The sequence below is a fragment of the Budorcas taxicolor genome, chromosome 4 (genome assembly GCF_023091745.1).
Source record: "Budorcas taxicolor isolate Tak-1 chromosome 4, Takin1.1, whole genome shotgun sequence".
NCBI lineage: Eukaryota > Metazoa > Chordata > Mammalia > Artiodactyla > Bovidae > Budorcas > Budorcas taxicolor.
In genome coordinates this window covers 68277562-68421740 of record NC_068913.1, presented here as the reverse complement: position 1 = coordinate 68421740, position 144179 = coordinate 68277562, and the positions used below count along the sequence as shown (strand labels likewise).

At 43.8% G+C, this 144179-nt stretch overlaps 1 protein-coding gene across 2 annotated transcripts; it reads left to right on the top strand.

Annotated features, from left to right (window-relative positions):
- The first annotated feature begins 58469 nt into the window (after nucleotides 1-58469).
- Nucleotides 58470-140578, top strand: WIPF3 (WAS/WASL interacting protein family member 3). 2 transcript variants are annotated; one of them, XM_052638528.1, is made up of 9 exons: nucleotides 58470-58629; nucleotides 83342-83491; nucleotides 114091-114223; nucleotides 118175-118306; nucleotides 121112-121870; nucleotides 126048-126197; nucleotides 127144-127245; nucleotides 136319-136395; nucleotides 138415-140578. In XM_052638528.1, exons 2-9 carry the CDS (start codon nucleotides 83399-83401, stop codon nucleotides 138436-138438), a joined length of 1470 nt encoding a protein of 489 aa, XP_052494488.1. In that variant the 5' UTR covers nucleotides 58470-58629; nucleotides 83342-83398; the 3' UTR covers nucleotides 138439-140578. The 2 variants fall into 2 exon arrangements, with proteins under 2 accessions (XP_052494488.1, XP_052494489.1); XM_052638529.1 differs by lacking the exon at nucleotides 58470-58629 and adding an exon at nucleotides 72038-72169.
- The last annotated feature ends 3601 nt before the right edge of the window (nucleotides 140579-144179 follow it).

Sequence of the window (144179 nt, the reverse complement as noted above, 5' to 3'; positions counted from 1 at the left end):
AAGACAGATGTTTAGAATTATGGAACTGGGAGCAAACTCACAGTGTCTCAGAGCCATTTCTTTTTATAGATGAGAATACTCAGGGACAGAAATATTAAGGAGCTTGTTCAAGGCCACAAGACAGTTAGCCAAAGAGCTAACACAAGAAGCCAGGCCTCCTGACCCTCATCAGGGCTTATCCCACAGCATGACGTTCACAGTTTTAAAAAGGAAACTTGCTTTGTTCTACCTTTGACATTTTCATAAAATCTTTGTGTCAAAATAACAACTAATAACTTACTTCCTCTTTGCTTTAGTGAGACAGATTCTGCTAGGACTGCCTTCCAACCTCTGGAAAAGTCTGTGGAAAGCAATATAAGTTGCAGGCACTATTTAAAGTGAGATATGGGTGGAAGAAAAATTTGGTACAAAGCTCTGAAAAGGAACCCTGAACAGCACTCAGGGTGAGTCAGAGGGAGTGGCACGAAAGCAGAAACAGAAAACTGATAATCACCCAGCCAGCCAGCCAAAATGAACTCCATAGAATCTCCATTCTTCTTGCTCAGGGACAAAGGCTAATAGGCATGTGGTGCTTGGAGGCTGGTATTTCATCCTATGTAAGGAAGAGGTCAGGAACAGAAGGGCTCAGAGCCCAGTGCCGAGAGCGGCTGCCCTTCCTCCCCTTTGTCACTGCAGCAGCCTCAGAAATGGCTGCCTCACCACATTATGAACCGCAGGCAGGGATTTGTCGGGTCAAGCCAGGTGGTCAGTATCTCTCTACATCTTACAAGACAGAGCCCAAGCTCTTTAGCTAGCACCTAAGCCCTGCAGTCATCCAGACCTCAGCCTGGCTGGCTGATCTGTTTTCCTCTCCACGAATCCTCATTCGTTTGTTCGGCTATCTCAGTGGGCCCCTACATAAGCATTATCCATTCCTACTTTCACTCCATTTGCCTAAAATCCTCATCTCTTCCCCTCCTGGTTTCCCTGCCCTTCCTAAATCTTTATGAGGAGGGGCTTTCCTTGAGCATCCTAGCACACCATGTTAGTAACTCCTGCGGCTGCAGTGGCTGGTGAAGATGGATGATTTGCATTGAGCTCCCCTATGCCAGGCACTGTGCTGAGTGCTTCCTCCTGGATTATCTCATTGATCTACACAACCATCCTGTGTGATAAGCATTGATTTCTTGGTGGCAAGTGAGAGAAACTTCAACTCAAGCTGGATTCATACATGGAAAGTTACTGTCTCACTTAAACGGTCCAGGGAAAGAGATGGCTCCAACTGACTCCAACGTGGTATCCACGTGCCAGCTAAACGTGTATTTTTCATGGGAAGCATGGCTACTTAGCACACAGCGGTTGTGAAGCAAATCTGCTTCTGTCTGGGGCTTTGCTGGGTACTCTTGCCACGAGGCAGCAGTTCTTCCTGCTCTTCTGGTGTGTGTGCCAGCTTCCACTAACTCAGTATTTTTGTAGTTCTTGAGTCAGTTTTTATCACAGTGTATAATTTCTTGTGTCTGCTTTGCAAATTGCCTTTCAAAATCAATGGTAAATTGAACTCTACAAGAAAGCAGGCAAATGAATTCACATGTTCATGGGCTGGTATATTCATCAAGGCTCCTTTTGTAATATTACAGAAATGCAAAGTAGTTGTCTATGTTATAATCACTGTAACACTCATAGGTCTGTGTCAGGCACTGGAGTGGCTGTCTTTTACATTATCTCATCTCCTCTACACCTGCTTTATGAGGCATGAAGATAACTTGGCTACACTTAGATGAAGTCTGTAGAGATCAAGTCAATTATCCAAGGCCACTGGACCAAATTCAACCCAAACTGCCTTCCAGTTCCTTAACAAACATTTTAGAAAATGCTTTATTGACAACTAAGCAGGTTTTAGCAACAATACACATGCGCTAAAACAACAGCATTGAAGGGAAGATAAAGGCGAAGGAACGAAGCACGTTGATTAATCACTGGCATGGGGGGCGTGTTTCCCCCAGTCTCAGGAGAATATGTGTTTCATGCTCTTAGACAGGGTCAGTTGTATTAATGAGACGGCTGCAATGGCATCACACTCTCAAGGTGGCAAGTTCACAGCTTGGCTCCTGCTTTGTTTTTCTATCTTGGGGACCACACAGCACATGCTCAACCCCTCTCCCCTCACTCCCTCCTCCAGCACGGAGGAGGCGAAATCGGCAAAAGTGGTCTCAAAGGCTTATATCTTGGCTTGAATGCTTGCTGTCTCTTTCTTCCACACCCAGCTGCAGCCCCCGATCGAGACTCGATGGATGGGATACGGGCAAAGAAGACCAGGCGGTGTCCCACCACCGTAGTCCTGTCTATCATGTCGTTGATAAACAGGACTCTAAGAGTCATCTGAGAGGCCCTCTTGCTCAGTGCACTATCGCCCACCCCCAGCATCCTAAAAGGGGTCATTTAACCCCAGCCTACCTCCTCCCGGTGACAGACAGCTCATTGTCTTGAAGAATTAACCTTAAGCCCAAAACATCTCTTGCCCAATGAACAGCTTTTCCTTCAGAATTAGCAGAGTAAAAACAACAATGGATGGTTATCTGCCCTCACACTCCAGACCTCCTAGTAACCCTAATCTGTGTTCTCACTTATCTCACCTCTGCAACTCAAGGAGGAGAAGATATCTCTGAGTTGAAAAGTGACTGGGCTGAACAAGTACTTTAGCCTACTCCCTGGACACAGCCTTCAAAGCCTCTTGGTTTTCAAAGGAAAGGAGGCACCTCTTTTGGCTACACAGCATGAGAAATTAAAATAAGCCCTCCCTTTTTTAGTCAAATGTGAACTCACTTCCCCTTTCCTTCTCCCAGGCTCTTGTTCTGTCCTTTGACTCTCTCTCCCCATGTCTTTCTCAACCTTTCCTTTTATGCTTTTCCTTCACTTTCCTTTCTCTTTCCTGTTCTTTCTACCTCTCTCTTTCTATGGACTAGATTCCATACTACAGGTCTAGGTTTAGTTTGTGCCTGGTTAATAGAGTAACATCAGTCCAAATAATTTAATCCCTCAATGACTGGGTTTAGATGAGGAAGAGCAGAACCTGGTGAGGGGATCACCAACAATTAAGTAAACACTGGGGAGATGTAAAGAAGTGTTAGTTGCTCAGTCGTGTCTGACTCCTTGTGACCCCCCTGGACTGTAGCCCACCAGGCTCCTCTGTCCATGGAATTCTCCAGGCAAGAATACTGGAGTGGGTTGCCTTTCCCTTCTCCAGGGGATATTCCCAATCCAAGAACTGAACCCAAGTCTCCTGCACTGCAGGCCGATTCTTTACCATCTGAGCCACTGGGGAAGCCCAATACTGGAGTGGGTAACCAGTCCCTTCTCCAGGGGATCTTCCCGACCCAGGAACTGAACCCATGTCTCCTGCACTGCAGAAGGAAGCCCAGGAGAGGAGATGGGATGGTGGTCAGTTCTGATGCTTTTATTACTAGGTGGTGGATGAAGACGTCTCCAAATAGTGCCATCTAGTGGTCGATTGGAGTAAGATCTGCAACCCAGAGCTCTTGCCTGGGTCAAACGCCAACCCGGGAAGGGAAAGTAAAAGTCTTCTTCCCTCACTGTGCAGCAGGTACTCTGCCAAGCAAGATGCTACTTGTCATTCTTTTGTTTAATCCTCACAACCACCTTGTGCCGTAGGTGTTACAGTCTCTCTGAGTGAGGCACCAAGCGATCAAGTACCACGTGGGGCTGGGATCCAGACACCAAAGCCAACACCTTTTCTGTAACACACCAAAGCAATTATAAGATTTGCACACCAGAATTTAGTAGGAGCAATATGGCTGTTTCATGATTTTAAGTAGCCTTTTTAGCTTAAAGATTTTTTTTCCATTTAGATTTTAGATTTTCAGATTTAGTAGATTTTTAATTTGGAAGAGGAAGATTTCATAAATCTAAGGATGAACAGTAGGCACATTTTAGATATGTGGCTTTCCATTTCCATAGAACTTCAAGAATTCATAAGATCCACTTCTGTTTATGATAAAGACATACCTCACCTAATTCTTTAGTTTTCAAGACAGAGGAGTGTTTACACTTCTGTTCTCAGAATTCTGTAAAGCTCTTTTTTTTTTCATCAACAGTGAAAAGAGTGTACCATCTCCACCATCATATTCAAGTAAATGTCAACTTTTACCACAATATAACCAATTTCCTCTGCTACAGAAAAAAAGATTGGAGGTTTTTGAAGAAATCTCATTAAACTTCTCATATTGAAACAGCAAAAAGTCTCTCTGATGTAAATCCACAGAAATAAAACTAGAGGCCACCCCAGAAGACCACTCACCCCGTGAGCCAGTGGAGTCCAGGATCACAGTGGTCACTAAACTGAACTGCGATACACTGCTCCTGGGGACCAGTCGGACCAGAAGACACTTTCTAGTTGCTGTCACGGTCTCTCCATGGCCTTTGCCTCCCAGGGTCTGTCTCTCCACAGCTGCCTGGAGAAGCTGAGTTCCGTGCAGCTCCCAAAAAGAGTGATGCTTACAGGCCTAGCCCTGGGGAGACAGCAGAAATTGTTGTTTCTTCCCCCCACCACTGAGGCAAGCCCTGCTGGGCCCCAAGACATACTCACCACTATACCTTCTCCCACCAAGAGGGAAGAGGAGTCTTCCTCATTGTACTTGCATCCAGAAAGTGCAGCATTAGAGCTCACTGCTTTACTTGGAAGACAGATTTGCTGTTATTTATGTGAAAAAATCCTTGTAGAGGAACTTCTTTGGGGCTCTAAGTTTTTGGAGACTCCCTACCTGAGTGAGGAAAAGGGTCTTGGAGAGAACTTTGGCATATCATTCAATGGAGGTTATTGAGTAGTTTAGTTTTTTTTTTCCCTAAATCTGTTTGAAATTTAGCCCTGATTTAGTAATAAGCCCACAATGCCTCACTTCAGACTAAGTATGAGATTTGAAACAAAGCCCTGCAATACCTCAGTAGGGTATCAGACAGAAAGCAAGAGAGAGAAAGCAAACACAATAATGCAATTGACTCGTGAAGCGCACAAAGAAGTCTTTGCGGGAATGAGAATAAAGAAAATGTCTCGCACCTGCTCCAATCCCCTAGGCAGTGTGCGCTGAGTGTTTGTCTTGAGGCGTCGTTGAGACAGGTGTGTCTACCTGCATACCTGGTGCAGCAGCAGTCGGAGGGGAGCCCTTGTGCCACTCTGGGTAAACCCTCCACATTCAGAAATGGCAGGAAGAGAGGAAGAGGAGGAGCAAGGGGAGAACACAAGCCCACAGCATGCATCTTTCCAGCGCCACTTGGGGAAGAGACAGCTCCCGTGAGCAAGCACGTTTGCAGCAGCCCCCAGAAGGGCCCCCGCACCCTAGTTACACAGTAAAGAGTCGGGCTGGCCAAGAATCTCTATGGGGACTAGGCTGTCTCTGGTTTCACAGGCTGACTGGCCAAGCCTGGCCGCTGGGGACCATGGGGAGCAGGCATGTAATCCGGTCCCTGCAGTCCTCTGTGTGCGCTGACACTCCTCCCAGGCTGCGGGATGGACAGCCCGTGGGAAGGCCGCGAGAAATTCTCCCAGGAGCAGGACTTGGGTTTCCAGCTAAACTGTCAGGGCCCTGAGAACCTTGGTGGGAGTGTGCAGTATAGCCCTTGAAGGACAGTGAAGAGGGGAGAACATAATCCTGAAGCTGGCCGAAGAGAAGCTTCCGTGCTTTGCCATCTGTTTTCTTCCCATCAATAAGAATTCCTTTCCCCTTTCATTCGCTTTGTCCAAATCGAGGACAGATGCTGCCCCGAAGTGGTGCACCTGGAAATGAGAACTTTTCTTTTCTCTTCTTTTCTTCCCACGCCCCCAATTGACGAGAAAGGGTGGCTTCAAGCCTTGTAAAGGGTCATAGAAACCCAAAGTTGACTGTGAGTCAGAGAAAACAAAAGACAAGAGAAGAAGTTAAATAGAGAGAGAGAGTTTTTTCAAGGGTCAGAAGACATGGATCATTTACATTTCAGTACTGGCTTTAGCCACATAGGAAAAAAAGAAGAAGAAGGGGGCACATTTCATTCCACCTGTGTCTCCTTCGTGCACTAAATCCCAAGCAGCTCTTCCATCAGAATCTTAATATTTCCAAACTAGAAGAGATCTCAGAGATCATCTCTTTGAATCTTTCAGTTTCAGGATATAAAAGAAAATGAAGCCAGTGAATTGAATCCCTTGTCCCAGGCTGGGCAGCTTTTCCATGATGCCCACAGTTCAATGGGACACTCCTTGAGTTGCACCAATCCACAGCTGAAGGGCTCAGTGTGGCGGTGACAATGGGCCTGAACTCCTAAAGAGACCACTTTCCGCATTTTGATACAGGCAAAGGGAAGAAGGGAGGGGGTGGGCCTTTCACCACCAGCTCTTTTACTGAACAGCAGAACATCATGGGAATCTGCCGGCGCTTTTTAAATAGAATCATATTGTTTTACACAGCACTGTCTCCAGTGCCAACAGAGGTACAAAATGGAAAGAGGCAGCATCCTGTGGTTTGCAGAGCCCTCTGTGGAAAAGAAGAGACTAGCACCACTTTCTCCATCATCTGACCTTGGGGCCTCAGTTTCCTTATCTGTAAAATGAGGCCATTGGAATTCCTACTTGGGCATTAACTTCTTTAAATTGACATTTATCCAGGACAGGGCATTTTATTTGTTACATAAGTACTAAACACTTTCTCTTGATGTCATCACTTTTATTAGTGTTGTAATCCCTGTTTTTAATTCCTGTGATCAATATAGGCTTGTTGAATGAAAGAATGAATTCTTTTTTTTTTTTGCCACTCCCTAACCAGGGATCGAACCTGCACTCCCTACACTAGAACCACAGAGTTTTAACCACTGGACCACCAGAGAACTCCTCAGAATTTATAAACCAACTCATTACAAATTGCATTCGATTGTTTGCTTTTAGGGAATTTGAATATAACTAGTATTCTGTTTTTAGTGTTTCCTCACAGGAATATTTGGCTTACAACAAAAAATAAAATGGGAAATGTGCTCAGTTGTGTTTGACTCTTTGTGACCCCATGGTCTATAGCCTGCCAGGCTCCTCTGTCCATGGGATTCTCCAGGCACGAATACTGGAGTGGGTTGCCATTTCCTCCTCTAGGGGATCTTCCCTACCCAAGGATCGAACCCAAGTCTCCTGCACTGCAGGGGGATCCTTTACCACTGAGTCATTTATTCTGTGTCTTGAGAGTGGCAATAGGTTTACAAGTATATGTGGTTTAAAAAAAAAAAAAAATCATGAACAGAAACCTAAATTAAGTAGAATCAAGAGACCAGAAGGGGGAGTTCTCATGCCCTACAAAGAAAGCCGAACCAAGGGGAAAGAGAAAGACTTCCTCTTCTTGCCTGGAAAGAGCTCAACCAATGAGGGACTGCATAGCTCAGTCAAAAAAAAGGCATGGGCTTTGATTACTCTACCCTCTCCCAACCTCCTTTCCCCCTCTTTAATAGAGTTCTCATCTCCATTTTTTGCCGTGAACTTCCTCATGGCTAGTCAGGGTGGCAGACCCCAAACTGCAATTCTTTGTTTAATTTGAGTTCCAAATTAAATTTAATTCTTTGTTTTATTTGAATTCCAAATAAACCCATTTTTGCTGCAGAAATAACTGGCAGTCTATCTGTTTTATGTCAACAATTTATTTGTCAAAACTCATAAAGCTGAAGAATAAAAAGAGTGAGTTTTACTGTATGTAAAGTAGATCTCAATAAGCTTGAATTTTAAAATGGGTCATTTGGGAGAATTCCCTGGTGGTCTAGGGGTTTGGTCTCTGCACTTTCACTGCTGAGAGCCCAGGTTCAATTCCTAGTTGGGGAACTAAAAATCCCACAAGCTGCTTAGGAAAAAAAGAAGAAAGAAAGAAAAAGATTTTTAAAAGGGGGCACTTGAGGGAGGGGAGAAACTATGGTTGAAAGGAGTTATTTTTAAAAACTGGCTCCTGTCTAACACTGATGGTGGTGTCCGTTGTCCTGGAGAGGGATACACCAGTCTGTTTCCTTACTTATGTGGTAAGTGAAGTGAAGTTGCTCAGTAGTGTCTGATTCTTTGCGACCCCGTGGACTGTAGCCCACCAGGCTCCTCTGTCCATGGGATTCTCCAGGCAAGTATACTGGAGTGGGTTGCCATTTCCTTCTCAGGGGATCTTCCCGACCCAGGGATTGAACCCAGGTCTCCTGCATTGCAGGCAGACGCTTTAACCTCTGGGAAGTAGATATAGGAGGGCGTCCCAGGTGAACCTAGTGGTTAAAAAAAAAAAAACCTGTCTGCCAATGCAGGCAGATATAAGAGATGCTGGTTCGATCCCTGGGTCAGGAAGATCCCCTGGAGAAGGAAATGGCAACCCACTCTAGTATTCGTGTCTGGAGAATCTCATGGACAGAGGAGCCTGGTGGGCTACAGTCCATAGCATTGCCCAGAGTTGGACACAACTGAAGTGACTTAGCACACAGCACAGGAGGTAGCTGGGCTCATGGCAGCATTAAAATTTTGTGAGCCCCTTTCTCCATTTAAAAACAACCTTGAAGATAATATTTGATGACTGTGTTGACATAACCTTTTAAAAAGTTTCTTGTGGGGCTTAAAGTGTCACAACACCTCGGCACTATGACTAATGGAAAAGTCAGTCCTGGACATGACCCGAGCCTGCCGGAAAGGCAAATCAGGTTAATCATTTCCTAAGGGAACAACTAGGAGTAGGAAGGTGTGCATCCCGTCCCCAGTGCTAGCACTGATTCTCCAACAAGTTTCAAACAAGCCAGTCAACCTCTCTGGGCTGCAGTCCTCCAGTGTGATCCCTTTTGCGGTAGTAACTTTAATATACCAACCACTCACTTAAAAATTAGTCTTTTTTCTCTCTCTTGGACTCCTGGAGGTGAAATAAAATGTGTTGATCCCACTTCTGGAGGTTTTATTACATATTCATCACCTTGGGAGGAGAGGTCGAAACTTACCAACAAATAGAAAAAGAATATTTCTCATCAAAAGAGTTATATAACCTCAACAACTGTAAGAGTTGAAAAAATATCTGGCTTTCTCCTTTATATAACAACCCTATGCTTCTCTATGGTCTTTCTGATCCTGAGTTTCGTACTAGATTTTACTTCTGTAACCTGAGTGTCCCAGGGCACACAGGTCCAGGCAGACAATTGACAGGGTGTGACCTACTCTTACAATAGCAACAACCATATCTCTGATTTGAGATTCTCTCCTCCCTGTCCCCAGCAGAATCACTAGTACTCCAGCTCTTCTCCCTGAATCCATCTTTTCTCTGAGAAGGGTCCAGAGGGAGGTGACCCTGTCCACGGGTGTCTCACTAGTGAAGATTTCCTTTCTAGGGCTGGTGGCACCCATATTTGTTCTGTTCTGATAACTATAAGGGGGAGCAGATAGTGGTACAATCAGCTGTCCTCAGAAGGCTCATTGTCTGTTGATTGAGACTAACATCTAAAGAGATAAGTGCAGTCCACGTGCTAAGGGCTATACCACATCTGGAACAAAGCAACAATGGGAGTTTAAGGCAGAAGGAGATAATGGTTTGGGGGCCTCTGGAAGACTGACTAGGGTGGTCAGGTCATTGAATGGCCCTCACTCAAAATGATAAATGGAAAAAGTCACCCCAGACTGTAGGTCTCAATCCTGGTTAAACCATTAAAACCTTTTGGGGAGTTTGGGAAAAAAAAAAAACACAATAGAAGCTAGATGTCCCAAGTTTCTGATTTAATTAGCCTGAATTGCGTCTCAGAAAAGGACATTTAAAAAATGTTCCCCAGGAAAGTCTAAAATGTGGTGCTGGATTAGTGCTGAAGATATTTTATGAATTTATGTTTACTTTAATATATATACAGATAAACAAATAAATAATTGAATATAAATATGTATGTATTCTTCGGTTGGTATGAAAATATTTCCTAGTTCTGTCCACTGAGAGGACTTAGAGACAAAGATACCCTCGTATAATGAACACACTTAACTCCGGATCTTGGCTTTTAGACGCCAGTCTCCAATGAAAAGAAACAGGGCTCCCTGCTGAAAGGACATTTTCTCAAGCCTGAAGCAGGGAAAATATAAGACGACCTTGGAACATCTTTGTAGTGTCAGAAAATAAGGAAAAGTTGTTTAAAAGAAAGATGGGTGTGGGGCTTAGGGGAACTCGTCACAAGGACATAGGGGTTAGCCTGAAACAACTACCAGCGGCTAAAACTGGGAAAATCTGAGCAACAAAATAAACAAGGGCAGTTACTGGACTATAAAGCAAAGCATAACATAATCATCCATGAGTTCACACTGATAAATAGCAGTTAAACAACTAAATAATTAAATAAATGAGGCATGGGGTAGAACCTTCCTTACAAAAAAATTTCCAAGTAAAAGATGTAGAAGAAATGCAAGAAATAGAAAAGCACCTGTAGAACACCACCAGTAATAACTGCCGTAAGCAACATCCACAGATAAATGCAAAATCAGCAGGCAAAAATTTAAGGAAAAATAAGATACTTGCATAACTCCAAAGTATATCCTTCAAAATGTTTATTTCATGTATGTCCACATTTTTAAAAAACATGCTTCTCCCTCTAAAAGGTGAAGTTAATGCTCTTCCTTTTGAGTGTGGACTGAACTTAGTGACTTACTAATGCCTTGGACGGCAAGGAGATTCAACCAGTCCATCCTAAAGGAAATCAGTCCTGAATATTCATTGGAAGGACTGATGGTGAAGCTGAAACTCCAGTCCTTTGGCCACCTGATGTGAAGAACTGACTCATTTGAAAAGACCCTGATGCTAGGGAAGATTGAAGGCGGGAGGAGAAGGGGGTGACAGAGGATGAGATGGCTGGATGGCATCACCGACTCGATGGACATGAGTTTGGGTAAACTCGGGGAGTTGGTGATGGACAGAGAGGCCTGGTGTGCTGCGATTCATGTGATCGCAAAGAGTCAGACATGACTGAGCAACTGAACTGAACTGAACTGTAAAAGAAAAAGAGCAGACACTCAGTCAAATAGAACAGGGAGACCAGCTGGGGGAGCTCTCACACCCTGCAAGGATTGCAGAGCCCAACAGGAAGAAGAAACACTCTTTCCTGGCACGGCCTGGGCCAGGGAAAAGCCAGGGACTCTGTTCTACTGTCCCAATATTCTCTTGCTCCCTATAAAAGCATTCTTCTTCCCTTGCCAGGCAGGAACTTTCACATGGTGCAGATCCAAAATTGTGATGCTCAGCTGATTCTGAATAATCCCATGTTTGCTGGAGAAATATCTGGCAGGCTGTTTCAGTTCAACACTGTGAATCAAGATAAAAGTAGCTTTCCAGTAGAGAAAACTAGCAGACACCCTCTGACCAACAGATCAAGGTTAACATCACTGGACATAAGTCCTGTGATTCTCACATGTCCCTAGATATAAAGCAACAGAAGGGCACTCAGCCTCCATGGCTTTCTACCCTCCGCCTCCCCACCCCGGGAAAACCCAAAACACCAGTGGAATCATGAGAAAACATCAGACAACCAGCCAGACCTTGTACCAAATACCTGCGCAGTGTGAAGATCCTGGAAAACAAAGACAGAGGTTTTCACGGATTGGAGGGAACTAAGGAGACATGTCAAGTAAACACGATACAATAGAAGTTTTGAGATCTTAGGGGATTTCTCTGGTGGGCCACTGGTTAAGAATCTTTCTTGCAGTGCAAGGGACACTGATCGAACCCCTGGTCTGGAAAGATCCCACATGCCGAGGGGCAACTCAGGCCCTGTGCCACAACTACTGAGCCCACGTACCTAGAGTCTGTGCTCTGCAGTAAGGGACGCCGCGGCAACGAAAACCCCACGCACCGCAACTAGAGAGAGTAGCCAACACACAGCAAAGGAATAAATACATAATTTTTTTTTAAGTATTGTTATGTTGAGGACAGGGTTAATCTTGCTGCCCAGCAGCCTTCTTAACTCAAAACTCAGTATTTATTTTCATACTTATCATTTATCTCATTTGAATCAACCCTTTAGAGAGGGACTTCATACTTGCTGACCCATTGATTATGCTAATGAATTTGTAATGTATGTAATATATGTGAATCATCTTACAGTGTTTTGCTTCACAATTCATAAGCTTGAGTTTGCTTTTTTTTTTTAACCGTGGTATTTTTGCTGAAAAGGTAACTACATTTTAATTCTTCCAACCATGGTAACTTGAGGCTAACTATAGCAAAGGGAAAAAAAGAGAAGGTTTTCAAATCAAAATAATATGCTTTATTTCCCACGGCCCTCTCTTATCATCCCCCTAAAACTCTTCACCATAAACTTTCCTAACACTTTACTTTCTGTGGAAAAAAATGCGAGCTCTGTTTTAATGCAGATCTAATTTGTTGTATGTCTTCAATAACTGTACATTCTAGAATATGTACCCAAAAATAACCCACTGGCAGCAGGGGTTAGCATCCTCTCCCCAGGATCTCCTCTACATTGTGGCTATTTGGATTCCTTAGTGAATTAATCTTTTAACAGAATTTCCTCTGCACTACTTAGCAAACTAGTCCCACCCTTTACCCCAGGGTAGTCCCACTCTACCCCACCCTCTATAAGTAGAGAAAAATATCTTTTAAGGCATTTCTGGAAAGTCTACTCTAACATGCTCTTTAGTCGCAAACAAGCCTCTGAAGCGACATGCCCTTTGCACTGTTGAGTCTGGGTTTGCACACATAATAGTGGAGCCCTTGATTTACCTGACTGTGAAAGTGTTAGTCGCTCAGTCATCTCTGACTCTTTGTGACCCCATGGATTGTAGCCTGCCAGGTTCCTCTGTCCATAGGATTCTCCAGGCAAGAATACTGGAATGGGGAGCCATTCCCTTCTCCAGGGGATCTTCCTGACCCAGAGGTCAAACCCAGGTCTCCCACATTGCAGGTGGATTCTTTACTGTCTGAGCCACCAGGGAAGTCTGCACCTGACTGTGCTGTGACTCAACTCTGCCTTAGCAAGGGGCAGAAAATAAAACAGCTAACAGGCTATCCTGACATCTCAGATCAATGCTGTATTCCCTTCTTCCTTCCACCAAACGCTAAGAAACTTAGCTAAGTCAGGAAAATCACTTCCTCTGCTCCCTCGGGCAGTATGTTCTATCCTCCTAATTAGGGTTCAATTGTTTTTTTCCCTACTCTGGCTTGAAGTACATCGCTGTGGCTCCAACCACCCCACCTGCATAAGTATCACTTCTGTTTCTGAGTCTGGTTGTTCATCCACACATTATTGCTTAGTTCAACCAAGGTCAATCCAAGCACTGCTTGAGAGGCCAGAGATGAAGCTAACAGACATATGTGATTTCGAGATCACTGGGCACACTGGAGCCCAATTAGGAGTTCTCTTTTAAAAGTAAATACTATGTTTATTTTCCATTATTTAGGAAAGAAAGGAAATCCAAAGAGCTTCTGAAACAAAGCAGACGCCAACGTTGGCATTAGAAGAAAAATCCACAAAGTGCTGTAGAGGTAGACTTGCATCACTTTCATTTTTTTGATCCAAGGGGAGTTTTGCATTAAATCCTGTTTTTCTGGTAGGTGACAATTTTTCAGATTCTATTTGAAATTATGGACATTTTCCTATGAAAGGCTTGGAGCAGTCCTGCTCAAAGGATGGTCCACAAATTGAGGCTTCTCCATGACAAGACATGTGCAGAAACTGTGGGCGATGTCCACTGCTGGCAAGGCTGTGAGACTCTCAGACGTTGCTGCTCAGAGTGCAAAATGGTCTGGACACATTAGAAATAGTTCAAGGTTTTCTTATAAAGTTGAGACACTTTGTACCCTTGCCATAACACCCAGCAGTCTTACTCTGAGGTAGTTGCTCAAGAGAAATACCATCTATGTCCACACAAAGACTATATAGCAGCATTATTCACAACAGCCAGAAATTGGAGACAACCCAGCTTTCAGCCAGTAAGTGAATAAACAAGTTGTGATATATTCATATTACAGACTATTATACAGCAAGAAAAAATGAATGAAGTAAGATACACAACCACATGGATGAGTTTCAAAACCATTATTTTAGATGAAAGAAGTCAGACGCAAAAGGACACATACTTCATGATTCCATTTATGCGAAGTTCTACTAAAGATAAAACTATACTGACGGAAAGAAGATTCACGGTTGTCTGGGGGTCAGAGTGAAGGGAATCTACTGAAAATAGACAAGAGGGAACACTTTAGAACGATGGAATTGTTCTATCTGATTTCAGTGGCAATTACATGACTATAAACAGTCATACAGAGTAGTCACCGAATACACACTTAAAGTGAGTGAATTGTATTGTAGTGGTTTAAAAGGGAAGAAAGATTTCATTGGATCCCAAGAGGGGAACACTTTCAGCTACAACTAATAAACCTAAGGTGGATATTTCTTATTTTATGTTAATCTCAGTGAGTTCTGAGGGTCCTCTGTTACCCAGGACAGGCAGACAGGACTAACACTCACCTTTCGGTCACCTTGTATCATGTCAGCTGCTGAGTCAGAAGCATCACTAGACCTAGGGTCAAATCTCTGCAATAATATGTTGCGTTATCTTCAGATCCAGCCTTGAGAGTGTGGGCCACTTCCCCTGAACACAAAATGTCATTCTTACTTTAACATTTACTTTGTGTTTTCCTTTTTCCTAGCACCTCAAAGAATAGCATCAACAGCTTAATGTTTACATCAATGAATCAAGGCTGTTTCCATAGCAACACCTCTAATTCTCTGGAACTGCAATTTTATGTCAATTTACTATTAACGGAAGACAAAGCAAAAGAAACCAGACAGAACAGAGAAACCTCAACACCCAAGACTGACAAGCAGAACAAGGAGGATGGGAAGTAAACATGTCATTTGCAAGGTTTTTAATGCTTAGTGAGCTATGATGTTATTTAGCAGTTAACCATTTAATGCTTAGCTTCAGGTAATGATTTCACAGGACTATAAACTCTTTGAGTTAAAATGGCCTTGAAAGCCATCTGGCACCTTTTATTTTAAAGTCTAAGAAACGTGATTCCAGAAAAGGTAAGGGATTTAATTAAAGTCACTGAGCTGACAAGGTGCAGAGCCAAGACCAGGGCGCAGGTTAGACTTGAAGCTTGGGGGCTCTTTTTACACACCGCATGGTACTGTCTCTGTTATGATGTGATTTCTTTTTGTGTTATGATTTTTACTCATTTTGTGTGAAAATTATAGGATAGAACATGGAACACTGACTGCTTCAAAATTGGGAAAGTAGTACGACAAAGCTATATCTGCTTATTTAACTTATATGCACAGTGCGGGCATGCTCAGTCACTCAGTCGTGTGCGACTCTTTGTGATCCCATGGACTGTAGCCCACCATGCGCCTCTGTCCATGGGACTCTCCAGGCAAGACTACTGGAGCTGGTTAACATTTCCTCCTCCAGGGAATACTCCTGACACAGGGATCAAACCCGAGTCTCCTATGTCTCCTGCACTGCAGGCAGATTCTTTACCACTGAGCCATCTGGAAAGCCCTGTACGCAGAGTACATCATGAGAAAGGCTGAGCTGGATGAATCACAGCTGAATCAAGACTGCCAGGGGAAATATCAACAACCTCAGATATGCAGATGACACCACTCTAACGGAAGAAAGTGAAGAGGAACTAAAGAGCCTCTCGATGAGGGTGAAAGAGGAGAGTGAAAAAACTGGCTTAAAACTCAACATTCAAAAACCTAAGATCATGACATCTAGTCTCATCACTTCACGGCAAATAAATGAGGAAAAAGTGGAAGCAGTGACAGATTTTATTTTCTTAGGCTCCAAAATCACTGCGGACAGTAACTGCAGCCATAAACTTAAAAGACGCTTGCTCCTTGGAAAGAAAGCTATGACAAACCTAGACATCATATTAAAAAGCAGAGACATCACTTTGCCCACAAAGGTCCATATAGTCAAAGCGATGGTGTTTCCAGTAGTCATGTACGAATATGGCAGTTGGACCATAAAGAAGGCTGAATGTCAAAGAACTGATGCTCTTGAAGTGTGGAACTGGAGAGACTCTTGAGAGTCCCTTGGACAGCAAGGAAATCAAACCTAAAGGAAATCAACCCTGAATATTCACTGGAATGACTGATGCTGAAGCTGAAGCTCCAATACTTTGGCCACCTGATGTGAAGAGCTGACTCACTGGAAAAGACTGATGCTGGGAAAGATTAAAGGCAAAAGGAGAAGGGGGAGGCAGAGGATGAGATGATTAGATAGCATCACCAATTCAATGGCAGTTACAGAAGTACAAGATAAATCGGTATGCCCTGTTGTTTAAGGATCTCCAGGACACACTGTAGGGTTAAAAATATATATATTAGTTTTAGTATATGTGGTATGATGCTATTTACACACAGAAAGGAGAGCAACCATAAAACAATTAACAAAATTGTATGGGTAGATAAGTCAGCAGCTAGAGTGATTGTGAAAAAACCTCATATGTACAAAGGAAATGGTCAGTACAAATTCCTAGGCTTTTGATCCCCTCAGGCAGGTGAAGGATATAAAAAGAGGTCAGAGTGATGAGAAGATAATTCATAAGATTTCTTTGGGTGAGATTTCCATGGGAGGGGAGAATCCTTGTTACTTTCTACTCTGGTCCAAAGAAAGGGGTTCCAGTGGAAAGCCTGGTGCGTGGTTTCTGATGTTGAGGATGGGGGACTGAATGGGTAGGGTTTGAGTTCCACTAAGGAGATCTAATGGGTGGACTATGGCTGATTAAGTGCTGTCTGTGGGAGTTAAAGAGTGCTAAGGCCTTGGGGAAACTCCCCTCTGTCAACAGGAGGGAATAAAGGATGGGTTGAGGGCATCTTGGTGCCAGGACAGCAATGTAGGACAGAGACTCTTTGAGTCCTGTCCGAGTATCCCATCCCCTGGGGTGAGGATCCCAGCGGCAGGAGTCTATGTTAGTTGGACTGTTGAGAACCCCGGTTGGAGCAGGCAGCTCAGGAGAGCAAACACATCGCATGCCACAGAAAGGGAGTACTTCCAAAGCTGGGAATGTCTGAGCCAAGGTGTACTCCTTTCTCAGGGCTGCTGTAACAAACTGCCACAAACCTACAAAGTCCTGAGTTCTACAGTGAGCTAACAGTGACAGAGAATGGTGAGAACTCAAAGGTAAGTCTAGAAGCCATAACATAGAGCCAGGGAACCTGCAGGCTATGGAAATGAAAGCAAGAATGAATTGATGGAAAAGATGGACGTTTCTAGGCTAACATCTGGGACAGTGGTACCACCCATGTCTTTATTTAGTTTGCCCAGATGGGGCAAGTATGGTTGGGCAGTCAGGATCTGAGACCAGTCCATTTCAGTACATGGTTTAGTACAGAATGCCAAACAAACGCACTCTGTATTTCCTTGGGTCACTGCTACCATGGAATTGTTAAAGAGCATTCACTGGTCTGCCCTCCCCCACCCCTTACTACCATCTCTAGGAATAAGCAGAGCTGGGGGTAAGAGCCAGAGCCTTTCCCTTTCCTACAAGCTCGGGAATGAATAGAGCCATCTCCTCCTACCCACACGATGAGCTGTTCCTGATGCGGACACTGTGACCTCTCCCCTACGGATTTGTGCACCAGGAGAAGGATTTACTTTATTTCGGTAAGAGTTTGGAAGAAATGCTCCTAATTATATACCGTGTGGTTATACAACGTTCCTGTTTCCTCAGTTTCATTTTGCATCACAGTTACCGCTGAAAGAATAAAATCAGATTGAAAGATGTAGCAACATGGCTTTCTACAAGACAGAAAAAAAAAAACCTTAAGCGTATTTGAAGAGGCAGAGGTGTTACTTATTTAAACGTAAAGCAATTTTTAATATAATTTTATTATTTTTTATAGATGACAGCCAGATAAGCCTAAGAGAGCCTTTTAACGTGTGGGTTTTTTTTTTTTCCCCATAAAAGAAAGTGGGTTTTTCCCATGAAAGAAAGTGAAAGTGAAAGTCACTCAGTCATGCCTGACTCTTTGCGACCCCATGGAGTCCATGGAATGGAATTCTCCAGGCCAGAATACTGGAGTCGGTAGTCTTTCTCTTCTCCAGGGGATCTTCCCAACCAGGGATCGAACCCAGGTCTTAAGCATTGCAAGCGGATTCTTTACCAGCTCAGCCACAAGGCTATTAATAAACAGAAAATGTATTTTGCGCAAATGACAGCAGAGGGCGCTCTTCTCACAGATTCGTTTCTAGCAGAACTTTTCTTCTCAAAGGAAAACAGTTGTTAAAATACTTTTGGGTGTGTTAACAAGCTTATGACTTCTCCTAAATACATACATCTATTTTTTATATTTATTTATCCTAGTGTGTATAAACAAATATAGTAGTATATTTATTTATATTATATAAATAGTATGCATAAATATATTTTATATATTTAAATTTATATACAGCCATGTTATATATTTAATTTATATAAATATATATATTTTATATACATATGTCAATTTACATGTTCAAATTATATACATTTATGTAAACTTGTAAATATACACAAATATACATGCATTTATTACTTTTATGATTTCTCTCCTATCCATTAACACTGAAACCTGAAACCTCAAGTGATCACGTTGCTGTGAATAATCACCACTTTTTTCTCCTTAAGCATGTCAACTTCCTGTGTCGTCACAGAAACTTTCAGTCGTGAGCTCAAAGAGCTGGGGCTCTGGGTACTGCCTTCTATTCTCCAGTTTATGCGTTTTCTCCTGTCCTCCAGACAGGCCCCAGGCCATTTTTGGAGAATGTCCAGAAGAGCAGGCAGGTTTGCCTCTGCTTGTACAGGCTTTGGTCACACTCTCTGCTGTGGTCAGGCTGCAGCCTCCTCCAACACTCCTTCCCCTTCTCTTTTCTTTGCCTCTCCTCCTCTCCTGTGTCTTTACTTCTCCAAGCCTTTCCATCATTCTCCTCCCCCTCCCAAAGTCATCACTAACTAAGCTTCCCACTATAGTAGCCAACAGTGATCCCCGCCTACTTGTATATATACCCTTGCATCTGGCAGGGCTGGTCTGTGTTAACAATTAGAATACTGTGGGAATGGCATCGTGTGACTTGCCAAGTTAAGGTCACAAAAGACACGTGGCTTCTAACCGTAATCCGTCTTGGATCACTGAGCCAGCTGCCACGTTGTGAGAAGGCTCAAGCAGTCCTAGGGAGGGTCCATGTTTCAAAGAACAGAGCTGGCCTGCCAACAGCCAGCAGTGCTTTCTCAGTCATGAGAGGGAGCCACTTGGAAAGCAAGTCCTCCAGCTCCAATACAGCCTTCAGATGACTGCGACCTTATCCCTTCTCGGCCTTTTGGCTAAGATCAATGTAGATGACTGCAACCCTGGTGATCATCTTGACTATTTTGAAACCCTGAGCCAGAACCACCCAACTAAGTCACTTCTGAATTCCTGAACCACAGGAGCTGTGAGATATTACAGTTTATTGTTTTAAGACATGAGGTTTGGGGTAATTTGTTATGCAGAAACTAATACTCCCCTCATTATGCCTGATGACATATTTAACCAGGCTGTGTGTGGTTCCACATCCTTGTGGTTAAAGTTCTCCAGTGGCTTGACATTAATTTCAGGATATAATCGGATGCCGTGACCTGGCAGGAGGTCTTTCACGATCTGGCTCCTGCATGCCTCCTGGCTTCACTCAGCTCACCCTCTCTTTCCTTCCCCATATCTCCAGTGACACTGAGAAACCTTTCATTTCCCTAAATGTGGATAGATAAAATTGACAGATAAAATATGAGATGCCCAGTTAAATACGAAATTTATATAAACAATGAATGATTGTTACTGTTGCACAATATTTGGGACCTACTAATAGCAAGGAGATCCAACCAGTCCATTCTGAAGGAGATCAGCCCTGGGATTTCTTTGGAAGGAATGATGCTAAAGCTGAAACTCCAGTACTTTGGCCACCTCATGTGAAGAGTTGACTCACTGGAAAAGACTCTGATGCTGGGAAGGATTGAGGGCAGGAGGAAAAGGGGACGACAGAGGATGAGATGGCTGGATGGCATCACCGACTCGATGGACGTGAGTTTGAGTGAACTCCGGGAGTTGGTGATGGACAGGGAGGCCTGGCGTTCTGTGATTCATGGGGTCGCAAAGTGTCGGACATGACCGAGCGACTGAACTGAACTGAACTAAATACTAAAAATACTACATGGTATATACCTATTCCAAAAAGTTCTTTTTTGTTTATCTGAAATTCAAATTAAATGGGGCATTCTATATTCTTGGTTGCTGAATCACTCTACAGATGTGAAATGACCTCTCTCAGTTCCTGTTCCTAGCCCCTTCCTGCCTGGATCACTGTAGATTCCCTTGCTGACTTACTCTCCTGTAAGGCTTAGCTGACACCACCTTAAGAGCAGAAAGTGAAGAGGAACTAAAGAACCTCTTGATGAAGGTGAAAAAGGAAAGTGAAAAAACTGTCTTAAAACTCAACATTCAAAAAACTAAGATCATGGCATCCAGTCCCATCACTTCATGGTATCGAGATAGGGAAACGATGGAAACTGACAGACTTTATTTTCATGGGCTCCAAAATCACTGCAGACAGCGACTGCAGCCATGAAATCAAAAGACATTTGCTCCTTGGAAGAGAAGTTATGACAAACCTAGACAGCATATTAAAAAAGCAGAGACATCACTTTCCCAACAACGATCCACATAGCCAAAGCTATAGTTTTTCCAGTAGTCATGTGAGAGTTGGACCATAAAGAAAGGCTAGGCACCTAGGAACTGATGCTTTCAAATTGTGGTGTTGGAGAAGACTCTTGAGAGTCCCTTGAACATCAAGGAGATCAAACCAGTCAACCTTAAAAGAAATCAACACTGAATATTCATCGGAAGCATTGATGCTGAAGCTGAAGCTCCAATACTTTGGCCACCTGATGCAAAGAGCTGACTCACTGTAAAAGACCCTGATTCTGGGAAAGATTGAGGGCAGGAGGAGAAGGGGGCAACAGAGGACTGAATCATCGACTCAATGGACATGAGTATGAGCAAACTCCAGGAGACAGTGAAGGACAGGGAGGCCTGGCGTGCTTCAGTCCACGGGATTGCAGAGTCAGACATGACTGAGTGATTGAACAACAAAGATTTAGCCCAGACAGAAATGTCTCTAGGAAACCTCTGCTGATTGGGGCCACCCCACGCACCCCTAGGATGGGTCAGATGCACCTGTGGCAGGCTTCCATTCCACCCTGTCATACTCTTGCCCACTACACACATTAGTTCAGTCGCTCAGTCGTGTCCAATTCTTTGCGACCCCATGAATCGCAGCATGCCAGGCCTCTCTGTCCATCACCAACTCTTGGAGTCCACCCAAACCCATGTCCATTGAGTCGGTGATGCCAGCCAACCATCTCATCCTCTGTCGTCCCCTTCTCCTCCTGCCCCCAATCTTTCCCAGAATCAGGGTTTTTTCAAATGAGTCAGCTCTCTGCATGAGGTGGCCAAAGTATTGAAGTTTCAGCTTCAACATCAGTTCTTCCAAGGAACACCCAGGACTGATCTCCTTTAGAATGGACTGGTTGGATCTCCTTCCAGTCCAAGGGACTCTCAAGAGTCTTCTCCAACACCACAGTTCAAAAGCATAAATTCTTTGGTGCTCAGCTTTCTTTATAGTCCAACTCTTACATCCATACATGACCACTGGAAAAACCATAGCCTTGACTAGACGGACCTTTGTTGGCAAAATAATGTCTCTGCTTTTGAATATGCTGTCTAGGTTGGTCATAACTTTCCTTCCAAGGAGCAAGAGTCTTTTAATTTCATGGCTACAATCACCATCTGCAGTGATTTTGGAGCCCAAAAAGATAAAGTCTGACACTGTTTCCCCATCTATTTCCCATGAAGTGATGGGACCGGATGCCATGATCTTCGTTTTCTGAATGTTGAGCTTTAAGCCAACTTTTTCACTCTCCACTTTCACTTTCATCAAGAGGCTCTTTAGTTCTTCTTCACTTTCTGCCATAAGAGTGGTGTCATCTGCATATCTGAGGTTATTGATATTTCTCCCGGCAATCTTGATTCCAGTTTGTGCTTCCTCCAGCCCAGCATTTCTCATGATATACTCTGCATATAAGTTAAATAAGCAGGGTGACAATATACAGCCTTGACGAACTCCTTTTCCTATTTGGAACCAGTCTATTGTTCCATGTCCAGTTAATTAATGATTAATTTGTCCATCTCCATACTAGACTATGAACTTCTGGGAGTTTCAGGTATTGTATTCATCACTGTAGCCTTAGAGCCAAAAACATGGTATGATCATAGCTTAAAAAACTACTGAATACTAATTGTAAGCTAATCATTGTTCTAGGATATTTACATATATGACCTCACTGAATCTTCACATCAACCTGAAAGAAGTACTATTAATATCCATTTTGCTTTTACTGAAGAAACTGAGGCATGACATTATACAACGTCACTCAAAAATGGCAGTTGTTTTGAATTTTAAGTTTTAAACTTGTGTTCAAAGGCTTGAGTGGAAAATGAGTTCCTCCAGAAAGGATTTTGATTTCTTGTTCCCGGCACATCAGAGCATCATAATCTGAGACTACAGTAAGTTAACTTCTTACTTGGTGGTTTCTCAGATGATGAAGGTAGCGTGCTATCATGAAATACAACGTGACAATAAATAACTCAATAAATGACTCAATAAATGACTCAAGACAGAAATACTCCTAGTCATCTCCCTTTTCTTTATGGATTTTTTTCTAGTTCCCCCGTTTATCTAGAAGTGTAGACATTTGAGAATCCAAGCTCGCTGCAGGTGTCTCAGTTCCCACTCGTGAAACTATTAAGCCTCCCATTGTTGGATTCCAGTGTTGGACAATGTTCCCAGTTCAGATGTGGCTTCAGCACGTGCTTACTGGTCTGGTTTCCTCCTTTTTCTTTTTGCCCATAGGGATTTCCCTAATAATGCCTAGCTGTGCATTTTAAATTACACATTTTATCTGGAACTTCTATGTGTTTTATGAAGAAAAGATTCTTTAGGGTGTCTGGCTCACCATGTTACTGGAAAAATGTATTCCCAAACTTCATTCTCTATTCACTCTCAATCCACACTGCGTATCAATCAGCACATTCTGAGGTCATGAAATAAATATACCCATGAAGAATCAGGGTTTGATCAGTGTTTCTTGATGATGAAACCCTTATTTCAAATAATACCTATCTGGGACTTCTCTGGTGGTCCAATGGTTAACACTTCGAGCTCCCAATGCAGGAAGCTGGGGTTCGATCCCTGATGTGGGAGCTCGATCTTGCATGCCACAGCTAATGATCTCACATGCGGCAACAAAGATCGAAGAGCCCACATGCCTCCACTAAGACCCAGGCCAGCCAAATAAATAAGTAAGTAAATGTTCAATAATAATAATAATAACACTTACCCTTTACAACAAGAAAGTCCTGGGACACTCTTCAAGAAAAAGTGGTCTAAGACGTCTCTGGTGGTCCAATGGTTGAGTCCACCTGCCAATGCAGGGGACACAGGCTCAGTCCCTGGTCTGGGAAGACCCCACATGTCATGGTGCAGCTAAGCCCAGGTGCCACAACAACTGCAGCCCAGTGCCCTAGAGCCTGTGTTCCACAACAAGAGAAGCCCCCCAACGAGAAGCGCTGCCACCGGAGCGTAGGCCCTGCTCTCCACAACAGCAGAAAGTCTACACACAGCAACAGCAACTCAGCACCACCAAAAATAAAAGTGATAAATAAACATTTAAAAAAGAAAGAGTGCTCGAATGATCTGAATAGTGATGGTAACTGAGAGAGTCTGCCTGCTTAGTAGACACAACCCTTCTTAGTAAACTTAGAGAATGGCCAGAAAAACTTGGTAACTAATTGTTTTCGTGTTCTTAAGGAATTTTGTTTGTTTGTTTGGGGTCCTCTGTGGAATCCAGAAACTGTACGTTTGCATGCCTCTTTGCCAACACACGGAGCTAATGTTACCTCTCTTCACACAGGGAAGGAAAGGAAGTACTTTCCATTCCAGCTCTTGTTTTCAAGCCCAAAAGTTTCCATGATATTATTCTGGATATTGAAACTTTCCAAACCCAGTGTCATGCAGTAAATTTGGTGGAACAGTTGTATAAAATCTGTTCTGCCATTTTAAAATAAGGGAACTTATTATATTTATTTTTAGACCACAAAATGTCTATTTTTCTGACAGCTCAAGAACAACCAACATTGAAAAGAGCTTCATATAGAGCTAGCTACTCCTGATTAAGGGACAGAAGTTAAGCTAGTTCTCAAAAAAGTTTTTAAAAAGTTTAAATGAGCTGCCTAAACAGAACATAATCCTACATGATGTTCAATTGAGTCACAGTGAAATAAATGGACATGCCATAAAATTCTTTCACCCCAGAATGGTTGGTCCATGGAAGTTTTTAGAACAAGAATCTTTCAAATTGTAGAGTTGCATAGTTACGGAAATCAATGATGTGAATATTTTCAGGGTCTTGGGGAGCAGGACATCCATATGCAAATTATAATAATGCTATGTTAAAATTAAAATTTATATAGAAAAAATGGGAAAAAATCAGATTCCTCTAGGGGTTTTATAAGAAATGTATCAGTTTAAAAAATTGTACTGGAGTATAGTTTATTTACAATGTTGTGTTAATTTCAGGTGTACAACGAATGATTCAGTTATACATATACATACATTCATTCTTTCTCAAATTCTTTTCTCATATAGCTTATCACAGAATATTGAATATAGGTCCTTGTGATATTCAGTAGGTTCTTGTTCATTATCTGTCTTACATATAGTAATGTGTATAATCTAGGGAATGTTTTTATTGTTTGGCTGGTTACTGTAAAAATTTATCAGAAGACTGGGGTAAAGAATTGAATCTCTTCTAGCTCTAAGATTTGCTATAAATTTTCTTCCCTGAATTTAGGACTATATATTTACCTGACAGGCTTCTAAAACAGATAATCCAGAACAAAGAATGGCTGTCTCATTGGCAGTATCTCCCTATGGTTACTATAAGATGTTTTCTCATGCACTTGGGAAGAAAATCTGAGTAAAATGGTTAACACTTTGTCCATGTTCTTCCCAGGGAATTATTGATATTGGAGCCAGAGGCTGAGGATGTGGCTGCTGCCCTCAAGGCTTGGGTCATTGTGAAGGGTCATATGTAACTCCCAAGGGCCTGTCCACCTCAGAGAGAAAGTGAAACCAGTCTTGGGGTCACACAGTGCTAACCTGAGTCTGGTTCAAGGTGACCCTCTTGATCAGTTTAGCACTGACATCATCTGCCCAGGGGGCAAGAGCACAGTTGCGTAGGGCCAAGATAAGCAGTTGTATTACTGCTGCATGGAATCTGCTCCTATGCCAACATTTGAGACAGTAGAATATTGATAAAATCTCTTGTGTCCAGTTCAAGCCAAGAATGGCATACACAAAAGGCCATTGCCCATGACACCCACAGAAGGCTTTTCTCCATTCTTTACCTACGGGACGGGAGTAAAACAATTCACACCTCTGGTTCCACCATCTTCCTGCTCAGACATGTTCATTTGTAACCCTATTCTGGGTTAATCCAGACCATCTAAACTTTCCCCCTAATAAGAATTGCATGGAAAGGTCATTCTGCAACCAGGCTACCTTCATGGATCAAGGAGGGTCACCACAGAGAAGAAGGCACTTGCTACACAGGCTTTATGTCAGAGGTATGTCCACATCACAGAGGAAGAAAGTGGTAGAAGCACAACAAACTCAACCCCCACCCCCCCAAAAAAGTGTCAGACTGGCCTGCCTTGTGGCAATAGTATGGAGATGATCTCACAGGCGCATAAAAGTTACATCCATGAAGCTCTTTCCAAACTATATAGTCCCCTACAGGGGTCCAGGCAGGCATGAAGAGGGAGGAAAGTGACTAGGTATAGAGATTCTGGGCTTCCCTGGTGGCTCAGACAGTAAAGAATCTGCCTGAAATGCAGGAGACCTGGGTTCAATCTCTGGGTTGGGAATATCCCTTGGAGAAGGGAATGGCTACCCACTCCAATATTCTTGCTTGGAGAACTCCATGGACAGAGGAGCCTGGCAGGCTACAGTCCATAGAGACTCCAGGGTTTGGACATGTCCAGTAGCTTCTTCACCCCTGCATGGTTCCCTATACCCAGGTCCTATGAAGTTTATCCACTGCTAATGGGCTGATCCAGATGTGTAATCTATTATGCCACATTCATCTCAATCTCCCAGGTAGGAGTTTATATTGGATCCTGACCACCAGGGACATATTCTCATAATAGGAGCTTCCTGGTCTCCTCTCCCAGATTCACAGCATATTGACCATTAAGGCCTTAACCACTACCTGCATCACATACTAGACAATGTCACTCATATATCTGGATTTGAGGCCCTGGGAACATCATGGTTTTTCCATGTGTCAAATAAATTTTTCAGCAGATACCAAGCTCAGATGGTAAAGTATCGCCCTGCAATGCAGGAGACCTGGCTTTGATCCCTGGGTCAGGAAGATCCCCTGGAGAAGAGGATGGCAACCCACTCCAGCATTCTTGCCTGGAGAATTCCAAGGACAGAGGAGCCTGACGGGCTACAGTCCATGGGGTCACAAAGAGTCAGACACGACTGAGCGACTAACAACGTGACCGCATAACCTACTCCATGGAATTCGTCCACCTTGGAGGCAAGTTGTACTATTGGTGAAAAAGACTTGTCAGGAGATGAATCTTGTGTTTGAGACTTACTAAACCAGGAAGTCAAGCCACAGGTGGGACTTTCAAAATACCTATTGGATGAAAAACCACTTGCTTATAAATTTGGATGAGAACTTGAGAACCAGATTTGACCTTCAATTGGATAGACGATATCTATATCATAGGGGCTTCCCTGTAGCTCAGATGGTAAAGAATCTGCCTACAACATAGGAGACCTGAGTTTGACCCCTGGGTTGGGAAGATTCACTGGAGAAGGAAGTGGCTACCCACTCCAGTATTCTCACCTGGAGAATTCCATGGACAAAAGAGTCTGGCAGGCTACAGTCCACGGGGTCACAAACAGTCGGATACAACTGAGTGACTAACACTCTCACTATCTATATCATGATAGAATTTTCTTGGCATTTTACCGCCTCATGGGTGTTTGGCTTGGAGAGAATGAGGTGGGATGTCAGGTCAGAAAATTGTATATTTTTCTTTAGTGAGACCCTTTGTCCCTACCAAAGCTCAGAAACAGGGGTGAAGCTTTTAGCAGTGGGAAGTCTCAATGTACAAATGTTTAAAGACCATAACATGCTCCCAGAGTCCTATTGCCAAACATTCCTATTATCTGTGAGATCCGTCACAGACACATGAACTTCTTCTCGGGTTCGAAGGGGATCAAGGGCTTAAGTGCAGAGACTGCTTCACTGCCACCTGTATAGCTTCCAGGGCTTCATGAGGCAGAGAGCACACTTCCATCTGCCTCCCTGTCTGTGTGATGTGCTGTGTCCGAAAAGGCAAGCCAGGTGTTAAGTCTCTATTTCTGCATCTTACAGCTGTCAGGTTAGCAATGCATCCTTGACAGTTGTGGAATCTCTCTTCCGGCTGCTGCCCAAGTATCCCTCAAGAGAGGCACCCGGGAGGGGGAGTCTTGGATTCTCTTCCAATTCAGAGCCCAGCAGTCCGTGGGCACCTTTGTCTGGTCAGCATGCAGTACAGTGAAAGCAACTTTCTTGGTGGAACTATGACCATGATATAAATTTAACAGACCACTTGAATCCCAGTGAGCTATTCATATCGTGCCAGGAATCTAGATCCTATTTCTAGGGAGCTCAGATAGCCTTACAACAGAGTGATAAAGATATACTATGTGCCCTGTTCAGCAAAAGAAACTGTGCTTCGTCTGCTTCCTAGAGAAACTTGAAGAGGTAATAGCATTTTCTAGAGCCACACACCAAGCAAGAGAAGACAGCAGCTCCCATCAGTTCAACAACTGTTGTGACCACATCTTTATTTAGTCTTTGTGATCCACTGTCAAGAATCAAATCCAATCCCACCACCAACCCACCCCCCCGGCCCCAGACTTTTTGACCATCCAGACTGGACTATTGAGCTGGTAGGTTGTGGACATTTAATCTTTGTCTGCATTTGCACTTAGATGAGGAGAATGATTCCTTTATACCTTCCTGGTAATTAATTCTACTTCAATAGCACCATTCAGGAAGTGCAGGGAGCTCCCAGGAATAAAAAGAATTGCAGGGGTTCCAGCAAAGCTTAAAATGTGGATGCTCATCTAGAGTCAGGGCCCCTTCATGGGCCTGATTTTTAAGAATGTACATTCCAATTAAGGAGTTTGACAAAGAAATCTCAAGTGTAGTCAGATCCAATAGGTCACACACACATAAAGGGCGATGTAGGGTATTCAACTAAAAGTCATATTTGCCCCGAATCCTGATAGAGGGGTTCATTTACTTAAGCCTTGAGATCTTTCTAAAGCTATTGAGAGATGGGGTTTAGACCTATTCTTCCTTCAGTCTGAACAGGACTATATCTGTATACAGGGACTCTCTGGAGGTTGAACTCAACCTCAGAAGACGGTAACAAAGGCAGAAGCAGGGTATCTCTGTCTCTGTATTCACTGTCATAGTGTAAAAAAAAAAATACTGCTGCCTTTTGAGGCCTCTTATTTCTATATTCCATTTTAAAATGGGACATACATTTCTGAAAAATATTGCTGTAACCTTTGTTGAAAGCGTTAGTGTCAGTCGTGTCTGACTCTTTGCAACCCCCATGGACTGTAGCCTGCCAGGCTCCTCTGTCCATGAGATTCTCCAGGCAAGGATACTGGAGTGGGTAGCCATTCCCTTCTCCAGGGGATCTTCCCAACCCAGGGATCAAACCTGGGTCTTCCACATGGCAGGCAGATTCTTTACCATCTGAGCCACCAGGGAAGCCCATAACTTTTAAGTACCTCTATGTCAAAGGAGTAAAGATAAGGTCATCTTGACATTGGCAGAGTCTCCTCATCTTCATCCAGAGCCAGGACTTGCTTTGAGCCGTGGAGTTGGGTCATGGACTTTCCTGTTTATCCTACAGGCCACCCGTTCAGGGTGCATTCCACCTGAGCCTATGCCCACGGCCAGGAAGGAGGAGGAAGAAGGGAAACTGTGCCTGGGACAGTGAGCTGGAGAGGGGAGGTGGGGTGATGTGTAGAACAGATGCAAGGGTTGGTTATTATTAGTGTCCATGGTAAACAGCAGAGCTGCTTACACAGGGATGAAACCAGCTGCTTCTGTACTGGGGCAAGCTCCAAAGACACCTCTGCTCTCTTCCCCACCTGGCCTGACTCTCTGAAACTGGGAAACCATGTCCCCTGCTTCCCCCGCTTCTCGTTTCTGTGCCCTCTGTGAACCTGCTGAAGCCAGATACATCATCATAACAACAATAACAGCAAATGGGACTTCGCTAGCTGTCCAGGGGTTGAGCCTTTGCCTTCCAATGCAGGAGCTGCAGGTTTAATCCCTGATCAGGGAGCTATGATCCCGCATGCCTCAGGGCCAAAACACCAAAACACAAAAAATCAGAAGCAATATTGTAACAAATTCTTAAAAAACTATCCTCACCAACTTCTCAGAAACAGTTCTCAGACTTAACATATGTAAACCCAGTTTTCCTTACAAGCCCTCTCTGATGGAGGTGCTGTGGTTGGCACTGTTTTACAGATGGTGATCTTGAAGCTTGAAAAGTTTGTCATTGCCCCAAGTTCCCCAGCTGGTGAGTGGCAGGATGGGATTTGAACCATCCCTAACCATTCTGCTGTACTGCTTCGTCTGTCAGCAGAATCTCCCGAGTCATTTTGGTTTCTGGCTTCTTCCAGGAACGCTTCTTGCTGTCTCACTGTGGCCCACATTACCAGCCCCCCTGCCACCTGCCTGAGGGTTCCCTTGGTCAGAGTTTCTCAACAATAAATGTTGAGATATGGATCCCTGGGGGATCTTGTTGACACAAAGATTCTGAGTCAGTAAGTCAGGGGTCTACGATCCTGCCTTTCTAACAAGCTTCTGGGTGATATCAATGCTCTCAGTCCACGGGCCAAGTTTTGATGTGCAAACTCAAGGTGACACCTGATTCTGTAGAACAGATAGCAGCTCTGTTTCTCCCTCTGACAGTGGTGAACACTGCAGGGCTGCCTCCAAGACAGGATCCCTCCTGGATCTCCCCAACGTGCCTATGGAAATGTTCTCATTTGCAAAACCCCACAGTCTCAGCTGCTGTCCCATGCTGCCTTCTTCCACTGCTTATTCCCCGTTTCTCTGCCTCTCCCCAACCTCTCTCCCTTCCCCTTTCTGTGTCTCTTTTCACTGACTTTTAACAGCTTTGTTGAATAACCTTCACTACCGTTTTTGTTATTGGTCTTCTCACGAAAGAAATGCAGCTTCTGTTTCTTGCTACCCAGAGGTTCTGTAATTATAATAATAAAGTCCACACACAATTTTGAACCAGTCTGAAGGCTGCTCATTACTGTGGGATGTGTGTACAACACAAAAGAGGAGAAACGTGGGAAGAGAATTAGGGGAAAAGCTTGGAAGGACATTCTGTACTCTATATTTTATTTACAAGGGGGCTTGATTATTTATAATGAGAATTATTATTCTTCCTGTAATCACAAGAGAAAAGAAAGCATATTGCTGAAGTTGAGGGATATTAAGAGAATGCTGGGAGGCCTCCAGGGCTTCACAAACAGCACAAACAGGACAACCAGGAGTTTAGAATCGCACCAAATGCTGCCACAGCCTCCAAGGGGACTGCTGGTGCCCAACAGACAATAAGCCACCTCAGGAGTGTTTCCTTCATCACCATCCAGCACTGTGACTCCTCTTTATGGTTTTTTTTTAATTCCATGGAACCTTTTGATAAATGGAATCTGATGAGTGGGAGGCCTCTGTGTGCATAATCACACAAGAAAATACTATCTTCTTAAAATTTCAGGCGTTCACAGTTTTTCCATAGACATGAGAAGGGGACACTAGATTAAAATTTACCCATGTGTTATCGACTACATGCTGGGGTCACCCCTCAATTCATATGCTGAGGCCTTAAACCCCAGTGCAATGGTATTTGGAAGTGGGGCCTTTGTGTACTTAGGTTCAGATGAGGTCATGGGGGTGGAGCCCCCATGATGGGACTGGTGACCTTATAAGGGGATAAAGGGACCAATGCTTCCTCCCTTTCCCCCACGTAAGGATACAACAGGCAGTCAGCTGTCTGCAGCAACAGAACCCAACCATACCAGCACCCTGATCATGGGATTTCAGCCTCCAGACTGGGGGAAGTAAATTGTTCTTTACTCATTCGATGGTATTCTGTCATAGCAGTGTGAGATGACTAAGACACCATCTAAAAGCAGGATGTTAAAAAAGATTAGGGATCATGAAATTATATAGAAATGAGAGACTTGTTTAGTGCCAGGGACATTTAATATCGAGTTAGCTATGGATTCACATGCCACCTCTGCCATCACTAGGACCTTACTTAACCTCTCTGAAAGATGTATCACTCTGCCTTGGAATGCAGCAAGGGTTTCTAGAAGGAATGATTATTTCTCAGAACAAGAGAGATTTATGTGTCTGGGTCCCAGTAAGAGAGTTGTTGCCCTTGCTTGCTCCCATGGCCTCTGGCCAGTTGATGGGAGGTGCTGTCTGCCTTACTGAACAGGGACTGGGGTATTTCACGACACCCCAGATAAACACACTCGTCATAAGATTGTCCCCTGGAGCATCAAGAAGCTGAAGAAAACCAAGCATCCAGAGTGGTTTGCTTATAAGCTCTATTTGAAAGTCTTTGCAAAAGTGCAATCTAAGGGCAATTGCATTTCTGCATTAAGGGTTTGGTTTTTTTTTTAATTAAATTTGAAGGCCAGGGCTTTAAAGAGCACAGTGATTGGTTGTTTACCTCCATTCCCCTCTGCTTCTGGTACTTTTGGGAACATGTTCTGACCTCAAACTGTGGGTGGGAATGCAGGAAGGATGCTGTCTGTGCATTAGTGTGAGCCGTGAATGTTGCCCAGAGTGCTTCTGAAACTTTGCCAAGATGAAATAAATAGCACATAGCCTCCTTTCACATCTCAACTTGAAAATGACACTGTCAGTTTTTAATTTAAAAATTTCAGGATGTTTTAAATTATTTGACAGGTATTACTAGAAAAAGAGGTTGTGACAACTAAATGAGAAAAGTTTATTTAGGCAAATCATAGCTTTAAATATGAAAGCAAAATTAAGCTTCTAGAAGAAACTCTTCATGACCTTGGGATAAGCAAAGATTTCTTCAGCAGAACACAAAGAGGACTACTCACAAAAGAAAAAAAAAACATTTCTCTTTGATATTACAACATTTCTGTCTATCAAAAGATATCACGAAGAGAGTTACAAGACAAGCTATGAAGTGAGACAAGATATTTGCAATACTTATATCTAAGGATCCCACGGTGATAAAAGACTTTTACAGATCAAGTTTTAAAAGACAAAACCAAAATTTTAAGTGATCAAAAGACTTGAGCAGGCGCTTCACACAGAAAGAAACCCAAATGGCCCATGTGTGCATAAATAGGTATTGGACTTCATTATTCATCACACCAGAGCAGGCAATGGCACCCCACTCCAGTACTCTTGCCTGGAAAATCCCATGGACAGAGGAGCCTGGGAGGCTGCAGTCCATGGGGTTGCTGAGAGTTGGACACGACTGAGCGACTTCACTTTCACTTTTCACTTTCATGCACTGGAGAAGGAAATAGCAACCCACTCCAGTGTTCTTGCCTGGAGAATCCTGGGGACGGCGAAGCCTGGTGGGCTGATGTCTATGGGGTCGCATAGGTCGGACACGACTGAAGCGACTTGGCAGCAGCAGCAGCAGTCATCACACAAACAGAAGTTAAAAATCGCAGTGGCAGGGACTGCCTTGGTGGCTCAGTGGTAAAGAATCTACCTGCCAATGCAAGGGACAAGGATTCCATCCCTGAGTCCAGGAAGATCCCACATGCCGAGGGGCAACTAAGCTCAAACGCCACAACTACTGGAGCTCGCTTGCTCTAGGGCCTGTGCTCCAAAACAAGAGAAGCCACCGCAGTGAGAAGCCCACACACCACAAGAAAGAGTAGCCCCTGCTCCTTGCAACTAGAGAAAAAACCACACACAGCAAGACCTAGCACAGCCAATCAATAAATAAACATCTTTTTCAAAAAACCACAGTGCCAGACACCAGCTCTTCCATCAGAACAGTTAAAATAAAAGACTGTACCAAGGGTGGGAGAGGATATGGAACATCTGAACCCCTGTATTCTCCTGGTGGGAATGTACATTGGTTCAAACATCTTCATGGGTGACCCTTATGAAGATGCTGAGTCCTGAGACAGAAGGAGACACCTAGTGGTAGAAATAAAAATAAAGTGAACTCCCACTGGGAGGTATTGAGTCTTTCCATACTTGATCCATATGAGGAAACCCTTTGCTACTGGTTGGTGCCCTGCAGGAATCCAGTTGGCCTTTACACAGTTCTCTCCTTGTTCACATTTCTTTCTTTCTTTGGGGTTTAGATCTCTAGGTCTGGGACCATTTATCTCATTCCACCATCACCACCACCACCTCACCCAGTTCCAACAATTTTCTTTTTATTATTACTTTCAGGGGATAAATGAAGAAATAGCAAGCTAAGAGATTTACTCCCTATCACTGCAAAATGTGTGCCTAAGCAGCCCTTTCTCATGTTGCTAACACTTTTATTTGTCATAAGATTCTCAGGCTTAGTATTAATATAGATTGAAATACTGTCCTTCACTGCAATTATTCTTTATCGAGCATGAATGCATGTGATTATCATCTTATTTAGTAAATTATCCTTGATATTTCTTCACACCCACTTCTCGGTTATTCTGTGTGCTTCTGGTGCCTGATTCCTCCTACCCCTCCTGACACCCAGCCCTCCTGCTATGGCCTTTACAATTGAACAATGCTCACAGTTCTGTGAATTTCTCATCCAGCCAGTGCTATCATTTGCCAAGAACAATTTGGGAATATTGGAACACAGCCTCCTTTCACAGTCTGTGCACATTTCTATGCTTGAAGTTAGAGATATAGTTTTATAAAGTGAATGTTTAACTCCAGCCTAATCTCAATTTTCCTTAGACATACTGCACAATGCACTAAAGTTCATGCAAGTTATTTTCCTGGGTGGAACCTGATATTTGGGCCACTAAGTGCTTCCATGTGTTTAATCCAAGTGGCCAAAGGGAGGACAGATTTGCATGCAAGATCATTACTAGGAAATTTATGCCTGAGGCACTCACTAATTTTTTTCAGTGTCATAAACCCTGCTGATCTCCAACAACAGTTGGAACTTGCAGTGCAAAATGGAAGTTTCTTTTGTCTTGTTTCTACCTAGAATTACATGAGTGGGCTTTCCCTCTGTGGCAGACACAACTTACTCTCTACTCAATATTCCTTTCCCTCTTCCACACTCCACTCCTTTCCTGAATGCAGAACCCTGATTTTGCTCCAGGAAATACTGAGCAGTGGGTCTATTCCAGGGAGGGCAACCTCATCCCCTCCAGCTCCGGCCTATGATTGGTCTAGAGGTGGCCGTGTGACCCAATTCTGCCAATGAGATGTAAGGAAACACCTGGTAGGTGGAGCTTCTACAGAAGTGGCTGCCTTCCTGACAAAACGGTTATAGGCTTGTTTCTCCTAGCTCTTTGCCCCTTTGCTTTTACTGTCTTCATCCCTCCTTTCTCCTGCCTATAACACAAAATGACAGAATGGCAGTAGCCACCTGTGGTCAAAAGGAAATGGCCAAGAGACATGTAGACATCGGCCTTAATATTGTTGAACTGTGGAATCAGCGTCAGGCAACAGCCCACCTCCAGCTTCTCTTTATGTGAGAAAAATAAACCTCTAAGCCTCTCTAGTTTGTTTCTGTTACCTACAGCCAAAGGCACTCCTAGCCCAGACACACTTTTTTTTTATCTTAGTGAGGTCAAGCAGAAGTAATATGTATTGAGTAGTTTCTACACACCAGGAGTTGGGTTGTTTTAAGTGTGCTAGCTCATTAGCCCCTGGTTATAACCTCATGGAGTAACTCTTGGCATCTCTGTCTATAGAAGAGGACACTGAGTTCAAAGAGATTGAGGAAAAGGCAGATCTAAGATGAAGCCCAGGCCTAACTCCAGTGTCCAAGCACTTGTCATCCCAACACTGCCAACTGTTGGAAAGAGCAGATGGAAGCCTGCCTGTTTTAGCTAAAATATGTGCCTTTTGGTAGTTTGAAGTAGGGGCAACTGTTTGTTTATATCTTTTTAGTTAATACTCTTATGACAGTAATCAACAAACTAAGTGCTAGTCTAAAAGGATTTTTGCTGCCTCTCTCTTGGTTTTATGTTCAAAAGTCAAATAAAGGAATGTATGCTATAAAAATAGGCAAAGCCATAGACTTTCCACTAAAGAAAAATAACACAATTTAGTATCACTTTCAATTATCTCAAAGAACTGATGGAAGAAAGGAAGAGTCCAGTTTATTAAACGGATTAGAGATAGCCCTCCTTTCCAACCCACTCCATGTGGTAGAAGGCGGGATTTAGGAAGGCATAGCCCAGAGACCTTCCCTAAGCCTGACATAGTCTCAAATGTTCACCATTAAAGCTAAAAACTGGCGAGACCAAAAAAACCTCCAACTAGAAGAAGCATATCTTATTATAGGAATTCCCCCACTACCTTAACCATTTGCCAATAACTATTCAGTTTATAGTCAGGAGCCCTAAAAGAACAAGAGAGTGGGTAGGAAATAAGAACGTGTCACAGTGAGCCAAGGCACATACACCCAGAGCTGTGGAAGAAAGACAAGAAATGAAATTAAAATATGGCACCATTAACAATGCTTCCATTCATTCATTCAACAAGTATTTTCAGGCCCTATTCTAAGTGCTGAGTATAGAGCTGTGACTATGACAGAGAGGATCTAAGTCCCCTCATAGCTTGCTGCTAGAACAGAGGGAAACATGAAGAAAACATAGATAATTTACTTTATCAATATGGTTTTTATTATCTCAGAGGGTAATAAACACTGAAAAATATTCAAGGTTTACAGACAGAGAGTAACTGGAGAATGACTCTAGTGACTTCAGATGGGGGACTCAGAAAGGCTTCTTTGAGGGGGTAATATTTGAGCAGAATCCTCAATAATAAAAATGAGTCCTCCATGCAAAGATGGGAAGTGGGTGACAATGTTCCAAAGAGCCTGTGCAAACAGCACGTGCAAAGGCCCTGAGATGCAAATAAACCTGATGTGGGATGATGACTGGGCATAACGAGCCAGGAGGTAGGAGATGAAATTGGAGAGGCAGAGAGGCCAGGTTGTGTAGGGTTCTGTGGGTCATGGGAAAGTTGGGAAGGCACTGAAGGGTTTTACATAGGAGAGTGAACTGATCTGGTTTACCTTTTAAAAAGGCCACTTTGCAGCTCTGTGAAGGACGGACTTTAGGGCGGCCAAGAGTGGAGGCAGGGAGACCAGTTGGAAGGTTGCTGCACTAACACAGCTGAGAGATGACGGTGGGTCAGATTGGGATGGGAGTCGTGGAGGCAGAAAAAGCAGTGAGATTTGTGGTACATTTCAAAGGCAGAACAAGGCTTGATTTGAGTTTGTTGTGGGAATTAAAAGAAAGAGGAGTCAAAGATAATTTCTAAGCCTCTTATGGGATGGTGGTACCTTTTGCTGAGATAGAGAAGGCTGTGGTGGGTCATTTTGGGGCGGACACTCCCAAAATAGGAAGGGGCTAGTAGAGGGACCCAAGAGTTTCATTTTGGACATGTTACATTTGAAATGCTTATCAAACACACAAATCAAGTTGCTGAGTGGGGAGGTAAATAATACAGTAACAAGTATAATAATAACTATGGCCATTTATTAGGTATCTGCTATCCACAAGAATCTCCATAAATGTCAGCACACTTCACACCCAGTCTTATGAAACAGCCATTGACCCTAGAAATCCAGAGAGGGAAAAAGAGACTCTCCCAAAGGCCAGGCAACTTGCCCAAAATTCCACAAGAGAATATGGCAGCCAAAGCATAAACTCAGGGCTTGTGAGTCCAAAGCCCAGTTTCTGTCCCCTGAGCCCACCCAGTGAGGGGATCCCTGAGGAGGGCTTTTGAAACCCTTTGTGAAGCTACTGTTGCATCCTGGGAAGTGGGACCTGCTTTGCCCCAGGGAAGGTGTGGGGCTTCCTCGGGCTGGGCTGCTAAGCTTCTTTAGGGCTCTTTCCCTGGGCAACCTCACCCCCACCCCTCGCCTCCTAAGGAGACAGGGAAGAGATTTTTCATGGACCAATGAGATTTTCCACCCTCTGTCTAGGTTTATTAAATCTAAAAAGCTCTCAGTTTTAGTCAAAAGATTGATGCCTTCCCATCACCCCTCTCAGGACTTTTAAAAAATTTGACATTACTTGACCACATAGAAAATATTCTCAGATGCACTTGTTGAGAAGGGGAGAGAGAACTGTTCAATTTCTGGGCTGGAGAAAGAGAAGCTGTCAATGAGCATGCATTAAAGTTCCTGTCTCTGGTTACTTAACCTTAACGATTTCTTTAAAAGCTCCTGGAAACCTGTGTGGTTGAAAACGGCAAATCCTGTTATTACTTGAACTGAAAATCAACCATGATGCCATCTTCTGGGGGAAGCCAAACAATAATATCAGCAAAATAAAGATGGATGTCAGAGCAGGGAGCCTCTGCCAGCGTCCTGAGAGAGAGAAATAAGATGACATCCAAGAAGAAAGAGGAAGGACAGACTGTCTTGTTTCCTCCCACAAGATGGTGTGAGTGAGTCCACGTGACCTTGCAGGCCCACAAAAGGACACCAGGACACACTTTATAGTGTCCAGTGCATATTCCAATATGAAGGATGGCAGACACCAAATTGGGTAACGCTCGAAGCTCATCCCTAAGGGACATTTTCTTTCCCAAATCCATTCGGGGACACAGTTGTGATTTTCATCCTCTTGGTGTGGAGAAAAAGGAACACTCCTACACTGTTGGTGGGAATGTAAGTTGATGCATCCACTGTGAAAAACAGTACAGAGATACCTCAGAAAGCTAAAAATATAATTACTATATGATCCAGTAATCCCACTTCTGGGCATATATACAGAGAAAACCATATTTGAAAAGATACACGCACCCCAGGGATCACTGCCCAGCACTATGTACAACAGCCCAAACATGGAAGCAGCCTACGTGTTCACTGACAAATGAATGGATAAAGAAGATGTACATACATACAATAGAATACTACTCAGCCATAAAAAAGAATGAAGTTATGTCATTTGCAGCAACATGAACACAACCAGAGATTATTGGATTAAATGAAATAAGTCAGAAAGAGAGAGACAAATACCATATGATACCACTTATATGTGGGATCTAAACTATAATACAGATGATTCTATTTATGAAACAGAAACAGAATCATAGATATAGAGAACAGATTGGTGGTTGCCAAGAAAGAGGGAGTTGAGAGAAGGATGGGGTGGGAAGCTGGGGTTGGCAGATGTAAGCTTTTATAAATAGAATGAATAAACAACAAGGTCCTACTGTATAGGACCTTGTTCAACTATATGTAATATCCTGTGATAAAGCATGGGACTTCCCAGGTGCTCAGTGGTAAAGAATTCACCTGCGAATGTAGGAGACCCAGGACATGCAGATTCAATCCCTGGGTCAGGAAGATCCCCTGGAGGAGAAAATGGCAACCTGCTCTGGTATTCTTGCCAGGAAAATCCCATGGACAGAGGAGTCTGGCAGTCTGTAGTCCATGGGACTGCAAAGAGCTGGACACTGAGCATGCATGCACACGTGCATGATAGAACATAATGGAAAAAGTGCATACTTGTGTGTGTGTGTGTGTGTGTGTGTGTGTGTGTGTGTGTGCATGAAAGTGAAAGTGAAGTCATTCAGTCGTGTCCAACTCTTTGCGACCCCATGGACTATAGCCTACCAGCCTTCTCCATCCATGGGATTTTCTAGGCAAATGTACTGGAGTGGGTTGCCATTTCCTTCTCCAGGGGATCTTCCTGACCCAGGAATCAAACCCAGGTCTTCCACATTGCAAGCAGACGCTTTACCCTTTGAGCCACCAGGGAAGCGGAGACCCGGGTTCGTTTCCTGGGTCAGGAAGATCCCCTGGAGAAGGAAATGGCAATCCACTCCAGCACTCTTGCCTGGAAAATCCGATGGACGGAGGAGACTGATAGGCTATAGTCCATGGGGTCGCAAAGAGTCGGACACGACTGAGCAACTTCACTCACTCATATACATATATACATACATATATATATATATATATATGAATTACTTTGCTTTACAGCAGTAATTAACACAACACTGTAAATCAACTATACGTCAATTAAAAAAAAACCACACAAAAATAAACAGATTTTCATCTTCTTTCTCCATTTTTCTCCCAGATAATTTGAGTGAGAAAAATCTGGCCCCTCCAACAGAATGCAATGAGTGGATGTTCTGAGCTTGAATAATTTGCTTTTTTCTCCCTCCTCTATCTTGTCTTTTGAGTTATATCAAACCTGACATTATCCAAGAGCTTTCGCATTGACTGAGTTTTAAGTTTGGTGCAATTTGTGGACAATTTCAATAATGGGTCTGATTCTTTTGTGCTGCAGTCATCAGAATCTGGCCCACTGGACAACCCTGAAGACATTGCTCTGTCAATCTTTTCTCTCCTCCGCCCTATTTACTTAAGAAGAGAGATAAAGCATATCCTGACTGTTCACTGGGTTGCATGCTATATTTCACCCCCAGCAAATTCAAAATCCAGGAAGTCAAGCAGATTTACAAATATTCACTTGCCACTCAACCACATAAAACTTCCTACTGGAGGGAAAGTGAGTGAGAAATAGAGATTTCAAGACTAGTTGATTTTAACTTTCTAAAGCTGCTAAGCATATATGGGGTTTGAACTATTATTTGCAAATCTACCCCTCCCCCAAAAAACTAATCATAATGTATAATTAAGATTGAAGCCTAGCAGTATCAATCCTAAATGAGCACTTGTGCTTCAGAAAGGGAAAGCAGGATCCTTGGTTTGACCACTTAATTAGCTGTTGCTTGCTAACCTGCTTAGAATTCTCTCATTCCACTAATTCAGTCACCTCATCAACACAAAGACCGGATTGTTTTGATTTTCACATATATTCTCTCATTTCTTCATCGTAATTGTACGTGAGCTAGCGGTATGATTACCCTTCTTTCCTAGATGGAGAAGACAGGGTTCAAGGAGGTACTGCAAATTAAGACACAGACCAGATACTTGGCTTTGGTATTAAATTCCCCATGTGCTTATCCATTACATGAAATCAGCCAGATATGGTCTTAAAGTTGTCTTAGAATTCCTTAATGACAGATGTTTTTAAGCCTCTTTTTAAAAGTTCACACTAATAGCATGATGGTTAGTTTTATCCTTTAATAGGTAGAGTCCTCTGATTGTATATCTATAAACCATTAAATACTTAAAGACTAAGAGGAAGTCCTGTGGAATCTGGCCTACCCAGAGACAGAACAGTTCCCTGAAGAGAGAAGGTGATCTACCAAGAATTAATCAATGCATGAATTTCTGGACAGTTACTACAGAATACAGTTAATTTATTTTAAAACATAGTTGGGATAAGATTATATACCAATTTCAAAAATGTCAGTATTAGCATATGCATAAGGAAAATAATCCAGAAAAAACATATACCAAATGTTTAATGTCTGACACAACATGACTTAAAAAGAAAATTAATGAAAAATTATACATACATAGCATACTTGTGCTACACTCAGCAGTGGAATCAAACAGACCTATTTATAAACTCCAGACCCTTCACTGCCCATGGTAGTATTTTGAGCAGGTTGCTTAACCCCACTGTATCTTCTTTTTCTCATTTGACAATGAGGTTAATAACATGTGCACATCATTGTATTGCTGTAATGATTAAATCTTCTGCTTCTGTTAGGTCCAGACCATTTCTGTTCTTTATCGAGCCCATCTTTGCATGAAATGTTCCCTTGGTATCTCTAATTTTTTGAAGAGATCTCTAGTCTTTCCCATTCTGTTGTTTTCCTCTATTTCTTTGCATTGATCGCTGAGGAAGGATTTCTTATCTCTTCTTGCTATTCTTTGGAACTCTGCATTCAGATGCTTATATCTTTCCTTTTCTCCTTTGCTTTTCACTTCTCTTCTTTTCACAGCTACTTGTAAGGCCTTCCCAGAAAGCCATTTTGCTTTTTTGCATTTCTTTTCCATGGGGATGGTCTTGATCCCTGTCTCCTGTACAATGTCAAGAACCTCTGTCCATAGTTCATCAGGCACTCTATCAGATCTAGGCCCTTAAATCTATTTCTCACTTCCACTGTATAATCATAAGGGATTTGATTTAGGTCATACCTGAATGGTTTAGCGGTTTTCCTTACTTTCTTCAATTTAAGTCTGAATTTGGCAATAAGGAGCTCATGATCTGAACAACAGTCAGCTCCCAGTCTTGTTTTTGCTGACAGTATAGAGCTTCTACATCTTTGGCTGCAAAGAATGTAATCAATCTGATTTCGGTGTTGACCATCTGGTGATGTCCACATGTAGAGTCTTCTCTTCTGTTGTTGGAAGAGGGTGTTTGCTATGACCAGTGCATTCTCCTGGCAACATTCTATTAGCCTTTGCCCTGCTTCATTCCATATTCCAAGGCCAAATTTGGCTGTTACCCCAGGTGTTTCTTGACATCCTACTTTTGCATTCCAGTCCCCTATAATGAAAAGGACATCTTTTTTTGGTGTTAGTTCTAAAAGGTCTTGTAGGTCTTCATAAAACCGTTCAACTTCAGCTTCTTCAGCATTACTGGTTGGGGCATAGACTTGGATTACTGTGATATTGAATGGTTTGCCTTAGAAATGAACAGAGATCATGCAAAGATGGCTCGATAAAGGACAGAAATGGTATAGACCTAACAGAAGCAGAAGATATTAAGAAGAGATGGCAAGAATACACAGCACTATACAAAAAAAAGCTTCACGACCAAGATCATCACGATGGTGTGATCACTCATCTAGAGCCAGACATCTTGGAAAGTGAAGTCAAGTGGGCCTTAGAAAGCATCACTACGAACAAAGCTAGTGGAGGTAATGGAATTCCAGTAGAGCTATTTCAAATCCTGAAAGATGATGCTGTCAAAGTGCTGCACTCAATATGCCAGCAAATTTGGAAAACTCAGCAGTGGCCACAGGACTGGAAAAGGGCAGTTTTCATTCCAATCCCAAAGAAAGGCAATGCCAAAGAAGGCTCAAACTACTGCACAATTGCACTCATCTCACACGCTAGTAAAGTAATGCTCAAAATTCTCCAAGCCAGGCTTCAGCAATACGTGAACCGTGAACTCCCTGATGTTCAAGCTGGTTTTAGAAAAGGCAGAGGAAGCAGAGATCAAATTGCCAACATCCGCTGGATCATGGAAAAAGCAAGAGAGTTCCAGAAAAACATCTATTTCTGCTTTACTGACTATTCCAAAGCCTTTGACTGTGTGGATCACAATAAACTGTGGAAAATTCTGAAAGAGATGGGAATACCAGACCACCTGACCTGCCTCTTGATAAACCTGTATGCAGGTCAGGAAGCAACAGTTAGAACTGGAACAACAGACTGGTTCCAAATAGGAAAAGGAGTACGTCAAGGCTGTATACTGTCACCCTGCTTATTTAACTTCTATGCAGAGTACATCATGAGAAACACTGGGCTGGAAGAAGCACAAGCTGGAATCAAGATTGCCAGGAGAAATATCAATAACCTCAGATATGCAGATGACACCATCCTTATGGCAGAAAGTGAAGAGGAACTAAAAAGCCTCTTGATGAAAGTGAAAGAGGAGAGTGAAAAGGTTGGCTTTAAGCTCAACATTCAGAAAACGAAGATCATGGCATCTGGTCCCATCACTTCATGGGAAATAGATGGGGAAACAGTGGAAACAGTGTCAGGCTTTATTTTGGGGGGCTCCAAAATCACTGCAGATGGTGATTGCAGCCATGAAATTAAAAGATGCTTACTCCTTGGAAGGAAAGTTATGACCAACCTGCTGCTGCTGCTAATTCGCTTCAGTTGTGTCCGACTCTGTGCGACCCCACAGATGGAAGCCCACCAGGCTCCCCCATCCCTGGGATTCTCCAGGCAAGAACACTGGAGTGGGTTGCCATTTCCTTTTCCAATGCATGAAAGTGAAAAGTAAAAGTGAAGTCGCTCAGTCGTGTCCTACTCTAGCATATTAAAAAGCAGAGACATTACTTTGCCAACCAAGGTCCATCTAGTCAAGGCTATGGTTTTTCCAGTAGTCATGTATGGATGTGAGAGTTGGACTGTGAAGAAGGCTGAGCACCGAAGAATTGATGCTTTTGAACTGTGGCGTTGGAGAAGACTCTTGAGAGTCCCTTGGATTGCAAGGAGATGCAACCATTCTAAAGGAGATCAACCCTGGGTGTTCTTTGGAAGGAATGATGCTAAAGCTGAAACTCCAGTACTTTGGCCACCTCATGCAAAGAGTTGACTCATTGGAAAAGACTCTGATGCTGGGAGGGATTGAGGGCAGGAGGAGAAGGGGACGACAGAGGATGAGATGGCTGGATGGCATCACCAACTCAATGGACATGAGTCTGAGTGAACTCCGGGAGCTGGTGATGGACAGAGAGGCCTGGCGTGCTGCAATTCATGGGGTCACAAAGAGTCGGACACGACTGAGCGACTGAACTGAACTGAACTGAACTGGACGGTTAAATCAGACAATGTGCGTATATGTGTATATATATAGTATATATATTACCTAGGAAGTTGAAGACAAGAGAAACAGTGTCGGACACAGAAGAAAACTTCCCCCTCAAAGGTATAGAGGTGATATCATATCCATGAAATAAGAATAACCACAGAATAAGAAAGAACTCTTGGAAATTATAAATATGAATGTCAAAACTAAAATTAAAATTTCAAGAAAGACTCCAAGAAATTTTAACTAAAACAAATAAGAGAAAACAATATGAAAATTAAAGTATCAATTTAGAAGGTCTATATCAGATTAGGTTTGACTCCATATAACAGAAAATCTAAAATAATAGTGGCCTAAATATGTAAGGTTTTATTCCCTGATAGCTCAGTTGGTAAAAAATCTGCCCACATTGCAGGAAACTTGGGTTCAATCCCTGGGTTGGAAAGATTCCCTGGAGAAGGGAAAGGCTACCCACTCCAGTATTCTGGCCTGGAGAATTCCATGGACTGTATAGTCCATAGGGTCGCAAAGAGTCAGACACGACTGGGCAACATTCACTTTCACTCTCAAATGGATGTAGGCATGGTGAGGTTGGTATGGCAGCTCCAGAGAGACAACTGTCTTTTTACTCTGTGTTTTAGATCATGTGGCTTCTTATCCTTAAATTCATATCACAGTCCAAGCTAACTACTAAAGCTCTGGCCATCATATCTGCATTCCAGTATCAGGAAAGAGGAATCTAGGAAGGACAGAGAGCACTTTTTCCAGCTAAGTCAGCTCCAAGAGCCATTTTCCAAGAAATCCTATACCAATTTCCACTTATATCTCATTGGCTAGACCTTAGTAATGTGGTACCATCCAGCTACAAATGAGTTTGGAAAATGTGTTCTTTCCTCTAGGAAATTTATCACGAGCAACAAATAAGTATTTTCCTACTAAGGAAAAAGGGGAGGATGTAAATATTTAGGTAGGAACTAGCAGTCTTTATCGGAGAAGGCAATGGCACCCCACTCCAGTACTCTTGCCTGGCAAATCCCATGGACGGAGGAGCCTGGTAGGCTGCAGTCCATGGGGCCGCTACAAGTTGGACACGACTGAGCGACTTCACTTTTACTTTTCACTTTCATGCACTGGAGAAGGAAATGGCAACCCACTCCAGTGTTCTTGCCTGGAGAATCCCAGGGACAGGGGAGCCTGGTGGGCTGCCATCTATAGGGTCACACAGAGTCAGACACGACTGAAGCGAATTAGCAGCAGCAGCAGTCTTTATTGCAGGGTCCTACTTCTGACTAATAGGAAGTCTATGAAGGGTGAACAGAGAAAAAAGATAGGAAGAAATTACCGAATCAGTACGAATCGTATCTATCCACTGATGAGCTGTCAATTATCAATCATGACAATTGACGCATTGGAAAAGACTCTGATGCTGGGAAACATTGAAGGCAAAAGGAGAAAGGGCCACAGCAGAGGATGTGATGGTTGGATGGCATTACTGACACAATGGACAGAATTTGAACAAACTCTAGGAGAGAATGGAGGACAGGAAGCCTGGTGTGCTGCTGCAAAGAGTCAGACAATGATTCAGTAACTGAACAACAAATGAAGGATGAATCGAGAAAAAGGATAGGAAGAACTTTCAGAATCGGTACAAAGAAATCATATGGATCCACTGATGAACGGTCAATTATCAATCATAATGATTGAGAAAGGATCCCTCCAAAGCCCACCTTAAAAGGTTTCAGATTACCCAATATAAAGAGAAGATCTGAAGGAATTCCATAGCTGTCTGGTTGCTAGGACTCTGGGCTTCTACTGCAGGGGACCCAGGTTAGATTGCTGGTCAGGGAACTAAGATCCCCAAAGGGCAGCATGGCCAAAAAAAAGAAGAAGACTTGAGGCAAGTTCCCAAAGAAGAGCCAGGGCTACGAACAGCAATGAATTCGCCTATGGCACCGTTGTTAGCTGGAAGACAGTGACTCGGTACCATCAACATTTAAAGAACACATCCTAGAGATCCATACCTGGGAAAACTAACAACTTAGTATGTAAAGTCTCAACTACTGAAGAATGCGCTAGGAAGAAAGAAGAAAGAAAATGTGGATCCCAGGAAACAGGAGATCCAGTATGGGAGGAAGGGTGAGAGATTTCCCAAGACGGCAGTTGCTTAGCAGGCCCAGGAAGCAACCAGCCCAGTTTGGAGTAGGAGGATGGAATGCATAGATTATCTGAAATTTGTACCGAGAAACTACAGAAGGGAATATGATTAACAATAAATTAATAAATGAATTAAAATATAAGCAATGCAAATGTTAAATCCTCATCTACCTTGACAGAAGTTAGAAGAAAATGTCTAAAACAATAAATCAAGCAATGGTATTTTATGTATATTATTTAAAATATGGAAGTAGATAGTAAAAGAAAAAGCTAAAATATTTGAGAGTGGTTGCTTCTGCAGAAGAGGAAAGTGGCAGTTGGAGTAAGGGAATTCCATTTTTTCATATAAGCTTTTTAGCACTATTTCTAAACTTATCCACATCATCACTTTGATTTAAAAAATTGATTTTTAAAATATGAAAACAAATAACATGTTGTTCTCCTTTCACCGAATTATCCAAACTACTTTAGTAATGTCCCACATTGAAATTATTGAGAGATAAATGAATAAATGAAATAAACTAACAGATTAATCTGGATTAATTTTATCCATATTAGGAACTCAATACTGCTATCAACTGATTCTGTGGCTTCCAGAAATCAAAGTTTCTATTTTCAAAGACTATCTCAATCTCAGCACCAACAAGAAATGTCATTTTAACTCTGGAAGGTGGACACCAGAGAGAACACACACACACACAGACACACACACACAGGACATTGCTGTCCCTGTTTTACTGATTCAGTTTGAAGGTTTTAGAACAAAAGTTTCACTGGAATGGTTTATGAAGTACTGAACTATTAAATTCCTGGGTCCTTAGAAACCCAGCTTAACTGTTCATGAAAAAAAAGAAAAGCATCCAAAAGCCATTAATGAGATAAATTATGAAGGGAAAGAATCTGTCAAACTGAATCAGAGAAGGAGACAATTAACAGAACATCTCTCCAAAGATAAGCAGTATTTGAAAAGTCACTGTGCAGGTTTGTCACGGAGAAATCCAACTACAGATGCGTTTTCCTGGGCTGATAAAGACAGTGGAGTGTTGTATGTACTGTGTTATTTCACGTGTGCCAAAGTACCCAGACTTCCCTTTACGTTCTTTCTCTCTGAAAGAGTTGATTGAGGAACCCCAGAAAGTTTTTCCTCTCTTTGTGGATAACAACCGGACAACAGCTAAAGGGTGTTTCAAGTATGTGTGTGACATGCCTGCTTGCTTAGTCGCTTCAGTCATGGCTGACTCTCTGTGATCCCATGGACGGTAGCCCGCCAGCCTCCTCTGTCCATGGGATTCTCCAGGCAAGAATACTGGAGTGGGTTTCCATTTCCTTCTCTGGGGGATCTTCCCCACCCAGGGATCGAACCCGCAATTTTTACGTCTCCTGCATTGGCAGGCAGGTTCTTTACCACTAGCACCACCTGGGAAGCCCCCTGTGTGTGACAGAGGTGAGCAAAGTAAGAGCCACATCAACTCTTTCTCCTTCATTTCACTGGCTAAGCCAGAGTTCTGCGATGACTCCCAAGAAGGAGAAAGAATGAGTGGGCTTACATTCTGCCGGACCTGAGCCCCATCTTTCTCTTCTCTGCTCAGCTGTGATTTGACATCTAGTGAAATGGCTCTTCACTGCACAGATGCATACTCTCCACACACGAGCGGCTGCTAATTCTCAGTCTTCTTCCAAACAAAACCTAGACTTTGAGACTCAGTTGCCCTTAAGAGTAATGTCACTCACAGGCTGACTTTTAAAATAAGGAGTGAATCATAGCCAAGTTTCAGTTGCCTGGGTCCCTCCATTTTACTACTGGAGTATGTAATGACAAGGAAATTTGCCCATGACATAGTGTTAAGTGAAAAAAGCAGAACATGGTTGTACACATATGTTATTTATATGGACGGGTGTGTGTGTGTTTCAGGAAAGTGCATTAAAACATCATCTGTGCTTATTTGTGTTGTAGAATAATTATAGGTTATTTGCAAATTTTCTTCTTTGTAATATATCTCCTGCCTGCCTGGGAGAGAGGGAGGAAGGGGAGGACACTAATGGTCTTTGCCCACATGTGTGACATCCCAGTGAGCTCTGATCTCAGAGCCTATGTAGGGCGGTGGCTAGAGCAGAGGTCACAGGGTGGAACCCATCTTTCTCGTGAGGATGAGTGAACTGACACTTAGACACAGTAAAGCTCTTAGAATGGTGCTTGTTTAACCAATGTCAGCTATTTTTTTCCCTCAGAGAATTTGGCTTCCCTGTCACCCTTCCAGTTCCTCTTCTCAAGACGATGAACAATTATTTATTACCCTGAAGGAATTTCCAGCCTGTCTTCCACCTGTTCACATCTTCTGTGTTATAATGTGAATTTTGGGTACATGAAGTTATACCCTGAAACTCCTATTCCTATGCACTTTTTTTTCCTGAGCTGTATCACATGGCTTTTGGTATCATAATTGGGCTTCCCTGCTGGGGTTTTATTCCTCAGCAGACTTTTCCAGCGGCATTCCTCCCCCATCTTCACTAAGTGCTTTCTTATTATTCGCTTGAATAGCCAAGAAGGATAAACTCTTTCAGCTGATTAAGACATACTTTGATTCATGATCACCTCTTTCCAAGTGATTCCAGGACTCAGTCTTATTCTTATTAAGCTATGGCGACTTGGTAGGCAATGCTATTAGACAAGTATGCGATTATTTTTTTCTACACGAGTCAGTATCTTCCTTCAACCTTATGTTGTCTCTGATTAAGAAATACCAGCATTGGAGGAAAAAAGAGAAATACCAGTCTTTTCAATGACAGGGAAACAGAGCTAATCTTATATTTGAGCTTGTTATCCTAAGATGTGAAAAGAGGAAGACTAAGGTTTCTCTTTCTAAGAATTAACTAAGGAAGGCTGGGTTGTGTCACCTGCTTGACTGACCTTTCAAACAAAGAAGCTGTCACTCTCCTATGTTGCCATTAAGTAGCAATTTAACACCATGTCACATACCAGCCCTTGCTATCATCTTAACATGCAGAACCCCAGGGCTTTCAAGAACAAAGGACTCTTGCTCACCGTTGTCTGTTTTGGCAGTACAAACACAGCCTACCCAAAATGGCAGAAATTGTTAAAGTGCATTTATTTAACCTTGGGCTACCTTTTTTTTTTTTAACACTTGAAATGTATGTGGCTCTTGTTGAAAAGTTTGCACCATTTGAAACAGAATAACAAAGCCATAAAGTTGAGGTCTGACCCAAGAATTGTTCAGAACTGCCTTTCTTATTCTATCATTTTGTTCCAAACTGCCTCACAGTTTCACACCATGGCAGGTTTAGCCAGAGTTCTTTATCACCAAAAAAAAGAAAGAAAACATCGACTTTAGCAGACTTGTCACTTCTAAGTTGTTGTCCTTTGGTTACAGAATTTTTCCTGGACAGATAAAAAAAGAGGGCTAGATTTTTCTGTTAATTAATTACTCAGTTAAACATTTACTGAGTACTGACTTGTTATATGACACCTAATGTGCTAGGTGTTGGTGGTCTTGGGACAATGACACCACTTCTGCCCTTGAAGGTATTGGCAAATAAATCAATAGCTACGACAACATTCTCTAAGTGCTACTGTTCAAGTAGAGGAAGAGAGCGTTAAATATTCAGAAGAGGAGCCCCTGGTTTACCCAGAGGATTCAGAAAGCTTCCCTAGAGTAAGGGAGCACTGACGTGAAGGATAGGAGGAGTTCTCCAGGTAACAAGGAGGAAAAACATATTCCAAGACAAGAAAATGGCTTGGGGGAGGGCAGAGTCAGGAAAGCAAAGGGTGAATCCGAGGGTTTCCAAGTCCTTTGGGACAGCTGGCACACTGTGTAATATGGAGAGGGAAGCTGAGAAATGGGAGATGATGGGGGAGGGGTAAATTTTGCAGCATTTCATATGTAATACTAAGTTATTTAGGCTCTACCTCCAAAGCAAACAAGAACAATTGAAGAATTTTAGGCAGGCAAATTAGATAATTAAATTTTCACTTTCTGAAGATCTCTGGATACAGAGGAGAAACAGTTGGGAGGAACTGGGAGAACACTGGAGCCAGAGACAGCAGTTTGGAGATGATGGCAGTGGGCCAGCTCTGAACTCGAGCGGCGATAGAAGGGAATGACCAGGTAAAGAAGGTGTCGGGAAAGCAGAATGGGCATGGTTTTGTGATGGATCAGGTGGTGGTGGTGGTGGTGGTTAGGGAGAAAGGAAGAATGACCCAGGTTTCTGGCCTCAAAGAATCGGTGAGTGTTACTGCCATTAACAGAAGTAAGTAATTCCGTGGACTTCCCTGGTGGTCTAGTGGTTAAGACTCTGCTTCCCCTGCAGGGGACATGAGTTCAGTCCCTGGTCAGGGAAGTTCTGCATGCTGTGCAATGCAGACAGAAGTAGAAGAAGTAATTCCAGAAGAGGATAAAATCTAGTTTAAAAGGCTTCCAGTATGGCATGATGGCTTTTACCATGAATCAGGTAGTGGCATAAGGCACAATTAAGCTGGAATAGGAATGAGCCATTCCTCTAGTCATGCATTCGGGGAATGTGTTCCACACCAGGCACTGTGTGGGGCAGTGACCTGAGAATCCGGTGGCCTAGGATTGGTTTCCATTCACAACTATACTCCTTACCAGCCCTGAGACTTTCATAAGCCCATTAACTTCTGAGCTTCCATTTGTCATCTAAAATATGGTGACCAAACTCTCAGCTTATTAGGCTGATCATTATAATAACACTGAGGAAAGTCCTTGGTAAATTGTAATTGCTATAACCCAGATGCTAATTTCAACAACGAAACTGAAAACAGAGTTTTCCTTTAGGGTAATGGACCATATTGGCTACGAAAGAGCGAAGAAAAGCCTGATGAAGGAAACTCATCTTCACAGAAGCGTGACACACCTGGACAGGAGTGAGGAGCGGATGCACAAGGTCTCCGAGCCCTCTCTTCCTTTACCACACTGTCTGTCCTTCTTACCCAAAGTGGAAAAGAAGGTGACTGTTTTGTGGATAAAGAGAAATTATTTGAAATAGCATAAGGAAGTTTTAAAGATGAGAACGGTTATCAGTAACATTTCTCATTTTAAATAATTATCTTTTAGTTGGTATTTCCAGTGACTGCAGATTAATTTAAAATACAGTACAGAAAAACAGGTAAAGTCCTTCAGCTTTCTGTGGTCCTAGGAGTACAACAAAATGCTTTTATGAATTTCATGGGATTCACCACTTGGTATTAGATAACAACTCTGAGACATGGCAGAAACTACTGGCCGCTTTCGTAGATGAAAGAATTAAGATTTTGAAGATCTAATAAGCTATTGAACTAGTGAACACCACACAGCTAGTTGATAATAGCTTGAATCCACATCTTTTGTCTCCAAGATCAAAGTTTTTTAATACTGCTTTATATTATTTACTTAGAAGAATGAAAGGTTTTGAAAACTTTGTGAAATTATTGTACAGCAAATCCTTTCTCAGTTTCTTAAAGAATGGATCTACAAAGGTATTTCAGAAAAATCCGTCTTCCATTTTCAACTCCCACGCTTTCCTAAATCTTGAAACCCTTTTCTCTGTTGAGTCTTTTCTCTTAACCTACAATATGATAGAGTCTCTACTCTCCCTGAATTCTTTCTTCTCTTCAGTATTTAATTATTTCTCTCTCTCCTCTTCTTGGTCAAAGTTTTTGAAAAAACAGTGTACACTCAAGAGAGTGTATGGTCCACACTCCCTCAGCCACTTCTTATCCTTCCACCCACTAACTCAGGCTCTGCTTGTCCTGCTGCGCCGAAATTGTAATTGCTAGGGTAACTGAGGCTCTCCCATCGTCACACTTCTTGGCCCTTGTGTGGGACCTCTGTGCAGCACGGCACTCTCAGCCATGTCTTGGCTCTCCTTGATTTCGGCACCCCCTTCTCTCCAGGCTCTTTCCTCTCTCTTGCCCTTCTCTCCCTCCACCTCCTCTTTCTCTGCCTATTTAGTAAAACCCTGTGTTCACCATGGGTCTCTACCTTCCTCTCTTTTTACTCCAGAAGCAAAGAAGGTAGACTTCAACCTTTTGGTGTTTGCAGCACATTCTGGAAGAACAGTGGAATCTGGGGAGGCAGCATGAAGGGATTCAACTGCAGCCACAGGTAGTGAACTGTTTTCCCTTGGTCACTCTTTGGAACAGTGTTGCTGTTTAAATAGAACTGCCTGCTCTTTTTCATGCGCTGTGCTCATGAAGCCCTTTCTCAGCCATCTAGGCACCTGCAGGAGTCAGCCCCAGCCTGATGTTAAGCAATGGAATGTGATGCCTTTCAACTCTTACTCTCACCAAGGTGGAGCCTCCTCCCTGTGCAGAAACTTGCACGGAAGACTCTTGGCTGAATTCTACCCGACAGGTAGCCCCTCTCTCAGCCAAACAGGGCTTGTGATGCATGGGGTGGTGAAGCAGGGGCTTTACAGAGATGGGAACCACTGCCCAAGACCTTCACACTCTCTAAAGTTGTATCTTATCATTATCATCATTATTATTGTGGTGAAATATACATAGCATAAAATTTACTCTTTTAATCATGTTAAAGTATAGCATTCAGTGGCATTAAGGGCATTAAGTACATTAAGTACATTCATAATTGCACAATCATTACAACTATTTGGTTCCAGAACATATTTATCCCCTAGATGGAAACCCTGGTCACACTAAGCAGTTATACCCTGTTCACCCCTCTCATCAAACTCTGGAAACCACTAACCTGCTTTCTGTTTCCATGGATTTGCCTATTCTGGATCTTTCACATAAATGGAATTAAACAGTATGTGGTCTTTCGTATCTGCTTTTTTCACTTAGCCTAATATTTTCAAGGCTCGTTTATATTGTAGTATCTATCAGTATTTCATTTCTTTTCACTGTCAAATAATATTCCATTATATGGATATATGGCCTTTTGTTTACCTGTTCATCTGTTGATGGACATTTGGGTTGTTTACACCCTTTGGCTATTGTGGATCATGCTGCTATGAACATTCAGGTACAAGTTTTATTTGAACTCCTGTGTTCCACTCTTTTCAGTATATGCCTAGAACTGGAATTTCTTGATCCTATGGTAATTCCATGTTGCACTTTTTGAGGAAACATCAAACTGTTTTCCACAGGACCTGCACCATTTTACATTCCTACCACCAATGTATGAGGGTTCCAATTTCTCCATATCTTGCTGTTTTACTTTTTTACAAATTATGGTATCGGGTGTGAAGTAGTTTTTCATTGTGGTTCAAAGGTTTTATCTTTAAATGTTTATGATTCTTAAAACTATACTCTTCATTATTTACCCAAAAGAAGTAAAAACATTTATCTACAAAAGACTTATAAACATTCAAAGCCAACTTATTTGTAACATTCTAAAACTGAAATTGACCCAAATGTCCACCAACAGGTGAATGGATAAACAAATACTGGCATATCCACAGTACAGTGAAATACTAACCAGCAATAAATAGGAACAAATCACACACAGATGAAGGTCAAATATATTATGCTGAGCAAAGAAAAAAGTCAGACACAAAAGAATATATCATGTATGTTCAATATACAAAGCTCTAGAAAAGAAAGACAAAACTAATCAATATTAGTAGTTCTGTGGTTTCCTGGGACTGGGGGTAGGGACTGGCTGCAAAGGGGGCCTAAGGGAACTTTTTTGGGTATTTGAAATAGTCTATATGTTGATAAGGGTAGTGGTTACATCAGGGTACATATTTGTTGGCTTTTAAAATGAGTGTATTTTAGCATATATAAATTACTTCTTAGTAAAGTTGATATTAAAAGTTTTAAAATATATATAGACTCTCAAATACACAGTTCAAGACTCCAACCCTCATTGGTTTATTTCTTTCATAACTCAACAAATACATGCTTACTATGTTCTAGTCTCGGTGCTGTGAAATAAGGATACGGTGGGAACTGAGATAGTTTCTGAGGTCACAGATACCATGGTCTGGTCTGGGAGACTGATGTTAATCATTGAATCAATAATGGCATCATTACATCTGCATAAATGATGCAACAGAGAGTTACATGGGATTATGAGTTCTTACAGTGGTAGGTGATGGCTGAGTTTAGATGAGATCTGAAAAATGAAGAGAAGTTCATTTGGGGAATGTTTTCTTCAAAGATGGAAAAGCATGTGCAAAGGGCTTGTGACAATAAAGAACTTTACCGGTTCAAGGATCTGAAAGCAGGCTAACATGACTGGAGTAAAAAGACTGAGGGAGAGGGCTGAGCAAATTGTGTTGGAGAGTGTGAGTGCCTTCAGATAAAGCTCAGGATCTCTGTTATCATCAGTGCTGTGCTTACATGCTCAGTTATCATCAGAGCAAAGCAAAATCACTAAATTACAGATAGCAGGAAGATCAGCTTCGAGTTTCAAGACCATCTCTGGCCACTATGAAGACTGGTTTGGCAGAGAGAAGCAAGATGTTGAAGAACGACCAGCTACTGTGGAGGTCCTGGAGAGAGGCAGTAGGCTCTGATATCAGGTGGTATTGGTGCAGAAGGGCAGAACCAGATGGGGCCAAGAGCTGAGATTCAGCAAGGAGATGTACTACAAAAGAAAGCAAGCTAAGGAGTTGCCAGGTGGTTGGGCTGGATGGATGGGGAGATGGGCAAAACCAAGAATGGGTCAGGTTTAAAATGCATTCAATTTCAGACATGGGGTATTTGAGGCTCCTGGTCCACCAAGCTCTTTCAGACTTTCTCTTTCCTGAAATGGTTTCCTTTCCCTGGTTTCTGATGGGACACTCCAGTTCATTCATGGAAGCCCAGCTCAGCTATTACTATCTCCCTTTCCCTCCCATCAGGCAGTATTCATCATTTCTTCTGTATTACCTCTATCCAAGGAACTATTAAAGTCAATTTACGAGCTTATATCCTCCACTAAGCCGTTAGCTTATTTAACTTATATGCAGAGTACATCATGAGAAATGCTGGGCTGGAAGAAGCACAAGCTGGAATCAAGATTGCCAGGAGAAGTATCAAGAACCTCAGATATGCAGATGACACCACCCTTATGGCAGAAAGTGAAGAGGAACTAAAAAGCCTCTTGATGAAAGTGAAAGAGGAGAGTGAAAGGTTGGCTTAAAGCTCAACATTCAGAAAACAAAGATCATGGCATCCGGTCCCATCACTTCATGGGAAATAGATGGGGAAACAGTGGAAACAGTGTCAGACTTTATTTTTTTTGAGCTCCAAAATCACTGCTGATGGTCACTGCAGCCACGAAATTAAAAGACGCTTACTCTTTGGAAGGAAAGTTATGACCAACCTAGAGAGCATATTCAAAAGCAGAGACATGACTGTGCCAACCAAGGTCCGTCTAGTCAAGGCTATGGTTTTTCCTGTGGTCATGTATGAATGTGAGAGTTGGACTGTGAAGAAGGCTGAGCGCCGAAGAATTGATGCTTTTGAACTGTGGTGTTGGAGAAGACTCTTGAGAGTCTCTTGGACTGCAAGGAGATCCAACCAGTCCATTCTGAAGGAGATCAACCCTGGGTGTTCTTTGGAAGGAATGATGCTAAAGCTGAAGCTCCAGTACTTTGGATACCTTATGAGAAGAGTTGACTCATTGGAAAAGACTCTGATGCTGGGAGGTATTGGGGGCAGGAGGCAAAGGGGACGACCGAGGATGAGATGGCTGGATGGCATCACCGACTCGATGGACATGAGTCTGAGTGAACTCCGGGAGTTGGTGGTGGACAGGGAGGCCTGGCGTGCTGCGATTCACGGGGTCGCAAAGAGTCGGACAGGACTGAGCGACTGAACTGACTGACTGACTGAACTGAAGCTGTTAGCTCCCTGGAGGAAGAGCTGTGAATCCATTTTAGCATTTCCAGAAACAGTACATTATCACCATCTAATAGCTGCTGTATAAATACTTGACGAAATGATGTGGATATAGGTACAAAACGTTTATGATTTCTATAATGCTGTTCTCCTAAAGAGCTCAGTAAGTCATGGCAGATATAAATATAAGTTTACAAGTAGAAGGTGTGAAAGGTGAGTTATTGCAGGCATTCGGTGAGCCGGAAAAGAGATGTCTGTCCTTTTCCAGGCCATAGTATCAGTCAGAAATACATTTGGCCACAAGGAAAAGAAAACTTAGTCTCAGGGACTATTTTTCTCACATAATAAAATGCTCAGAGAAGGGCTGTTGCTGGATTTCATTTGAATGCCCAGCAGTATCATACACACTGACCCTATTTTTCACTCTGTCATCCTGGGACATCCTGATTATATTGGCTTTTTTGGCCTCATGTTCATTCTCTTGATTACAACATGCCCATGTTGTATTCTAGTTGCAGCATTACTAGCCATCTCATTTTGGCATCAGGAACATGGGGGACAGAAGGCCAGAGTCAGCAAAAGATTTCTCAACGACCCCCACTCAACACCTTCTTTCATTTGCCAGAACTCGGTCAATGACTTCCTTAGCTGCAAGAAAGACTGGAAAATCAGGAATGGGACTGTCCCAGTAGTCTTAGACCACAATCATAATCCTCAGTAATGTTAATTTCTGGAAGGGGAGAGTGGTTTGGCTACTGGGCAGGTGACTCACTGCAAAGACATTGCATTTTTTACAGATTTATGGTTTGGCATCCTTGCATTATCAGATGATGTTTAGCAATTCTTTTGCAATAACGTTATTTTAAAGTAAGCTGTGTGCTTTTTCAGATATAATGCTATTGCATACTTAATAAAGTATAGTATAGTATAAACATAATTTTTATATGTTGGAAACCAAAAGTTCACGTGATTCATTTTATTGCAATACTGGCTTTACTGCAGTGTTCATGAACTGAACTTGCAATATCTCTGAGGTATGCCTGTTTCATCCACCTGGCATAGCTAGTGCTCTCCTGTAGTTATGTACTGTAGTTATGACTGTAGTTATGGTGGAACCAGGGGGGAATGAATCTTTCCCTAATGTCCATTAAAACAAGACACCAATGGCACAGTCACTTTACATGGATGGGAAACATTGGGTACCTGAAGCTTTCAGCCCAAATGTTCCCACTTTCCAAATATTTTCCTCACTCACAATTTCCCCACCCTTTCCAATAATTTTCCGATAATTATTTAATCCAAGCCATACCTACCCTTTAAGATAACAGCCTTTGAATTTGACTAGCTACCACTTGGACCACTCAGCAGAAGACCTAGTAGGAATTCTGGGCTCATGGACATGTCTTCTTGCCCATTTATTATGGTTCTAAAGCAGGAAAGATAGGAATCACACAAGACAAACAGGTGGGAAGCAAGTACCTATTGGCTTCCACTTCCTACATCTTCTTCACCTAAATCAAACACAGGGAAGTTGTTCTTGACAACACAGGGAAGGCATGAGAAGTGAATTATTTATCCTTGCTCTAAATATAAGCCTACACATTTGTCAGCCTGTAAACACTAGTAATTAAGAAACTAGTTAGCGACTGCTTGGGGAACATACTTTGACAGCAGCTGCTACAGAATCTGAACCTGTAGACAAGCTGTCATCCCTGTGAGATCCTCCTCCCTCCCAGCATTAACTGCTGTCTCACCTTTGTTCCCATGCACCTGATCCAAGCGTTGACACAGCGCTGAGTACAGGTCTCGCCTCCACTCCAGACTAGTAGCTCCTTTCTGTCTCCTTCAGCAGCACATTCAAGGACCCGGCAGAGTGCCTGGTTCATAGATGTTCAGAGGCAGCGCAGTGAATGGTCCCTGAGTCTCTTAGTTCCTCCACTAGCAGAAAAGCACAGGACGTGGGAGACTTTAAGTGCCCACCAACCAATCAAGCACCCCGCCTCAGACACAAACTTTCTGTGTCTTCCCAGGGGCCTGAAGTCAAGTGTGACAAGGGTTTTACTTGTCATCCCAAGTTCTTTCGGCTCCTCAAACATTTCAGTTTGCAAACACAGTCGGCTCCACCTGGGTCAATCCACCTCCCCAGGTCACTCCAGCCGGCCACTTCATGCTCATCCTTCAACTCTCTTAGCCATCGGCATCTCGAGGAGACGTCCCCTAAGCCCCCAAGTCTGGATCAGGGACCCCTCTGAGACCACTTCCTCTCGGTTCTGCAGTATATCTCTGTCCATTAGTTGTTTCCCTTTCTAGACCGTGAACTCCGGGAACAAGATGATCTTGTTCTCTCTTTTGTCCCCACTGCTTATGACGCCGCCTGGACCACAGGAGAGGTTCAAAATATTTTGGAATAAACTGATAAAGGAGTGGAATGTCCGCAGTCTGGCGGTACTGGGCCGGGTGTCGCTCGTATCTGGGGAACTCCAGCCTTGGGGCCCACTCTCTCCCCAGCTTAGACTTGGAACTCCTACAGGGAGAGGCGCGCCGGGTGGCTGGGACCCGCCTCCCGGGTTCCAGAGCGACCCCGCCTGCCCGGGCCGCGTCCCTGCGCGCTGGGCGGCGGCGACTTCAGGGCAGGAGCCAGCGGAGCAGGTGGGGGCGGCGGCCCCGCCTCCGCGTCCCGGCAGCCCCAGAGCTGGCGGCCGGGAGGGAGCGACGCGCACCGAGCTCAACACCCGGTGCAGCGCGGCCGCAGCGACGCCGCCTGCAGCACGGGTGCTGCGGGGCCGAGCCCGGATCCTAGAGGCGGCGGCGGCGGCGGGAAGCCGGCCAGAGACGAGTCCTGTCCTGTCCTCCGCACGGCTGGCTGCAGGTAGCGGCTCCGCGCGCGTGCCCGGGGCGGCGCCGGAGGGAGAGGAGATAAGCTGTCGCGGCGGGCGCTCGGGCCGGTCCCGGCGCGGAGTGAACCCCCGGCGGGGCCGGGGGTGCTGCGCGCATGCTCGTGTCCGGGGCTCCCCGCCCGCGGCGCGGCGCTGCCCTGGAGCCCCTCGCTCGCTGCCCGCCGCCCGGTGACTCCCGGGCCGGGCTGTAACGGGACCGCGGAGGGAAGGAAGTCACCCCGGGGTTGCCTGGTTGTCTTCCCCCGACCCGACTCTCCAGGGAGCGGCCCCAGGCGCCAAGGCCGCCCCGGCCTGGTCGCCAAGCTCTCCTTCCTCGCTTCCCCGCTTCACCCCCGGAACAAAAGGCTGGGGTCTCGCTGGGGAAGGGGCTATGGCGGGATGAGCCGGGATGAGTAAAGAGTAACTAGGAAATTGCCGAACTGAAGGTGGCTTGGGGATATATTGATAGAAGCCCCGGATGAGGAAGCCAATCTCGGAGATGGGAAGTGACTCGCGCAAGGTCACTCAGCTCGTGGTGACTCCTTTAGTCTCCAGACTCCCTTCCCAGTGCTCATCTCCAAGCCCCTGAAGTCAGTAGTGTGTGCTGCAGCGATTTAGGTTTGTCCACACATGGGTTTTAAACTCTCCTTTGGAGGAACCAGGGAGAAGGTGGCAGAGTCTATTGCACCCTCCCTCAATACACACCGGAGGCGAGAAGGAGCGGGGATGGGGGAGCAGGGCAGGAGAAGAGGCTACTCCGGATCTCCGGGTGGGGGGTGGCGCACGGGGAGCCCAGCCCTGTCCCCGTGGGCAGCGGGCACAGGCTCTCAGGAACAGAGCCTTCTGAGCATGGCTTGCCAGCCGCGTGGGTGTGCCTGAGACGGGAGCGGGGGCCGCGTGGGGCCCCAGTGGGCTCTGCTCCCTGGAAAGAAGTTCTGTAGGGAGAGGCTGGGGGAGCCGTCCTGATGCTTTGGGATTCGCGGATAGCATCCGTATCCCCGAAGCTCGAAGCTCGGAGTGCTTTGTGATGGGCTCCATTTGGAAAGAAAGTTACTCTGTAGCGGGACGATGGGCTATCACTTGCCTCTTCGAGCTCGGGGGTCACTGGCTGCAAAATGAGGGCTTTGTTGACTGTATGACTGTATGACTTAGAAAGTTTGTGCCTCTCTCCTCCTTTCCAGAATCTTTTATCTCGTTAGAGGGAAGATTGGTCGTACATTTGATGTAGTCAGCAATAGTCATTATCGCAGGGACTCCAGCCTTCCCTGAAAAAAAAAAAACTTTTTTTTTTAACTTTAGCAAAGCTATCCATGGGGATGAAGCATAAATGAGGGGCGGCCTTTGGGCCTGATAATGGGGATGGAGGTTTCAGAGGTGCTGGAAATGCTCCCCACCTTGACCTAAGTAGTGATAACACAGGGGTACACATTTAGATATTTGTAAAATTATTTCTGTGAGATTTATGCACTTAACTTATGAAAAGTGAAAACCACTCAGTCGTGCTGTACTCTGCGACCCCATGGACTGCAGCCCGCCAAGCTCCTCTGTCCGTGGAATTCTCCAGGCAAGAATACTGGAGTGGGCTGCCATGCCTTTCTTCAGGGGATCTTCCCAAGCCAGGGATTGAACCTGGGTCTCCTACATTGCAAGCAGATTCTTTACCATCTGAGCCACCAGGGAAGCTCTTGACTTATGCACTTATGTTTTACCTCAATAAAAAATAAATAAGAATTTAATGCTAAAAATCCACTACTGTGGTAGCACACAGACTGGTGTAGTTTTCCAGCTAATGCATTTTAGAGATACATTTAAAAACCACAACTAAATCAGAAAAATTAATGAATAATAATAATAATAAAAGGGACAGGGAGCAAAGAAAGTTTAGCCATGATGGGAAATGAAATACAGACTGCAGAGTGCCTTACCAAATGCCTTTACATGAACGACCTCATATGACTCAGTTCTTTAAGGGCAATATTGTTATTGTGTCTTTTTTATGGAGCAGAAGATAAAAGGTCACAGAGGTTAAATACCTTACTCAGGGGAGTGGAGGGTCGAGAACCTGGGTACACAGATCTCGAATTCTATACATGCAACCACAGATAGGCAATTTTCAGCCACTTGAATCAGGGCAGAGCTATCAGGGTGACAGACACTTGAAGGCTGGCTTCCCACTGTGCCCTCTTTTGGTTCCTTTCCAGAAGTTGCTGTTGTTTTCATATAATTGTGAGTGTGAGATCATGTCACCAACTGAAGCTAGCCAGCAGCAGACGGGATGGAGGAAGTGTGTGTGTATCTAAGAACATACAGTTTTAGGAACAGGAGAAGCCAGCTGGGCTAGCCTGGCAACACTGTTTTCAGGATTTATTGTTCAGAAATCATAAAGTACAGGTTGTGATTTTGAAAGTCAGTTAAATACACATAAAGAATAAACAATACAACCTAGAAAAGATCTGAAAACCAAAACATAATTCACTCTAGAAAAAAACATGTAGGATTTTCACTAGGGAAGAACAGTCAACTTCCTTACAGTCTAGAATTTATAAATATATGTTTGTTAATGCTTAAGTTTTTTAAAAAAAAATACCCACAAAAGTAACTCAGCAGAAGGACGGAAATTTGTTTTCCAGCAAACGTGTTATAAACATACTTACACTTGGTATGGAAATATTTGAAACTTGAGGGTACAGGAACATTTTATCTAGAGAACGATCTTGAGAAACGTATCCTCAAATGTGTTCTTCTAGTGATTTTATACGTCTGCCTAAAATGCAGAACCCAGAGGAGCAGAATCGTGTTCGTCTTACAGCAAGTACCACATTGCAGTGTTGAATGTGTCTTGCTTTTGGAACTGGAAAGTTTTGGTTTGGAGAAGCTGGATTAAGTCGGGCAGCTAAAGAGGTATCTGGATGAATCTGCTTTGCCGAGTGCCATCCAGCGTGATTATGCATCACGAAGTTATCTTTAGGCGAGTTTTGCCATGGCACAGTTAGTGTTCCTGCCATCTGGCTGCGGGAATATTTAGAAGGGAATCGTAGTGTTTGACTGACTCTGCTGAGAGCATGACAAAACAGACTTTGAGAGGGAACTATTAAATATGAGTTAGGGTTGGTGAGAAAGTGATTAATTGCTTCTTATTTAGCCATGGCACAAAACCGAAGAGACAGACAATTCTCAGCTGATGCCGAGCAGGTGCAGCACATATGTTTTCTCACTGACTTCAGCCAAGAGTGCACTTGAAACTTCCCCTTTGCAATTCTAGTTGGGTCTTTCCTTAGACCTGCCCAAGCAGGAACCCGATCCATTTTGCAGCAGGGGAATCGTGTGGTGAACTGCCTTACTGAAGTGCCAAAGAGACAAGTGAATCAGAGCAAATGTGGCAAAAATGCTAGGGGAGCATTATGTGGGCCAGACACTGTGAAAGATTTTCAAGTGCATCTTGAAGGAATATTCATCCTGCGTGGGCGATGTACTTCAGCAAGACACTGAGTGTGAGATGGCAGCATGCAGAAAGGAAGTACCAGGCCTGTCTGTGGACTGTAAGCCTTTCGGTGCTGGGGAGTAGCTAGGAGGGGGCAGTAGAGAGCTTGTGAGAACTTGTGTCCAAGTGAGTGCAGGTGTGTGTCGGAGCAAGATGCCCAGGCTGCCATCCATTATGCCTTAAGAGCTAAAGGCTGCCTTGTACTGGAGGCTTTTGTGCCTGGCTAGGCTAAGAGCTTTCTACATATGAAATCAATCCAATGGCCCTGTAAGGGAGCTGATTCTTTCTAGTCCCATTATCAGGCTTCCCAGTGGTAAAGACTCCACCTGCTAATGCAGGAAATTAAGGAAACGTAGGAGACATCGGTTCAATCCCTGAGTCAGGACGATCCCCTGAAGGAGAAAATGGAAACCCACTCCAGTATTCTTGCCTGGAAAATCCCATGGACAGAGGAGCCTGGTGAGCTGCAATCTATGGGGTCACAAAGAGTTGGACCCAACTGAGCGACTGAGCTCTCTTGCACTCCCATTATCAGATGGATACAGGCGCCAAGAGCTAAACCGCTCTGGGAATGATCATGCCACGCCCTGCTCTGGTTCTATCAGCCAGCTCATAGTCCAGGATGCCCTTTACCTGTCTGACTCTCCTTTATTGCACCTGCACTCCTGGAGGGCAGGAACTATGTCTGCTTCATCTCTTCCCAGCACCTGCATCATTGGTGGCAGGTGATGAATAGTGAATGAGTGAGTGAATGAATGGATATATTCATATTTAAAGACCAAAAGCCAATTTGGATTAACTGCCCTTTTGACTTTTAACGTCTCATTCCTCTCTGTAAAGATGGATCATCAGGCATGAGTGTACAATTGACTTCTCCTTTAAAGCTGAAGGATGTTAAGCTCAGCCTGTAAGATCAGAATGCCTCCGCTTCTTTTAGAAATTAAATATTATTATTTCTTCTTTTGTAAAGTGTTTGTGATTCAGAATACCTGGGTTTGAATCTTGCACTCATCACTTGGTTATATGACATTGGACAAATTACTTCACCTTTCTGTGTCTGTTTTTTCATCTGTAAAGTGGACATAGTAATAATACTACTTATCTCCTATTTAGGGTAAATGACTCAAGTTAAGCCTAAGACAGCACTTGGTTCATAGCAACAGTCAATAAACTAGCTATTATTATTATCATCATCATTATCATCTGATATTTTTAAAAAATTTTCCCTAAAATGCTCTTTGTTCCATAAAGCATTCAGTTCAGTTCAGTCGCTCAGTCGTGTCCGACTCTTTGCGACCCCATGAATCGCAGCACGCCAGGCCTCCCTGTCCATCACCAACTCCCGGAGTTCATTCAGACTCACGTCATTGGAGTCAGTGATGCCATCCAGCCATCTCATTCTCGGTCGTCCCCTTCTCCTCCTACCCCCAATCCCTCCCAGCATCAAAGTCTTCTCCAATGAGTCAACTCTTCACATGAGGTGGCCACAGTACTGGAGTTTCAGCTTTAGCATCATTCCTTCCAAAGAAATCCCAGGGCTGATCTCCTTCAGAATGGACTGGCTGGATCTCCTTGCAGTCCAAGGGACTCTCAAGAGTCTTCTCCAACACCACACTTCAAAAGCATCAATTCTTCGGCGCTCAGCCTTCTTCACAGTCCAACTCTCACATCCATACATGACTACTGGCAAAACCATAGCCTTGACTAGATGGACCTTAGTCGGCAAAGTAATGTCTCTGCTTTTGAATATGCTATCTAGGTTGGTCATAACTTTTCTTCCAAGGAGTAAGCATCTTTTAATTTCATGGCTGCAATCACCATCTGCAGTGATTTTGGAGCCCCAAAATATAAAGCCTGACACTGTTTCCACTGTTTCCCCATCTATTTCCCATGGAGTGATGGGACCGGATGCCATGATCTTCGTTTTCTGAATGTTGAGCTTTAAGCCAACTTTTTCACTCTCCTCTTTCACTTTCATCAAGAGGCTTTTTAGTTGCTCTACACTTTCTGCCATAAGGGTGGTGTCATCTGCATATCTGAGGTTATTGATATTTCTCCCAGCAGTCTTGATTCCAGCTTGTGTTTCTTCCAGTCCAGTGTTTCTCATGATGTACTCTGCATATAAGTTAAAGAAGCAGGGTGACAATATACAGCCTTGACGTACTCCTTTTCCTATTTGGAACCAGTCTGTTGTTCCATGTCCAGTTCTAACTGTTGCTTCTTGGCCTGCATACAGATTTCTCAAGAGGCAGGTTAGGTGGTCTGGTATTCCCATCTCTTTCAGAGTTTTCCAGAGCTTATTGTGATCCACACAGTCAAAGGCTTTGGCATAGTCAATAAAGCAGAAATAGATGTTTTTCTGGAACTCTCTTGCTTTTTCCATGATCCAGCGGATGTTGGCAATTTGAACTCTGGTTCCCCTGTCTTTTCTAAAACCAGCTTGAACATCAAGGAGTTCACGGTTCATGTATTGCTGAAGCCTGGCTTGGAGAATTTTGAGCATTACTTTACTAGCATGTGAGATGAGTGCAACTGTGTGGTAGTTTGAGCATTCTTTGGCATTGCCTTTCTTTGGGATTGGGATGAAAACTGACCTTTTCCAGTCCTGTGGCCACTGCTGAGTTTTCCAAATTTCTTGGCATACTGAGTGCAGCACTTTCACAGCATCATCTTTCAGGATTTGAAATAGCTCAACTGGAATTCCATCACCTCCACTAGCTTTGTTTGTAGTGATGCTTTCTAAGGCCCACTTGACTTCACATTCCAAGATGTCTGGCTCTAGATGAGTGCTCACACCATCATGATTATCTGGGTCGTGAAGATCCTTTTTGTACAGTTCTGTGTATTCTTGCCATCTCTTCTTAATATCTTCTGCTTCTGTTAGGTCCAGACCATTTCTGTCCTTTATTGAGCCCATCTTTGCATGAAATATTCCCTTGGTATCTCTAATTTTCTTGAAGAGATCTCTAGTCTTCCCCATTCTGTTCTTTTCCTCTATTTCTTTGCACTGATCGCTGAAGAAGGCTTTCTTATCTCTTCTTGCTATTCTTTGGAACTCTGCATTCAGATGCTTATATCTTTCCTTTTCTCCTTGGCTTTTCTCCTCTCTTCTTTTCACAGCTATTTGTAAGGCTTCCCCAGACAGCCATTTTGCTTTCTTGCATTTCTTTTCCATGGGGATGGTCTTGATCCCTGTTTCCTGTACAGTGTCACAAACCTCATTCTATAGTTCATCAGGCACTCTATCTATCAGATCTAGGCCCTTAAATCTATTTCTCACTTCCAGTGTATATTCATAAGGGATTTGATTGAGGTCATACCTGAATGGTCTAGCAGTTTTCCCTGTTTTCTTCAATTTCAGTCTGAATTTGGTAATAAGGAGTTCATGATCTGAGTCACAGTCAGCTCCTGGTCTTGTTTTTGTTGACTGTATAGAGCTTCTCCATCTTTTACTGCAGAGAATATAATCAATCTGATTTCGGTGTTGACCATCTGGTGATGTCCATGTGTAGAGTCTTCTCTTGTGTTGTTAGAAGATGGTGTTTGCTATGACCAGTGCATTTTCTTGGCAAAACTCTATTAGTCTTTGCCCTGCTTCATTCCGTATTCCAAGGCCAAATTTGCCTGTTACGCCAGGTGTTTCTTGACTGCCTACTTTTGCATTCCAGTCCCCTATAATGAAAAGGACATCTTTTTTGGGTGTTAGTTCTAAAAGGTCTTGTAGGTCTTCATAGAACCATTCAACTTCAGCTTCTTCAGCATTACTGGTTGGGACATAGACTTGGATTACTGTGATGTTGAATGGTTTGCCTTGGAAATGAACAGAAATCATTCTGTCGTTTTTGAGATTGCATCCAAGTACTGCATTTCAGACTCTTCTGTTGACCATGATGGCTACTCCATTTCTTCTGAGGGATTCTTGCCCGCAGTAGTAGATATAATGGTCATCTGAGTTAAATTCACCCATTCCAGTCCATTTTAGTTCACTGATTCCTAGAATGTTGATGTTCACTCTTTCCATCTCCTGTTTGACCACTTCCAACTTGCCTTGATTCACGGACCTGACATTCCACGTTCCTATGCAATATTGCTCTTAACAGCATCGGACCTTGCTTCTATCACCAGTCACATCCACAGCTGGGTATTGTTTTTGCTTTGGCTCCAACCCTTCATTCTTTCTGGAGTTATTTCTCCATCATCATTATCATCTGATATTTTAAAAAAATTTTGCCCGAAATGCTCTTTGTTCCATAAAGCATTAGAGGAGTTAACAACAAAAGATTAATAGATAATGAAACAGCGGTAAAGAGAACACACAGATTAAAAAGCAACATAAAATTAGAAGGGGGCTTCCCTGGTGGCTCAGTGGTAAAGAATCCACCCAAGAATGCAGGAAACATGGGTTCGATCCCTGATGCAGGAAGATTCCACATGCCGTGGAGCAACTAATTCCATGTGCCCCAACTACTGAGCCTGTGCTCTGGAGCCCAGGAGCCGCAACTACTGAGCCCACGTGCCCTAGAGCTCACGGAGAAGCCACTGCAATGAGAAGTCCTTGCAACTAGAGAAAAGCCCACACAACAAGGAAGACCCAGCAGAGCCGAGACTCAATAAGTAAACTTATTTTGAAAAAGATAAAATTAGAGATAGTTTAGTGAACAACATTATGTTATAAGGTGCAGGTAATTTCTGGAGATGAGTTTAATGTTTGGTGTAGTTTCTGGAGATGAAATTAAAAATTTGTCAGAGCTTCCCAGTAGCCAAAACAAAGAGGGAAACACAAATAGTTACCTGATCCACAGTGACCATGAGATAAAAAGAGATCAGTTACACAGCTTTTCCTGGTCCTGGAACTTGGGATGGCTTTCTCCTGGCGAGTCCTCAAAGCAGTCTCTGTTGCCATAGAGACCTAAGTCTTCAACATGGTTCCTGCCATGAAGACAATGGAAATTTTGTGGTGGAAGGTAATAATAAGTGTTTCCTAGAATGTTACTGACTGCAGTTCTGGAGACATACTCCCAGAGCACAAACCTATAGAAGCTCTTCTGTGAAGGGCCAGAGTACAGTGGTTGGAGGATATACTGTTTCCTTAGGTGTGCTTACTGAGTTCCTGGGAGAGTAGAAAGATTCTTTCTTCCAAACATTATAGTTATTGTGAGAATCAGGTGAGCAGTCCTATCTTTAAGGACATTGGTTCTGATAGAAGCTATATAAATGAGCCAGATCAGTTTACTTTATCCAGAAAAAGTCCAAAGGTGTCATCATACATGTATACTCATTAATAGATGTGTTCATGAATTTTCTTAATACTGGCAATCCCATAATCTCCCTTTAGCTACTGTTGAAAAATAAATATCCAGTGCTCTGTACTATTTTTTAGGCCCCTTAAGACACTTAGTACCTCTTGGTAGTAAGAATAAATGATATTTGATTTTAAAACTTCTTTTTTAGTACTTGAAATAATGGACATGTCTTTTTAGCCTCGTGTTTTATATATATGTAATGTATATATTAGCCCAAATATAATTTTATCAGTTAGGATTACATTCAGGTGCCAAAACAAACAAAACAAAAAGCAATGCACACATGAGAATCTGGCTTAAACAGATACAAGTGTGTCTTGTAGAAATAGACTCCCAAGAATTGCAGTCCAGGGCTGATCAGTTCAGTTCAGTTTCTCAGTCGTATCCGACTGTTTGCGACCCCGTGGACTGCAGCATGCCAGGCCTGCCTGTCCATCACCAACTCCCAGAGTTTACTCAGACTCATATCCATTGATCCAGTGATGCCATCCAACCATCTCATCCTCTGTCGTCCCCTTCTCCTCCCGCCTTCAATCTTTCCCAGCATCAGGGTCTTTTCCAGTGAGTCAGTTCTTCGCATCAGGTGGTCAAAGTGTTGGAATTTCAGCTTCTGCATCAGTCCTTCCAATGAATATTCAGGACTGATTTTCTTTAGGATGGACTGGTTGGCTCTCCCTGCTGTCCAAGGGACTCTCAAGAGTCTTCTCCAACACCACAGTTCAAAAGCTTCAGTTCTTCGGCAGTCAGCTTTCTTTATTGTCCAACTCTCACATCCATACGTGACTGCTGGGAAAACCGTAGCTTTGACTAGATGGACCTTGGTTTGCAAAGTAATGTCTCTGCTTTTTAATGTGCTGTCTAGGTTGGTCATAACTTTCCTTCCAAGAAGCAAGCATCTTTTAATTTCATGGCTGCAGTCTTGGCTGAAGATGGAGCTCAAACAGTGCTATCAGAGAAGCAGCCTGTTTCCATCTTCCTGCTTCACTGTCCTCACCATATAGGACATCATCTGAAATCTAGTTGCTTCATGGTGACAATACGGCTGCCGTATCTCTAGGCCTACATCTTTAGGCAAGAAGAAAGTGTGTGTTAGTCGCTCAGTCGTGTCCAACTCTTTGCGGCCCATGGACTCTAGCCCGCCAGATTCCTCTGTCCGTGGAACTCTCCAGTCATGAATACTATAGTTAGTGGGTGGCCATTTCCTTCTCCAGGGGAACTTCCCGACCCAGGGATTGAACCTGGGTCTCTTGTATTACAACCGTCTGAGCCACCAGGGAAGCCTCAGGCAAGAAGAAAGGAAAGGTATAAATACCGAAAGAGTGAGGGCCCTTCTATTAGGGAGGCTTTGCTTTTTTATATAGAAAGTGATGGCCTCCCCAGCTACTTCTGGCTACATCTCATTGGCCAGAATGGTGTCACAGTGCTGCTCTAAAATGTAAAATCTAAAATCAAATGGTTTCAGCTAGGTAAACTGCAGCTGCTACTCCCACTCCCCTCCAGCTAGGGCAGTTGCTCTAAGGAGGAAGAGGAAATGGTTATTGAGTAGGCAACTAGAACTATCAACCACTTGACGTAACTTCCATTATTAGCCTGTCTAATTATGTCCTTGACTTAATAGAAACTACAAAAGGTGACTCAGTAATTTAAAATGTTACACGTTTTTAGTTTTTCATGCAATTAACATTAGAGAATGAAACACACCCAGCTGCCTTATGTAGATTCCTAAATCTCTGTTACCAGCCTTGCTTCTTTTCTAAATTTCAGATCCAAATTTCCATTTGCCAAAAGGACCTCATATGCTTCAAATTAAACTCGCTTCCCACCTGTGCACCACCCCCAACACCCACACATTTGTTCCTGCCTTCCTTAATTAATACCGGATTGTCTCGGCAAGGAGCTGTGGGGTTATCCTAGGCTCTTCCTTCTCCCCCCACCCATCCCAGACATCCAAATTTTTATCCTCCTAGGCTCTATCCCACTGCAGTTACTCTAATTCAAATAAATATCCATCCTTGCCTTGTGTGCATCCCCAGATTGATCTACCTACTTGATACTTCTTCTCCTTATAATTCATTTTCCACAATGCCCCCTAGGGTGCTGTGTGTAAAACACGCTGCATCTTACATGTCTCCTTTTTTAAAAAGTTAAAAGAAAATAAACTTCAGACTCCTGAACAACCTAGCTCTGTGAGCACCATGCTCTTTGGGACTGTTTGCTACACACCCCGTACATGCTTATGTGGCAAAGCTTTGCTCATCCCCTCCCCACTCCCTTTAGTCACCAAAGACCTGTCTCAGAGGTTTCTTGTGCTTTTCATGGTCCATAAGCCATGGAAGCAATTAATTATCTTTTCATTTATATTTCCAGAACACTTTCTGTTTCTATTAATATGTTTTTGCCCTGGATTCTGTTTTGCCTGATATTAATCATGCTGCACGACTTTAAAAAGCAGCCTTATTACAATGTAATTCATATACCATAAAATTCAGTCTTTTAAAGTATTCAGTTCAGTGGTTGTTAAAATATTCACACAGTCACACAACTAGCACCATCATCTTCATTCCAGAACATTTTTATCATCCCCAAAAGAAACCCATTAGATGCCGCTTCCCATACCCCTCTCCTCAGCCCTGACAACTGCTAATCTATTTTTTATTTTTTTTTATTTACCCATTCTGAAATTTCATATGAATGGAATCATACAGTATATGACTGACTTCTTAGCATGATGTCTTTTGCATTTATCCATGCTATAGCTTGTATCGGTACTTCATTCCTTTCTGTTGCTGAATAATAGCACAGCCATACTACATTTTGTTTATCCACTCATAAGCTGATCGATGGTTGGGCTGTTTCTACACTTTGGCTATATTAAGCAATGCTATTATAAACTTTCATGTATAAGTTTTTGTGTAGGCAAATGTTTTCATTTCTCTTGGAGATACGTTGGAGTGCAGTTGCTAATCTTATGATAATTCTGTTTAATGTTGTGAGGAACTTACAAACACTTCCAAAGTGGCTGCTCCATTTTACATTTTCAGCAGCAAAGTATGAGGGTTCTGTACCAGTTTTTAGTGTCTACTTGAGTATTGTTTTCATTGTTTTATTTTGAAAGTTTTAAAATCACTTTGTTTTAGCTGTGTTCCTTGTAAAGGAGATACAGTTAATTTTAAAATCAATTTGAATATCTTTGTCCTTTAGTAGGAGAAGCTAATAATCTGTTTATAATTATTATGATTACTGATATATTGGAATTTATTTTGTGCCTTTTATATACCCTTGGACTGCAAGGAGATCCAACCAGTCCATTCTAAAGGAGATCAGTCCTGGGTGTTCTTTGGAAGGAATGATGCTAAAGCTGAAACTCCAGTACTTTGGCCACCTCATGTGAAGAGTTGACTCATTGGAAAAGACTCTGATGCTGGGAGGGATTGGGGGCAGGAGGAGAAGGGGACGACAGAGGATGAGATGGCTGGATGGCATCACCGACTCGATGGACGCGAGTCTGAGTGAACTCCGGGAGTTGGTGGTGGACAGGGAGGCCTGGTGTGCTGCGATTCATGGGGTCGCAAAGAGTCGGACACGACTGAGCGACTGATCTGATCTGATCTGATCTACCATATGCTTTATTGTTACCTCTTTTTTCCCCCTTTTTTCTGCCTTTCTAGCGAAGTGCCTGGCACATAGTAGCTTTCAATACGTAAGTATTACAGGGCTTCCCAAGTGGCTCAGTGGTAAAGAATCTGCCTGCCAATGCAGGAGACCTGATTCGATCCCTGGGTTGGGAAGATCCCCTGGAGAAGGAAATGGCACCCCACTCCAGTGCTCTTGCCTGGGAAATCCCGTGGAGGGAGGAGCCTGGTGGGCTGCAGTCCGCGGGGTCGTAAAAGAGTTGCACGTGACTTAGCAACTAAACAGCAGCTGCAAGTATTATGAGCTATCATTCCTAGATAGGAGCCATGTATCTATAGATTTATTTTTTCATCAACTAGTCATTAATTACCTGATATTCATGTTTCTGGTTTCACTCAGTGGCTATCATAGTGCCTAACATATGGAAGAAGCTCAGTAAGTGCTTTCTGCTTTGACTGTGCAAAGGGTGAGGTGCTTGTCAGAAGCCGGGTGAAGTAGTGGAGAGTGCACACGCTTCGGGGCAGTTCACTTGGTTGAATGTGGCTATGTCAAGTTCCAACTATTTGATCTTGGGCTATGGCTTTACATCTTTGAGCCTTTGTCTCCTTATCTGTGCAATGGGGATTAGTATCTGTCATACAGAGTTACTTGGGGGGGATGAAAGATAATTATGTAAACAACAATCAGAATCTGCTTATACACAGGAATAACACAGGAAATCTGCTTTGTACATGTGAGCTATTTTTTTTAAATGAATTGTTTAACAAAGAGCTCTCCCAGCCAGGTACATCAGTGTGAAATCATCAACCACATCTGCCCAGTCAATAAACAGAGTGAAAAAAAAACTCTGGCCCCTTTGCTATGTGTCTGACATAAATAATTATGACCCTAGTAGAAGAGGAGACATTTTTTCTTCTCATATGGTAGAACCGAGGAAACAGACCAGAGATGTAGTTGTATTTCCTTTTAATGATGCAGAAATAGATTTTAAGTCTGCTGTATTCCTTAGAGCTGTTTTTTGTTCTAATATTCTTCTCAACTTTTGAATGAAATATTTTTGTTCATCATGTTGCTCCCCAGTATTTCAGAGGAAGAATAAAGAAGCTTCACAAACAGGTGAGATAACTGCCTAAAACAGGACAAGCAAGTGAACATTTTTTCCTGCATTTTAACAGATGGTGCATGACTTTTTTTCTGGTTTTCACCCAAATTTGTATGCCCTAAGGTTTTAGAAATTCACCTGCAGACTCGTATAAGGAAGAAGGCTAAATCAAATCTGGGTTTATGCCTGATGTTGTGCATTCCTGGTGGTCATGGATGGTCAGTGAGTTTTAAGTAATGGTGGTTGACCTGTAGTCATTTTGATGTTGTCTGTGTAAGTTATGAATGCTGAAGAATGATGGGTCTGGATACCTATCTGTAAGGTCTAGGAGTGCATTATTTGGGGAAAGGAGAAAGAAAGCCACCTACTGTCTTTGCAGACCTGTGCCCCCCTCCCAATTATGGTGCTCTCTTGTTTATTCCCATTTAATGAATGACTAGTTACACGAATGACTAGTTACAAATGGAATCAACTCAAAAACGATTCATCCCTAATGGGCAATCATGTTTTAGAACTGTTCCTCATTGTATAATAACCATGTATTAACAGAAGAATTAAACCTTAGGGTTTATGGATTAGATTGAGGAAAATTATTTTACTCTATTCTTAATTGTCTTCTGAGCCCACTCGGTCAGTGACTTTGACATTAGTGACTGGCTGTAGGAGTGGGTACAGCTTTCCTGGAGGTCTGCATGCAGGACCTGGCCAGCAAAGCCCACGGCTCGCAGTACTGTTCTTTGCGGATTCAGCTCACTTAGACCAAATGGTCAAGACAAATTTATGTTTTTCTTTATTTGTTTATTCATTTGTATTTACCTTTTAGATGTAGAGGGGTCTCCTAAGATAATGCAAAACATTAAAAAAAATACTTCTCCACAATTGTCCCAAGTAAAGGAAGCAATCCAAAACTTTCTTTTTTAAATTAGTTTTTGCAGTGGGTAGTAATGCCCAAAATGTGTGCATATATGTGCTCAGTCGTGTCTGACTCTTTTGCAATCTGATGTCCATGGAATTTTCCAGACAGGTTTATCAGAGTGAGTTGCCATGCCCTCCTCCAGGGATCTTTCTGACCCAGGAATCAAACCTGTGTCTCCTATGTCTCCTGGATTGGCAGGTGGATTCTTTACCGTTGAGCCACCTGGGAAGCAATGCCCAAGATACATACTTCAAAAAGTATAAAAATGTAAAAACAATATACAGTATAAATTGAGTCTTTCTCATGGCTAGTCTTATAAAATTCCTTCAGTTAATTGTTTTATGCCTTGTCACTGTTTTCAACTGTTCACAGCAGTGTATTTTCTTACGTTTTTCATCTCCCATCTATCCTTCGTCCTGTTCCTTTCCCCACTTTTCCTTTCTGCTTTTGTGTGTGTGTAGATCTTGTGCTGGTTCTCTTTACTGGTTCCTTGTTTTAGTATTCATCCTAGAATAAATTGTATGCTTTTTGTATTTGTGTTAGTCACTCAGTCATGTCCGACTCTTCGAGACCCCGTGGACTATAGCCTGCCAGGCCCCTCTGTCCATGGAACTCTCCAGGCAAGAGTACTAGAGTGGGTTGCTATTCCCTTCACCAGGGGATCTTCCCAGCCCAGGGATTGAACCCGGGTCTCCTGTATTGCAGCAGATTCTTTACCATCTGAGTCACCGGGGAAGTCTAGACCAACTGTTTGCAGGATAATGATGCGAGGAGAAGACCGGGGCAGGTTCTAGACCAGGGAGAATTCTCTTTGGGTCAGTGAAGCGCCCCTATGACAGAGAGTAAGGGCAGGGAGAGAGGAGGAGAGAGAGAGAGACTTTAGGCTGCTCATGGCTTACTCTCTCCCTTGCCCTCACTCATGTCCCGCAGTGCGCCTGCCGGAATGGCTTCCTCGGTGTCTAGGGTCCAAGGTCACCCCTGTGCTGTGCTACACACCCTTTTGCATTGTTCTAAACAGGTGTCGGTGGGACTTCCTCACCAACTTCCTCACAGGAACCAGTGCTTCTTATTTTGGAGAATGCCACTGTGAGGCCCACAGCCACAGGCCTGCCCTCTACATTGTAGGCTATACCACCTTACCTGTACCCTGAATTTGGTTGTCCTGGGCATCAGGCAGTTCTGTCTCATTTACTGAAATTCAGGGTGACAGAAGTCTAGTTTTTCCTCCCACAATCGAGATTATATTTCTGAGATTCCCCTTCCTTCCTATTTTGAAACAGTTTCCCAGAAAAGGCAAGAACAGAGATATTTTCACTCTACCATTTGAAAACCAGAAGACCTCCTTGAACTCAACGTTGTTTTGAAAAGTGTTTTCTGATTTAAAAGACTAAAGTCTCATCTCTGCTGCCCTGTAAGCCAAGTGTCTCCTTTGCCAAGAAGCCACCATATCATTAATTTAAAAATTACATTTGAAAGAACGTTGCTTTTTAGAGAGGAATATAGAGTATTTTTTATTTGTTTAATGCTTATCTCAAAGTACTTATTTGGTCCTTGCTGCTGCTGCTGCTGCTAAGTTGCTTCAGTCGTGTCCGACTCTGCGACCCCATAGACGGCAGCCCACCAGGCTCCCCCATCCCTGGGATTCTCCAGGCAAGAACAGTGGAGTGGGTTGCCATTTCCTTCTCCAATGCATGAAAGTGAAAAGTGAAAGTGAAGTCGCTCAGTTGTGTCCGACTCTTGGCGACGCCATGGACTGCAGCCCACCAGGCTCCTCCGTCCATGGGATTTTCCAGGCAAGAGTACTGGAGTGGGGTGCCATTGCCTTCTCCGTATTCGGTCCTTACACTTATGCAAATCAGAGAAGAAGGAACATGCTTTACATTTTTATAGATGGAGAAATAGATCACCATTAAAACCAGAACTAGAGACCTATTCTCCCAAATGTCAAACTATTCTTCTCTGATGACAGCATTTCTAACATGCCAGGTGAAGCTTTTCCAGTGAGCACTGTAAGCTTTGAGAATCCCACATCCAGAAGATATTTTATTCCCGTACCATAATAGGGCCTAAGCTTCCCTTGCGGCTCAGCTGGTAAAGAATCCACCCACAATGCAGGAGACCTGGGTTCGATTCCTGGGTTGGGAAGATCTCCTGGAGAAGGGAAAGGCTACCCACTCCAGTAACAGTTGGACAGAAATTTCTCCTGCCCTTTTCTTCCCTTCCTATTTTAGTTGGTAATATTTTTCTTAAAGTGTTAAGATATATTTCATCTGTAGACACAATAAATGTGCTGCTGCCAAGCCATGTCTCCATCTTTTGCTTGAGTAGTTGGCATGACCCCAGATATGTATGTTTTCTATTTCCTTCTCATAGCAACACCAAAGCAATGGTATTCAGCATTACCTTTGGCCTTGGCAATACCAAGATACCTAAGACATAGTTCCTATCTTTGAACCTTCAAGGAGCCCATGGTCCAGTGAAGGGAGACACATTGACATGTGAAAGGAAATTGCCAGAGTCCCTAGTGCTATAATAAAATTGTGAACAAAGTACTATTGGAGCAGTTAGCTCTGGCAAAGGGAGAAGAAAGTCTGTGCAGAGAAGTTAGCACCTGAGTGTGTTTTAAAGGATTCGTGGGAATTTTCCAGGTGGCGAAGGCCATCACATCCAGCCTGCATAGCATGGACAAACACAGAGATATAAAGAAAAGATATGTAACAAAGTGTCACAAATGCAGTGGGAGTAAAGGGTAGGATTTGTAGAACTGACTGGAGGATGAGATGGAGAACTTGACTCCTTAGCGAAGAGCCTTTCTTTAGGAAAGGAGTCTGTGTGAATCAGGGAGTGATGCCGTGTAGTCTGAGAGGTGAGACTTCCAGTCAGTGTATCAGGCTTGGGTGTCAGTGAAGTGTGCTCGCTGCTGTGGGATAGAATGTGCCTGCAGACAGAGCTGATGATGCCTGCTGGCTGCAGGTTGTTTGAGGTTCTAGCAGTACTTCAAGCTGGACAGGGAAGTAGAGGCACCAGAACTTGGACCAGGCATCCTGATCTGGCCCAAGCTGCAGCAGTTATTCCTACTGTGAAAATACTTTAACTCATCTGAAGTCTCAGAAGTAAAACTGGATCAGAAAGGATGTGTCTTGTAGACTTGTTCCCTATGCCCGCTCTAGTCGGTACATTATTTCCTCAGTGATTCTCAGAACAGCATTTTAAGAGTATTCACAGTCCCAGGGGAAAAGTGACTGCCTCAGCCTTAGAAAGTAAAAAACATCCTCCTTATAAAATCTCTTGTTATTTGTTGTTGTTCAGTAGCGAAGTCACGTCTGACTTTTTGCCACCCAATGGACTGCAGCAAGTTGGGTTCTTCTGTCCTTCACTATCTTGGAATTTGCTCAAATTCTTGTCCATTGAGTTGGTGATGCTATCTAGACATCTCATCCTCTGCCGCCCCCTTCTCCTTTTGCCTTCAGTCTTTCCCAGCATCAAGGTCTTTTCCAGTGATGATATAATAAATTAGAGAGGTGGTAATTTATTTTATAAAATGACTTGTTATTTTATAACATTGATTATGGATTTCCACTGAATAATAAACTCCTTTTGTATCCTTAAAGCATAGCTCGATTTTTCCAAAATTAGAGATGCCATTTTTCAGAAGCATAGCTGTTATATAAAATGAAGCTTGCTTATAAATGTGTGATTAGTATCATGTTTTTTAAATTAGCCTCATTCTTCGTTTAGCTAATTCAAGGCAGAAAAAAAAAAAGAAAACATGAAATCAATATTTTCTCCTTTCACTCTTGGGAACCACACAGACAATTATTTTTGTGGCATTTAGTGATAATTTAAATGCCTGAGTCAATGATAAATATTACCAATATCTTTATTTATATCCTTTAACCTAATACTGTTCAGTTATTATAATGAATTCAGTGATTTGGGAACAAATTTGTGATTCAGTAAGAGTCTTATAAAAGGGAACCACTTTCTGAGCTCATTGTAAGTATGACTTAGTCGCTTTCATATTAGGTTGTGGTTAAAGTTTATCTTGGTTTTACAACACTCATGGACAATATGAATTCACCCTTTAAGCACTGCACGTGTGTGCCTGCTAAGTCACCTCAGTTGTGTCTGACTCTGTGACCCTATGGTCTATAGCCCACCAGGCTCCTCTGTCCATGGGATTCTCCAGGCAATACTGGAGTGGGTTGTCATCCCCTCCTCCAGCGGATCTTCCCAACCCAGGGATCAAACCAGAGTCTCTTACGTCTCCTGCATTGGCAGGCAGGTTCTCCTACCACTAGTGCCGCCTGGGAAGCATTTCAGCAGATAATTAATTGTCATATCCAGTCAGACCTGAACAGATTCAGCTTCAGGAGCTGTTGCTGGCCCGTGCGTATCTCAGGTGTGGGAAGCCCTTCATATCACCTGTGTGAAAGGTGAATGGCGCTCAGCTCCGTTTCTCTTTCCTTTGTGTGTCAATTCCAGTCCTAAGTACAGTGCCGTTTTCATGGATCCAGCCTGCTGAAATGAACTGGGTCTACAGAAGAAAGAGCCTTCTCAGTACAGGACACAACTTCCATCTATGTGGGGCAGGGTGTTTCATCATCCTGGTTGTTAAAGAACAGGGCTATTCAGACTTCAGTGAGCACAAAATCTCTTGTTGGCAAGAGACTTGAAAATTCCAATTCAGTAGGTCTGAGGTAGAGACCATGCATTCTTACAACATTCTAGAGCTACTCAAGTTGTGGTTCCCAGACCAGCAGTTTAGGCCCCACCTGGGAATTTGTTAGAAATGCAGAATTTCAGTAGGCCCTACCCTAGACCTACTGAATCAGAATCTGCATTTTAACAGGACTCCTTGGGCAATTTATCCTCCATTTCAGTTGGGAAAACACTGCTCCAGACCACTGTTCCCCAAAGGACCAAGGTTTAGGTATCACTAAGGAAGTCTGAAATGAGTTTAGATGGTACATAGGTGAACATTTTATTTGAATAATCATTAAGTTGATTTTTATTATCACCATCTATTGATGGCAAGTGATATTGACTTCCATTTATAGTAATAATTTAACTGAAAGTTAGTTGAGGTGGTGTGTGGATGTGGTTAAAAACTATAAAAGTCATAGGTTTACAAGTGATTTAAGTTAACATGATGCTTAAGAGCGTGGACTCTGGAGCCTGACTCCTCAGATTTGAATGCCAGCTCTTGCAGTAATTCACTCTGTTACTCTAAGCAAGTTTCTTAACCTCTCAGGGCCTCAGTTTCCTCATCTGAAATATAGCAGTAATAGTAGTATCGATCTGATTAGGATACTACAGGGCTTAAACGGGTTTATATATGAAAAGTGCTAAGGATAGGGCCTTGCACATAGCAAGGGCTGTGTCAGGACTAACTTATCTTACTATAATCAAGAACAGCAGTGTTCAAGAATTTATTTTATCCTGTGCTCTTTATTTCCCCCTGCCCTATCCCCTGCTTCCTTTCCTACTCAGATCAACATGCCCCACTACCCCGAAAAGGCTAAATATTCTAGGAATTTTGTACTGTTGAGGGTGAGAGCACCAACTTCCACTTGCCCAATAGGTGGGCAGTCTTCACTGGGCAAGGTGGAGGGTGGGGCATGAGAGCTTCCAGGTGGGAAGGCCCAGGAGAGGACTCCGCCCAGAGAATTTGCTCTGAAACAGTGAGAAAGTGACAACAGAAGGTGACCACTTGTAAATCATTTTCACCATTACCTGGAGAGATTTTTTTTAAGTTCTTTATTATTTCACTTATAGCTTTGGCAGTTTTACCGCATATTTCTAGAGAACCTCTTTGTGTGTGCCTTATATGCTCACGCACTCTTGGATTGTGATTTCCTGGCCGCGAAGCACCTTTGATAAATAAATGACTGATTGATAGAGTGTCAGGACCCTGCTGAAATCTTGAGGTGAGAAATGAATGGCCTCACAGGGTTCTCCCACCTGCATTAGTTCAGAGGTGAGAAATCTCTCTTCTTTTTTCCCGACTTCATAACCAAAGAAACAAGGGGTTCAGTTGGACAGTGTTAAAACAGAAGAAGTTATGAGTACCCAGAGAAGCTTATTTTCAGATTCCTATTCAAATATATCTTTAGAACCACCAAAAGACACTTTTGTCAAGTAGTAGCAGTAATCCTTGCTTATATGTTAAAAAATAGGCACATTTTCTATTCGTGAACGGCTGTGATATGACAGACTATTCTTGGGGAGAAAAGTGATTATGACAAGAGCAACTAGTGTGTAAAATTGTCAACCATGAATTATTTCTCTCTGAAATAATATTTATAATATAATTATATATATTTATATAATATAATATATTTAAATTTAAATATATATTATATATCATATATAGTATACAATATATAATAAATAAATATCTTTAAATATATAAAATATATTTATAAATATAATTAATAATATTTACTTATATGTAATAACATACATATTTAACTTTTTAATATAAAAACATAGGCAAGCTCAGTCCATCTCTCTCTCTGAATGAGAACAGACAGATTGATCAAGTAGGGAATGAAGGGGGGAGGAGGGGGAAGGGTACACGAGAAAGTTCATCACCTGTACTAAGTAGGCATCAATTCTTCTGCCCCAGCCCCACCCCTCACCGGCTCCCTGTAAAGCAGTTGGCTTCTGGCATCTTGTGGGTCCTTGGATGACCTGCAGACATGTTCTGTTGACCCACTGGTTTTCAAAAATGCTTTCATTTGGTTTTGCTTCAAAATTGGGTTTCACGCGAAAATCTGGATATGGGGACTTTGGGGGGGGGAAATGGGAAGATCTGGTCAATACTGGACTTGCATAACCATTGCATATCAATTAGGCAGAGCTGAGGGAGCTCTCCTGCTTCAGGCCCAGGTCTTCTCTCCTGTTGGCCCGGCTTCCCCACACCTTACCTTCCACTGTTTCCTCACCTCTGAGTCCACGGTCACAGTGGTCAGCTCTCTGGCTGCAAGCGGTGCTAGGAACAGAAATTCATGGCTTCTGGCTGAGGGAGGCAGGACTCACAATAGGAGAAATTCCTCAGGCTTAGGAAAAGTGTTCAAAAGATGGTGGACGGCCACATGCCAGATGTCCCACCTCAACCCAAGGAAGGATTCACTTGCAGAACAGTGTCTTGCAGCCCCTCTGTGGTTCCAGCCTTTTCTTATTCTCTTCCAAACATGTAAAGTCTCCCAGCTGCTTGCATTCCTCTGCTTCTGTTATCTCTGCTGATGTGCTACTTCTTCAACGGAAACCGATTCTTACAGCGACCTTCCTACCTGTTGAAAAATGCAGTAGTTTCTACTATGTGTTTATTAATTGTCCCCCTTCCTTTGTGTTTGAATTGATGATAACATTCCTTCGCACTCCACCCCTCTCTTGGGGCATTTATTCTCCTCCACCTTTTATTATAGTTATTTGTGGCAGTGAAGGAGGCGGTGTGATAAGATAAATGCAGCTTCAGTTAAGTGTCTGCTTATTATGTGTTTTGTGTTAATCGTGATAATAAACTAAGAATTAAGCATGGTGACTATTTTACAAATAAAGTGGGACAGCTGAAGTATGGGGTTGGCCAAAAAGTCCATTCGAGTTTTTCATACCATCCTGTGGGAAAAACCAAATGAACTTTTTGGCCAAGTCAGTAACTTGACTGAAGCCATACAACTGGGAAAAAGCAGTGGCAGAAGTAGAACCCAGGTCTGACTGTAAGGTCAGCACTGTGCCCCACAGTCAGAGTCTCATGTATTAACAGCGCTAGCTTCATTTGCCACCGTCTCCTCTAACGGTGTTTGACTGTCTTACCTACATCTTGATGCTGCTTTTCAGGATTACTTCATGAGTTGGGAGAGACTATGAAAGCCTTTGAGAATCTGGCTTTTTTTATCCCAATCATTTTTAATGCACTACAGAACAAAATGACATTTTTTAATGTATTGGGAGAGCACAAAGCATCAAAGAGCTCATGGGTACAGCCTGTGACTTCCTGGAGCTCTGCATTCTTAACTGTCAGATTTTAACAAATTATTCTCTAGATAACTGCTTAATTATTATATCTGTCAAGAAAAAGCCTTCAGCACCATCAAGTGCTAAATGTAAAAATATGCTTTCATGTTAGAGCTTGAAAAATCATTCCTTTGATTTCAGCGCGACAGAAGCCCAGTGACACCTGGTCACTCTCAGATTTGTAAGGATAAACCTAGATGGAAAGCAAAGGATGCAAAGTTTAGCAGGGGAGCACATGGAAGAGTTTTACTTTCCTGTAGAAGGTCCTTTTCACCCGAGGGTCTCAGAAATACTTCAAGATCTTTGCAAGATGGAAGCAGAGAAGTAATATGATCTGAAGTATACCAAGTTAGTAAAACAAATGCAGTTTTGAATCAGAAAGGACAAGGATCTTATGAAGCTCTGACACTGTTTCTGAAACTTAGAAACTATGTACCTCTCTGAGACAAAATTTGGTTCTTTATGGAAATGTCGTTGACATTTGACATTTGACATGTCATTGACAACCACAGAATCGTTGAAAAGGATTAAATAAAACAGCATACCTAAGTACCTAACGCAGTCCTGAGTACGTATAGGGGATTCAAAAAGTTACACCAAAAAGGGGTCAGTCCTCATTATTCATGGATTCCGCCATTTGCTAATTATCTGTTCTGTAAGCTTATCCTTCCTGCTTCATCATACCCAGGTTCCCAGCTGAAGTTGAACAAGGCAGCACTCTGCCTTCTGGTTACAATTTTCACCCTGTAAACAAGTGACCTGTTCACATTCTACTTATCACCATGTTTTTCAAAATGTTGTGCTTATTGTTGGTGATTTCGTTTCAGAGACAAATGGGCGTGAGTTTGATCCCTGGGTTGGGTAGATCCCCTGGAGGAGGAAACGGCAACCCACTCCAGTATTCTTGCCTGGGAAATTCCATGGGCAAAGGAGCCTGGCAGGCTACAGGCCATGGCTGTAAAGAGTCAGGCATGACTGAGCAACTGAACACACACACACACACACACACACACACACACACATATACACACAGGCAAGAATTACAGTCTGTATGAAATAAGGTATCTTTAATGAGAAACACAGATATATAAAACAAAGTTATATGTTTATCAGCTGACAAAAATCTTGTGACCAGAGGCTCTCATAAGCCTAATTCTGTATCTTTCCTAGGAGCGGTGGTTCAGGTATTTGCTAACTCAGTCTTCATGGCACCTATACCATGAGTAATGAAAATCAGCTCTAAACTTGTGGTTATGGGAGGGCGGTAAGGAAGGAGGGGTAAATAGGAAGGTTGGGATTGACATATATGCACTACTATTAATATATGTAAAATAGATAACTAGTAAGGATCATGTTGCAAACAGTAAAGGCTGTTGAATACTATAAATGAATTGGGATTTTACATTGAAGAAAAGGCCTTGTTCCAGTCTTCCAGTGACTAGAAGGACAGAAAAACAAAATTACCCTTGCTTACGTCTGAGGTTTATTTCTGTTTCTAGATTTTAAAACATTCACAGACATATGCATGCAAACACATTCTACAGAGCAATGCCATATTTATCTGGAGATCAGACATCCTACAATATTAACTGTTTGAAACATAACCATATTTGCAGAATCATACCCCCAAAGCCCTCCATGCAGCAAATACCGGATATAAAGCCTTTGGGGAGAAGTGTCAGGCTCCCACCCAGATGATTGTATAGAACCAACAACAGAAGAACAGCAAGAAAATAACAGTGACAACAGAGAAGGAAGCAGGAGAATAGCTAATGCCCATGTAAGCCTGGCTGGAGGCTGGCAACCTGAGTAACCATTGAGCCTGCAACATTCAGAAAAGGTTGAATTTCATTCCATTTACCCTGCTTAGGAAAATGGGAGTATGTGCAGAATGTTTTTAAATTGCATGCAAAATGATAGATGTTTAATGCTTAAAGAGGTAGAATCTGTTACTTGAAATTGTTGTTATGGAATGAAGTGTTGCTATTTATGTATTAACAGGTTCTATTATATTGAGACATAAATAGCTACATTTTTATCAGTTTTGTTACCTAATTCTCTCTAAAATCTGGCTATTTCTTTCAGTCTCCAGCAGTAGACACAATGCCTGCCTCACAGTGGGCATTCTGTATTTTCAAGAATGAATGAATGGCAAGTGAATCAAACTACCATAAAACCCGTATGTCTGTGTGACGTGTGCATGAATAAAGGCATTCAAGTTTACAACTCTCCCTTTTCTCCTTTCCAGAGCAGAGACCATTCTCTTGGGACCATTCATAAGAACGAGACACCCACGCCGTGACACATGCCGGTGCCGCCGCCACCACCTCCGCCTCCTCTGCCTCCACCTCCCCCTCCACTGGGGGCTCCTCCCCCTCCCCCACCATCAGCACCGCCGGTAAGACCTGTTTGGGTTTTTTTCTGTCTGTTTTACTGGAATATGCTTGAACAGATTTTAAATATTCAAAATCAGCCATCGCCCAGCTCCTCTAGGGCAGGTAGCATCTTAGGTAGCTAGCTCTATGGTGCCAGGGTCTAACTCCAAACCAGTCTGGCCACGTATTTCCCTCCCAGTTCTTTGGCAGCCCCCACCTTCTACCCTAGCGTCCTCTATAGATGTCTACATGATTTTTAATTCATGCTGCTCAATATAGGCTTCCCGAGTCTCCCTAATCAACTCTTCCATCTCACGGGAAACCTCAGTTGAGAGGCTGCAATGAGTCAAGGAGGCATGCTCACATCAAGTCCCAAGTTGTGATCTGGATGTTGATAACAGTAGCTTGGGCTTCAGCCGCCCGGTTCTGGGACAAAGAGGAGTGGCATATGAAATGCCACAACAAAATGTGCTAAAGGCAACCCCATGGACTTTGCCCACCAGGCTCCTCTGTCCATGGGATTCTCCAGGCAAGGATACTGGATTGGGTTGCCATGCCCTTCTCCAGAGGATCTTCCTGAACCAGGAATCGAACCCTTGTCTCTTATGTCTCCTGCGTTGGTAGGCAGGTTCTTTACCCCACTAGTGCCACCAACATCTCTCAATGAAATCTCCCCACCTGCACAAGACTGAATTCAGTCTGTTTCAGTGTGTGTTGCTGATACTCTCTCTTGGTTTAACAGTTTGCTTTGAGTTTAGGAGAGGCACTGCTGCTAAGTCGCTTCAGTTGTGCCCGATTCTGTGCAACCCCATAGACGGCAGCCCACCAGGCTCCGCCGTCCCTGGGATTCTCCAGGCAAGAACACTGGAGTGGGTTACCATTTCCTCCTCCAATGCATGAAAGTGAAAAGTGAAAGTGAAGTTGCTCAGTCATGTCCGACTCTTCACAACCCCATGCACTACCTCCTACCAGGCTCCTCCGTCCATGGGATTTTCCAGGCAAGAGTACTGGAGTGGGTTGCCATTGCCTTCTCCAAGGAGAGGCACAGAAAGTGGTTATTTTGTTTTAGGACAGGCTGTCTCACCCTTAGCACCATGGACACTTGGGGCCAGTTCATTTTGTTGCGGGGGCTGGCCTGTGCATTGCAGGTTGTTTAGCAGCATCCCTGGCCTCTACCTACTAGTCACACCCCCAGTTATGACCACCGAAAATGTCCCTAAATGTTGCCAAATGTTCCCTTGAGGGCAAAATCTTCTCACTTTCCTTGCTTTTAGCAGAATGTTTGTGCTTAATGCTCATAGCAAGCCCTTCCTCAGAAGAAACCGCAGGGCTTTTCTCACGCCCTCATCCTCCAACTCAGAGCCACGTCTGGTGCAAGAACCGCTGCTCCTGTTTTCAGTGGAAGATGAAAGATATGGATGCCATGGCGATAAGGCGTGCAGAGGCAGGGCTGCCCAGGGGCGTTGTGAGCCAAGTCACAAAAGCCAGGAGTAGCGCCTCACCTGCCACTCTCTTCCCCGCACCCAGGGTGCATTGCTCCCCTCAGATCCGCAGGTGGCGTGACCATGGGACTATAGGTTGTGAAGGGAGGGCCTGAGACCCTGCTGCACATACCAGCCATGGTGAGAACAAGGGTGTGCCTGAGGTCACAGGTCAGCCCATGACGTTAGCATGGCACACTGACCATATCTGAAGTGCGGGGCACAGACCTGCCTGAAACTTGTGCCTTGCAAGCCCTTGAAGACAGCAGAAAGAAAGCACATACATACTGTGAGTTGTATCTGAAAGCCCTCTGACCAATATAGAGAAAGAATAAGAATGAGTACTGAAGTTCCCCTGCTGAATTTGACAGAAGAAAAGCATGGAATGGATAGTTTATTACTGAAAGAAACATACATAAAACTATAATATGGGTCTTACACAGACCTGCTGGACCTGAAGAAGCACAATTTAAAGTAACTTCAAATACCACAATGTACCCATAGACTTAGCTAGAATAAATAAATTTACCAAAACCTATATTGTTGGGGGTTTGGGAAAATAAGCCCTTTTGAACATGGCTGAAAAGTGAAAGTGTTAGTCACTCAGTTGCGTCTGACTCTTTGCAGCCCTATGGACTGTAGCCCTCCAGGCTTCGCTGTCTGTGGGATTTCCCAGGCAAGAATACTGGACTGAGTTGCCATTTCCTTCTCCAGGGGATCTTCCTGACCCAGGGATCGAACCCATGTCTCCTGTGTCTCCTGCACTGCGGGCAGATTCTGTGCTGGTGACATACAAATACTTAGGACTCAAATGTTAAGTGAGTCTTTCTGGAGTGTTCTGACAAAAAACAACAAACCTGAGTGTACCCCTTTTCCCCTGGCAGTCAAGTAGTTTTATTTTTGAGACTAACTCAAGAATTTAATCCTAAAGGAACCAAAAAAGAGTTTATACAAAGGATGTGCACAGCAAAACGATTTATTCTAGTGGAAAATTAAATTGTAAATGGTTTGTGAGAATTAAATGAACTACATTGTCAAGCTGTTAATTAAAAATTACATTATGCCATATTATTAATTAAAAATTACATTTGTAACTTTGCTGATTATAGAAAGTAGATATGGAATGATGAGTTAAAAGCAATGCATATGTTGTGTACCATGAAATCAGCTATATATGTAGTGATAGAAAAGATCAGAAGAGAATTTTGAATGCTAATAGTAAAATTTTAAACTTCATTAGGGAATTCTTTTTCTTTTAAGATGCTTAAGTTCTTATAAACAAGAATAATTCTACATTTGGATAATTTTTTGCATTGCCTCTCTCATTTTTAAGTTGTTTTTGTTATGCCTCTCATGGAGGAACTAATCAATTTAGGAGGAAAGTAGCCAAGTAAACTGAAATATTTTTAAAACACATCTTTTTACAATCTGGGAAAAATATTTACAATGGGAAAAATATTTACAATGGGAAAAATATTAGGCAAAGAATTAACAGTGTTAGCATATAAAGAGCTCTTATGGATCAATATGGAAAGATGAGTAGAAAAATGAGCCCAGGATATGACTGGGTAGGATAAATACAAATGTTTCAACCTTACTACAATTGAATAAACACAAGTCAAAATAATAAGAAGCCATTTCATATATCAGTTTGGTGATGGCACTTTTTAAATGTTGCCTGAGTGTTAGGAATCAGGCACTTCTCTTTTTAGTGTTTTATTTATTTACTGCCCCCTTCCCACTTATTCACCCCCATCACACACAAGGCCAGATGACTTGATTTAAGAAGCCTGTGACATGATGGATAGACTTTAGGTTCTTTTGGTTATAATGCTTGTTTACCAGGTAAGACACAAAGGCACTTATATGTCAGGCACTTATTACTCTTAATAGGAGCAAAAATTGGTATAATTCCCTAAAACACAATTTGTTAATATAGATCAAATCCCTTTAAAAAGTGGTTGGACTCGATGACCTAGTTTTCACTTCAACTAATTTCCTTTAAGTAACTCATCATAGTATACAGAAGTATTTATCTATAGCATATTAATGAAAGTATTACTTATGATAGCAGCCCCCAAAAAAGAAACAATCTAAATATTTAAAACCAGAAGTTTCAATAAAAAATTATTATATAATCCACAAAATAGTATTCTAGGTAGCCATTGAAAATCATATCAAATTTATTTCGTGACTTCCCATATAATGATTGACTCAGGTAAGGATCATGCATAAAACCTAAAACCACATAGTGGCAGGTTTGGGGAAATGGAATAAATGGAGAATCTCAAGTATAACTCACAGATTACTTCTAATTACAAAGGGGAAAATGTACCTTTGGTATGGCTCAAACTTAGTATCACCTGTCATTATTACAAGACTTTTGCTGTGATGCATAAAGTCAGAGCATCACCCTGCAGTAACCTGCCAAAAATGAGTGTTCTTTGAGTAGGCAATTAGACACATCCAGAATGTGGGACCTTCTACAATAGAGGCTTCCACCTAGAGCAGAGCCCGTGGTAAAGTTTTAGTACAGCCCTCAAGCTAAGAATGGTGTTTACATTTTCAAGTGGTTGGAAAATAATCAAAAGAAAAATAATGTTTCGTGACACACGAAAAATAGATGAAATTCAAATTTCAGTCAATAAATGAAGTTTTATTGGACCACAGCCATGCTTTTTCAGTTACATCTTGTGGCTGTTTCTATGCTACAGTGGCAGAGCACCAATTAAACAATTTGTTATTCCTCTTAAAAAGACTTCCCTTTTCCCTAGTTGGCCTGTGTTTTAAAAATTATATTCAATTATTATTATTATATTTTGAATTCCATCAATAAAAATTTTGGGGAAATGAATGGAGTTTTTTGTTTTAATACTTACAGAATAGGCTTCCCAGGTGGCATAGTGGTAAAGAATCTGCCTGCCAAGCAGGAGAGGCAGGAGACACAGGTTCGATCCCTGGTTTGGGAAGATCCCCTAGAGAAGGGAATGGCAACCCACTCCTCTATTTTTGCCTGGAGAATTCCATGGTCTGAGAAGCCTGGGAGGCTGCAGTCAATGGGGCTGCAGAGTCAGATACAAGTTAACGACTAAGCAGGGTTAGGAAATGGAGTTAAACTCTGCAGGCAGTATTCAGGACTTTAAAACATCTATGCTCATGGACCAGCATGGCAGATTTTATTATATGTCATCTTTGCAAGGAGGGGCATTTTGTGTGATATGTATGATCAGGCTTCACCTTAGCTCTGGAAGACCCAGGGATTGCTGCTGCTGCTGCTAAGTCACTTCAGTAGTGTCCAACTCTGTGCGACCCCATAGACGGCAGCCCACCAGGCTCCCCCATCCCTGGGATTCTCTAGGCAAGAATACTGGAGTGAGTTGCCATTTCCTTCTCCAATGCATGAAAGTGAAAAGTCAAAGTGAAGTCTCTCAGTCATGTCCGACTCTTAGCGACCCATGGACTGCAGCCGACAAGGTTCCTCCATCCATGGGATTTTCCAGGCAAGAGTACTGGAGTGGGGTGCCATTGCCTTCTCCATCAGGGATTAGACCAAAGCTAAACATTTAATTTTTTCTCTCCCAACCTCTCATCTTTCCCTTTCACCTCTTCCCCTGGATGTGCATCTAATGGAAATGAGAAAAGGGCCGATGGGGCTTTCTGAAGTTCTGGAGCAGGCTCTAACTAAAAACTAGCCCTCATCATCTGTTTTCCCATCGTTTCTTGCCCTGACTTCCCTGTCTTTCGAGCTCCATTCCTTTGTCTCATCCCATTGAAATCCAGTTGTTGTTGTTTAGTTGCTAAGTCATGTCCGACTCTTTGCAAACCCATGGACTGCAGCGTGCCAGGCTTCCCTGTCCTTCACTATCTTCTGGAGTTTGCTCAAACTCATGCGTATTGAGTCATGATGCCATCCAACCATCTCATCCTCTGTTGTCCCCTTCTCCTCCTGCCCTCATTCTTTCCCAGCATCAGAACCTTTTCCAATGAGTCGACTCTTCACATCAGGTGGCCTAAGTATTGAAGCTTCAGCTTCAGCATCAGTCCTTCCAATGAATATTCAGGGTTGATTTCCTTTACAATTGACTGGTTTGATCTGCTTGCAGTCCAAAGGACTCTCAGAAGTTTTCTCCAGCACCACAATTCGAAAGCATCCATTCTTTGGTGCTCAGCCTTCTTTATGGTCCAGTTCTCACATCTGTGGGCTTCCCTTGTGGCTCAGCTGGTAAAGAATCCACCTGCAACGTGGGAGATCTGGGTTTGATCCCTGCGTTGGGAAGATCCCCTGGAGAAGGGAAAGGCTACCCACTCTAGTATTCTGGCCTAGAGAATTCCATGGACTGTATAGTCCATGGGGTCGCAAAGAGTTGGACACAACTGAGTGACTTTCACTTCACTTCACTTCACTTTTCACATCAAAGCTATGGAAAAACCATAGCTTTGAGTAGACGGACCTTTGTTGGCAAAGTGATGTCTCTGCTTTTTAACATGCTGTCTAGGTTTATCATACCTTTTCTTCCAAGGAGCGAGCATCTTTTAATTTCATGGATGCAGTCACTGTCCGCAGTGATTTCGAAGCCCACAAAAATAAGATTTGTCACTGTTTCCACTTTTTCCCCATCTATTTGCCATGAAGTGATGGGACCGGATGCTAATTCAGTAACAATATCAAAATTGCCCACCTGGTACCTTGGCCCACTTACAATGGAATTATTGTTGTGTTGGTTACAGGATGTAACTTTTTAAAAGATCTAAAGAAAATGCAATGGATTTGATTTTTAAATTGCAGCAGGATTTTTAGTGAGCTTTTGTATTCAAATCTACTCTGGCCCCTTGGTAGTGTCCAAGAGGTAAGAATGAACTCCTTGAGGGCCTGTGATTTCTCTTTTTTTTTTTTTTGTCTAACATTGTCTACAAGAGAGAAAGGGACTATACCTGTCTCTGACCAGCTGATAAATTATTTGGCATGCGGTTGCCCAGACAAAGCCTGACAGTGGGGTCATGGCCACAGCAGGTGTGTTTATTTTAAAAGAAAATTTGCAAATTTCTGTAGCATTATTTTCAATGTTGCTATTCCAACTTTAAGAGTCCAAGGAAGAAACAGTAATCCTAGGAGAGACCTGTGTCTTCTTATTTAAAATCAAAAGGGACACTGGCTTGATAATCATTTATTTTCTATGAAAACCAAAACTCTAAGTAGAAAGACACCGTGGTGCCAGGTACTCCTCTGCCTGCCTTCCAGGGGTAACATTTAATTAACAGTGCTGGAGGGAAATTATATAAATGAGAAGCATATTGTGGCCCGTCACTGTTCTGTCCCCTCGTTACTCTATGCCAGAGTCCTTATTTGCATTCAGCAGACCCGGTGAGATAATTTTCCTCTGTGTAGTGCAAGGATTGCATGATTCATGGGTGCAGTAGACTTCCCAGTGTCAGAAAATACCAGCTGAGGCTAACACTGGGAGGCTTTCCCACCATCTCTAGGATGCAGGAGCTCATGTGGTATAAAAAACATGTCAGTCTGTGAAAGGAAATGTGGAAAATGGAACGGTATCTGAAACCTCAAGGGAGGCTCTTTTGGAGTTTTGTTTGCTGTGGTTTAAGAAAAAGGCAGAGGTCAGGGGCCCTAGGTGGAAACAGGCTCAGTAGAATTGCATACCCTGTGTTCTGGAAAAGGTAATTTGCATGTTGACTGGTGCATTTAGAATAATGAGAGGCTTAAAAATCTTAAATACGGTCACTCAGATTCTTCTGACACTCTGGCACTTTGATTAGTGTCCCTAATGAGGGATTGAGGATATTGGTTTACCCAGGGTGGACAGTCGCCACGGGGACAAGGAAAAGGCTTGTGCAGGAGGCCAAACTATTAGGAGAGTATTCAGTTGATATTCAGTCCCTGCTTAACAGTTTGCAAAAATACACGTTTGTCTTCAAGTTATTTTAAGGACATGATTCTCCGTTTCTCCTCTGTCTGTTTGCACCCTTAAGCAGTAACACGGCTTCAGTGAAAAACGGAGGCCGTCTGCAGCAGATTTACTTGGTCTGCGAGAGAGGTGTGGCAGGACCCGTCATTCATACTTCTAAAGGGCCATTCAGGACAGTATTTAAATATGTTTCTTTTTCACAACTGTCAGGTGGGAGGAGTGGCAAGAAACAAAGGAGAAGCCTGCAGTGGGGTTCTAGAGGCAACGATTGTCCGTGCAGAACGCCTTGGCAAGAAAAGCCTGCAAGGGCTCGTTAAAGGTCTTTATCAAATTTCACAGGTGCCCAGGAGCCTCAGCCACTCTCACGCAGCATCTGAGCCAGGGTGTATGGCAAGAAGCAGCCATGCGCTGTTAGGCCAGAGGGCAGCCCTTGAAACCCTCTGCCATCTCAGTAGCAGCAATCACTAGCCTACAAACCAGAGCTTCATTTTACACTGGAATCTGCTGGCTCTTTGCCTTTGAAATCTTTTACAAGTACAGTATAACTATTCCTAGAAAAACTGCCGATGAATCACTCCCCCTACCCAGGGGTGTCTTTTCATACGTTCAGTGTTGTATGGAGGAGAGCCACCATGGTTTGGTGTACCTAGGCTCTTGGTGGCCACGTACCCCTTTCCCCAAACTGCTCTTTCTTTTCTTACCATAAAAGGGGAAAAACGACCGATTCCAGGTTATTGCTGGCAATCGGATATCCAGCCCTGACCTGGTCGAGAAAGCTCTAAGCCAGTGGCAACGGGTGTTGGGACCCTCCCAGCAAAAGACCAAGCACTCACTTAACATGGATTATCTAAGTTTGGGGGAGCTTCCTAGCTGGTGCAGTGGTAAAGAATCTGCCTGCCAATGCTGGAGACACAAGAGATGTGGGTTTGATCCCTAGGTAGGGAAGATCCCTTGGAGAAGCAATTGGCAACCCACTCCAATATTCTTGCCTGGAGAATTCCATGGACAGAGGAGCCTGGTGGGCTACAGTCCATGGGTTGCAAAGTGTTTGACACGACTGAGCACACATGCACACACATGTTTACAGCAATCCAATGAGATGGGATGATAGCGCCCTTTCGCAGATGGGAAAACTGAGGCACCGAGAGACCTCCAAGGTGCCCAGTGTCATATAGCCAGTAAGGGGCAGAGGCTGGATTCTTCCCCAGGTCTCTGAATGCCTTGCTGCTCTGGGCCCTGTTGCTTCCAAATGTGTGTACAGGTGGAATAAGCAGCACTGATGACTATAGCATCCAAACTTATGTGGTGTTTACTGTATGCTTTGTGTTATTCTAAGGTGCTTAGCACATAATCGAGTTAATCCTCCCAGTAACACTTTGAGGCAGGTACTATTGTTATTCTCAGAGTTAACTAAGGCACAGAGGGGAAGTGGCTTAGCCTGGATCACACAGCCAGTCACTGGCAGAGCCGTGGTTTGCACACCAGCAAAATGGCACCGGACTCCCTCTTCTGAGCCATGAAACCAGCTGCCTGTGATGCAGACCTTCTCAGGGGTACCACCACCTCTTGAATCTAAGAGCTAGGAAGTCCGTAGTCTCCCATTCTCACACCTAAGACAGAGCTCTTGCGTTTCTCCCTGTATGCTCAAGCCTCCTCCCTAAGATTGCTCTTTTTTTTTTTTTTCTTTATGGTTCCATCATTTCCCCGCACTTGCTTATTGGTTTTTTCTCCTTTTTTAGCAGAAAAAGCATGTTGCAAGCTACCCTCTGAGTAAAACCCATGGTTTAAAAACAGAGAATCAACTTTAAAGAGGCAGGTGCAATGCAAAGGAACTCAGTTTGGTCTTGTCATTAGTTTACAGCTAGGCTCTTTATGGGCTCAGGAAACTGGGGTCTCTGGGAATGCTGCTAGGCACACAGTGGACACACTGAGTTCAGTGACCCAAGACTGTCCTCTAACCTTGACCAAGCTGCCATGCAAATTTACTGAGCTTTTGCTGCACAGGATTACTCAGTGTCTGCTTCTGAAGAGTTTAGAGCCTGAATCCGGAGATGACTAGGCTTTCAGGGCTTCCTTGTTGACTCAGTGGTAAAGAATCTGCCTGCAGTGAAGGAGACATGGGTTCGATCCCTGGGTGGGGAAGATCCCCTGGAGACAGAAATGGCTACTCACTCCAGTATTCTTGCCTGGGAAATCCCATGGAGAGAGGAACCTGGTGGGCTACAGTCCAAGGTGTCTCAGAGTCGGACACAACTTAGCAACTAAACAACAATAACATGTCACAGAAGTGCTGAAAGTACAGTGGATTATTCCCAGACCAAAACTTTGTCCCTTGCCTTGCTTCTTCACTGTGTATTTCCTGCATATAAGGTCCTTGACGTCTCATCTTTAAAGAGCCCTTGTGCCCTCTGCATTAGTCACCATTTTCCTAAGCTTACTTCTCTGAGCATCGGGCACTGGATGGGTCTTGCTAATGCTTTGGGTTCTCTCCTGAACAGATGAAACAAGGGATGAAAGGAGCCAGTGAGCAATTAGTGATTGACTCTGAGACAGGGAGTCTGTGCCAAGGTCAGTTCAAGGCACACAGTAGGCACTCAATATCTAGCATAACTTCCTGAACTAAGGAGTTGAGTGAAGATATTGTAATTCACAAAGCAAACTCACTGTGAACTAACCAACCAATACTTGACATCTTCCACCTGTGTGACCCTTCAAAGCCAGATGCATTCTATGTCATGTCCTGTCAGAACACCATCAACACACTGACATGTTACCAAGAATATTTTGTAAAGCAAACTCAGTTAGATCAAAATTAACACATTCAGGACTAGCACAAGTTAACACCTGGGTTTTATTTCTAAAGTCATAAAATGTCCTTTGGCACAATCCACCCCATTCTAATTTGTTATTGTTTCTAAAAGAATAGACTTTGGACCTTGGCTTTACATAAAGACTTTTTAAAAAACTCACGGAAAGCAACACAGTGTACCCAATCTTGGACATGGTAATAATAGATTCCTATTTGAATAAGGTCTGTTCCCAGTGCAGGAGTGTGAATGTGTTTTCAAGCTGGTGAAAGCAGGATTCCACCTGTACCACAGATAGCATTTAAAACACAAAGGTGAAAAGCATGTCAGTTCCTGTGTCATCATCCGTTCAGCCTTCAGTGAGCCAGACTGTCAGTTTCAATAGGGATCACACGATGATGCAGTGTGGTGTGTTCCTTCAAGCACAAAAACAAAGGCATGTGGGCTGTAGAGTCCTACAGCTTGGAAACTGAATCTGTGCTGTGTCATTTATTAGCTCCGTGGTGTCTAGCAAATTATCAAGCAACTCAGAACCTCAGTTTCCTCATCTGCAAATGGGATAATAACTGCTACTTCCTAGGGATCAGCCCCTAGAGTGGAAGCTCCAGAAAGGGAGGGATTTTTGTCTGTTTTGCTCAGTGTATCGTCAACCCCTGAGCAATGCCTGCATGTAGTTGGCAGTCATCATGTATGTATTGAATGTACAAATCTGGGGTTGTTGTGAGGTTCTAATGATATAACAAGAGAAGCTGTTGTTTACCCAGTGCCTGCTTAGTAAACGACAGCTACTCTTATCACAGGGACCAGGAAACAGCTGGGCAAGTAATCAAATCTGGGACAAAGTTGAGGCCAGAGGCTCCCGTGGTTAGTGCAGCAGGAGGTCAGAGACCAGCGGTCAAGATCAAGGCTGGAAGCCTGAGCTTTTCAAAGTAAGGAGTCATGCCAGCAGTCTGGAAAAAGTGCCCAAACTGGAAGGCCAAGGTTACCGCTTCTAGGTTTCAGGGGTTCCAAGTTCACGGTGCCTGGTACCTACCTACCCTTATAGCATGATCTGAAGAGCTAGCTGAGTGATCTGCCTTCTCTCCTCTCGTGGGCTCACACTGTGTTGAGTGGCCTGAGTCCATAGGGTACCAGCATGAGGCACCTGGACTCACCCACAGATTAGAGCAGTGAGCCCTCGGCTGTGGGATCACAGCTCTGATCACGGCATTCGTGGTGATCAGGTGTGTGTGGAGACCCGAGCGGTGGAAGATGTGTCCTACAGGAGCCACCCCAGTGAAATAAATGGCAGCCTGATTCAAATATTTTAAACATTTAGAGGAGGCTCTGTTTTCTCAGCCGCTGTTTGGTTTGTCATTTTATTAGCAGTTTTCGTAGTAGCAGGCCAAGAGGCTGCCTTAAGGGCAGGGCACATGTTTCCCTGGAAGGCTTAATGGTGATGCTTGTGCAGGGATTCTAGATGCCCTGCCTCTGAGCACCTATCTAAAGCAAACAAAGATGTTCTTTGGGCTTTGGGGCACCTCAGGGATCCTCAGATTCAAATGCTATGGCTTGGCCTTTCTCTTTGTGGCCCAAACTTTCATTTAAAACTCTACTGAAATATTAATATGTCTCACTATGATTATATATTTTTTATTTTCCCTTTTATATCTTCTGATTTTTGCTTTATGTATCTTTGTTTCTTTGTTGTTAAGGTGTCTAATGGTTTATGATGTCTATCTTCTTTGTGAATTGAACCATTTATCGTTAAAAATATTCATCTTTGTTTCACTTTTTAAAAATCAGTGAATTAAAAAAAAAACTCGTTCTAGTTTCTCTTCAGATCATATAAATCTTTCACCTTTATAAAACTCTACTGTTAGACCAGGAGAATTTGAACACTGGTGGGATATTGGTTGACATGAAGAAATTATAATTAATTTTATTTAATAATATTGTTGCATTTTAAAGAGCATTTTTCTTTGATATCATACAGTGTTGGATATATGTTTTTTAAATGTATTTAGAATGTAGGTTTTTTTTTTTTTTAACAAGCAGGGGTTTGGAGGGAAAAACAGGTTAGGATAAAGATAGAGCAAGACTGGCTGTGCGTTGATAACTGTTGAAGCTGGATGATGGTACATGGGGACTCATTCTATGATGCAGATTTTCTATATGCTAATGTTCTATAATAAAAAAAATTTTAATGAACATCAGCAACCTCAAAATATGCAAAGTAGAGATGATTTAACAGAACCAAGGAGGGAATTATGTAGCACGCTTTCACTAATTCCAGTGGATGCTTGAGACCAAATAGTATATGGTTTTTAAAAAATATTTATTCATGTATTTATTTGGCCGCATTGGGTCTTTGTTGCATCATGTGGGATCTTTCAGTGGGGCACATGAACTCTAGCTGTGGCACCCCGCTGCTCCAGGGTGTGTGGGATCCTGGTTCCCTAACCAGTGAACGAACTTGCGTCCCTTGCATTGCAACGCAGATTCCCAACCACCAGCAAGTCCCAGCTGTTTGTTTAATTTTTAAAAAGTAAGATTTATGGAGGCATAGAATCTGCTTAAAATTACCTATGTTGCCTCCTTCCACCATATAATCTGGTTCCTGGTTTTCTAGAGATTCGTGTTAAGGCTTTTAACACCACTACCAGCAGAGGTGTCACCTCTCATCATTGAGTTGATTTATGGAATTTTTTTTCCTTCTGAGATTTAGAATTGCAGCAGGTGACTTAAAAAAATTTTTTTTCAAAATACTTTTATTTTTGTATTTATTTTTAATTGGAGGGTAATTATAATATTGTTTGGTTTCTGCCACACATCATCATGAGTCAGCCATAGCTATGCATACTCCTCCTCCCTCTTAGGCCTCCCTCTGCGTCTTACCCCAACGCTTAACTTTGAATTTGAATGTCAGGGAAGCTGTGAGGCTGGCAGCTACTATCTCCCTTGCTACTTTTTATTGAAATAAGCCTTGAGATCTAACTCAAACACCAGATAACTAACAATGGTTTGTAAAACTATTGCCTGTACTGTCCTCTGCCCAGGTGCAAGGACACCCAGTATTCAGCTGCTGTTTTCTCCTCAGACAAAGCACAGAGGACGTGGTGGGAATTATTGAAGCAAAACTTTTCCAGGTGGCAACTCTTCCCAACACCAAGGTCACCCAGATGTGGAAAAATGTTCACCTTCAGCATTCTCTCCTGGCTAACACAGTGGTTGTCTGCGGAAGGATTGCAGAGGATGGTGAGGGAAAACGACCTTTAAAACCCACTCTGAGGCAAAACCTTTGGCCTTGGAGACAGCTTGGGAAGTATGTTATGGCTTTAAAAACAAAAACAAAAACCAAAAAAACCTTGTGGGTTCCTGAGTAGGTGACCAGCTATTCTCAAGAGATCACATCCTAGGCACTCAGGGACTATTTTAAACCTCATGACTGTGAAATACAGATTCTTTTTTTTACCCTTTTGGCATTGAAGACTGTCAGATTTTCTGGCAGATATTATTGGTTTGACTGGAAGCAGGGGAAAGTACAATAATGCTGGGACTCAGATCTATAACAGGGGGGAAGGCTCAGCACACAGGGCACAGCCCACTCCTGTAGCTCAGGGGCCCCTCCTGCAAACACAACTGAGGGCTGGTAAATGAGTAAAAGTGGTAAATTTTGACCACTAATTCATAACTATCACTAAAAATGCTCACCAAAAGTACATTGTTGTATCCAATAGTAAGTATTAAAAAAAAAAGAAGCTGGTTGTTAAAGGAGAAAGACTGACTGGAAACGTGCTCTGTCTTTGCTCACTTCTTCAAAGGCCATCACGGAGATCTGGACCCACCCCTGGGAGCACAGACCCTCCTTCCCCACCTGGAGAATCGCTGCAGACAGCTACGGTGGAGTTGGGGGAAAGGGGAAAGTCACAGCAATAATAGTGATGATCCCAGGTGGGGGTTAGAACATAGGCTCTAGGGAGAATACCAGGAACCACTGAGATCCCATATGAAAACTCGAAACACACAACAGCACGTGTGTCCTTCCTTTAGCTCTTAGGTGGAATGAATGGACCTGTGGCAGCTGTATTTGGAAATATTGTTCTAGAACGTGTCACTTTAAGGCCAGGAGAACCAAGACCAGCGAGGGTCACCCAAGCACCCAGGTCCCTAACCCTCTGCTTTGATGTCCAGAGTACTAACCCTCGCCCCACCCCCACCTGCTGTAACTTTCTGTGTGTTGTTGTCACCTTCTAGGTGATGGGCCCCTTACCTTCTTAATTTCAGGAATCAGTGCATTTCACCAAACCTCTGGTTCTCTTTCCTGCCAAATGCAGTTGTCCATTATCACGTACTTGGGGTTTCTGCCTTAAGGTTGGGAGGACAAGCCTGGAAAAAAGACAGAATGCATTAAAAGTCACTTTTTGGCATGGACGCTTTCCCAATAGCAGTTAAAATCGTGCGTGCGTGCTCAGTCGCTTCAGTCATGACTCTTTGCAACCCTATTGACTGTAGCCTACCAGACTCCTCTGTCCATGGGATTCTTCAGGCAAGAATACTGGAGTGTGCCCTCGGGGATCTTCCCAACTCAAGGATCGATCGAACCCACATCTCCTGCGTCTCCTGCCACTGTGCTCAAATTCTTTACCCCTGAGCCGCTGGGGAAGCCCACTTAAAATAGTGAAAGTGAAAGTTGCTCAGTCGTGTCCGACTCTTTGTGACCCCGTGGACTATAGTCCATGGAATTCTCTAGGCCAGAATACTGGAGTGGGTAGCCTTTCCCTTCTCCAGGGGATCTTCCCAACCCAGGGACAGAACTCAGGTCTCCCGCATCGCAGGCAGATTCTTTACCAGCTGAGCCACAAGGGAATTAAAATAGTGCTTGTGTTTTATCATTCAAAACTGTGATCCTCTAACATACTGCTGCAAACAGGTTGACAGTTGAATGAAGACCTTCCCATGGAGTCACTCTTTCCACACCCTCTGTGAGAAAGAGAAGATCATGGTCTAATTTGAGGTTTCCCTAAAAGCAGACTCGGAGACAAAGGTTTGGGTCTCAAGCAGTTTATTTAGAAGGTGATTCCTGGAAGCTCTGGCAAGGGAGTTAGGAAGTGAGGTAGTGGAAGAAAGAAAGGTGTGGCGAGTATGTGGGAAATCGGGCTGCCTCCTGGCAAGAAAACATGCCAGCCTTGCCCTGTGTGGTGCCTGGGCTTGGGCGCTGCTTCAGAATTTCACGTTCAATGAATGAGAGTGCACCCTCTCTGGTGCTTGCTGGTGACACCAAAGCTCATATTAAACAGCCAGGCCACCTGCTGGTGGTGACATCAACATAAGAATTTTAAATGTTGCACCAGAGATGTGCTTTTCCCAGAAATTTCTCTGTATTTATAGAACACTATTCTGAGGCCCTCAAAAGAATTCTCAGCTGTGGCTCAGTTCTTTGGTCCTCAGTGAGATGAAATTGGAAGCTAAAATATGCAATGTGGCATTCCCCTGTGCAGTATTAACATTTACCAGTAATTATCAGTATTAATGTTTCATTATGGATAATACTATGTGACAACAAGTGGGCTAATTTTAATACCTGTTTGACCTTGACACACTGTTATCACGCTGTTGCTGCTGCTGCGTCACGTCAGTCGTGCCTGACTCTGTGTGACCCCACAGATGGCAGCCCATCAGGCTCCCACATCCCTGGGATTCTCCACGCAAGAACACTGGAGTGGGTTGCCATTTCCTTCTCCAACGCATGAAAGTGAAAAGTGAAAGTAAAGTCACTCAGTTGTGTCCGACCCTCAGCGACCCCATGGACTGCAGGCTCCTCTGTCCATGGGATTTTCCAGGCAAGAGTACTGGAGTGGGGTGCCATTGCCTTCTCCGACTGTTATCATGAGTCAAGGTCAAATCCAGTGTCCTGTTTTACAAACAAGCTCAGGCCCTCTAAGACGTGCAGAAGACCTCGAAGCAGATGAAGCAACTAAGCTGTGTTGCTTGTTCACACTTACAAAGTTCTTTTTGGTAAGTGTAAGAGACACTCAGTAGTAGGAAGTGGTTGGTGGTTAACTAGCCTCGACATCAAGTCATACACAACATGTTATGGGCTGAATTGTGTCCCCCTCCAAACTCACATATGACTGGTAGGGTGGGCTTCCCAGATGGTGCTAGTGGTAAAGAACCCGCCTACCAATGCAGGAGACTCGAGTTCGATCCCTGGGTCAGGAATATACCCTGGAGGAGGATTCTTCCAGTATGCTTGCCTGGAGACTCCCACGGACAGGGGAGCCTGGCGGGCTCCAGTCCATACCTTCACAAAGAATCGGACATGACTGAAGCTACTTAGCATGCATGCACACAGGGTTAACACGTGAAGATACAGGAGGACATGCTCATTTGCAAACAGAAGAAATCAAGCCTGCCCACACCTTGACCTTGATGTTCTAGCGTCCAGGACTGTGAGAAAGTAAATTTCTATTGTTAAGTCACCCAGGCTGTGGTTCTTTGTTACAGCAGCCCCAGAAAGCAAGTATACACGGTCTGTGTTAATAGGAAGGGACAGAAACTGCTCACTGGCTCCCTCAGCTCAGGGATGCCCAGCCTCTATCCTCTCTGCTCCTCCACCATGCTAGGAGGAAAGGTCATTTAGGGCAAATCTAATTCCAAAGTCAGCCCTTCCCAAACCGAGGGTGCATCTTGCATCCTCACTCCCTGCTGTGTAGGCACATCCTTTCCCCCGAGGTTTTACACTTTTTTTTTTTTTTTGGTCTATTTTGTTCTAACTTTTTCTGTTTTATCTTATTTTTGTCTACTATTTAGAAAATGCAGAATTTCTGATTAGCAGGGGCCTTCTGCTCCTAAGACCTTGTTTAAAGACGTTTGCGTCTAATGACATTAAACTGCTGAGTGGACTGCAGGAGTGATGCATTTCAGAACCAATAGCAGATAACTTCTCTTTCTAGAAGCTTATATGGAGAGTGGTCTCTAGTCCTTACCCCCTTAGATTGTTTTAGCAATCCATTATAGGACTGTATTTCAACCATCACAAAGCAAATCGCTCTGCTCAAAGGCCACACAGCAGCTGTTGACTCCCTTCTTGGAACCTTGTTGTTACTGATTCTTGCTGGAATAACGGGGCTCAGTTATGGCTGGAGTGGATGGGTAGACCCAGGGTAAGCCCCACCAGTTCTTAACAGAAAATGGGTTTGTCCCCTTGGACAGAAGATAGATGAGGTGGGATTCATATCATGTAAGAACCTCATAGTCAGTGTTAGACGTTTGAGAAATGCTTTATTTCTTTTTTAACTTTAGTTACATTTCATTAGTAAATCTTAAAATCTACTGGTCAGTAGGCATAAATTACTCTAATGTCTGGGATGTGTTTTTGTCTTTTGCAAATCATTGTGCTAGGCTGTGAGATCCCCAAAATCAGTAGAGTCCTTTGGTCTCTACTTTCAGATAAAACACATGAAGAGATAAGAACATAAAGTAATATGTTTTACTGCAGCAAGGACGAAAGAGTGTAGATTAACCAGAACTGAGTGATAACAGACCATAATCATTGAGGGATTGGGTTAAAATAGCTGCCTTTCTCATCAGAGTGGAAAACAGCGCAGGCGATGTCCAGGCACTCACTCCAGGTGCTTGTGAGTGCTTCCACGCCCCTCCGTTTTGCATCCTGGGAGCCTCCCTCGCTTCACCCTTGTCCTCGCTCTGTGACAAAGTGCAGTTAAACTTCACTTCCTCGTAACCCAGCATTTCAGAAGCTAAATCAAGTTGTCTCTGTTTTAAAAAGAATCATGACACCATTTCCCCCCATTATTTGAGAAAAACACAAAAATGAATTTCTTCTTCTTGATTTTTATTTCATCATGTTCTACCTCATTCCACAAAAAGTTGGCACAGCCATTGTTCAAAATTCTGCTTTCACAAATGTTTTTTAAACCCTTCTCACAGTACTTGGCTTCTAAGATTTCTTTTTTCTGGTTTATGAGGTATCTAATTCATTTGTTAAATCAAAAAGTTCTATACAGATGTCCACCAATTCAATTATAAAACACACGTCTCAGGTCTCCCACTCCTATTGACCACTGGTGTCATCTGGAGCATCCACTATTCCCTGAACCCCTCCACCCTATGACTTTGATGACTAGAATGCTTTATTATGATTTTCTTTAAAATATTTCTATATAAGTATTAGAGTGTATCTGTGTGTATATTCATGTGACTTGGTTTTTTCTTTCTGTGTGTGGGTCTTTTACTTTTTGCTGTGCTGTGTCTTCACTGTTGTGTGTGCTATTCTCTAGCTGCAGCGAGAGGGGGCTCCTCTCTAGTTGCAGTGAGAGGGGGCTCCTCTCTTGTGCAGTGTGCAGGCTTCTCATTGCTATAGCTTCTTTGTTGACTCTGGTCCTGCAGGCTGCAGTAGTTGCAGCACGTGGGCTCAGTAGTTGCGGCTCCCAGGCTCTAGAGCAGAGGCTCAGCAGTTGTGGGACACAGGCTCTGTGCTGCTTCCCAGCATGTGGCATCTTCCTGGACTGGGGATTGAACCCATGTCTTCTGTATTGGCAGGCAGATTCCTTACCACTGAGCCACCAGGGAAGCCCATGACTTGATTTTTTAATAGATTGTTTTTTTTAAGTGGTTTTAGGTTCACAGAAAATACAGAGAATTCCCTTCTCCTTCCTGCCCTGACAGAAGCACAGCCTTCTCCTCTTTCAACATATGATTTTTCATCAAGATTTAAACTCTGTGTTTTGTTAAAGGTTCCTTATCTTTAAAACCATCCCTTTGATAATGTTGTTACTCAAAATGAACAGCATAAGTACCAAAGATTAGTGGAATTTAAAAACTGTAATTAAAAATGTGTGTTAGTCGCTCAGTCATGTCTGACTCTTTGCAACTCCATGGACTATCGCCTGTCCATGGAGTTCTCCAAGCAAGAATACTGGAGTGGATTGCCATTTCCTACTCCAAATTAAAAATAATTTATGTATTAATTTTTTACTATCTTACATTCATAGAATATAGTCATATTTTCTGCCAGTACAAGTATTATTGGAGTAAAATGGAATAAATGGACCATCAGGGAAGTCCCATGTTTCACATTTTGATGTGCATCTGTCCTACCCGTGTAAGTCCCTTTAGGCAGAAATTACATCTTAATCAACCCTGCCAGGGTTCAGCACAATGCCTTGAGTAATAAACACTCCCCAAAATTCACTGAAGTAAAGTTTGTTCTTTAATCTGAAAATGCAGTGTGAATTTAAAATAAAACAACTATTTTTGTCGTGAGAATCACAGAAGGGGCCTGCCAGGGCACCCAAGTGTGACTCATACAATATACTCACCAATGACACTCCTTGTATATTTTTAATAAAACGGGGCCACCTCAAACCCTCCCTTAAAAATGCTGTAGCATCAGAGATCAGAGAAGTAGCTGGCACATCTACCAAGTGCATTAAAGGCAGTTCATGTTTGTTGATCCTATTGATACTCTGTGCCTGAAAGAGTCTTGTGACTTCCAGATGCTTCATCATCTGAACAGACTTCAGCCTGGAAGAAGAACAGCTGCTATCACTGGTACCAGTAGCCTGGGGGTCTTTAAATGGCCTTTCCCTAAGCAGGACTGGAGCCCCTTCCTTAGGGCGAGGGGTTGACTTCATGGGGATGCCAAGTAGGCAGCGATCCATCAGTGCAGAGGAAGGACAGTAGACAGGGAGATATCTCAGTCTGCAAAAGCAGGGGTTGCACTGCTCTGATTACATGGAACCTCAATCCACAGGCCTGCCTTTAGGAGATGTAAGACCACAATGCAGTTAAGCAAAGTGAACTAAAAATAGCCCCCTGCTTTTTTCTGTTCTAATTCACTTCCTCAGATGATGGGCCTGATCCATTTAAGCAGAATTCTTGCCCTGTCATAACTGTCATAAAGATGTTTTGAGGATTATTAAGAACAATGAAAGTCTGCATTTCCTCTTGATTCATTGCAGCTGTCATGACCTTCTGTCTATTTCCGCTCTCCTCTAGAATTTCTGGCATTCAGTGAAACAGATGCTACAGTATTTTTAAGGGAGGGTTTGAGGTGGCCCCGTTTTATTAAAAATATACAAGGAGTGTCATTAATGACTATATTGTATGAGTCACACTTGGGTGTCCTGGCAGGCCCCTTCTGTGATTCTCACAACAAAAATAGTTGTTTTATTTTAAATTCACACTGCATTTTCAAATTAAATACCAAATTTTATTTCAGTGAATTTTGGGGAGTGTTTATTACTCAAGGCATTGTGCTGAACCCTGGCAGGGTTGATTAAGATGTAATTTCTGCCTAAAGGGACTTACACGGGTAGGACAGATGCACATCAAAATGTGGAACATGGGACTTCCCTGATGGTCCAGTGGCTAAGACTCGGAGCTCCTCATGCAGGGGGCCTGGGTCCAATCCCTGGTCAGGGAACTAGATCCCACACGCCACAACTAAGAGTTCAGATGCTGCAACTAAGACCCAGCACAGCCAAGTGAATAAGTAAACATTTTTTTAAATGCTATGAAACATATGATCTCAGCAACTGTCATCAGAGTTTGTCTTAAGGAGAGACCTGTCTTTGGGGACCTATCTTTATAGTCTGTAAAGAGGTGGGATCAGGCGTGGAACTTGAGGGCAGGAATGAAGCAGAATAAGAATGACTAAACCGCACCACACGAAGCAAGGGGAAGAACTTGCTTTGTTCCTAAGAGGCTGAGCAGAGGGAAGGTACAGTTAAGAAGACAGTGAGAGAGAGGAACCAGAACACTGATTTGAGTGGGGGACTCTGAGCCAGTGAATCTTCCTATATTGGAATGATGAGCAACCATATGAGGCCCAGGGGTATCCAGTGCTCAATGCGGAGCTGCTGCCTGGAATCTGGAAGCAAGCGTGCCCATGAGGCATACACGGCCTTGAAACTGTAGAACTCTTTGGGAGGCTTTGGAGAGTCCCAAGGGCTTCAAGAATGGCTCTGAGCCAGTCTCCTCTAGATCTCCAGGGCTCAGGAAACCTCAGCCAATATCTGCATATCTGGGTTAAGCATGTAAAATGTATGGCTATTATACAGTAAGTAAATGCAAGAAATTAATTCTGACTTGGTTTAATCTAGGTGTCTCTGCAAGAGGCTTTATAGCTATGCCTTGAAAGATAGATGAAAGTGATTTTTTTCTAAAGAAAGGCTCCTTTTCTAATTAACTTATTCATTTTCTATGTTTTGGCTGGGCTGGGTCTTGGTTGCTCTGCACGGGCTCTCTCTAGTTGCGACGAGTCGGGGTTACTCTTCGTTGTGGTGATCAGCCCTCTGACTGCAGCGGCTGCTCTTGTTGCAGAGCACAGGCTCCAGGCACTTGGGCTTCAGTAGTTGTGATGCACGGGCTTAGTTGCTCCGTGGCGAGTGGAATCTTCCTGGACCAGGGACCAAACCATCCCCTGCATTGACAGGCGGATTCCTATCCACTGCACTACCAGGAAAGTCCCAAGATGAATGGGATTTTGACTGACAGAGCTGGAAGAAAGGGGCATATCATCCAGAGGGAGTGCATGAGTCTTGAACTTGAGATAACAAGTACGTGACCAATACAGGGGCTGCAGAGCTGGGCCAGGTGGCTGGGATGTAAAATGTGTGGGGTAGAAGGTTGAAGCATGGACTGTAGTCAGTGCTCATAATCTTTATTTCAGAGTCAACAAGGGAGGCCATGTGCTGAAAACCCTGCATTTTCCCCTGCAGCCAGCAGGGAGGTATGAAAGGAGAGTAGGGGGCCTACGCTAGGAAAGAAAGAGGTGGACCAGCAGGGTTGGCCCACACAGGCTTCTGTGTTACCTGAAGAGGGAGTTTCAGGTACAGGCTCTTTGCAGGGGAGGGTATCAGCCTCACAGCGTAGAGTTACCCTAAGCAGTTTCCATTTTAAGTGCTCTCCGCCCTCCCCCTGCCAAGACGGCTGCTGGATCACGTTTAATGCAGTTCAGACTGTTCTCAGGCTCGATCACTCAGCCTTGGCTGTCCTTTCTGGCCCTGGCAAAGGCCTAGTGCTTAGCTTCTTGGGCCCCAGCCCCTCTCATTTTCTCTCCCTCCTCCCCTCCTCTTCCTTCTGACGCCCTTCCCTACCCCTTGCTTTCTACTCTGGCTGTCACACTCTGTTTGACGCAACATCTGTTGTGGTCTCCAGCCAGAAGGCAGAGGGCCCACTGCCCCCACGCAGCTGCAGGCTTCCCATGTGTCTCCTGGGTGTTCACCCTTCACAGTTTTCCTGAGTGGTGTCATTACTAAGACGCAGCATGGTGGGTGAGAGACCCTGACTTACCTGGGCTCACCGCTCAGCTCTCCTCTTACTAGTGGCAGATAGCCTGCTTCCTCTCCGGGCCTCATCTGTAAACTGGACACAATATTCATAACTAGTACCTCCAGCATGGGATGTCTCCAAATGCCCTGTAAATGAATTAATATACATACAGTACTTGGAGGACTTCCCTGGTAGCTCAGCTGGTAAAGAATCCACGTGCAATGCAGGAGAAACCCAGGTTCAATTCCTGGATTGGGAAGATCCCCTGGAGAAGAGATAGGCTATCCACTCCAGTATTCTTGGGTTTCCCTGGTGGCTCAGACAGTAAAGAATCTGCCTGCAATGTGGGAGACCTGGGTTTGATCCCTGGGTTGGGAAAAATCCCTTGGCGGAGGGCATGGCAACCCAGTCCAGTATTCTTGCCTGGAGTATCCCATGGACAGAGGAGCCTGGTGGGCTATAGTCCGTGGGGTCTCAGAGAGTCAGACCCAACTGAGCGACTGAGCGCAGCACAGTACTTGGGACAGTGCCCAGCGAACACATATGCCTTCCCACTTTCTTTGAGTTATTGCTGTTGCTGTCACACTTTGCATGTTGCACCTTCCTTACCCAGACTCCAAAGTCACCTGTGTGTGCATAGTAAAGAGTAGGAGCTGGATCTCAGTGGAAGCTGATGATTTCAAGTGAAAGAGAGGAAGGAGTCACAGGTTTAAAGCTTTGATGAATGGGAGAAAACCTTTAACCGAGACAGAAATGCTGGGAGGGACGAGCTGGAATTGCCCACAAGAGTGTTATTTCTTTGGCCACCTGATATGAAGAGACGACTCACTGGAAAAGACCCTGATGCTGGGAAAGACTGAAGGCAGGAGGAGAAGGGGATGACACAGGATGCGATGGTTGAATGGCATCACTGACCCAATGGACATGAGTTTGAGCAAATTCCAGGAGACAGTGAATGACAGGAAAGCCTGGCGTGCTGCAGTCCATGGGTTCGCAAAGAATCGAACACAACTGAGTGACTAAACAACAACATATTATCTCGCTAGCTTGCAAATTAATCTGCTGGGATGGGAACATGTTTCTTTTTGGTAATAATTTTTGACTAAAATAAATAGAAGATATGAAACCTCAACCAGTTTTTGAGACATTGTTCCAACTATGTATTATGTATTTCTTAGCAATTCCTAGTGTCAGGCCCTAGACAACCAATGCTGGGCTCTTTTTTGAGTTTACGAGGTTGTTCTTTCAACACAGGTTTTAAAATCAGGCTTTCTCATAATTTAAATTTTAGTCTTAAAAGCCAGGGAATATCGGCATCATCAAATAAGAGAGAATAGTGCTGAATGAATCCCCATTTCTTGGGACAAAATGACCAAAGGATAAAGGTATGAAAATGGTTTGAAACACCAGGACTGTGACATAACCTCAAAGGCAGTGACTTCTCTTACCATACCTGCATGTTTTGTTGGAGCAGACAAATGTCAAAAACCCAGGGGCTTGAAGTTTATACAGAGTTCATTTCAACAAAATACTGATAATTTGCTCTCAGTTTTTTTTAAGTTGTATATGCTGGTACTAAAAGAGGAACACTTATTTTTTGCATGCTAAGAGTTTCCACTCGAAAATAAGAGGAAAAACAATATGTAATATAAAAGCTATAGTATTTGGCAAGAATTACAAACGATATGCTTTGGAGGGGGTGTGGATCATATAAGGAAAAGACTAGCTGAAGAAGTTTTAAATAAAAGATCTTGTAAAGGAAGCAGTTTTTGATGTAGAGCTAATTGGGCTTCCCTGGTGGCTCAGACAGTAAAGAATCTGCCTGCAGTGCAGGAGACCAGAGTTCCATCCCTGGGTCAAGAAGATCCCCCGGAGAAGGGCATGGCTACTACTCCAATATTCCTGCCTGGAGAATCCCATGGACAGAGGAGCATGGTGGGCTACAGTTCATGGGGTCACAATGAGTCAGACATGACTCAGTTACTAACACTTTCACTTTTCACTTAAGGGAGAAGTAAAAGTTGGGGCAAGCATAGAGTGCTGGGACAATGGGAGCCTTCCCAAAAGAGGCAGAAGCTTGAACACAGGCTTGAAAGTATAATTCAAAGATAGGGAGGATTGCCATACAGTGGAACTGCTTTATAACACCAGTGTGGGTAGGAAAATGTTGGCATTTGCAGGTAAACTCAGCATACGAAATGCAGTCAAGCCCAGGAGTGATATTAATGAGGACTTTGACTTTTTTTACTCCAAGGGAAATGGAAAACCCTTGCAGGTTTTGAGCAGAGTCACCTGATCTGACAGGAGCACTACTAAGGGTAAGCATGTTGTTCTAGGAACAAAACAGAGCTCTTTATCTGGCCTTCCAGGATCAGGAGGCTTCCTGGAAAATAGCCAAGAGACAAGTGTGAAAAGAGCAGAGAGATTAGCTCAAGCTAAGGTCCAGAGGTGAGCTCCAGCATGGAAGGAGAGGTTGGGGCTGGTCACTTGGTTGGGCTTTGTGCAATGTGAAGGGATTTGAACTTGATCCTGAGGGCAGTGGGGAGCCAGCAGTTTTTTATGACATGGTAAGTGACATGTCCCTTATACAGACCACTCGGGTGGCTGTGCAGAGGAGGGCAAGACAGGAGGCAGGAAGACCAGCTGAAGGAATCTGAAAGTGCCTGCATTAATACTGGTGGCCTGCATAAAGTCAGCATCGATGGAGAAAAGGAGCCAGATTCTAGAGTCATCACCAAGGAGAAGTCACTGGGAGTTTGTGATGCAGTGGCTATTGAGAATGAGGAAGAGAGAAGGGTCTGAGATGGCCTCCAGGTCCTTGGGCATGGAGATAGCTGCCAGCATATGGTGACCGAATTGATGCCTCTGGATGAGATGACTTTGACAGATGGAGTTCCTATGGACGTAGAGAATAGGCCCAGACTCCCCTATCACCTATGGCCATAATGAATGGGCCCAAACTCTGCTTCACCCCCTGATAAGGATATGATGCTGTGGGAAGCAGCTCTGTATTCCAGGTAACAGTCCTGGATCTGTAGACAGTTATTTAAGAAACCAGAAAAAGAGGATACAAAGTCCATTTTTAATAGTAGACAGTATCTGAACTTCTGAAAATGAGAAATAAAACTGTTAGATCTCAAAATGCCTCATTATGTAACAACCTGGCTTGTGCACATTCAGGGTACAGGGAACATTGTGTCAGGCCTGACAGGGGAGAGGTCACGTTCTGTGAAAATATTTCCTGTGTCTCTGTTGGATCTCAGGCTCTCTCTTCTACATAAAGACAGTAGCAGCAGGAGGCAATGAATGCCAGTTCTGACTGTTCTTGGAATTCAGATTTAGTAAAGAAATGCAAGTACGCAGGCTACTGATCCCTGTCTGCCCCCAAGTATAGAGAAGGAAGGGGTGGCTGAGAGCAGGGCTAAGAAACAAGCTGTGTACCTGGAAGCCTGAGTGCTAATTTGAGTTTAACAGCCCCATTGGAGAAGTCACCTTTAGGAGACTGCAAGGCTGGGATCGTACTGCATTGATTGAGTTAAGATCATCTTTGAGACAAACAACCTGTTAGATTTTGATTAGTGTTTCTCACAGAAACCGATATCAATCAAGCAGATGTAGTAATGACATAGGACAGCAGGGTCACAGTAGCAGGTCAATATGCATTTCACTCCATTTGGGCTAGACTGCCATCCTCCTCTCTCAAACTATACTGAACCCTCATCAACACATTTGCTGGATATGCAAAAGCTCTTATAATTCATCAAGACAGGAGGACAGATGCCTCGTTGTCCTTGGCCCACTTAGTACTGTTCTAATCTTCCTGATTTACTTCAGTTTTTCAGCCTGTATTTGGAAGGGCCATGGTCTAAATTTGCATTACTCTTCTACCACTTTGCATCTTTTTAGGATCCGGGCTATCCCATGGGAAGCTTGCTTTAGAAAAACTGAGTCAACAAAAGCTTTGTGTGGAACTCACAAATTGTCATACTCAATAGCAATGTTAAGAAAGAACAGGCGCAAACGTTCAAATGATAGCTCAGTTCCTCGTTTTGTACGTAGCGGGGGCAGGCAAGCCTGTTGGGTATGTTTGCCATAGAAAAAGTGTTCAGGAGTGACTCTCTCACTCAATTTTTTTAGTGAACTTGCCAATAAGCAGGATTTACATAGAGTAAAAGACTCGGTGAATATATGAAAATCTTCTCTTTCCTGTTTCTGTATCCAGTAACCACAGTAACCAGACCTCTTAGGCTTGATTTTTAAGAAAGCAAATTACAAATGAACTGTTAATAAATATTGCAGGTGGAGGAGAAACACCCACCACAGCAAAATATGGTCTTCAGTGTGCTGGTGAATATGTCCTTAGATGTCCTTTTGTACAAAACCAGTTGAGCTGTGGTCTCCTTAACTGTGAAGTTATTTGCTCTTTCCTACCTCACAAAAGACTGAAGATACCTTTACTAATACCAGGTGAGGGAGCGCCCTCTAGTGGAACATCATCAGGGCAGACAGTCAGTTCCGTTCCTTTCAGTCGCTCAGTCATGTCTTTGCAACCCCATGGACTGCAGCACACCAGGCCTCCCTGTCCATCACCAACTCCCAGAGTTTACTCAGACTCGTGTCCATTGAGCCGATGATGCCATCCAACCATCTCATCCTCTTTCGTCCCCTTCTCCTCCTGCCTTCAATCTTTCCAGCATCAGGATTTTTTCCAGTGAGTCAGTCCTTCTCATCAGGTGACCAAAGTATTGGAGTTTCAGCTTCAGCATCAGTCCTTCCAGTGAATATTCATGACTGATTTCCTTTAGGATGGACTGTTTGGATCTCCTTGCAGTCCAAGGGACTCTCAAGAGTCTTCTCCAACACCACAGTTTAAAAGCATTAATTCTTCGATGCTCAACTTTTTTATAGTCCAACTCTCACATCCATACATGACTACTAGAAAAACCATAGCTTTGACTAGATGGATCTTTGTTGGCAGACAGTGGCACATGGAAAAAAGGCAGCAAAGAAGAATGTGGGGCTTCACAGGTAGCGCTAGTGGTAAAGAATACACCTGCCAATGCAGGAGGCCCAGGAGATGTCAGTTGGATCCCTGGGTCAGGAAGATCCCCTGGAGGAGGAAATGGCAACCCATTCCAGTATTCTTGCCTGGAGAATCCCATGGACAGAGGAGCCTGTGGGCTGCAGTCCACGGGGTCACAGAGTCAGACACGACTGAGCACACACACACACATACACACACACAGAAGGATGTTGAATCATGATGGGACCTGCCATACCCTCCAGCTGATTTGGAAGATGTTTATCAACAAGTCTGTCATGTGGAATTGACAAGAATGTACTGAGGCTTGTGCTCAGTAGAAACGCAAATTCACATCATTATTCCAGGGCTTCCCTGATGGCCGGCTCAGTGGTGGGGAATCCACCGGCCAATGCAGGAAACACAGGCTCAATCCCTGATCCAGGAAGACCCTGCCTGCCTTAGATCAACTGTGCCACAACTATTGGGCTTGTGCTCTAGAGCCCAGGAGCCACAACTGCTGAGCTCATGTGCTGCAACTGCTGAAGCCCCCAAGCCCTGGAGCCCCTGCTCTTTAACAAGAGCAGCCACTCCCAGGAGAAGCCTGCACACCGCCGCTAGGGAGCAGCCCCCACTCTCTGCAGCTAGAGAAAAGCCTGAGAAGCAATGAGGACCTAGTACCGTCCCCCAAAACCATTCCAGGGAGGTACTAGGTGCTTCATGGCACTCACTTTTAAAGCTCTGGATGGGCAAGGTTAAGGAATGGGGGGTGCATTTGGGTAATCAGTTTAAAGATGGAGTTAAAAGACGGTAAGATGAACACCCACACCCCCACTCAGGGATTGTTAGAGTATGGTTCCAGTCGCTTCTTTTAACAGAAGAATGCAAGTCATTGTATTGTTTATCTCATAACTAGGAAGAAAATTACAAAACACTTTCACCCCCTAATCCCGCAACTGTAATGCTAGATTTTTACAAAAATGTTCATACTTCTCTTGACTAGGGTCATGATATTTCTGTTTGCCTTTTATTCCTGTTACTAATTGTTTCTAAATACAAGAGTAAACTTTATCAATCTTAAAATTTTGAAGTTTAAAATGACTTATGGGCTAATGGTTTATAGAGAAAGAGTGTACATGTGCATTCATACATATATGCATAAAAGATGTGTATCGTTAGGACTGGGACCTCTGGCTCATAGCTCAGTTGTTGACCATCATCAGTGAGCTCTTCTCAAGAGGTCAAAAGCATGTTTCCAGGCAACAAGAAACTGACTTTGAAGCTTGTGCCCTTCAAAGCCTGTGTAAGATGCATCACCTGGGCCATGGAGTCAGCTGGTGAAAATGCGGACTCGGCATCTTTTAACTAAAACCGCAATTGCCTTCATTTCCAGTCTGTGACACTGGAGAGTCTTTGGTTGTTCTTTTTGGCAAATGGCCATGTGGAGAAAATGGCTATTGCAAGAGCTTGTATAAGTTCTGTCTGTCCTTCAAGGACCATCTAAGGTCTCCTGTCTTCCTCTAAGCCTGATAAATATATCCTTCCTGAACTCTTGGAGTCTTCCTCTCTGTGCGACTCACGTGGACACGCAGTCACATGCTGTGCATGAGCGTACCATCTCCCTGGTGCCTGCTTATGCTCTTGAGAGCAAGACCAGTGTGTTATGCATCCTGGGTTTAGCTTATTCACACTCATTCATTCATTCATCCAGTAAATAGTTTTTGAGCCTATCTAGGACCAAGTTTTCTGAAAACGCAATGGCACCCCACTCCAGTACTCTTGCCTGGAGAATCCCAGGGACGGCAGAGCCTGGTGGGCTGCCATCTATGGGGTCGCACAGAGTCAGACATGACTGAAGCGACTTAGCAGCAGCAGCAGCAGCAGGGCCAAGTATTAGGGAACAAAATGAACAAGATCTCTTTCCTAAGAGAGTCTTGTGGGGGTGGTGAATCTGCAACTCATAACCACAATTGGAAATGTTCCACAAGGAATGGTAAGTATAAATGTATACACTGTGACAAACTTACAGGGGATAAAGGAATATGGTGCCCTAAGAGAGAACCCTGGGTAGCCTTATTTAGGTTAGGCGCCAGAAAAGACCTCCAAAGCGATGTTTAAGCTGAAAACCAAAGACATGGTATTCCCCACACAGCTGGTGCTAGAAAGTATTTCTCATCTCGAGAAATGTTTAACCAGATCTTAGGTCATGTAATATAAACCTTCTTATTGTGGAGGGTCCTCCTGGCTATGTCTTCTAGTGTGACCTCCCCTCCCTTATTTGCCACCAACCTGTGTATCTTCTTTCTGCTGCTCCCTGGTTCTGATGGCCCATGAAGACCCCGCTGTATCAGCACAAGCTCTAGTGGAAGTGAAACAATCGGACCTCAGTGTTACTTCCAGAGGTTGTTCTCATGAACATGTTTACAAAGCATTATTGTAGTCCAGAGAATACTTGCCCTAACTACAGCACCATGTCCTTGATCTCTGTAGCGCTTCAAAATAAAAAGCACATGGCCTTTGGAATTCAGCAGATCTGGGTTAGGACCTAGCCCTGTGACTGGGAAGAGATTTCATAGTCCTTTCTTACCTGTAAGATGAGGGTAAACTCACTTGAAACTCACAAGATTTTATGAGAATTAAAGTAACACACTCAGACACAGAGAAGAAAGCAGTCACTAAACTTTCATGGCCATCTCCTGCACTTCTTTCTTTCTGAATTTGGTCCAGGAGGGGACCTGGGGACACCAGGCAGGGTAATTATTCAGAAGCTGAGAGCCAGAGTCGGGAACACACAGCCAGAAGCCCAGATAAGTGGATGGGGCTCACCCATGAGGAGGAAAAGGGGCCGTGAATCAGGGCTCTTTAAGATCATGGGAGTTTCAGCACAAGGAAGAATCTGTTCTGGGTCCCCAGGGAGAAGCATGTGAGCAGGGCAGGAGGTAAGCCTCCCGCGAGACCTAAGACCCCTAGATAACTGCACTGGGGAGAGTGATGCAGGGGAGAGCAAACAGGGAAAGCAGAAAAGTATGGGAGGGGAAACTTACCTCAGATAGGACGTATGGCTTGCCTGCAAGTGTTATATGGAATTATAATCAAATCCCTCTTATTCCCTTACAGGTAAGTGCAGATGCTTCCAGCTTGAGAAAGGCAGATGCCAAAGGTCGGAGTGCACTGTTGGCTGATATCCAGCAAGGGACTCGCCTCCGAAAAGTCATGCAGATCAATGACCGTAGTGCCCCGCAGATTGAGGGTAAGTGAGCATCCGGCCGGCTAAGAGCCAAGGGCAGGGCATGTGAGGCTCAGCCAGACACTCCTGGCTTGCTCAGGACAGGGCCACAAGTGCTAATCAGGACACACATCTGGCCAGCTCAGACCTGCTCGGTGTACAGTCTACATGGGTGAGAGAATCAGAGCTACCTTTCCTGATCTGCTGATGATGTTTAGCATATCTACCATCAACTTTCAAATGCTTTAAAAAAAACTTCATGGTAAAATAATTATTTTAACTGTTTTAAAATAACACAATATAAAACTCATCATTTTGACCATTTTAAAGTGTCCAATTCAGTGGCATTTATATATTCAGTGTTGTTGCAGCCATCACCCCTGTCTAGTTCCAGACCATTTCCATCACACCAATAGGAAACCTATACCCATTAGCTAGTGGAGGTGATGGAATTCCAGCTGAGTTATTTCAAATCCTAAAAGATGATGCTGTTAAAGTGCTACACTCAGTATGTCGGCAAATTTGGAAAACTCAGCAGTGGCCACAGGAATGGAAAAGGTCAGCTTTCATTCCAATCCCAAAGAAAGGCAATGCCAAAGAATGTTCAAACTGCTGCACAATTGCACTCTCATAGGCTAGCAAAGTAATGCTGAAAATTCTCCAAGCGAGGCTTTAACAGTAGGTGAACCAAGAATTTCCAGGTGTTCAAGCTGGATTTAGAAAAGGCAGAGAAACCAGAGATCAAATTGCCTACATCTGTTAGATCATAGAAAAAGCAAGAGAATTCCAGAAAAACATCTACTTCTGCTTTATTGACTATGCTAAAGCCTTTAACTGTGTGGATCACAACAAACTGTGTAAAATTCTTAAAGAAATGGGAATTCCAGACCACCTTACCAGTCTCCTGAGAAATCTGTATGCAGGTTAAGAAACAACACCTAGAACCAGACATGTAACAATGGACTGTTTCCAAATTGGGAAAGGAGTGCGTCAAGGCTGTATATTTTCACCCTGCTTATTTAACTTCTGTGCAGAGTGTATCATGTGAAATGCTGGGCTGGATGAAGCACAAACTAAAATCAAGATTGCCAGGAGAAATATCAATAACCTCAGATATGCAGTTGACACCACCCTTATGGTGGAAAGTGAAGAGGAACTAAAGAGCCTCTTGATGAAAATGAAAGAGAAGAGTGAAAAAGCTGACTTAAAACCCAACATTAAAAAATGAAGATCATGGCACCTGGTCCCATCACTTCATGGCAAATAGATGGGGAAACAATGGAAACTGTGAGAGACTGTTTTCTTGGGCTCCAAAATCACCGCAGATGCTGATTGCAGACATGAAATTAAAAGACACTTACTCCTTGGAAGAAACACTATGACCATCCTAGACAGCATATTAAAAAGCAGAGACATTACTTTGCCAGCAAAGGTCAATATAGTCAAAGCTATGGTGTCTCCAGTGGTCATGTATGCATGTGAGAGTTGGACCATAAAGAAGGCTGAGCACTGAAGAATTGACATTTTTGAACTGTGGTATTGGAGAAGACTCTTGAGAGTCCCTTGGACTCCAAGGAGATAGAACCAGTCAATCCTAAAGGAAATCAACAGTGAATATTCATTGGAAGGACTGATGCTGAAGCTGAAACTCCAATACTTTGGTCACCTGATGAGAAGAACTGACTCACTGGACAAGACTCTGATGCTGGGAAAGATTGAAGGCAGGAGGGAAAGGGGACTACAGAGGATGAGATGGTTGGATGGCATCACCGACTCAATGGACATGAATTTGAGCAAGCTCCAGGAGTTGGTGATGGACAGGAAAGCCTGGCGTGCTCCAGTCCATGGGGTCACAAAGAGTCGGACATGACTGAGCAACGGAACTGAACTGAACTGAAGGTTTGATCGTATGGATGTTCAACGATGTATTTATCCATTGTGAAGTAACATTTAAAGATCACTTGTGCTGTGTCAACATAATCCTCAAATTGAATGAGCAAAAAATTCAAGTCTCAACCCTAACAAATGCAAAGATTTTATTTTCCATAAGGAAAAATATTTCTGCCGAATTCTCTCACAGAATCACATGACTATAAGTTTCTATGTCTTCTAGAGTATGATGGAGTAAAAGGAGCCTTGTTCCTGCCATCAGATGACCCATGTTGAGTTCTGATTCTGCCACTGTGCACACCAGGGAAACCTCTCTGAGACTCAGTTTGCTCATCTGCAAAATGGGGGCAGATAATAATACCTCCTCTCTTTTTTGATCAAGATTGTTGAAGGCTGAAATAATATTACAGTGAAAGAAAGTGAACATGAAAGTCCCTCAGTTACGTCCAACTCTTTGTGACCCCATGGACTATATAGTCCATGGAATTCTCTAGGCCTGAATACTAGAGTGGGTAGCCTTTCCCTTCTCAAGGGGATCTTCCCAACCCAGGGATCGAACCCAGGTCTCCCACATTGCAGACAGATTCTTTACCAGCTGAGCTACAAGGGAAACCTGGTGTATACAAAGTATGGCACAAACCAGTACAATATTGTAAAGTAATTAGCCTCCAATTAAAATAAATAAATTTTAAAAAAAGAAAACAAAAGTAAAAAAAAAAGAAATATATCCAAATATAAGGTGTTATTATGGCTCCATATATTTTGCAATGATACATGATGGTTATTCTCAAAGACAGTCCTAAAATATAATTGTATCTAATATCTGTAATTATATATGTCAATGTACGTGAATAGGCAAATTATTTTAAGAAACATTTTCAGCACTGATACAATAAAAATTAGTTCTGGCTAGACCCACCATCTAATTAGTTAAGCCTAACTCAGTGGACATGAATTTGAGCAAACTCTGGGAGCCAGTGGAGGACAGAGGAGCCTGGCATGCTGCAGTCCATGGGATCACAAAGAATTGGACATGACTTAGTGATTGAACAACAAACAAGTTAACAGATCAATTCATTTTATTGGGACACTCATTTCTTTATCATTCTAGAGAAAAGGTAATGTTTAATGTTAAAACTAGGAATAATCTGGCCACATTCCTCCACCAGTAGGCACTGTGCCCTGATTTCTCTGTGCATATTAGCTTCAGGCTGTGAACAATGTCTGCCAGAAATTCTTGTAAGCTCAATGTCTTCTCATTTTATGTAGTTGCTAATCACACACATCTGGAAGGCTGGAATTAGTGACATCTCTCAGGAGCTCATGAGCTTTCTTTCCTATAGGAAAAAAAAAAAAAGTGCAGGGAAGAGCACTAGGCCCAGGGAGTGGGAGTTGGGGAAACAGAGAATGAAAATGCCAAAGAAGAAATCGCTGCAGACCTTTAACTTCCTGCTTGCAAATCCTGGACCAGGCTCTGTGGACCAGAAGTTAAAATTATTGCCTAAATTAAATCTATGGGTTTTCTTCATCTAGTCCTCCCACAACAGTCAAGTGAAAATGGGGTCAGCTCTTTACCTACAATGTTTGGGTTTTCTAATTTAAAAGGTGACATCTACTAAATGGTTTTCCCAGGTGGCTCAGTGGTAAAGAATCTGCCTGCCAATGCAGGAGATGCAGGTTCAGTCCCTGGATTGGGAAGATCCCCTGGAAGAGGAAATGGCAACCCACTCCAATATTCTTGCCTGAAAAAATCCCGTGGCAGAGGAGCCTGGTGGGCTACAGTTCATGGGATTACAAAGAGTCCACAGACTGCACGCACACACACACATCTACTAAATGGCAGTATAGCGATGCCTTTGTTTTGATCCTTTTTCAGAATGGTTACTACTGATGGGTCTTTGGTAGCCTGGAGAGAGTGACAGACAGGCCGGGGCACAAGGCAGGGGTTCTTGAGAAAGATGTTGAGTGGGAGAAGGGTAACACTGGTGGGGGGAGAAGGGAAGGCTGCCACGGGCAGTGTTAGACCATGGCCAGGGTGAGAGCTGGCCGCTCAGGTCCACATCTACTTGCCTTTTCTCTCTCCAGGTTCTAAAGGAACCAACAAAGAAGGAGGAGGGCCTGCAAATTCTCGAGGGGGGAGCACACCTCCAGCCCTGGGAGATCTGTTTGCTGGAGGCTTTCCAGTTTTACGCCCGGCAGGCCAGAGGGATGCAGCAGGTAAGGAAGAGTTCAAATTGGCTATGTTTGACTCTTATCTCCTTATGACAGGGCATAAGTGACATGTTTAGAGGAAACAGTCATGTAGTAGGAGATCACCTCTTTGGAAGCATAAGTACTAGAAGTTTTCAAAACACAGAATTGTTTCTAAGAGATCTTTGAAATCCTCATCCTGTTTAAATCATCCCACTGTTATCATTGAAGCAGGAGTTGCCATAGTGTGGCGTGTTTAGCAATGGTGTGATCGTGGCCCACACTGCAAAGTATGGATGTAAATCACAATGGAAGGTCTTCGTGACGTCACTGTGGATTCACTGGCAGTGTGAGTTGTGATGGGTCTCTAGCATCATGTCTGTTAGGTGTTGCCGTGTAACAAACCCTAGACATCACTGGCTTGTATAGAATGTGTGATGAGACTTCCATGCAATATGAGGTCTCCTGGAAACATACACAGATGGGAGGAGGAAGACATATTTCATCTTTTGATAAACACCCAGGCTCAAAAGCTGATTCCTTCCATGTCAGCAAAGCCCCCGTGATACTCTCGAGGTGGCCTTTCCCTACCGCTTCATGGTCTGCTCTTGTGTTTCCAGTTGGATTTCGAGGGCTTGCGTTCATGTGATAAAGGAAACCCTTCGCTTGGTGCTCACTGTCGGAGCTCTGTCTGCTGCCTGGTTTCCTCGCCAGAGCTGATTCTGACTCCTGTGGGTCTCCCCTTGAACTCACTCTGCTCAGCCCTCTGCTTCATCCCAGAATGGGCATGCACACAAGCTGGGCAAGGATTTGTGCTGTCCTGGCTTCTGCTGCTCACATGGTGATACAAACGGGTTTGCCCATCTCTCAATAGGTTGGCCATTTAGTAAGTAGAGGCTCCTGTACTTTAAATGACCCACTTTAAGGGTTTTGGAATCTCAGATACATGGTGCTCTCAGACACTTAAAAACTTAAGATTAGTTATTCAGGGATTGATTCTGCTACTCAGACTTGTTACCTCTTTAAAGTCATCTGGCTGGTGGGTAGAGAGGGACGCCTTGCCTTGTCTGGAGAGCTGCCTAGGTCCTCCATCTTCATCCCTGTGGACTACTGAAAAGGCTGGAGCACTTGGAGGCAGGAATCTCTGAGGCTGACACCTACCCTGGACCTCATAGAAAATGTCTCACGCTGGAATCACAGGTGGTAGATCCTGACCCTGAAAAGGCCAGGTGGGAACCTCCTGCTGCTGCTCATGGACAGTCAGCCATTCTGGCAATGCTTGCCTTAGCACCCTGGTGGAACCAAGTCCGCCAGGGTGGATGCATATGTGTAAAGATATTATCTCCTCCACAGCCATCTAAAAGAAAATTTCAACAGCGGAATAATGACAGCTCCACCCTGCCTCCAGAAGAGGGTTCCACAGTTGAGACTCATGTCATGAGTCATGTGTCCAGGTGGCTGTCGCATCATAGCCAGAATAGGGTCATCCATTTGGAAAGCCAGAGTTACTGTGGTCCTGCTCACTTAGTTTTAGCCCCAGAGTCACCTCTTCCATGCCCTTCCGTGATCGGCCTGCCTTTTGGCACCAGGTACTTTTAGCACCTGGTTTGGTAAACACACTGGAGACTCAGGGACTGAAAAACTCAGAACCACCAACAGTTGCTGGCATTATAATTTGATATGAAACCTGTGTTTCCTATTCTGCAGCACCAGGAAGATGAAGGTGTGAGAAGCAAACGTTTTCCAGTGGTTTCCAAATATTTTCATAGAGATTATAAAATATACAGGTGCTGAAAAATGTATTCCCAAAAATTCCTTTTAGGGAAAGTGTATTTATTTGGAAGAAATGTCTTAATATGCCTCCTAAGTGGAGTGATACTCCAAGGACATATTTAAGTGACTGCAGAACTTTTGTGCAGTAAACAAAAGGGACTTTTTTTACTTTGAAGTGACAGAGGGGAAAAAAGGGTAAGAAGTGGCAAGTAGGGTGAAAGTGTGTGCAAAGAGTGTGGAGGCCCCAACTAGGGAGCACCCTCCACCCAAGTCTCCCATGACATCCACCACACACAAATGCTTACTGTGAGCAAGTTGTTGTTGCTGTTGGCATTGGATTTAAAGAGACATTGGATTTCAGTTTGGGGTTGATGTGGTGAAGGATCTACACGGTAAGAAAGCCAGGAGATCAGGAGACAGCAAGCCGCTTAGAAATGGGCAAAAGTCCTTGGGAAAGGGATCTTTGATTTTCCAGAGGGTATGGAACTGGGAGGTTCAAGGTCATTGGACCTGCATCCCCAAAGCAGGGTATATTCCCATTGACTTTCCAATCACCTAATATATTCAGGGAATCTTGAGTCTCCTCTCAAGTCAGAAACAAAGTCCATATTCACAAAATGCTGGAGTGAGGAAAACCTCCCTCGTCAGGAGCTTCTGGTTGGTACACCCGCAGACGCGGCTGACGGGCCTAGAGCATAACAGGGTGAGGGTGAGGGTGGCCTTGAGAGGAGGAGGGTGAAGGAGGTCAGGGCAGCCCTACATCCTGGTCAGAGGGTGGAGGTGGGATACAGCAGGCAGCCGGTGCCACAGCCGCAGTCTGGCAGCTCCAGCTGGGCTTGTCTCACCAGAGGCCAGTGTGTGTCTGCAGGCAAGGGCCTTGGGCCGGCCCTCTTGGGTGCCAGCTGCTCCACCTGCAGCCTCCAGTGGACACGCAGGAAGAGAATGACCAGCATGCGGTTCACTGAGGTCGTGCTGGACAGAGCCCTTCGCTAGGGCGCACACCCTGGGGTCTCTCCCAGTTCTACTCGCTGAGCTAACCCAGAGTTCTTTCACTTTCAGGTGGCAAGACCGGCCAGGGCCCTGGCTCCCGAGCGCCTTCTCCACGGCTTCCCACCAAGACTATCAGCGGCCCGTTCAACCCCCCTGCCTCTCCCAGGCTAGGCAACGCCTCTGAAGGGCACGGCGTGGCCAGGGCGGCCCCCCCTCGCCCCAGCATGCCCGCTCCACCTCCCCCCACCCCGCCCCCACCGCCCCCGCCCCTGCCCCCACCCCTGCCCGCGTCCTCCCCGGTCAAAGCTCCGCTGGTGTCCCCCGCTGGCCCACCGACCAAAGGGAGCCCCCCGGTGGTTCCACCACCTCTTCCCTGCACACCGCCGCCTCCTCCCCCGCCACCCCCGCCACCCCCGCCACTCCCGCCGCCCCCGGCCTTGGGTCCCAGTGACAAGTCAGCGAAGCCCCAGCTAGCCCCCTTGCACCTACCGCCCGTCCCGCCCCCGCTCCCTCTGCTCCCTCCCTGTGGGCACCCCGGGCTCAATGCAGACGCTGCCAGCCCGGCCCAAGATGTACGGGAGCCTCCCGCCCCGCCGCCCCCGCCACCTCCACTCCCCCTTTACGCCTCATGCACCCCCAGATCCTCTTTGCCTGCGCCCCCTTTGCCAAGTGCTAACAGCAGCAGTGAAGTCCCACCCCCGCTGCCCCCCAAGTCCCCCAGCTTCCAGGCCCAGCCACCCAAGCCCAGCGGGCAGGCCTTGCCGGCGCCGCCCGCCCCTCCGGGATCTCAGCCATTCCTGCAGAAGAAGAGGCCCGGCCGAGGCCCCGGTAAGCGCTGCTGTTCCGGTCCAGGGTGGTCGTCTCGGAGGATCATTTTTTTGACCGTTGGCAGCAGCTCTGGAGGTGCTATGGACACCCCCAGAGGCCTGCACCGGTGGCCCATTTGAGAAAACCTCCAGGACGTCTTAACTCTGAATTTTGTTTTAGATCAGACCTGTTCAGTGCCCTGTGGAGCAAGAAAAACTTGTGTTATATGACTTTATGCTGAGGTATTCAGGTTAGAGACAGGAAACCAGGGTAAGGGAGGCTGGAAGACTTGTCCAAGGTGGTGCAGACCACAAGCTAGGGATTCTGGCCTTAATCACCTTGCCATGACTAGCTGTGTGACCCAGGGCAATTCCTCAGCCTCTCTGTGCTTTCTTTTCATCTGTGAAATGGGCATAGCAATGATTCTCCCCTCATGCAGTTGTCAGAACAGTGAGATCTAGAAAAGTCTGTTTGTTTTTACTATCACCATTCCCCTGGTTGGGACAGCTATAAGTGCAATTGTTTCCAGAACCAGCTCTCCTGTGTAACTTTTGTCTGAGTTATAGTCTGGCTTCCAGCCAGGATTTTCATCGATCCTGACTAGATTAGTTTAGCATTCTGCCATATTTTTGGCAGGTTCTCCAGCTGACTCAGGAAAATTGAGGGTCCATATTTTCAGCCAGACTTTAAAAATAATCCCTTCATGTTTCCAGCAGAGATTATCTGGATTGAATATACGTGCTCCATGACTATGATTTCCATGAAGTGATGAGGCTTCAGTCACCTTCGGTGTCCTTCTAAATGGAAAGCACACTACACATTCACACACACCCATGTACACACACACATACACACATGCATGCTGAGTCTTTGTGACCCTAGACTATAGCCCACCAGGCTCCTTTGTCCATGGGGACTGGAGTGGGTTGCCATGCCCTCCTCCAGAGGATCTTCCTGACCCAGGGATCGAACTCACATCTCTTGCAATTCCTTCGTTGCCGGCAGATTCTTTACCACTGAGCCATAGGGGAAGCACCCCCACATACACACAGACACACACATACACTAATAAATATATGCACACACTCATCAAAACCTACATCCACACACATAGCCCAACATATATCCACAATTATACACACAGGCTCATATTCCTTGATTTTTCAGAAAAAAAAATTTTTGAGAAGACATTCTTTTTATTAATTGAAGCATAATTGATTTAAAATGTTATATTAGTTTCAGGTATACAACATAGTGAGTCTATATTTTTATAGAGGATACTTCATTTAAAGTTACTGTAAGATATTGGCTATGTTCCCAGAGCTGTACATTACATCCATGTGTCTTATTTATTTTATACCTTGTAGTGGGTACCTCTTAATCCCCTTCCCCTATCTTGCCCTGCCCCCACCCCTCCCTACTAGTAACTGCCAGTTTACTACAAAGATAATTTTTATCTTTTATTTACAAAGATAATTCTCTGCATCTTTGAATCTGCAGAAAATCTTTTGATCCAGAAAGTTTCTTAAATATATATCCTTGAATTAAAAATAATACAAGCTCATTGTAGAGCAAATAGAAAAAACTGAAATCACCCATAATAACATCACCCCAAAGTAAAAACTATCATATTTGGATGTGTTTCTTTTTTTCTTTTAACATACCTACATATTTACATGGTTAATACGATTTTGTATATACTATTTTCTATTCTGTTTTTATTTAAAGTAATATTAAAAGCAATTTTGATGTAATTTGATATTTGTGAAATTGTTAAAATGTATCTATAAGCATATTAATATGATAGTTGATATGTACCATATTTTTAGTGTTAAGATATTTAAGTTGATTCCATTTTTTGTTATTACAAATAATATTGCAGGAAATACATTTATAGCAATTGTAGTCTACATTTTAGATTTTTATTTTAAAGGATAAGTTCCTGAAAGGGAGTTCCTAACAAAAAGCACGGATATTTTTAAGGCTTTTGATCACCAGAGATAAGATTTTAATCATTCTCTTCTCAACTGACTAACCATAATGTCCAGCATTAGTACTAGTGAGCCCCTTCTTTTTTTTTTTTTTTTTTACCAGCTACATGCCAGGTTCCAGCTTGAGGCTGCAGGATGGGTTCAGGCATGCTGCATGTGTTTCTTTTCTTTTTTTTTTTTTTTTTTACTTTATTTTACTTTACAATACTGTATTGGTTTTGCCATACATTGACATGAATCCACCACGGGTGTACATGCATTCCCAAACTTGAACCCCCCTCCCACCTCCCTCCCCATAACATCTCTCTGGGTCATCACCGTGCACCAGCCCCAAGCATGCTGTATCCTGCGTCGGACATAGACTGGCGATTCGATTCTTACATGATAGTATACCTGTTACAATGCCATTCTCCCAAATCATCCCACCCTCTCCCTCTGAGTCCAAAAGTCCGTTATACATATCTGTGTTTCCTTTGCTGTCCTGCATACAGGGTTGTCATTGCCATCTTTCTAAATTCCATATATATATGTTAGTATACTGTATTGGTGTTTTTCTTTTTGGCTTACTTCACTCTGTATAATCATAGTGAGCCCCTTCTGAGGCTCATGATTCCTAAATGTTTAAGATAGGGTGAAAAAAATCAGTGCTTTAGATTCAGAGAGATCTGAGTTCAAATCCTGCCTTCCCACCCTCTTCTGTTTTTAATGTCCTTGAACCTTGCTTTTTTAAATTTGACAAATGGAAATAGTAACAATAACACCTTTTACAAAGGATTGTTATACATACCAAGTAAGGAAGTATGCCTGGAGTGCTTTGCCTGGGGAGAGGGGTAGCTAGGGGCTCAGCAGCCTGACTTCCTTCTCTGACCAAGTGGAGAGGCAGCTTCTCACCCAGAAGAGGGGTCCACAGCCCCTTAGCCTCTTTAGTCCCCTTGTGGGAATAAGTAAATCCTAGTGGATCCTGCTGCAGAGGAAGGGAAGACCGGCAAGGAAGAGGAGGGAGACAGAAAGGGAAAGGCAGAGGGCGGAGCTGAGGGGCAAGGCGCACTGATGGCCGTGGGGTGACCAGCTTCGGCGCTGCAAACCGGATGCCGGGGTGGGTGCTTGTCTGGCCTCTTCCACTGTGTCTTTGGACATGAAACTTGGCTTTCCACGAACAACATGAGGGTAATTTCTGCTCAGACCAACCACAGGGAAGAGTAGGAGATTGTACTTGTGAACATCTTGGCACAGATACTGATGGTGCAGTTGTCATCATTTCAAGAGCAAAGTGAAGAGTCGAGTACCCGAGTTGATGTGCCAAGGCAGCAGGTGATTAACTGCCAAATGAGTCACGGGAAGAAGTCATGCAAAGGAGATCATCAGGGAAGAATTCATGAAGTAGGTGGGATTTGAATTGGGCCCTGGGGGCCAGGTAGGCTTTAAATTAACTGGAAGGAGAAACAAAGGACTAAAGTGCAGGAGAATGAGTGTGAGCAGAAACGCAGGGGCAGGAGCAAGCCCCCGCCAGCCTGCTCATCCAGCCCCACCCCAAGTCTCACCTATAGAGAGTCCTTCCCTTGCATAGGATTGTGCAGTATCTTCACTTCTTTGGGCTGTACCATCTGATGACAAGGGTTGATACTATCATAGCAGCTAATATTCATTGAGCCCCTACTACATGCCACTTTAATTAAATCAACTCGCTTAATACAGTCCATGGAATTCTCCAGGCCAGAATACTGGAGTGGGTAGCCTTTCCCTTCTCCAGGGGGTCTTCCCAACCCAGGGATCGAACCCATGTCTCCCGAATTGCAGGTGGATTCTTTATCAGCTGAGCCACCAAGGAAGCCCAAGAATACTGGAGTGGGTAGCCTATCCTTTCTCCAGCAGATCTTCCTGACTCAGGTATCGAACCTGGGTCTCCTGCATTGCAGGTGGATTCTTTACCATCTGAGCTACCAGGGAAGCCCAAGAATGTGTATATATATTATTTCTCATTTTATGGATGAGGAAACTGAGGCACAAAGAGGTGGTATTATTACTCCAGCAGGAGGACTGGGACACAGTCCCAAGAAGGTTGGCTCGAGAGGCTGCCTTTTCACCATCATATCATCTTACACCCAAAGATCTCAATACCTCACCTCTCCCAGATTATAGCATCTACCATCCTAGCATCTTCCATCTGAAAGTCCTGTATCTGAATACACTGTCATCTTCTCTGCCAGGGACCGGTGGGGGAAAACTCAACCCACCCCCAGCACCCCCTGCGAGGTCACCCACCACTGAGCTTTCCAGCAGGAGCCAGCAGGCCCTAGCCTGGACCCCGACCCAGCAGCCTGGAGGTCAGCTGCGGAATGGAAGCCTGAACATCATTGGTGAGTGGGGTAAAGAACAACCTACAGGTTGTGTTAAATAGCGTTTCTTTTGAGGCTTTCTGGGGGAGGGGTTCCAGAATCTACTCCCCAACCTTCTGATTGAGACTACAGAGAGAGAAGAAAACCAGCATTTAAGTTCTGTGTGTGTGTGTGCATGCACGCATGGACGTGCACGCGTGCACAGCTGTCTCCATGGAGAAATCAGACGTAAGCCTGACAGACTGATTTGCACAAGGTGAGAGGATGGATGGAAGGCCCACCAGCAGAGGAACAATTAAGGCAAACCTGTGGAACTAGGAAGGAAAGTCATCTGGGGTCAGGTGTGACCAAGAATCTTTGGACCCCTTGGTGGGCTGAGCTACTGTCACACCCAAACCCTAGATCACAAAGCAGGGACTCAGCTCATAAAAGAGCCACAAAACCCTTCTCCTCTTGCCATCAGGGGCTCATGGCAGAACCCATTTGCTTTGGGAAGCCCTGATCCCCAACTGAACACAGGCTGGGCTCCTTCCCACCAGCCAGGCTGAGGACTCCTGTTCTTTCTACCCCTCTCCACCCCTCCTAGAGTCCTCCTCAGGAGCACAGGAAGGACTGCAGGCCACAGGGACTTGGCTGGGCCTTTGTTGCTGCCAGATTCCCCACCTCTGACTGTGGGCCCTGGATAGGCCTGTGGCACTTCTGCTCCCTTTGGAAGCTTCCTTAAGACATTGGTTGAAGGAAGTTGGGTGGATGATGGGAAGAGTCTGTGACTTCACTTGTCCTGATTCCCCCTTGTCCCAGATAAGTATTAACAGTAAAAGTTAAGAGGTGAATGGATGTCTTAGAAGAGAATAGCCCTGCCATTAAAAACTTGCACTGAGCAGGCAAACCTGTTTGCTCCTGGAAATTATTAAAACTCGGATCATCATAGTAATGAGAGTGATTTTGCGATTTCCCTTGTGTGCAGATGACTTTGAATCTAAATTCACGTTCCATTCCATGGAAGATTTTCCACCTCCGGATGAGTATAAACCATGCCAGAAGATTTACCCCAGTAAGATCCCCAGAAGTAAGTACCACCTCGCTAAGACTCCTGGTTTTCCCTGACCCTCCAGAATTAGGTGCTTGGGTGTGTGGCACTGACGGGCCACAGGCTATACAAAGGAACTCTGAGTATCTACCTGGGCCTGGGTGGATGATGTGGCACCAAGAAGAAGGAGCAGGAAAGGAGCTGGTTTCAGGCAGAGACAAGGTTATCAGTCAGGGCAAGTGGATGTGCCTGTGGGGCTGCAAGGTAAAGGTGACCTGGACCAGGTTGAGCAGGGGGTACTCAGGTCTGAGGCTGAGGGGTAAGGTCAGGAGTGGCAACCTGCTTTGCAGGTCATCAGAGCCTTATCCTAAGCCAGGGATTAACAAATATTTTCTTTAAAGGGCCAGAGAGGACATGTCTGAGGTTCTGCTGGCCATCTGGTCTCTATCACAACAATTCAGCTCTGCTGTTTCGGCATGACAGCAGCCATAGACATCACATAAAGAAATGGGCGTTGCTGTCTGCCAGTAAAACTTTATTTGGGAAGGCAGGCACTGGCTGCATTTGGTCTTCTGGCTGTATTTTGCTAATCTCTGCCCTAAATCACTACAAAAGAAGAGTTTAAAAGTCTTTCTGTTATATAGCCTTTCTCAGTAAGTGCTGTGTAGTTCTTCAACCTTCAGACTCTAGTAGATTCTAATCCAAGTTGGCTACATTTGGAGCCCAAGGTAACTAGTCTTATCCCTGAGAATAGAAGAAAAGTTTTACCCCACACAGCTTACCAGGGTACACAGGTGGCAGTCTGTGCTGTGATCCCCTCCGTTCAGAGAAATGTTCAAATCAGTGTCCACACCAGAATAATCTCCTGGTGATCAAGAAGTAGTAGTTAAAAAATAAACCCCACCTACTCATGAGTGGACATCTTACAGACGAGAAAGGGCATTTGCCATTTCAAAAAGAAGATATGCTTTGGGAATGATATGGCATTGCTGGGCATGAAATATTGCAGGAGCCTCCTAGCACAATTAAATGAGCCTGTCCCTGCCATTCCTGGGCACCGCGGAGAGAACCTTGTTGATTATGTGAGTGTGAGCCTGATACAGTTCATGCTTATCTGATTACATTTCTTCTTACAGTTTTCCTCTTGTATTTCTGCCATTGACCTGTAACCCAAGATTAGAGGTCTTCATGGTCTGGGAGATGACTTTGGTTCCATCAGATGAGGCTATTTCCATGCTCTTTTGTGACATTTCTGGAGCTCTGTCTCTATCTGCTTGCCTGCTCTCTCTCTCTCCTTCTGACGCACAGCACACAAACCCCCTAAGGCTTCGTGCTTTCGGTGCTGTCTTCCCTGTCTCCACTCTGCAAGTATGAGCTGTTTCTTTCTTTAGTAGATGACTTTGTCCAGTTTTTTTAAATGTTTTTTAAAATGCATTAGGTTCCTCAATTCACTAAACAGAATTACCATATGACCTAGCAATTCCACTCGAAAGAATTGAAAGCAGGTGTTCAAACAAGATATCTGACAGGTATTCATAACTATTCACAATAGCCAAAAGGTGAAAAGTACCCAAATGCCCAACAAATGGTAAATAGATAAACCAAATGCTGTGGAGCCATGCAGTGAAATATTATTGGACAGTGAGAGGGAATGAAGCAGTGATACCTGCTCCAACATGGATGGACCCTGATAACACTATGCTAAGTGAAAGAAGCAGACATAAAGGCCACATATTGTGGGATTCCAGTGATACGAAATACCTGAAATAGATAAATCCAAAGACACAGAAAGTGGATTTAGCAGTTGCCAAGGGCAGGAGGGTATGGAGAATGGGGAGTGACTACTAATGGGTATGGGTTTCCTTTGGGGCTGATGAAAATGTTCTGCAACAAGGTAGTGCTGATGACTACATAACCATGGGAATGTATTCAATGTTGTTAATAGAAAATTTTATATGTATTTTACCACAATAAAAAGAAAGTGCAAAACCCTATCACTAGGAATCTTTGGGAAAATGCATAGCTCACAAATATTCATTAACTTTAATGACGATAGTAAGGGTGAAGTCATCATCGTATGGACAGATACTTATTAAGCCCCTTAGCACTGCCGAGATTTAGATGAATGATCCCGTTGATCTATCCATGAGAGAGTCACGTGCTGGTGAAGGAAGAGAGGACAGACAGACACTGAAATATAAAATTTCACTCTGGTGTTCCCAGCCAGACTGTCCTCATCATGGTCAGTTCACTGGGAAAGTGGCTGATTGATTGTTTTCATCCCAACTCCTTTTTTCTTTACATTTAATTGTGGTTTAAAAAATAGATAACATGAAATCTACCATCCTAACCATTTTTGTGTATACAGTCCAGTAGTGTGAAATGCATTTACACTCTTGTACAACCAGTTTCCAGAGCTCTTTTCATCTTGCAAAACTGAAACTCTATACCCATTAAACAATTCCCCGTTCTCCCCTCCCCTGGGCCCTTGGCAACCATTGTTGTACTTTCTGATTCTCTGGTTCTGAGTCTGACTACTTTTGGTACCTCATTTAAGTAGAATCACACTATGTTTGACTTTTTGAGAGCAGCTTATTTCATTTAGCATAATGTCCTCAAGTTTCATCCATGCTGTAGCATGTCACAATTTCCTTCCTTTTTCAGACTGAATAATATTGCATTGTATATATTTATCACATTTTGTTTATCTGTTTGTCCATCAATAGACACTTGGGTTACTTTCATTTTTGGGCTGTTGTGAACAATGCTGCTGTGTACACAAATGTACCAATAATTCTTTGAAACCTTGCTTTCAGTTCTTTGGCGTATATATGCAGAAGTGGAATTGTATGATGTAGTAATTCTACTTTTGATTTTTTGAGGAACTATCATACTGCATTCCCTTTTACATTCCTATTAGCGTATACAAAGCTTCCAGTTTCTCCACATCAGCACCCACACTTGTTATTTTCTGGTCTTGGTATTTTGTTTTGTTTGTAGCCATCTTTATGGGTATGAAGCTATATCTCATTGTGGCCCAATTCATTCTCTAAAATACACTTACTTTATACTTATAGCAAAATTGGCTACCATTATATCCATTAGCAGAGAAACTTCTCCACCAGACACTGAAGTAAGTAACAGCTCAATGTGGTTCACACCATAACATCAAAGAAATAGATGTCCCAGTACTAAGAGAATCAGAAGACAATGCCTGTGCCAAAGTATTTCTTCCAGCTTTTACAGAGGGCGGTTAGGTAATAAGGACCTCTGGCCTAGTGTGCTTATCTTAGCCACTCCTGATTATTACTGGTGACCACCTCCGTTCGTGTGGTCTTCCCTGATGATCACTCCAGATAAAACAGCAGCCCTTCCTGTCATTCTCTTTATGCTGCCTTATCATTTCTTTAAGGCATACATCACCTCCTGATATAGTATATATTTACCTGTCTCCTGTCTATCTCCCAAGTACAATGGAAGGCTCTGGAGGGCTAGGATAATATCGATTTTTATTCACTGCTCTATTGTCAGCTCCCAGCATGGGGCCAGGCACTTGTTTTTGTTTAGTCGCTAAGTCTTGTCTGACTCTTTGCAACCCCATGGACTGTAGCCCACCAGGCTTCTTTGTCCGTGGGATCTTCCAGGCAATAATACTGGAGTGGGTTGCCATTTCCTTCTCCAGGGGATCTTCCTGACTCAGGTATTGAACCCACATCTCTTGCATTGGCAGGGGAGTTCTTTACCACTGAGCCATTAGGGCCAGGCACTCACACTCAAAAAATACTTGTTGAATTAATCAATAAAAAAATCCACATACATATATTTTAATATGTTGCTAAACCATTTACAGAAGAAATTTGAAAACAACACAAATTCCCAGCAACGAGATAAAATAAATTAGGGCAGAGCCACCGGGTAGAATGTTCTGCATCTGTTATAGTAGTGCTATTGAATATTTAGTGACATGGGAAAATGTCAGTGCAACCTTGAGAAGAAAAACAAAACAACCCAGTATACTAAAATTACAAGTAAAATCTAGGGGCTTCCCTGATGGTCCAGTGGTTAAGAATTCGCCTTCCAATGCAGCGAGTGCAGGTTTGATCCCTGGTCAGTGAGCTAAGATCCCACAGGCCTCACACCAAAAAAAATAAATAAATAAAGAATATAAACCACAGAAGCAGTACTGTCACAAATTCAATGAAGGCTTTAAACCATGGTCCACATAAAAAAAACTTTTAAGAAAACCTAAGTTAATTTTAAAAAGAAACTGTTTCATGAACTTATGTGGAGAGGGAGCGGTGGAACAAAGAAAGAAAAGAGAGAAGCAGCTAGAAACACATCCACTACAGTGTTAGGACTGGTTATCCCTTAGTCACGGAATGCTGGGTGATTTTTATTTTCCTCATGGCTCACCATTTTGTCCAAGAGTTCTAAAATAAATATACATTACTTTTAAAAATCATTTAAACTAATTTTAAAATTCCAAAATTATGGGGTGAGGGTCGATGATTAAGCCCACCCCTGGTCTGAGTGCCCGAGGAGGGAAGTGAGGCCCTATAGTGTACAGGGTGACTCTGTAAGTTCCCTAGATGGGGTGGTGGGTCCCTCAAACCAACGTCAACTGTGGCAGAACAGCCAGGGAGGAGAGGAGAGGCCAGCTATGCAGTTTCTAAGGCTTAGCTGCGGCAGATACGAGAATTATCATGTCCAGTGAAATGCATCATGTCCTTTAGTTAGAGGCTGTGAGAGGCTGCCAGCATCGGAGCAGGGGAAGCCTTGTGAGGTTTCTCAGCCCAGTTCCTTCCAGGTGAGCAGAAGGAGCCATGCGGAAGTAGGGTGGCCTGCTCATGGCCACAGCTGGTGGCAGAACCAGGGCTCAAGGCGGGGCTTTTTGTTCCACATCAGGAGAGCCTGAGGCTTCTTCTTGACATGGGAGGGCTGCCTGACATACCGGAACAGCATAGAACCAAACCAGGGGTGGATTGGGTGCCTTCTCAGGTGAGGGGTCTCCATGCAGAGGCCTAGGGAGACCCCCGCATGTGCCCTCGGCTCACTTGAGAGGAAAGGCTGCACCTCCCAGTAGAAAGGAAGCTACAGACTCAGTGGCTCTGTATTCAAAAGGGAAAATGATGACTCCAGGTTGCTTTTTAGAGTTCAAATCAACATCTTTCTGGGTAAATATATTTTTAACAGAATCTTTTCCTTGTTTTTAAAAGATAGAAAAACAGCTACTCCCAGAGAAGCCCAATTATTTTGGCTAACCCTCCTGCAAGTAATCATACAACATACAGGTCACAGGACATACAGGCCCCTGGGGAATACAGCGGGGGGCACCCTAACTCTGGCCCAGCCCATGTATTCATCACCACAGGCTACACTGGAGCCATCTAGTAAGAGCATCCTCTTCTGTTTTGCATCTCGCTTCATATTTGTTGAGCTGCTTTGAGATAAGAAAGGAAACAGAAACCTCTGTGTCATACGGCGGCTCAGCCAGTAAAGAATCTGCCTGCAGTACAGGAGACCGACGTTCAGTCAGGAAGATCCCCTGGAGATCCCACTCTAGTATTCTAGAGGAGCCTGGCGGGCTACAGTCCATGGCATTGCAAAGAGTTGGTTAGTGTTGCCAGTGGAACGCTTCCAGTCACAAAGAGTTGTGCTCTTGATTGCATGTAACCATCTGCCTCTTGTGTCACGGTCCAATCAGTATTCCTTCTCTGCACATGAGGCCAGTACATGCAGCATCCCATTTGTTTCGGATACACAATGTGATTCTCTGCGCCATAACTGCTGCTTTCCACCTGATGCCATGTGGACCCTACCTCAGAGAGATCGAGTTGGCCCAGAGCTGACAGTTAGATCTGCCTCCCCAAGGAGTCTGTTTTCTCCTCACCCAGCCCCTGGAATTGTACTCCAAGACTGGGAGACATTCTGGGAGACCCTCCAAGAGACCCAGCTTTGATGGCCAGCCAAGTTTTTAAATCCATTCTGGATACTTTTCAAGCCCTGCAGTATTTAGCCACTTGTTGGTTGGCTACAGAACAAATTTTTTTTTTTAACACATGAAAATATCTCTGTGTCTGGGAAAAGGTATAAGGCTGGCCTGATTTACAAATGACAAAAAGTAAAGTTGGAAGCCAGCGTGACCCTCAGGCCGCTGCTCCTTCCACCCAGGAGTAGACTTTCTTGTTTAAGCCCCACTGTTCAGAGAAGTCTTTCATAGTTGGCGGCTCTGTAGCCACCAGCTCCGGACACATAGCCGTGTTAATAACCGGAGAAAGAGGTGCCATCTGGTTGCCAGGAGTCAGCAGCAATGGTCATTCAGGCTGTTCTGTGTGCAGTAGACACATGTGATTGGATAGAAATGGAAAAAGTCTTTTTTTACTGCACATTGTGGTACCAAAAGTTTGAAAACCAGTATTTTAGTGAATCTGAAATACTCTCCTGTAGGAAAACAGCCCATGTGAAGGACCATTTCAAGCAGAGCAGCTCTGTTTGTTGAATTCTAAGAGATCCTAGTGGCATCTCATAAGGAAATATTTGAGATGCCACCCCCCAAGGAGATAGCTGAATTAAAAGAATCTGAGGCAACCCTGGCAACTCTCAGCCACCCTTTTCTAGCAGCAGTGAAATTTCTTTTCCAAGATGTAGAGTTTTCTTCTCTGTTTTATGAAAAAATTGGTTACCCTTTAGCTCTGCTGTTGTTTCCCATCATATTTATAAAAACTAGTGGGCACTGTTTACCTATGGAGAAGCTTGTTTCATTGCTCAGTTGTTCTCAAAGATGGGATTTTGCCTTCCAGGGGACATTTGGCACAGTCTGGAGACATTTTTTTGTTGTTGATACAAATGGTCTCTGGGGCGTGGAGGATGTGCTGTTGGCATCTAGTGGGTAGAGACTAAGAAGGATGTGAGATCACCTACAACCTACAGGCAGCCCCCCTCCCCAAACAAAGAATTATCCAGCTCCAAATGTCAATAGAGCCAAGTTAAGAAACCTTGGTCTAAAGGAAGGCTTTTCTGTAGCAGACTGGGGTAAGTCTAAGAACAGTAGTTTCAGGGCCACACTGCTGCATGGAATTAAGTATATCAGTGTCTCTACTTTTTACAGGGGCTTCCCTGGTGGCTCAGCAGTAAAGAATCTGCCTGCAATGCAGGAGACGCAGGGAGACGTGTTCAATCCCTGGGTCGAGAAGATCCCCCTGGAGGCCGGCATGGCAACCCACTCCAGTGTTCTTGCTAGGAAAATTCCCATGGACAGAAGAGCCTGGTGGGCTACGGCCCATGGGTTCCCAAAGAGTTGGACATGACTGCAGCAACTGACCGTGCAAATTTGGCTAAAAATCTAGTACTTCCTATGCCATTTGCCCCCAAAAAATCTTTATCCTAGAACAGATGCATTCATTAATTTTAAAAGTATTGTAATGAAAATTACAGGACCCATTGGATTAATGTTTTGTAAGTTGTAGAGACCCTTCTATGTGGTAGTTCATTTAAAAAACTATATCATACCATAACAGATTCTTAAGATGACTTATATGTTCATTTTGTAGAAAACACGAAAAGTGTTTTTAAGAGATTTTAAAGAGCAATAAATACAAAAGGAATCAGTTGAGTATATTAATTTACATTTTTAAATGGATTTTTAAATAGTTGAAAAAAAGTGAAAGTCACTCAGCTGTGTCTGACTGTTTGCAACCCCATGGACTGTACAGTCCATGGAATTCTCCAGGCCAGAATACTGGTGTGGGCAGCATTTCCCTTCCCCAGGGGATCTTCCCAACCCAGGGATTGAACCCAGGCCTCCCACATTGAAGGCAGATTCTTCACCAGCTGAGCCACAGGGAAGCCTGAGAATACTGGAGTGGGTAGCCTATCCCTTCTCCAGGGGATCTTCCCAACCTAGGAATCAAACAGGGGTCTCCTGAATTGCAGGCGTATTATTTATCAACCGAGCTCTCAGGGAAGCCCTTTAAATAGTTGAGGTGTTGCTATTTATACAATTTCTAGCCTGCTTTTTTCTCCTACATTTCAAACATCAACCCAAATTATTTGAGCCTTTGTAGACACTCAGATGGCTGCTTGGTGCTCCATCATATGATGAGAAACCCTAGATTTCCTGAACACTGCTTTTGAATGCAGGTTATTATCAGTGTTTTTTTTTTTTTTTTTTACCATCATAAATAATCTGTGATGGATATTTTTGGTTTTCATGTTAGTCAGTTGCACAGCAGCATGAATTGTTTTAAGGGCTTTGGGACATGGATGTTTAATTCCTAGACGGTGATGGAAGCAGACAGAAAAGTCTTGTACCAAATGCAGCAGACATCTGGGACACAGAGAGACAGAAAGAGACATAGGGACACCATTTGGATTACCTGGCTCACAGAAAAAGTTCTGGAATTCCTGGGAATGTGGATTTTAAAACTTGGCTAGATCAACCAAACCACGCATCTGCCTATATACAATACACATCTGTGTAAGTAAATGCCAAAAAGTAAAACCAAGCTGGAGGGATAAACACCAAACTTTTAGTGGAGGTGACTCTGGGATAAATAATTGGGATTAGAGAGAAGGGCAGGCAGAGAGGAAGCACTTTAGGGTTTTTCCCCTATTATCTTTTCTATATTCTTCAAATTCTTAATTATGAGAATATATGTTCATATACATATAACTTGTATAATATTTACACCTAGCATGTTTTAGAGAATGAGTTGGATCCTCATAGGCAGGGCCTGAGCTGTGTCAGGATATACTTTTTACTCCTTTTTTAAACAACACTAGCAGGGCGCCAGCTCATTTGGACGCACGAGTGAGTCTGTAGCAGGTGGGGTGTTCAGAGCTGAGAGGCTCACCTGCATTTAGATAAGAGCCCTTCATAACTTCTTCTCCTTCCAGCAGTGGACATGATGCCTCTGTATCCATGGTCTGTGACAGAGAAGCAGTGAGTGGAAACACACGGTCTAGGGCCAGGAGCCTGAGGGGTTCGGGCTGACGGGCTCACGTTACCCTTGGTTCCTACGCCTTTGCCCTGAGTGCCGGCGGAGCCAGGCTTTGTGAAGTGCACAGCGGGCCCGCGGCCAGCAGATGGTGAGATGGTTCCTGTGTCTTTCAGGCCGCACACCTGGTCCCTGGCTCCACGCCAATGCGGGCGGGCAGAGTTCTGATGACATCAAAGGCAGAAATGCTCAGGTAACAGAGCTCTCTGGTCCCTGAGTGTAAAACTGGGAAACCTCCTCAAGAAGCACACAGCTGTTGAGGTTTACTTTCCCCTTCATATTAACAGCTTCATGTTTTACCTGGGGGAAGGAGACACATGGGCACCTGTGTTTCCAGCTGGGGTGAACCACTCATAATTTCAAAACCTGAAGAGTGAAAGAGGGCTTTTCTGGAATCATCAGAAGCTGCTTTGGCACGTGGGACCCCTGGGAATCCCTCTGCAACCATCACCCTGTTCACTGCCATCATCCTTCCCTCGTTACCCTGGTCTGAGAAGCCCAAAGAGAAAAACTCTGTACCATGCATAAAACATAACTCAGTATTCTCTGTCATCTATAGAGTACCTGGCTTCTTACAACCACCACCACCCCCTCCCGGGGCGGGGGGCAGGTTTCTACCATGAACATTGTCATTTAACTTGACCACTTTAGCCTCAAAATTCAAGTGCTGGTGGCTAGGGGAAAGCTGGGGGAGGGGGAAGCAGAGAGCTGCCCGTGTAAGACAGGCTTTGAAGAAATACCCTCATGCTCATACAAGGCAACTTGAACGCAGTGTGTGTTTTCTAACCTGGGCTGAGATGACATTTCTCACTGCACAGGACAGGGTCTCATCTTTAAAGGCCCTTTGCTTCTTTGAAAACAGGGATTCTCGTCCCCTCCTGGCCTCCAGTTTCAGAGCTATGTGGCAAAAAGGGCAGGACCCACAGGTTAGGTTGGAACCTGAAGGAAAGGGATGTGAGAAGGAATGAACTAGGTTCCTGGAAGCTGGGGGAGGTGAAGGTTCCTTGAAGGAGGACAAGCACCCTCCTCCCCTTCTAACCACAGCTGATCCAATTTTGAGAACTGCAATAAACATTCTTGGATGATTGTAGGTTTAAAACTGGGTGGGTGTATGATTGCAGTTCAGAGAAGAAGGATATATACAGAGAAAAAAAAAAGATAGGAAGAATAGACACAAAGTTGTTAACAGGCATTCACTCTGCCAGCTTATGACTGAATTTGACTTATTTGTGCATTTATGCAATTCCTGAATTTTCTACAATAAATGCATTACTCCCATGATCAGAAAAATATGGTAATAATCAAAATAATATTCCCTACATTACACAACTTTTTATAGTTCAGAGAACTTACATATGCTATTTCATTGGATCCTTTTTAGCAACTCTGTGATATAAGCTGGAGAGACTTATCTTTAATGCCTTTTTTTCAATATGAGAAAACCAAGCTCTGAGGGATTAAGGAACTCACCTGAGGTCACACATACAGACCTCTGATTCCTTGTCCAGTGCTCTTTCCACTGGCCCTCACTGCTGCTTTCCCTGCAGGTCCGAATTGCCAGGACAGGAGTCACCCTCACCTCTAGACGTTATAAGCATGATGGAACGTTCCATACTGTCTGGTCCCTAACCTCATGGCAGGCACACATCTGAATCCCCTGAGCCCATAAAGTCTAGTCAAGGATGGACTGTAGTCTGTCTTGGGCATCCCATAGTCAAGATCTTTATGTCTAGGTGGACACCATGTTAATTCATTTTTTACTTCAGTGAGGCAAAAAGAAATTGCCCAGAGAAATCACGGAGTTTCAGACATGGTGAACAGAGCCCTGGGGGTGCTCTTCTTTTATGGGCCAGAGCCCAAGTGCTCCAGGCAAGGCTGGGAGCCCTAAACTGGAAATCTGAGAGCCTGGGGCCCTTTCTCTCTTTTTCATTGCCTTGTCTCTAGATTGCCACCAAGTTCTTAGCTTTTCTTAGCTTCCCATCAAGTGGTCTGCTGGTACATGGTCCCTAAAATGTTTCTGATGACATTCGGTCCCCACCTGAAACAAGCTACACTTGCCTTTTCCACCCACGACCCGCTGGGTGAAGATCAGCACCTTGCATATGATGGAACCATCAGACCCGGGCAGCCTTGCAGGCATGAGGGAAAGCCAGCCCTGGGGATGGTTCTTTTACCTCTGACCCCACCTGGTAACACTGTTGTGTTTCCACAGTTAGCCCTTAAGACGCTCCGGTGAGAAGACGGATGAGGCCAACGTCCTGTGAGCCACCTGGAGGTCCATATGGTAGGGTGGGCATCCCCAGGAGAACGTCAGACCTCACCATTCTCAAGTCGTAATTCAGCTGACACGCAGGCTCTGAATGGAACGTTTATTGTAAATACGTGTTTTGCACAGGCTTTAAATCAGTATTATAGTCAACTATTATTTGAGTAATTTAAAACACATGCACATTATTTCTCCATTTTTAAAAGTGCACCTTGGCACAGGTGACAGCCCTGTCCCACCGCATAGTGTCCATTCCATGACTGTAAATATGTCTGCAGGCTGGCCCTCCCTAGACTTGCAACTGTTTTTAGAAGATTCCTTAGTTTCCCAAAGTCATAGTATCCACAATGGCTTCTTATTGGCATGATTTTTCTAGTCTCATCACACAAACTGCAAAATCAAACCAGGTAATGCCTTATGAACAACGCGGCTCCCCAAGAGTAGCGTGTCCCTCACCCAGATGCCGCCACACGGCCCCCAGTGGACGAGACGCCACATCCTGCTCCCATCCTGCAGTACAAGGATTCTTTTGCTGCCTCATGTAAATATAACGCAGATCAAAGGCAAGAGTGGCCTCAGTTCCTCCGAGGCTGAACACAGGGCCCCTTGTGTAACTGAACAGTCCTGCAGGTAGCCAACGCCCTTAGTGTTTACACTGCCCCTCGTGCCCATGCTTCTGCGATGGTCCTTCCTGTCCCTCTGAGCCCCCATCCTGGCAGCCAGGGTGAGGTGAGCTGAAGGAGATTTCACTATGTTCCCTGCAAATTACAAACCTACTTAAGTCATCATTAATTCTGTCTCAGAGATCTTTTCTTTTTCCTCCCCTGAGTGCAGGGTTTATCATGGAAAGCATGACATGAAAAAGTATCGACTCAAACATATTCTGAAATACCTGCCTCAAATATCAAGTGTCCCCCACCCACCCTTAGGGAACCTGGATCCACCCATCAGGCAAACCTTAGCACCTTTCTGTGCTGGTCTGAGAGTCCCCCAGTCCCTGTGGTGACACTCAACTAGAGGGGGAGAAGTATATGAGTTCGGCTAGCCCTGTGGATGGGTCAGGACTGGCTGTGACCTGTGGCTGCTCCTCTCATGCCCTTTTTCTGGGGCTGGCAAGGGAATGAAAGTGTGTTTTTGCTTGCTGCCTGACCTCATCCTTGGAGGGAAAGCTGTGACTGAGGAAGGAGAGAAAAATAGAAAAAAGCAGACTGACCCCTCATCTGTGCTCAAAACAGCTGCAGATTAAAGGAAATCCGGGAGAGGTGGAAAGAAAACAGTGAAAAATGTTTCCTTTGAAACAGCCCACTCATGCCCTCACACCTTAAGGATGTAATGCCGAGAACACGCCATGCGCAGAAAACAGACCGTTAATGGGGTTTTGGCAAACATGTGACCGCATCCACCACCTCCTGTCTGGGATGGAGGCTGACCCTGAGATGGTGTCCACCATCACTGCGTACTCTCTCATTCCAAACAGAAGCCACTGTGCAACGTCAAGTTCCCTTCCCTGGGGAATAAATCACGCCAAACTGTAACAGCTAAATCAATGAAAAAGCTTTTGCAGGTCATCAGCTGTGCATATACCTGATCCGTCTTATTGGTTCTGCAAGCTTTCCAAAAGGTCAGAACTTTTTAAATATAACACTACCCACTCCACCTCTCTCCCAGTTGTACAAAATAATTACAAGGGTTTTTTAACAATCATGATTAAGAAGGCACTAGAACAAAGCCGTTCTACCTTCAGAGTAGACTGCCTGCCCCGATGAGGTAGTTTACACACTGATGTTCTGCACCACTGGGATAGAAATTCAAAATAAAACTATTCGAGGTCAGAGGGAAGAAATGTGCAGAAACCAAAAATTGCAATTAGGGAAAAATCTCAGGAATCTGGCATCACATCTCTCCTCCAGACCCAACACTGAATTCCTGCCCTTTGAACTCCTGCGGCAGGACAAATACTTCACCTCTGGACCACAAACTCAGAGTGCCCCTCCCATCCTCGAGTAATCTCCCCAGCGCTGTGGTCTGTGACTCTCCCAGTGTTTCCTGTATATTTTCTATTTATTGATCTTCCCTCTGCAGATTCATTTCTTTGTATTAATAAACTTTAATAAGTGGGAATGCTTCCAGTTGTTTACTTGTTAAAGCCAATTGACGGTCGCCAGCACCAATCTAAGCCAACCATCTTTAAGGATTAGAAGGGCTCAGACAGGACACTGACACAGGACCCAGCACTTGCTGTAACATTCTGTGTTAGAAATGGGGCCTTTCTTTTTGGAGCTATACTACAGCTGAACTAAACTACAGAATGTTTTCCTGACTTTTGTAGCTAATTAAACAAATGGGTATTTGAGAAAACCAAGCAAGGGAAAAAATCAAATGTTATTTTGTAACACTACTTATTCACTTTTATTAATACCAAACATGCTTACAAATTCTGCTAACTTGTGTTGAAATGGAGCAGCTTTCAACTTGAAATACACTTAGCACCACCCCCTCAGCTTAGCAAATGCCTTAAAAAATCTCCTGTGTGGAGCAGTCTCATCACCATCTCCATTATAGTGTCTTCAGGTGGCCTCTTTGGAACCTGGTACAGCGGAGATAAGGTTTGCCTGATAGGTATGTTGGCTTCAGGGAAAATATGGATCTGAATCTTGATTCTGCATCTTACAAGTTTAACCAGTCTATGCCTCAGTTTCCTCATCTGTAATATAGAGGCATAAATATGTCCTTAAGTGTATAGTGGTGAAGATGGAGTAACATAACACCTGGGCAAGCCTTCAACCCTCAGGTCACAACAGACCCAGGTATCAGTGTGTACAGGCACACACACACACACACACACACACACAAACATACACACTGCAGGGTACGAGCAGTTTGCTTACTACACATTCAGTCTCACACTCAGTTCTCACTGGCTGTGTCCCAGGCATTCCATTCAGATGTTTACTGAGCTGCTCAGATCCCTAGCTCAGCTGGGATAACAAGGAGACAGCAGTAATTACAATTCATAGATGCTCCTGAAATAAATCTCATCTAGAAACTAATTTCAAAGTTGGCTGCTACACACTTTGCATCTGAATTAGTTAAGGACCTGACTTGTTTTATCTGCTGTCTTTATTAGCTGAGGCACAGATAAGCTCTCACATGACCAAAAGGGCCCATCTGAGTGGAGAAGAAAAGCAATGAATGGCCCAAGATAACTGACAAAATGGATGATGAACTCTAAAGCCATTGACTGTGGAGGAGGGGAAGTGGCCATAGTTCCAGGCAACTGGAAGTTCTGGGTAGAAGAGGTGGTGCCTAGAAGAGGAAGGGGAGCAACTTAATGGGAAGGGCTGTGGACTCCAGAAGCAAGCTCCAGGTTCTCAGACCATGCCCCCGGAGGCCTGGCATCCTTCACGAACCTGTTACAAACTGAACTGCATCCTCCAAAACTTCCCATGCTCAACTCCTAACTCCATACCTCAGAAAGTAACCTTGCTTAGGAATAGAGTCGTTGCAGATATAAGTTCAGATGAAGTCCTACTGAAGTATGGTGGACCTTTAATCCAATGTGACTGGTATCCTTATAAAAAGAAATTTGGACACAGACATATACACAGTGAGGATGCTGTATGAAGTCAGAGATTAGGGTGATGCTTCTACAAGTCAAGAAATGCTGAAGATTGCCAGCAAACCACCAGAAGGCAGGGGAGAGGTGTGGACAGGTTCTCCCTCACAACCCTCAGAAGGAACCAACTCTGCCAACACCTTGATCTTGGACTTCTAGCCTCCAGACTGTGAGATAATAAATAGCCACCTGGTTGGTGGTCCTTCATTATGGCAGCCCTAGCAAACTAATACACACTCTGTTACCCTGGAACTTTGCAGGAGTTTATGTTGATGGAAAAAGAGCTGAGAATAAAAATAGTCAGCAGCTCCTTGTCATATAAATGGGGTCATCATTTACTCTGACCTTGACATAGGTTATTTGTTGCCAGTGACTACGTCCTGTTTTCAAGAACAAGACATTCAGTTGCATTTCCCTGTCACATGGAGATAGAATCATTGAAGTAACCTGGCATTTCTAGGTCACAAGAGTGAGAAGAGCTGGTTTCTTTCTTAAGTGGCATCCTTTCCTCTAATGGAGCTTCTATGGCTTTAAAATAAAGACACTTGGCATAGATGGCACCAGCCATTCTGATGATTGTTTTTAATTTGGTAAAATACCCATTAACATAAAATTTACCATTTTAGTAATTTTTAAGTGTACAGTTTAGTCATGTTAAGCAAATTCACCGTGTTGTGTGACCAGTCTCCAGAACTCTTTTATCATCTTGCAAAACTTAAACTCAATACCCCTTAAACAGACTCCCCATTTCCATTCCCACCCCTCCAGCACCTGGCAACCAGCATTCTACTTTCAGGCTCTATGAGATTGACTACTCTTGGCAATTCATAAAAGTGGAAATCAAATATTTGACTTTTTTTTGAGAGTGGCTTATTTCATTTAACATAATGTCCTCAAGGCTCATTTTTGTTGTAGCATGTGTCAAGAGTTTCCTTCCTTTATAAGGCTGAATATCCCATTGCTTGTCTATACGAATCATTGATTCATTCATTGATGGATACTTGGCTTGCTTCCACCTTCTGGTTATTATGACTAATGCTAGTATGAATATGGGTTTAAAAAATCTCTTTGAGATATTCCACCTTCAACTCTTTTGAGTATATACTCAAAAATAAAATTGTTCGCTTATATGGCTTAATTCTTTTTAATTTTTTGAGAAACCTCCATATTGTTTTCCATATCAGCTGTACCATTTTATATCCCCATCAACAGTGCAGAGGGTTACCATTTCTCCACATCCTTACCAACACTAATTTTCTGTTTTCTTGATAACCATCCTGACGGGTGTGAGGTGGTATGTCATGGTTTTGTGTTTATTTTAAAGAGTGAGTTTATTGACAAAATGGATAAATGAAGAAAACGCTTACCTTGATTGGGTTTTCCAAAGATTCCAGTCATAAAATATTTCCCCTTTCATACATTTTCTATGTTGTGGCCAATGCTCGCATTTATTAATAAAACACAAGATAGAAGAGGCCCTGCGACATTAATTTCAGTACTTTTTTATTGTATGTTTGATGTATTTAGAGACAATTCCAAGGGCAAGCACTGGATGGGAAAGTTATCTGGTTTGTAGATATTTGTACAAAAGGCTATTAAGACGACAGTCAGTTCCCACTGCAGGAAACAGCAAGGTTCTCCTTTTTTATTATTCCCTGCCCCTAGCATTTTCCAGCTCGCACATTCAACTTCTCACAACATGACCGCAAACATATACATATTCATCCCCACGAGAAATCCGCACGGGACATCTTGGGATGTTTGGATTCAGTCAGATAAAGCACGTTTGACACAAACCACAGGAGAGGAGCTGGGACTTAAGACCACGTGGAATGAAAGGCCACAACCACAGGGAAGCACAGGCAGAGCTGGGCGGGGCGACCTGCCGCCCCTCCCCGCCCCGGCCCTGCCCCCTTCCGCCCCTGCCCCGCCCCCATGGGAAAGAGAGTGAAGTCGCTCAGTTGTGTCCAACTCTTTGCGACCCGTGGACTGTAGCCCACCCAAGCTCCACCATCCATGGGATTCTCCAGGCAAAAATACTGGAGTGGGTTGCCATTTCTTTCTCCAGGGGATCTTCCCGACCCAGGGATCAAAC

What these genes read in the sequence shown, in the direction of transcription:
- WIPF3 (XM_052638528.1), top strand. Translation starts at nt 83,399, where the DNA reads ATGCCGGTGCCGCCGCCACCACCTCCGCCTCCTCTGCCTCCACCTCCC. An exon ending in TAGTGCCCCGCAGATTGAGG is followed by an intron (nt 114,224 to 118,174) that starts GTAAGTGAGCAT and finishes TTCTCTCTCCAG; the next exon opens with GTTCTAAAGGAACCAACAAA. An exon ending in TCAAAGGCAGAAATGCTCAG is followed by an intron (nt 136,396 to 138,414) that starts GTAACAGAGCTC and finishes GTGTTTCCACAG; the next exon opens with TTAGCCCTTAAGACGCTCCG.